Source organism: Coturnix japonica, chromosome 4, assembly GCF_054131305.1.
Source record: "Coturnix japonica strain WE chromosome 4, WE-NBRP24, whole genome shotgun sequence".
NCBI lineage: Eukaryota > Metazoa > Chordata > Aves > Galliformes > Phasianidae > Coturnix > Coturnix japonica.
In genome coordinates, this window is record NC_140666.1 from 29,439,909 (window position 1) to 29,584,087 (window position 144,179).

At 38.6% G+C, this 144,179-nt stretch overlaps 3 protein-coding genes and 2 long non-coding RNA genes across 15 annotated transcripts; 3 read left to right on the top strand and 2 right to left on the bottom strand.

Annotated features, from left to right (window-relative positions):
- Positions 1-6,115: 6,115 nt before the first annotated feature.
- On the top strand, positions 6,116-63,984 carry KLHL2 (kelch like family member 2). Of its 11 annotated transcripts, none has more exons than XM_085544815.1 (15): positions 6,116-6,278; positions 8,995-9,163; positions 14,001-14,107; positions 18,494-18,615; positions 41,911-42,073; positions 51,470-51,579; positions 52,803-52,919; positions 53,842-53,991; positions 54,560-54,677; positions 55,229-55,426; positions 55,850-55,951; positions 57,272-57,400; positions 61,720-61,860; positions 62,040-62,183; positions 62,860-63,984. In XM_085544815.1, the coding sequence occupies exons 3-15, from the start codon at positions 14,041-14,043 to the stop codon at positions 62,886-62,888; spliced, it is 1,590 nt and encodes a 529-aa protein (XP_085400941.1). In that variant the 5' UTR covers positions 6,116-6,278; positions 8,995-9,163; positions 14,001-14,040; the 3' UTR covers positions 62,889-63,984. The 11 variants fall into 11 exon arrangements, with proteins under 11 accessions (XP_085400941.1, XP_015716366.1, XP_015716367.1 ...); XM_015860880.3 differs by having other exon boundaries at positions 8,995-9,120; XM_015860881.3 differs by lacking the exon at positions 52,803-52,919 and having other exon boundaries at positions 8,995-9,120.
- Positions 63,985-64,581: 597 nt separating this feature from the next.
- Positions 64,582-71,044, top strand: MSMO1 (methylsterol monooxygenase 1). Its single transcript, XM_015860890.3, has 6 exons — positions 64,582-64,641; positions 65,065-65,374; positions 66,148-66,296; positions 67,067-67,193; positions 68,376-68,530; positions 70,068-71,044. The coding sequence occupies exons 2-6, from the start codon at positions 65,120-65,122 to the stop codon at positions 70,270-70,272; spliced, it is 891 nt and encodes a 296-aa protein (XP_015716376.2). The 5' UTR covers positions 64,582-64,641; positions 65,065-65,119; the 3' UTR covers positions 70,273-71,044.
- Positions 71,045-71,101: 57 nt separating this feature from the next.
- Positions 71,102-73,310, bottom strand: LOC116653428 (uncharacterized). Its single transcript, XR_004307245.2, has 2 exons — positions 73,189-73,310; positions 71,102-72,294 (listed from the first exon to the last, which is right to left on the bottom strand). It is a non-coding gene; the product is annotated as an uncharacterized LOC116653428 (long non-coding RNA).
- Positions 73,311-73,412: 102 nt separating this feature from the next.
- CPE (carboxypeptidase E) lies at positions 73,413-115,124 on the top strand. The gene is made up of 9 exons (XM_015860888.3): positions 73,413-73,726; positions 101,046-101,242; positions 102,866-103,033; positions 103,568-103,685; positions 104,432-104,614; positions 108,473-108,612; positions 110,485-110,584; positions 113,186-113,304; positions 114,421-115,124. The coding sequence occupies exons 1-9, from the start codon at positions 73,441-73,443 to the stop codon at positions 114,517-114,519; spliced, it is 1,410 nt and encodes a 469-aa protein (XP_015716374.2). The 5' UTR covers positions 73,413-73,440; the 3' UTR covers positions 114,520-115,124.
- Positions 115,125-140,054: 24,930 nt separating this feature from the next.
- On the bottom strand, positions 140,055-144,054 carry LOC146761013 (uncharacterized). Its single transcript, XR_014946129.1, has 2 exons — positions 143,944-144,054; positions 140,055-141,209 (listed from the first exon to the last, which is right to left on the bottom strand). It is a non-coding gene; the product is annotated as an uncharacterized LOC146761013 (long non-coding RNA).
- Between the last annotated feature and the right edge of the window lie 125 nt (positions 144,055-144,179).

Genomic DNA, 144,179 nt, shown 5'->3' on the forward strand with positions numbered 1-144,179 from the left:
TGTGGTGAGGCACTCTGTTACTTTCATACAGTGCTCTGCCATCAAAGGAGTGATTTTGAACAGTTGTTCAAACACTTATGAACCAAGGAGCCTTGAATCAGGCATTTGATTCATCGCTTGGACACGCTAGTTCAAATAACTACACTTTTTTACAGAGTGATAATTTCAGGAGTTGAAGCACTCCTGTTGCCATGCTCAGTAAAAAACTGGGGGCCAGCTTGCTTTTAGTCTTTCTTCTGATGCCTAGTGTACAGTGTAATTGCTGTATACTTACCAAAATCTGTCTGCATACATGTATGTTGTCTGCACTATGTCATTAGAGAATTGTCTGAGATTAAATCAAATACTCACACTTTGAAGTGTAATTTTAGAATCCTAAAGTCATGTGAAGTTTACATTTATCAAGACTTCTTTGAACCTTGTCATGGTTTCACGGTTTTTGTTATCGGTATTCCACATCATGACATCACATAGTGCATTGGGGGTTAAAGAGTTAATGCTCCAGTTCTGTGGATTGTCAATAGTTTGGGGTACCTGGTTCTCATTAGAGAAGAACTACATACTACATACTCTAGAGGACTTTGTGTTGTTCTGTTTCCGTTTTCCATTCAGAGAGAAAGATAAAACTGTTCACATATCACGAGGCATTCCCTCTTTTCCCTTCAGCTTGGCCCAGCTAGACTTCTCACCTCATCATTAGAGTAGGGCCTTCAGTTTTTCAGACACTCTAATTTTATTTTATTTATTATCTTCAATTCTAATTATACTGTATTATAGTGTATTACAATGTGTTCTCTTGCATTCCAATATCTTATTCAGTAATTACTTTGTTTCTCCTCAAATCGTTGCTGCTCTTTTGTTTTTAGGCCCATCTCCCTTTCCCCTCTTTTCCCTGTTTCCCTTTCCTGGGGCATAGGTTCCCCTGGAATGGGCTGAACCAGCCTGTAAACTGTTGATAAATGTGTAGTTTTATATATAATTGTAAATATTCCTGCTATGGAATGTAAATTAAAAATGTTCAAAGGATTATTGTAAGAGTTGGGAGAACATCCCAGGTTTAAACATTTGGAAAATGGGAAATATTTATTGCACTCAACAACAGTTAGCATTTTAGAATTATGTGACTGCCAATTTCAACTAGTTTATCCAAGGTAAATTTATAATCTTTAGAGAAGTATCCTACTACTGTTCTCTGCAGATTACTCAGTGTGTGTTTGGTTTGAGCACATTGTTTTAATTACTGGATTCACAGTAGTTTTTATTGTGAGAGGTTTTAATGCTGTAAGTAAGGTTTTGATGATGTAAGATGATGTAAGCTTTTAGTGAGGTAAGATTCTCTTACGCTCAGTTCCAGTTCCATCTTCTGACAAATGTCAAAGATATTGTTGCTTTAGTGCACCTGACTTGAAAATCTTCTCCTGAGGCAGATCATTGTCAGCGAGCCTAAAATTGATTGAGTTAGGCCCATTCTTGTATTACAACTAAGGTAAAAATATATAGTATGGCCCAACAATTCTGTGCTATGATGTCTTTATTTGCAGACTGCCTTTATGGAAAACTAGCATAGATTAGAAACCCAGGATTAAATCCTACACTTAGGCATAACCTTTTCCATGTCAGTAATAATGACAATATTTGGGCACTAACTTTCACAAAGAGGCCTAACACCTACTTTTGTTCCTCTCAGTTTTATTTTAAATTTGGCATGAATGGAAACAGGATTACACTCACAGCCTTTGCACATCAAGCTATAAGGTGTAATTATTATTGCTGTTCCTTATTCATACTGCAGGTACAATTAGTACTTATACTATATTCAGCTCTGTGTAAAAACAGTCTGCTCTGAGAACATGGGCTTATTCCTGCAAGGAATAAAAATACAAATGAGAAGTGAAAAGGTAAATATAACAGTAAAGACTCATGTGCATCTGCTTGTACCGGACTTACTGGACTAAACCCCTTTATACTTTGACTTAGATCTCCACTTTCATTTAATATAATTAGAAATTCAGTTTTACTAGACGTGTTGCATAACTAAATGTACTGATCCTGAGCTCTTAATCTTTATAATTACTTTTCAAACACTTGTCATCTTTTTACACCAAAACCAAGATGATTCCAAAAGATGACTTACTCAGTTTCTCCTACAACAAGCCAGATATGCTTTTCACTTTCTATTAACAACCTGTCTGTGGAAAACCCATTAATATCATCTTTGAATATTTTAATGTCTTTGATTTCATTGCCTCTTTGTACAAGGAACGATTTTGTACAGTGTGTGAACTATATCCCACTTGCTCTTTCTCAGTCTATATCTGAATGTCCCTCAAGTAGGCTTTTCAAGTGCTGGTCCTCCAGGCTTATTTGCGTGTGTGTGAAACAATCAAAATTCAACTTGATTCTTTCAGCATACTCTGTCACCTTTCACAGTCTAAGCTGCTCCCAATTGCTGCTCTTAGGTAAGCTCCCTATATGCACGTCTATATTCAAATGTGTGAGTTGAACTCTAGATGGCAGTATAATAATTGGTTGAATGTAATTTAATTTCTTTCATTAGCTGTACATGTTTTCTTCTCAAAAAAGCTGTGTAATAGTTGATTGAATTGGTTAGAATTACTTTACAACATTACTGCAAAAGTAATCAGCTTTGATGGACTTACATCAGCTAAATAAAACACCTTACAGCAATTATCTATGTAGAAAACAATTTTGCTTCTTTCTACAGGAAAATAACATTTTGACACGTCAGACAAGTATGAACAAACATAACAACGATATATGTTTGGGGTTTTTTAAGTAAAATGGTCAGGAAAAATAAAATCACTGAGATAATTTCTAGAACAAGAAGACTACCATAAGAGTAATGTTTGTCCACAATGACAAATCATTTGCTAAGAACAAGATGTTGAAAAACCTTTTGTGTGTGTGCGTAGGCTGTACACAAAAAACTGTACGGAACTTAGTTCAGTAAGGCGTAACTCTGTGTTGATGGGTGGAGATTTGCCTGACTTGAGTATGGGCTTCTGCAGAGTGGGATGGTTCAGCTTCCCTTTTGAAGTCCCTGCTGTGGTTTCCCATTGCTACCTCTGCACTGAACCAAACAGCTACAAGTTGGAATTAATATTTTTTTATGGGTTTCCTGCTGTTTTAGTGAACTGAACCCACTGAGCACAAAGCCACGATTGCCTTATCCAGTGCAGAGGATGCAACTCAAACTTGCAGGTATGAGACAGCCTGGCTCTCCTCTTTCACAGACATCTCAGATACATATGTAAATCCAAACCTTTGCAGCACTGGGCCTCAGACTTGCTCATATTGATCTCTACTTTGGCCCTGGGTACTTTGCAGTACTAATATGACTCAAACCCAGGACCTATTCTTGCTTCCTTGTTGCTTTCTTGCACTAGGACTTCCTCGCATCCATGACACTAAAACCAATGTGTAATTTACCAAGAACACTCTACTGTTCAGCACTGATGACCAGTACCTCACTTATCCATTGCTCAGAAGTCAAAAACTTCTTACCATTGGCTCTCTTCCAAAACTAGGATTGGAGTATTTAAAGCCTGTTTACAAGACTACGTGCTATATCAAGTCTTATAGGGAATGATATAATGTCCAAACCCTGAAAACCCAGTTCCTAACAACTCATTTTTATCATGATTATTACAAGCAACATGAACTCTACAGGATAAATATTAGCAATCATTTTCATTAAGGAACTTCTTCAGAATGAAGGTGACAGAGCACTGGAAGGCTGTCCAGGAGGGTTGTGGGTTCTTCTTCTCTGGAGATATTCAAGACCCGCCTGGACGCCTAACTGTGCAGCCTGCTGTAGGGGGCCTACTTTGCAGAGAAGCTGGACTTGATCTCTAGAGGTCTCTTCCAGCCCCTTCAATTCTGTGATTCTTGGTGCCATTACATGAGTGAAGGAATAATGCTAGAAAATATTTAAATACTCTCATTCACGTCTAGTCATATTTAACTAACTTTAGTCACAGTACAATCTATTTTTGATAGCAGCTGTTTTGCCATTCCTTCTTTCACATTTCCAAACTGTTAAGACTTGTTCTTGCATGACCATGGCAGCATGATGAGCGATCCCTTAAAATCGCTCATATGACAGCATGCATGTATGCAGCAACATTCATTTTTACTAGGATTGCTTTTCGTGTGTATGTCTCCAACTTGTGGAACAAGCTTGCTAGAATGCAGAGCTTTGCTGGCATAGCTTTATTTTCAGTGGGTGTACTTTGCTGAGGTGTAGCTTCTGTGTTACCAAAGTATTTTAGTGTCAGTGTATCTGAAGAACAACGCAGTTGTTGATAAGCATTGTCAGCATTCCTTTGGAACTCTAAAACAAGTGGGAAGGGTCCAAACATTACAAGGGCAGTCTTAACCTCAATGCTGAATTTTCTCAGTAAATGCAGTGAGTTGAATTGCTGCTGTATAATCAAACAGATGTTTCATCATCAACACAGCATATTTCTTTTCAAAACTGCATATATACCCCCCATATTTAAATGTTTTGTTTTGTTTTTTTTCCCCTCTGATTTCTTTTCAAAGCAGAAGAGGCATTGGATCAAACAGAATCCCATAAAAATCCAAATGCTATTCAAATGCCTTTTTTCATGGCTAGACTTGTAAGCTGTTTTGCCAAAAACAGGCAATTTGGCTGCGATCATTTTTGTTACAGCTGTATATGATTCCTTTCAGGTTCACTGAACTAGTGAAAGACATAACTGTAGAATAAATAAATAAATAAGTAAGATTTGTGCTCTGTTTGTGTTTGCTTTTGATGTTCTGCATCAAAAGTAACTTGTGCTAACATCAGACATTTGGCATAAAAGCCAAAATAACACTGGAACAAAATGACAGAAGTCAGAGTTCTGAAAGGCTTAATGTTCACTTAGGAATGAACATTATTTAGTAGCTCTAGCATAATAACAGGCAGCAGAACCTGCAGCTATGTGCCTACAGGACCTATATAGAAGTAGTGTGCAAAGCGTTCCCTCATCAGCTTCCAGACAAGTTTACAATGATTTCATGATCAGCATCTTGGATCCCTCACCATAGTGCAGTCTACTACTAGTAAGATTCACTTGGTTTCATGGATAGCTATGAGTTAGGGGGCTTGCCTTATGAAGTAATGCATGCGCAAGTTTACCACGGGATACAGAAACATGAATGTGTGATGTGACGGTGACCAGCACTGCCCAACCTCCCATGGGCAGAACTGATGGGCTCAGACCTCACCAGCACCGTGGAACAGGAACACAGGGATACTTCTAATGCTTCAGCTGAGCATGCACTCCTACAGCTGGTCCCTTTGGAGCTGACTGCCATGTAAGAGGGTTTTGTTTGTTTTAACTCTTTAACAAGCAGCTCATCTTCTCCAACATAATCCAGTGCCAGATCTGCTCATCTATTGAGACAAATTCAAGAGATGCAAAGCCCAGACTTCATAAAAACAGCACCAACAGTAGTGATGATTTCATTTAGAAAACCCCCCTATGGAAATACATTTAATTTTTTCTTGAAGCATTCCCAAATCAAACATCAACGTAGAGAACTTGAGAAGGAAACCAAGATTGCGTTTTCCAAGAAAGGAACATTCCTAGAGATTGGCAAACATTAAATTATAAATTAAAACGCACTTAGTTTAACATTTTATTAGCCTTAATAAGAAACCAACCTAAGTAGCTACTAGAACTAAAACCACAGAACTGTAGGAGTTGGAAGGGGCCTCCAGAGATCACGTAGCTTGTTTAAAAGAAAACAAGCCGGCAGCAGCATCCCCAGACAGACAAGCCGCCCTCCCTCACCCAGCACCGCTCCTGGGATGAGGCGCTTACTGGGCCCGGCTACCGCCCTCGGAGGACCCCAGCTCTCCGCACAGAGCTTCCCGAGGGCCAGGCCCAAGCAAGCTCAGCCCCAGCCTCCCCCGAGGGACAGCATCAGCTCCGACATCCACCCGACACACACTCCCTTCCCACCCCGGTGCTGCTGACAGGTACCGCGGCCGCCGCCAGGTGCACCGCGCGGATCCCGCCGCCTCCACCACGTCTGCGCGCCGCTGCCCGGCCCTCCGGCGGGCGGGGCCCCGGAAGTGGGCAGTGCCGGCGGCTCCCGGCGGGCCGGAGGGCAGCGGGGCTCTGCCGGGCGGGCGCAGCCGGCACCCGGCAGCGGCTGGCATGGTGTTGGCGGCAGCGCGCGGCGCCCGCGTTACCCGGAGGAAAGCCGAACGGAGCCGCCATGGAGATGTTGCTGCCGCCCGTGTGAGTGTGGCGGGCGGGCGGGCTGCGAGGCGCCGTGCCGCGGGTTAAGGGCGCGGGGTCGGGCCCGGGCGTCAGCGGGGGTCGGGGGACCGGCGGCGGAGCTCAGCGGGCCCATTGGGCCACGCAGTGAGGGCTGGGGGCTGCGGGCGGGCCTCGCGCTAGTTAGCTACGGGGGATTTAGGTTGGTTTTTTTTCCCCCTTTTTCTATTTTTTTTTTTTTCCGTCTGATTTTTCTATATGCCCTCCCGTTCGCTCCCTGTTTGAGTCAGCGGCCGCGCAGCTGTGCGGGAGACGAGGAAGGGAGCGCTGTGCTTCGGGCCTCTCCCGGCCTGGCGGGGCTGCGCTGCTTCCCAGCCGCCCTCCGACAGAGCGTGGCGGCACAGCGGCCGTGGGGGAGAGCGGCTCCGGGCTCCTGGGCAGGTCTTGTGTTCAGCGCCGCTCCGTGCACACCTGTGTGTCACACACGTACAGCGTGTGAGTACGGATGGGTCCGTCCGGCACCCGCTGTACTCCTGGGGATGGAAGGAGGTACGGCGTCCTCAGACTTGATAATTCGGCGGTTTAATTAGTGCAGGGCTCTGCCATCCCGTTAGTAGGCAGTGCTTTGAACTGGTGTGATCTGTGTCGTTTTTTGAATGCTCATCGCTGTATATGTCGCAGAATTCAATAGAATAGCAATCTAAAGGAGTATACCAGGTAGCATCTTTTTTCCCCTCTGCACAGAAGCTCATGTATGTGCTCTTTGGTTTGTGACCTGGCTCCTTTTGGCCACGAGCTGCATCATTCTCACGACTGAGCAAGAAACTTAGCATTGCAGTGCCATGGTACAGCGCAGTAAGTGGCGACTAGTTTCAGTTCCATGGAGGGATCTTACTTTGCTGGCCATTCTTAGTGGAGAATTCACATTCCTTTGCTGCCTGGTGTGGTTTTCTGCTGTTTTACTCCAAAATTTTGTAGCCAGTTTTTGAATAATGAGGAGTAAAGCCTGCCTGTTGGCTTTAGAGGTTGTTGTAAGGCACAGGGTATAGAGGTCCAAGTTAAAATCTTAAATTTATTATCTGTGATGTTTACTTCTAAGGTTCCGTAGACATACTTGAATAGAAACTTTTAGGTAGGATGGAAGAGTGTCCAGATGTGGAATCACAGTGCAGGAGAGACACATGTGGACCTGTTGAAGTGCAGCCAGAGGAGGACCGTGAAAGTGATACCAGGGATGGAACACATCCCTTACAAGGACAGGCTGAGAAAGATGGGGCTTTTCAGGCTGGAGAAAGGAAGGCTATGAGGTGAACTGAGAGCAGCCTGCCAGTATCTAAAGGGGAGGGCAATGAGAAAGAAGAGGGCAGACTCTTCAGCAGAATCTGATTTGGTAGGACTAGGGGAAATGGTTTCAAACTAAGAGAGGCTAGATTTTAAGTTGGATGTAAGGTGGTTTTTAATTTATTTATCTATGTATTTATTTTATGGTAAGTGTAGTGAAGTACTGGTACAGGTTGCCTGAAGGTGTGGTGGATGGAGCTCTGAGCAGCCTGATCTAACTGTAGGTATACCTGATCATTGCAGGAGAGTTGGACTAGATGACCTTTAAAGGTATCTTCCAAATCAAATGATTCCATAATAAGGGGGGTTGGAATTCTGGGTGTCAATGCATATGCTAAGTTTGGTTCTTGCTCAACGCAGCTAAGTCAGGTTTTTATCTGAAATGATAATGATGAAAGCAGACCCCTGATGTGCCAGGGTTGGTTGCCCCACCACTACTGACTGCAGTGGCCAAATATATTTTGCTTATTTCCAGTTTGGAATAAAACTATGATAGTGTAAGTGGACTCATTATTGATGCTATGTGTTTTCTAAGTAGGCTAATGAGGTAATTTGCATTTTGATTCTGAACACCAAACTTATTGCCTGGGATTGAAAAATGTACTTGCCATTTGGACAGTTTGACGTAATTGTTTTCCTATAGAACTTAGTATCTAGAACTTAACTGTCTCTTAATATAAGAGTTAGTTGTAGGTAAAGCAAGTGATTTAGCTGCTAGGTTTTTCTTCTTGCAGTCTTGGTACTGTTTTTGGATGTAAGAAGAACTAAGAAGCTGGTCACTTTTGCTTTTTGGTACAACGAATGGGTAAGCAAAATCATTCTGCTAGGGAAAGCCTGAAGAATTAAAGCAGTCATCATGCAGCCTTCCTGTCAGAGGAGATGACTGGAAGCTGTGTGAAACAGTAAGCAAGATTCTGGTGGCCATACAGAGCTTAGCTCTGTTTTCGCAAGTGGTCAAGGCTTTGAGAGACCAAACTGCTGGAATATGTTCTGCCAGTCAGTACTGGTGGTAGACTAGAAGTTACTGGAGTGCTGCTTCTATCCTCATTTCAGTATGTATTAGAAGTATTCTAGGGCATTTGTTTGTGTATTTTCCACATTGGAGCTTATTGTTAGCCCTGAAAGCTTCTGTAAACCTTAATAGTTACAGTAAGCCTTACTAGCTTATTATTAGGTAGAGAATCTTACTTGCTTCTCTTTTCATCATGTGCTGTTGGGAAAAGGGAAACCGAAATTGTCTGGAGTAAAGAATAAACTGAAATGCAAGTCCCATTCACACTCACCAATGATAAAGATGGCAAGAACAGAGTGATAGTCTGAGGGAGTAGGAATATTAACCTTTTAACTTTTTTAAAACTTCTTTTTAAATCTTTTTCTTTTTTTTCTTTTTCCCCAGATGCACCAAACTTTGCCATCAGAAGCCTTTGGATTTGAAAGATGATAACACTGAAATTCACTGTCCTGTTACAGTGAATCCATGGCACATGAAGAAAGCTTTTAAAGTTATGAATGAGTTAAGAAGGTATTAATTCACTGTATACACCTGCCTGGAGTCTGTAAAACAGGTTTAGTTTCAATTACATTTATGAAGTTCTAAAAATGGAACATAGAATTCCTGAAGTGTAGCTGAGAAGAAAGACTATTATTCAGCTGTCACTTCATTGTATATATAATCAAGTGATCATAGTTGTGATGGATGCAGTATGTTTCTACTCTTCGTAAGTTAATTGCAACTAGGTTTCTGAGGCTTGAAAAATGCATAGAGGATATATTTAATGAGACACTGTGGATCCTGTGTTTTATGTTGATCCTGCCTAGATTAAAAGTGACTTTCTAATTGAGGCTGAAGCTCTTTATATATCTGCTGTTCATTTTTGTAGAGTTCTGCAAGCTGGAAAAATGATAGTTTTGTAAGCTGGAGACATGGCTTGCAGTCTAACAAATGTAAAACCAACTGATAGTATTCTTTCTTTTCTTAGGTACCTTTTGCACACCCATTGGGAGCAATTTATGAACTCCCAAATCAAATGTTGAAAGATGTTTAGGTAAAGTTCACTAAGACTCTGAGTGATACTACCACCAGTTTCAGCAAAACTTGAGGACTGGAGCAGACAATACTGCTCTTGGCACCCATATTGATTTATTTTCTGCATATGAGGAGGTGAGATGGTGTTGAAATGTGTGACAGCTGGTAATTAGATCTCACAACTGAGCTCTGGTAATTAGGACTTGCAACTATCACTGACAGTAATTCAGCTTTATAGCTAACAGCAACAATAGAGAAATTAAATGTTTCTGCACCATAGGTGATACTGGAGTGTGTAAGCCCATTGTTATTTCCTGTATGAGATTGAAAGCTTTACCTTATAAAAACAACAGCAACTGATATTGTATAAAAGTATATAAGAGCTTAGATGAAGACTAGTTTCCCCAAATGAATCTTAGAATACAGCAGTTTCAGCAGTGAGGAACCTTTCTTGAGTTTTTTTTACGTTGCAAGTAAAATGTACGTGGTCTTCCAGCAGAACGCACTGTTGAAGACCATGGATTATTTTCAGAATATACTTTCGTTTCCATGGTTACTCAAATTGGGATTGCTGTACAAGCAATTTCAACAATTTTCTTACATATATAAATAGTTGAAGTTTAAACAGGAGCATTGCAGTGCAAACATCAACTTTATTTTTTATTTAATAAGATCGTTGCAGCAAAGTTTACTGTGAAAGCCAAGTACACCTTTTAAAATGCTGATGAGATTATAACCATTAATTTTTGCATTTATTTCCATTTGAAATAATAAACAGATACATTTCAGGTATGTTTCAGATTTCATTACTCTAAAAGAAGATCTGGCATTAATCAAGTAAAAATATTTGATTTTGTTGACTACTTAAAGTGGTTTCTATCTCAGTTTTCTTTTTAATGAGTAGAGCACAAGGTGGTGTTTGCCAGAAGAATACTTTCCAGAAAGTGGATAACAAATGGAGAAATTGTCTGCTGAAGTGTCTAAAATGTGTTATGTTTGGAATGCTCATGCCCATAAAGTAGTATTACATTTTTGGCTATGTATTGGTGGTAACTATACAGGCATTAACAAGAACGGTAATTACAAGGATGGTAGTAGAAGTATAGAAGGTATAAGGAAAAAGGGGAACTCACCAGCGATGATGCTAGGAGCTGAGGCAATCTTCACTAGCAAGTAATCTCCAAGAGATGCTGCCTCAGTGAGGGTCAGCCCTTAAATGAGGTCTCAGAGGAGGTGGAGTCGAACTCCACCCCTCCTGGGAGCACAGCTACATAACTTTCACCTGTGCTCCCGCAGCTGACCCCACACTTGCCTCAGCTGATTAATCAGTGGTTCACGCTGTGATTACCAATCTCCCATACACTCTACTACCAAGTTATCTGATCCTATTAGTTCCTAAGAGGTTTTTTTTACTTTTACATTTTGACAGACCTGGGTAATACTCTCCTTAGTAATTTCTGTCATTTTATTACTCGCCATCACCTCAGCAATGAGTCAGATCATTAGGATAGCTAATTAGCTCTTGACACAAAAATAATTTAACTGTAGTGCCTATCTTTGCTCTTAATTATAATTTGCTTTTATCACAATGGAATTTGACCTTACCTATATTTTTAAAAATTCCCGTTCTTACAGACAAGACTCTTGTAAGATATTTTGAGGATATGGGTAATGACCTTCCTCTATATAAGCCCATGCAAGTTGGTAAACAGTAGTTGTTCATAAATCTATACTTACTTTTTTTCCATCTCTTATTTTCTCCTTTCATCTATGAAGATGGCGTACCACTGTGGCTCTGTTTGTTCAGTCACTCTGTAGTAGAAGATTATTATAATATTACTTCAGAAAGCAAGCTTTTCTAAAGTAAGTTAGTGCCTTCCTTTGTGGAATGTGCTGAGTTGCTGTGGGAGCCACAGGATGCTTGTGAGGGGTATGCTGTTAGTTGGTAAGCTTGTTTCTTTGTCTGATAGTTGATGTAGCTTGTCAGTTTATAGAAGCAAAAGGCATAGTCGCCTAATGCAGTTCCAGGCAAGAGATGTATTGGGACTACCCTAAGTTGCTGTGCCAATATAGTGCTGTGTAGTTAATCAGCTGGAATTTTGTGTTGATGTAATTCTGTTGCTTCTGGCTTGGATAACTGTGATATTTCTGTTCAGCTGAGAGTAAAACCTTTTGTTACTGTTGCCAGAATAAGTGGAAGCGTCTGAGAAAGCTGGGCAATTGGTGGGGGTGACTGGTGAGTTGTTTTTTTCTTAGCGTTGTGTTTGTGTCAGTTTTTTGTATGATAAATCTAACAGTTGTTCTGAAGCTTCTCATAATTCTCTGCTTAATTTGGGTGTGGTCATTATATTATGTGGCTTTTTAAAATAGCCATATTACATACTGTAGTGTAAATGCTAAGTCATGGCCTGGAGTAGTGATTGGCCTGGGTAGCCAACCCAGGTAAGTTCAGATCCATGCAGTGCAGCTGAATGACCAGAAATGGTGGAACCAGGATCCACCCCTTCCCAGACCTCATTTACAGGTTGGCAGTGGAGGCAAACGTATCTTTCTGGGGATCCCTGCTGACCGGAAGCCTTCCAAAGATAAGTAGCTCTTTTCCTTCATTTCTGTGCCCATGGCTACTGCATCTGGGCTTGTCATTTGCTGCAGCCAAAGACTTTGCTATTCCGCTATTATCACTGTACTTTCCATCACCTTATGGTGTTACATGCACTAAAGAGATTTAGATAGTTGCTATAGATCTTGACCTTAAAGGGGGAAAAAATATCTAGTTCTGGGGTTGCAGTGTGACCACAAAGGTTAGTTGTGGCTGCCAAGATTTTTGTTGTGTGGCTTCCACAAGGCTTGCTTTCTTGAGGCTGTGGTCAAAGAAATTGCATGGTTGTACAGGATGGGCAGTTACGGTATTTTCTTTGAGACCAAGGTGAATATCTGAGCAGTTTGGCTGACAGCTTCCACTCTCTGTGAGAGCAGAAATGCAACTTTGTTGCTGCTCTATGTTGTAGTCACAGACTGTCAAAGAAACATGGAATGGTTTTGTCGGATGAGACCCTTAAAGATCATTTAGTTTCAAGCTCTCTTCATGGGCAGGGCTGCCACCTGCCAGATTAGGCTGCCAGGGCCCCATCCAACCTGGGCTTTAATACCTCCATGAATGGGGTATTCACGACTTTTCTGGGCAGCAGTGCCAACACTCACCACCCCGTGAGTAAAGAATTTCCTCCTAATATCTCACCTAAATCTCTCCCTCTTTTAGTTTAAAGCTGTTACACTCCTTGTTCCCCTTGTCCTGCTGCTATGCTCCCTGGTAATGAGTCACTCTCCAGCTTTCCTTTAGTCCTCCTTCTGCAAAGGCCACAATGAGGTTTCCCCAGGGCCTTCTCTGCCCCAGGCTGAACAAACCTTTCTTTGCAGGTGAGGTGTTCTAGCCCTCTGATAATCTTTGTGACCCTATTCTGGGGACTGTCAAAAGGCTTGCCTTCTAATTACCATATATATTCTGGAAAGGTAAAAAACAACCAACCAAACAAACAAAACCGTGTATTTCAAATATACTGAGAATAAGGGCAACTGGATTGACACACAGCTCTAGCTCTTAGCTTAAGGAATATTGTGCTCTTAAGAGATGCTGTCTCCCTCATCCTTTATGTGTTACCTTGGCTCTGCATTATGTCATTTATATGCTACTTCTACAGAGAGAGTCTGCTGAAATAGGAAGGAATGAATAGATATTTGTGACTTTGGCTACTCTACATGCTGGGACAATATAGGCTTTTGGTGTTTTGTTTTTCTTCTTATCGTGGAAAATTAAATTATAAAGAGTCTGCTTTGCAGTGGATTTAACTGGAAACAGTGTACCTTATAGCTGTAAACTGTGTTGGAAACATTTGTTGCCACTCATGGCTCTAAAGAGATACTGTATTATTGCAGTAGAAGAGGGAGGAAATTGCAAAGGTTGAGAATGCACATGAATGTAATGAAGATAAAAAGTTGAGCAGGAATGCAGTAACTTGTAAACTTACAAAACTTAAACTTGAGTGGAAAAAAAAACAACAGTTGCTATTGTTTATATGATAAATGTTTGGAAAGCAGAAAATATAATTAGTGATTTTGAACAAATAAGTAGGTATGAGTTTCCAGTGAAATGTGACATTCAGCTGTTTGACTTTTGGAAAGTTGTGTATACCCGAGCACTCCCTGTATTCCTTCTGAGTAACAGCTGTGCCATTTTGTAGCACATTCTAAAACAATGCTTTATCAACCTTGTATGCCTGCCTGTTTTGAGGGCATGGAAGGAGAAATTGTATGTTATTTTATACTGTTTTACTGTGGTTCACATATGTGAAATGACTTTCTCTGATATTTCTAAATAGTCAAAACTTGCTGTGTGATGTGACGATAGTAGCTGAAGACATGGAAATTGCAGCGCATAGAGTTGTGCTAGCCGCCTGCAGCCCCTACTTCCATGCCATGTTTACAGGTACCAAATGTTTCAGTATTTACTATGTTCTAATGCAATCCATCTGCATAATTCTGTTAGCACTGCAAATACTTTTTTAAAGTATTCATTATTTGAACTAATGTACATGCTAAGTAAGCTGGGAATGGTGGAGTGGTTACACCTCTGGAAGCTGCAATAATCTAACTTGCACGAAGTAAGGTTAAAGTGACTTTTAATGTGAATTCTGAAGTGAATTATGTCCTTTAACAACTACTGCTGCATTCTTCAACCCATGTATGTTCTAGGCTGTTAATAGATACGAAAGCTTTCTGAGGCTTTGGCAGCCTGTAGCTGCAGTGCATGTTTCAGTACTCTTAGGATAATTCTTTGTGACAGATGTGCTCTGCATCATTGCCACAACTTTTCGGAGCATGCTTGATTCTGCCTCTGCTTCCTCCATCCTGGCCAGGTTGTTCCAGGACTGCCAGAAGGCTTGCAAGACTTAGTCAGATTCATAGTACCCTACAGCTGAATTGCTGTTCTGTAGGTTTAATTTCATGATGGTTATAAACGGTACTGAAATGTGGAATTTGGTGTCAAAGTGAGAATGCTATTAAATGCATGCTAAAATTAATGTCTTAAGTTCTATCTATTCCTTTTAAACTCTTGTGCTGCAATGGTTCTTGATAATGACTGCTTGAAATTAAGAGAATTTTCTGTAATGTTTTACTTCAGACTTCAGGCTCAAATGTAGGGGAAAAAAAGACTCTTGGCATGCCAGTATGCAAGAAAAATGAAGTTTTAATAAGTCTCACTGCACACAACTAGAAGAATGATATAATTTGACATACTGTTGTGTACTGGGAAGCAGGTGATTATTAACAAGCAATTCAGTGAAACCAAAGAAATCCATAGTTCAGGGTAGTCTTGACATTATGCACGCATACTGTGATATGATCAGTGCTAGAAGAGGAGTGACTGCTAGCAGAAACAAATGCTTTAAAGAGTTTCCATTTAAATAACAGTTCTTAAAGTAATTCAGATTTGCATCTGTCGTGGTTACAGACATTCCAGGTGACTGATGCACATTCCTTCTTAACTTTTGTACTTTCTCTGAAGTGAAAACTTAAACAACTGTTTCTGTCGTTCACCTAAATAATGAATTAATCAGTTCTGTATTAAAGATTATTTTTTACTGACTCTCACATCAAAAATACTCTTTACTCAGGTTGTAGTTCTACATTATCCTTTTTGTGGCATACAAAAACCTGGTAAAGGCACTTCTGCTTGCCACTGACTGCGCTTTCTATGGAGAAGTTTATCTCCCTTTAGGAGTGCAAATGTAATGGCTTTCTGAACAAAATCACTGAAACCACCATTCTTTCCTTCCTTTGCTCTCTCTTGAGAAGTTTTGCTTGTTTTATGTTTTCAAAGGTAGGTCTGCATTGACCCATTGTGTTGTGGGATTTGGGAACACTCATCTGAAGAAACAGTAAGAACTTTTTAACCCATCCATCAGTGGCAGTGTTTGTGTACTTGGTGAACCAAACTGATGGGAATTTAAACAGAATTCAGGTTTGGCTTCAAAATTTATCAGTGGACTTTATATTACTATTATATGTTGTTTTCAGCAAAGACCAAGCATGTTGTCGGTGTGTTTTTAGCTGTTCTCCACAGAAATAATCCCATAGCTCATAATTATCTCTGTGAATCCTGGAGTTGATACTTCCCAAAGGGAGTTGTACTCTAATCCAGTAATCTGCAAGTTTGAATAAGTCTGATGTTTTAAACATCTACAGGGTTACCTGCTCTTGACTAGAAACTAGAAGCTTCTCTGTAGGCACATGTTTGTAGGTTGCTTCCATCTTTGTCTGAGTCATTAGGTAATCACAGCAATGCAGGATAAGGTACAGCATTAGCTGCAATCAAAAAATCAAAACTTCTGACTTTTTTTTTTTTCCCTTCCAGTTTGTGCTTGTAATGGCAGAAGTAGCCTTATTAAATACCCAAAAAGAAAGAGTTACTGTCTTTTAAAGGTACACAATTTAGTAAGTTAGCAACAATGCTCTTGTAAGTAATACCAGACGGGAATAAAGATTAAATGTCCTGGACTGTGTTACAAGGATTATATATATATTTTTTCTTCTGTGAATTCTTTAGAAATATTGGTTGCAATCCTAAATTAAATATGCTTAAATGATTAGAGGAAAAGATTATAAAACAACAGTGAAGGAGCGCATCAGTGGTCTTATAGCCTGACATGTGACAAGGGCGACCTGCATTTCTTTCTGTTCTGCCACAGCAGTTATCCTTAGGCAATTACTTGCTTTCTTCTATTCTCCATTTGTAAAATTCTATTTAAAAAAAAACAACAGCAAAACAAGAACACACCTTCCTTGTGTTACTGTATCATATTAACTTTTTAGATGTTTTTTTTTTTGGCTCTGTTTTTGCTCTTCTGCTCCTATTGGGCTGGTCTGTCCTTCTAAACATTTTCCTTTCTGTGTCATTGACAACTCTGTGAAGATGTTGTGGTGCAACTGCCCATGACGTGAGTTCTTCAGAAGGTTGCATTCTAAACTAAGAATGCATAGCAAGTGGGTCAATAGTTGTCTTCATATGATCTGTTCAACAAAGTCTGGAACACGAGAGGACTGATCCAGCATCATAGGAACACTGCATGTCCTTCTAACATGAAAGAAGTTTCTTGTTTTTTGTTTTTCCCCCCCTCTGTGGATGCTGAACTCTGTAGTTAAATAGAGAAGATGCCTATCCATGGCTTTAGAAGCCTTGACATAAAATCTGAAAACAAAACTAATATGCTTGCAGAATATCAAACTCTGCTCGCCTACATACAATTTTCCCAAAGGACCACCTCCACAGCAGCTTGCATAATAAATGACTTGCTGCTTGCATGCTCTGAAGATCAATAGGTTTAATCTGTGTCAAAGAAGTAGCTTAAACTTGAAATACAGTACTCTGCAAAGAACATACTGCAGTGATCTTTCACAGGTATAGTGAAATGTTTCAGAAGAGCAGCGGAAAAGGAAGTTCCATGGAAGCTGAATTTTGCTCTTTCATGTGGTTCACCAGTGCTTTCCAGAACTCTAATGTTAAGTGCTGCCATTAAGCAGAAATACGTTGCTGGAAGTGGTCTTATATGCTTCTTATCAACTAAAGAGTTGATTTCAAAATGCGTTCCTTAGCATCCAGCTTGAAAAAAAAGAAAATAAAAAGCATGAAGCACAGTAATAAAATTCTCAGTGATGAGCCAGGTAAGGGGCACTGTTTGTTGTTGTTCCTAGAAGACCACAGGATAACAACAAAAATGTATGCACTTCAATAAGAAGATATCAATAATGTTAAACATCTACTGGTTCACTTCTGTGTCCTGTCTACTTTTATTACTGTGAAGATTAAACTTCCTGCCTCTCAATACCCTTTTCTCTTGATGCTTAGGGGAAGAAATGATATATCCAACATAGAAGAATGACATGTATGTATTCAGAGATCGTGATATGCTTTTCCAAGGTGGAAGTTTTATGTCTATAGTTAGTGTATTTCACTTTTCACATTTCTGTGTGAAAAGATTATAGGTCTTAGATGTCCAGATGCATGGTTGGTCACCATGGAAAAGGCTGTAGTCTTTTCTTAGAAATTTATCTTTAGGCAATTATTTCAGATACAAACGTAATGTTGCATTTTGAGAGCATTATCTAGCTGTAGGTGTTCCTGTTCATTGCAGGGGAGTCAGACTAGATGACCTTTAAGAAACCCTTCAGACTCCGGAGATTCTACGATTGTATCAGATTTTAGAAAGTGGAAGCTATTTTTGCAGGACTTTCTATGAAGACCAGTTGTGGCATATGGCCAATGCGTCAGCCTCCACGAAATGAGGTCCAACAAGTTTTTTCATGCTTACCATTTTATCTTAATTTGAGTTTTAACTGTTAGAGCTGAAGCAGAATTGGAATTGTGAAAAGAATAATAATCAGGCAAATGAAGAAATACGGATGCTAATCCTTCTGCGGGGATACTCTAGACTGCATTTGGCTTGTTCCTTAGATTCAGAAGTTAATAAATCAAGTGATAGGTTGGTTTGCCAGCAAAACGTTTTTGTATGCATTTGAATAGTCTTATTTAGGTATAATAATATTTTACTGATGTTGAAAACTGGTGAAAATAGATCACTTGCAGTAGAAGTATTAACCCATGTAGCATTCATGTGATGGTAACAACAGAATCTTTTTTTCCCTTTGGAGGGAAAGAGGAAGGAAAGAAACTGAATTCTTATTTAAATACTTTTATTATTACAACTGATTATACACAAAAATTTCTGCTGTTGTCAGGAGTAGTTACTGTTAAACTGTTGAATTTTTCCTGTATCTCTATCTAACGTACTTGATGACCAATATGTATTTGTAGGTGAGATGAGTGAAAGCCGAGCAAAGAGAATTCGAATAAAGGAAGTTGATGGCTGGACCCTAAGGATACTTATTGATTATATTTACACTGCTGAAATTCAAGTTACAGAAGAAAATGTGCAGGTAAGACCAAGAATAACTTCTTCAACAAAAGGGACGTAATCCACAGAATCATTTAATTTGTCAGTCTGGTTAAACTCTGGCAAAGGAAATCTCATCTGTAAGCTGGAAGTTTTCCAGACCCTGTGCTTACAGAGCAAGCAATCATAGCATTTAAATTCTGGGTCACATTGGAAGACTGAAGTAAATTAAGTCCGTTGACTTTAATGTGCTTTGGAACCAAACCTTATGTAATGCAGTAAAATAGATGATTTACTCAGCCTAAAAATTAGTGCTGTCAGCCACCTCTGTACCACCCCCTCTCTGGTTCTTCAATGTAATTTACATAAACAAAAGTAGATTTCCTCATAAATGTGTACCGCGTCTTCCAGTTAGTATTCTGTTTGTCAGATTTATTATAAATTTATAAATTATTTTCTCCTGTATCTAGTTGGTGGCCAGTCATGCAAGAATTTTTAGCTTGTTCTGCTTCTTAAATCAACTAATTTCTAGCATGAAAGTTTTTGCCCATCCTACACAAGCAGAGCTGATCATTTTTTTTAATCAGATGTGCCAAAAGCTAAAACTTCAGTTAGATTAGAGCAAACATAAGCTTAGAAAAATAGAACTTATGAGGACAGGGTAGATTTTACTTCCACTGTCTTCTGATTCAGCTTAGATTTTTGGTAAGTTAAGAAGTAGTTGCATAACAGTTGTTATGTTTAATTGGTTTTTGTTTTTTTTAATTAAAAAAAAAAACAAACAAAAAAAACTTCTGTCTTCTATTCCCTTGTTTCTGCTTTTGCTCTGTCCTGGATTGCTAGAAATTGCTTTGTTGCCCTTGCAGGACTCAAGTAATATTGCTGTATTTGGCACTGAGAACTTTTGTTGCAATTGTATGTTCCAAAATTGATAGATTTTACTGGGCATTAAGTTAAAATCAAAAGCTTTCTTACTAGCTGCTGAATCAGATGGAATCATTGGTATTTTTACTTATGCTTGACTGAAGGCCTGGCAATGAGATTTCATACTACCAACTTGAAATATACAACTAAGCTCATGTTTTAAATCGTGCCGTAAGTCTTTTGATTCTTCAATATTGATTTATTGTTATCTTCTAGAAGAGTTGTTTACTTTGTTTGTTGACGGATGTATATAGTGCAACCTGACTGAATTTATGCTGTATTTTGCCAGTCTGGTGGTTGTACAAATCTCTGTTTTGCTGCAGCAGGCCTTGGGCAAAAATCCAATGGTGTCAAGTACGCCCTAGTTGATCTCTTCTGGCTTGGTCATCCTCACTTTTCATCCTTCAAGCATAATATTCTGTCTTGCTTACATACCTTAATGACCATAATCTGATACTGCTGAAGCATGTCAGACTGCATTTGAGAGGCAGCCTACTATATTTTGGCTGCACATGTATTACCTAGAAGGGTGCATTTTAACCTGATGTTGCCAATACTAGTTCTTATCTGTTCATGGGAAGGAAAGGGTGCTGTTCTATTTCTCCTTGTACAAGACTCGTTAAAAGGTTTAAATCTCCCAAATCTGATAGCTATCATTTTCATAGCTCCTGATGACCTGACTGTCTGAAGATGCATGTAATAAAGTTGTGCTTGGTAAAACAAATAATATTGTGTGTTGAGGGATATTACAAGTTTGTGGGTAGTTAAGCATTGGGAAGACAGTCAAACTTTTAAGGATTTATTATAATATAATTATACCCTAACATTGATGGTGAATATATTTATGACTAGTATTGAATGTAAAGGTTATTCTTCATTTGCCATCTTCGTCTTTATTAGTACTAGATTGTACTATTTATTTGCATTACAGTAGAGGCAAACACTACAGATGAAGCCTAACACACTGATACAAGACTCTTTCTTTAAATTTGAAATCTGAAGTGGAAAAAGTGTAGAAATCTGAAAATGTAAAATCCTAGCATAGACTCTTAGGCCTTGCTTAAGGCTATGTTCACTTGATCAACATCTTACATGGTCTAGCTCTCGATTTCCTATCTGTAACAGAAATAAATATCTCACCATACTTTTTAGCCATACTGTAATGGTTCAGAATTCACAGTTTCTGAATACAGATCCATGAAAACCGAAGATGCCATGTCTCTAACTTTTTTATACTCAAGCTAATGCAACTTAACAGTGTCAACGGGAGCTTCAGCTTGGAGGTAGCTGCTTGCAATTCTAATTCTGATATCCTTCATGGAATTTCAAGCATGGTATTCTTTCTTTTCATATCATACATAGTAAGGATTGGTATTGAATTCATTTCTGATATGTGATGCTCATAAAAGGCAAGAATGCTTCACATTTAAATAATGCAGAACTGCTAAGCAGTCTTTGACATTAAAATAGCTGTGTTGTATATTTATGAAAACTAATTATAAATGAATACTCAGTGCTGTAGGCAAGTTCGCTAGTCCTCAACAGGAAAGCAACTGAGCTTCTTTCATTAATATCTTACTTGATATAGGCATGAACAGGAGACTTCTCTATTAAAGTGCCTTCAGAAGTTCTAAGTGAGAAACATCCTTGTTTCCACTGTTGTGTTATCATTTGTATGTTTCTGAGCAAAGGAGACCTAGAAAAGTCCATTGTAATCAATGACTGAGGAAAAAAACACATTCACTCAGTGCACTGAACTATCAAAATTGGAAGAGGCCCTCAGTACTACTTGTTATCACTGTATTAGTTAAGCATAAAAGAGATCATTGTTCTTTTCTGCAGTTTTCAGTTTTGTGTCAATAGGTTTTCCTGCACCCCTCGCAACTGTTAGACAGCTGGTGTATGAAAAAACATGCTTATATGTTTGTAATTTTTTTCTCCCAATATTTGTTCTTCATGTAAAGTAAGTTATTTTATCATTCTTTCCTATTAGCACTCACTTTACAGAATGCAATCATGTAATTCCTGTCATTTTTACACATTGTGATGATTCTCTGTACTCAACTCCATTTTTTCTTTTATACTTTTTTTCCTCCAGAAATTAGCTGTCAGGCAATCCTATATCACGTTTTCACATTTTAAGAGATAATAGAAATCAATATTTTTCAGAAGGGAAATCAATTTTCTTTCATGTGACTTTTTTTCAGCTTCCATGTAGATATTAACTACATGCAGTACACAGTGTTGGAAGAGTCAGTCACTATAAGAAGCTCATGCTTGAATAACTCTTCCACACTGTGTGTATGCTTTTCAGCATGTGTTTAGTCAGCCTTGCATCTCAAATACATTGGAGCAGGAACACGAGAAGAAATTCCTGCATTTGTTCATAATCTGTGGCTTTGGCATTGGCTTCAGAGGTCAGCCTGGTAATGTGGTGTGTAGAATGTGGTTGTGGTAAATGTGGTATAAAGTTCTGGACATTAATTAGGTCCCTTTCTGGTTCTGTGCTATGACTGTCTACTCCTACAGTTGTGATGATAAAACAGTTTTCTGAACTATATTATAAACCAGATCACAGAACTGAGCTAAAAAAAAAATAAAAAAAATAAAATTCAGCACTTCCCTTTATGTGTCTTTCTGAGGTGTTATTTTTAACTTGTTTTCTTGCTGCCTGGGGAAAACCTTACAGTCAGCTTCACTTTGGACCTACCAATAAACATAGTGCCTTACTTTCTAACAAGAAGTGTGCACAAAAGATAGCAGAAGGGATAATTACAAATCCTAGTATTTTTCCAGAGCTCTTTCTTGGCACATTCTTCCCTTTGAAGAATTTTGTTAGGTATAACCAGTAAAAAATCCAAAATCATGAATATGATTTAAAAAAAAAAAACAAACAACTATTTCTTGTACTCATTTTTTGAAATTAAGCAATAGCAATGTTTATACAATAATAAACAAACATACAATTCAGATCTATGCTTCTGTTATAACTATTAACTATTCAGGCATAGATTGCCATCTGAAGTATAGTGTGTGCTTCCATTCGTATTGTGTTCCAGGGCATGGTGACGAGAGTTGCCAGCATGCTTAAGGTGCTGTGAGGACAAGACTACTTCTGTCATGCATGATCTTTTCTGGGTACTAATTTAAAGGCAAAAATAAAATTCTGTGCAGCATGTAATGTCTCTTATTCGTTCTGCTGAACATTCCGGTAAACTCAGGATCAAGAAGCTTGGAATAAGTAGTTATATTTAGAAGTGGTCTGTTTGTGACATATCACCTACAGTTTTGTGTGGGTTGGATGTATGAAATGATCACTGCTTAAGGGCTGAAAGTTCCTTTTGAAAATGGTGAATTACCAGAACAACCAAGCTGGTAGCAAAATAGTGTTTTAACTTATACCTGTTTCTTATGATGGTTTCAGATTCCTTCCTTCAATACCATTTCCACTAAGGGACAGGTATGATGGTTTATTGGATTTTAATTAAGAATGTGGTTCAGGATCATAGAATCACAGAATGGCTTGAGTTGGAAGGGGTGTTAAAGCCCGTAGGTTTCCATACCCGAGCTGCATGACACTGGGTTAGGCTGCCCAGGGCCTCATGCAACCTGGCCTTGAATACCTACAGGGATGGCACATCCACAGCTTCTCTGGGCCGCTTAATTGTAATGGGATTGCCTCCTCAACAAATTACTGCATATCAGTTGAACAGTAACAACTGTTTTTGCTTTTAGCTTGAAGAAAATATAAAATAACTTGGTATAAGCCAGTCTATAAGACTCACATTAATATGTGTGAGCACTTAATGATCAAATTACTTGTATTGCTTGTATTTGAGCTTGGAGCCAGAATACTTTGGGGAATGTTTTGATACTTAATCAAGCTTTATCCTCAAATGGTATATTTTGTTTATACAAATTGATGATTAAACTGCCTGTCTTTATGTGTCTTAGCAGCAGTATGATGTATGAAGAGCATAAAACAAATGCTGCACGTTCCTGGAAAATAAATTTGTTTTAAATACCAAACACTGACTGCTTTTTGAGAATTTGAAAAGCCTATCATTAAATTATACTCTTTGAATGCTCCAGAGCATCTCTGTTTCTCTTACTGGATGAAAAGTTATCCATTACCCTTCAGAGGGTTGTATTTGTTTTTCTTTATGAACACATATGTTTTCCAGTTTAGATGGGGTAGACTTCTTTTTTGAACTGAAGACTGATTGTCCTATACAAACTCATGATTGGGTATTACAAGAGGAGAGAGTTCATTTAAGTACTTGAACAGAGATGTGAATTCTGTGTTCTGGAACTGTGCCTTCTGCTGTGTAAGGGGGTAGGAGAGATAAAAGGAATATTTGTTCAATTGAACTGAATGCTGTGAAGGTTTCACTGAATCTTACCATAAGCTAAGTTCTAATTTAAATCTATCATATATATATAATTGCTTTGAGTCAAAGGAAGGCTGAAAGTTCTTCCACAGGATCTGGGCTTTTCTCCACCAGAGAGCAAATTATAGATATGCCTGGAAAAGAGGTGCTACACTTGATTCAGGAACCTGAGATGTACAGGAAGGGAATGAGTTTGATCTTAGTGTATTTGCAGATATGCTTCTCTAGCCACCTCTTCTTCAAGGGGCTTCTGATCATCAGAGCAAGGGAAACAGATGAAGCAAAAGCACTGTGTTGGAAAGAAGTAGAGCTAGGTAGGCTTAATCTAGGCCAATACATCCCTATTTGTCATAACCAATACACAAAGACTAAGAGATAATTATCGCAGGTCCAGTACCTACCCTGTTACACACTGTTGAAATGCAGTGCCTCTGGAGATAAAATGTAATGTCAGAATAGTTTTCAATTAGGATACCATACACTAGACAGTGCAAGTGTTGAGACAATATGGATAGCAATAGCAATTTTCCTGGCTATAAGCAGATCCACGTAACTTGTTAAGACTGTTACTGCTGTACTGCAGGTTAAATTTGACATCCCTTAAGTTTGCAGGCTGGTTATTGGTATGATAAAGACTTTTTGTTTACTCCATTTTGCTTCATTTATTGACCACAATTGCTTGTTGACAGTATTTTCAATTTATCTTTGGCTATCCTGACCTTTGGCAGGGAGGTTGAAACTAGATGATCTTTAATGTTCCTTCCAACCCAAGCCAGTCTACACTTCAGACTGTGCTTGCTCTTCCCACTGAATTCCTTGCTATGATGTTTATCAATTGAATGCGATATTTGAGTTATTAGATATATCTTCTAAGCTAGGGCTGATCTTCCCCACAGTTCTTCATACAGCTCTCCTTATGTGTCCCTGCAGCACCAGGACAGAGACTCCTTAAAACCTTTTTGTCTTGATTTCGGAGTCTTTCCAGATGTACACAGCCACTTGCTTGAGAACAAGTTAAGAGCAAAGCGTGGCCAACCTTATGGCTTTTTACTCTCACTGTTTAACTGCAGGTGCTGGGAAAGGAAATCCTGGGCTATGTAAGCATCTTCATTCTCGGCCAGAGGGTTTTCTTCTAAGACTTCTTGTTCAACTTGGCATGATTGTCAATAAAAATGAAGATACAGTTTAGGTCAGGAAATGCTATTGCTATTGAGTATGTTATACTTCTTTTCCTTCCAAAGAAAGTTTTATGTGGTGACTGTGTTTGCTGTGAGTTTTTTCTTATGCTGGCCCAAAACAATGAAAAAAAGATGGAGCAATATTGTACTCTTTTCCTTGTCAATAGTTTGCAGTAGGTTTTTTTTGTTTTTAATAATAATAATATCTTTAACTTCAGTGTGAAGTCAATAAGGATTTTGACAGCATCTTTTGAGCTGAAATCTGCGAATCTGTATTTTTTGTGTTAAATCTAATTTGCCAGTACCTCTCAGCTAAGTAGCCTGGTGCAACCCATATTTTTATAGACAAACTGTTAGGCCAAATGTTCATTAAAACTGTACAACTATCTTTCAAGCTGTTCATATAGTTTTATTTTTCTGAACTGATATTGAATGTACATTTTGAACAGATTTTTCTGACAATTGACGCTGTTTCTCCAAATGATTTTTCTTTCCATATAGAGCAAAATAACATGAAATGTTAAACTGTCATACTGTGTGACTTCTCAGCACCACTCAAACAGAAATGGTCTCTGTGCTGCATTGTGGTGCCTCAAATGGGCACAAATGGAATCTTGTTTCAATGTTTTGACCTATTAAGGATGTGATAATCATCCTGCATGCTGCAACTACTTGCAATACCTGTCCCTGCAGCAAGAATATATCAGATTTTTAAAAATTTTTTTAGCTGCCATGTGAAGGGCTAGGTGTTAAACCATATGCCTGCACTCTTTTATTACTTCTCTGCATTCCTGTAGATAGCAGATAATTTGTCACGACCTGGCTTTTAGGAATGAGGTACAGGTACGTCGTATCTCCTCAGGCTGAAGCAGTTTCTGCTCTGACAGACTAAATAGAAGTGTCGATTGCATTATTTTTTTAGATGAAAAGCTGTTGTCAAAAATGTGTAATTAACACTGTGTAATTACTTGAATTCAGGAATGTCAAGAGAAAACATTTTTCTTCTGTAATAATAGCACCAAGGCATTTTAAGACTGTGGCCATGTCCTAGATTGCAGACTCACCCAGCTTTTCTGCTTGCTCCTTTCGTGAAGTTCTCGGGCCTTGCCCTTGGTAGACCCTTTTTGGAACAAAGGAAAGAGAAAGCTGAAGGTCCGGGAGTTGGACTTGGTGTTCCATATGGGTCTCTTCCAACTCATGATATTCTTTGACTTTATGACACGTTAATAAGAAACAGTAAGGATATCTGGACTGATGTATTTACTTTTTAATTGATATTACATCTCTATTATTTCTTTGACAATCTCTCGAATGATAATTTCTGCAAAATTTTGAAACCCTACCCCCCCACAGTGCTTTATAAGGATAGTGAGATGCTATCTCTTGAACCTGGGTATGAGAGGTGGATATTCTGTTTAGTTCTGGAGAAGTTAGAAAGCTTCTCATGATGTTCTGCTCCCTCATGTTTCATAGCCTCCACCAGTGGGTGTTTGCTGGACATGGTTTGATCTAGAAACCATATTTTTATGCTGTTCCTCATTTCTTACACTGGTGTCATGGAGAGCTAAATCTTTGTATCCATAAATGATTTTTTTCCCCCAGATTTCAGGCAATTGCACTAATTCTTTAAAGTGTTTTTCTTTTAAAACCTTTTATATAATAAAGCTATTGAGTTTCAGAAGCTATCAGTGGTAGGTGGTTTTATTTCCTTAACACAAATTAAAGCTTTAGGAGAAGATAAAATTCTTTTATGGGATGATCTTATAGAGCAGTAAAATTAAACAAGCTTTTGGTCTTCCTGCTGATCTCTATCATGGCTGTGATGGCATTTCTGCTAAATTTTGGAAATTTTTGTAACTTATGAAATGGTAAACCAAATCTGTCATATTAAAATGTTTTATTAAATTACTGGTTTCATGATTAAAACTGAATTATAAAATCAGTTAACCTTAAGAAGGTTGAAACCACTGTCTATATGGTAATCCAAACTTTCACTTTTATTCTGGAAAGTTCTGATAGCATTAAAGGATTGCTGACACTGCAGAGAGGTATTTAAATCCAAACACAAGTGAGTTTCATTACAAAACCTTTTAATAGAAATATTAAGTTATAATGACAATTAATTTAATGTTGGACTAAACAGTCTTATGTTTCTTTAAATGTCTTGGTCATGTCTTGAAAGTGTACCAGTAGAGTACAACGGTATTTTGCTGTTATATGTATTTTATATGCTATGCCTCATGCAACCATCTGGGTTGTCTTTTTTGACCTTCCCCTACCCCTTTTTTAATCTGTGACAGTGGTTTTGAGGTCTTAATAATGTGAGGGTGAAACTAGCGTATGCCTTAGCTGGAGTACAGACAGTGGCGTACTACTTTAATTTGTATGCAGTGTAAGATGTGTCAGGCAACAGTAAATGATCTAATTTTTCCAGTGGAAAAAATCCTACAATGCATTCCTCATTTGCTTATACGTGATGGTATGTCAAGAAAGTGCACGTAGGAGTGAAGGGAAAAGAGAAAGGTAATCTTTCTACACGTGTATTTTATTACTAATACAAGCTTCATTAAATTGTGCTTTGAATGAGTAAGCTTTGCATAAAAGGCCTGTGGTCTTTGCTGACTAAAATACCGAGCAAAGAGATTTTTAGGGAGCCTTATTCTATTAGTTTTTAAATGTGTGTTGAATACTGTGTATTTTTGAGTACGTATTTTTCCCCATGGCATATCTTTTATGGCACTAGCTGTTATGTATGTGCAAAATAGAAACTGTCTTATTTCTCATGCACAATGTTCATTAGTTTTGTGTAGTGCCAAACAGATGTGTTTTATATGTAGTCACTCTTTTCTGTGATTCTTTTTCTTAACACTGCAGAACTGGAGTGTTTGGTTTGGCTGAATGTGTATTCCATGCTGATGTGGCTACTAAATATGCCTAAGACATTTCATTTTCTTACTTGGTGAAGTAAGTATTCTTAGTAGAAACACACTATTTACTTAGCATGAGGAAGGTGCTGGGGGCCTGCAAATGTAGTATCCTGAAACTCAAGACAGCTGCAGCTCCGTGTCCCTGAGGCCCAGCCAGTAGTGAGATTGTGTAATTCCAGTAGGTACGTACACCGACACATACTAACATGAATACATGTATCAGTGCAAACAATCAGTGCTCGTGTAAACATAAACAGCACGGTGGAATAGAATTCCTCCATGTGGGAGGAGTGGCACCCACTGACATTCATCAACACTTACTGAACACTGATGGAGACAAAGTAGTGGATGTGAGCACAGTGAGGCAATGGGTGGTATATTTAATCAGTGATGACCATGGCAGTGGATCATCTCTGCTGGTGCGGATTTTGATGAGTGCAGTATGCAGGCTGTTGTTCATCACTGGTGAACATACACAGCTAATGATAGCAACTGTGATGAAAAATAATGTTTTGTAGCTGAGAATTTGCTTATCAAATAGCATTATACTCATTGTATCTCTTGTTGTTTCTATGGAAATAAATAAGAGGTATTACTTTCAGATCTATCTATGCATTTTACTGTCTCCTCCATTTGTTTCATTAGTTGAGAGTGACAGAGTGAAGTTCCAGGATATAAGGAGCAAAAAAAATTTGTGGTTGGGCAACTGCTCTTTCTGGACAGCTTTAGCTTTGGTTAAGACAGAAATAAATGATAGCAGGAATATAAGAAACCAGGAAAAGGAATTGTTACGCAAATATGGCAAATGTTGTTTCCTGAGATACTCTTGTTTTTGCTTTCCTGAATTCTTTTCTACTCTAGGTACCTTCCTGCTGTTTCTGTGTTGTCTGTGTGACACTGTATGGAGTCATAGAATGGTTTGAGTTGGAAGGGCCCTTTAAGATCTTGTAGTTCCAGCCCCCTGCTATAGGCAGGAACACCTACCACTACATCAGGTTGCTCACAGCCCCATCCAACCTGGCCTTGAATGCCTTCAGGAAGGGGCACCCACAGCTTCTCTGGGCAACATGTTCCAGCATCTCTCCAGACTCACAGTAATTATTTTCTTCCTAATATCTAGTTTAAATCTACCCTCTTCTAGTTTAAAGCTATTTTCCCTTTGCCCTGTTGCTACCTGCCCATCTAAAAAGTCCATCCCCAGCTTTCCTGTAGGCCCCCTCCAGGTACTGGAAAGTCTCAATGAGCTCTCTCTGGAGCCTTTTCTTCTTCAGACTGAACAGCCCTAGTGTTCTCAGCCTGTCCTTGTAGGGGAGGTGCTCCAGCCCTCTGATCATCTTCATAGCCCTCTTCTGGACCTACTCCAACAGCTCCCATAGTCCTCTTGTGTTGAGGGCCCCATAACTGGGCACAGTACTGCAGGTGGGTTCTCATGACAGCAGAGTAGAAGGGCAGAATCACTTCCCCCAGCCTGCTGGGCACACTTCTACTATGATTCATATTTGACTGGTGTTACCCAGCTGAAACAGGTAGACAGGAGAGCATGAACCTTGGAAGAGTGAAGAGAAAGCTGAATGGATATTTTGAGCTGTCTTATCACAGTTTGTAGCTGCTGAAGATAAATAAGTCAGGGAAAAGCAGAACTGAAACACAGTATGAGATATGAAGATGAATCTTCAATTTGGATCATACGACACAAGACTTGAATTAAAATTTTCTAGGGTTGCAGAAGAATCTTGGACTATCAAATGCCTGCCCCTGTTAGGGGGGAGGCAGAGAACCTAGAATTTCTTCTGTAGAAAGGCTAAGCTCTTACAGACTGCATCACAGATTCTCCATGTCTCAAATTCCTTGTTACTTCAAAAAGTGTTTTTAGGGCTGGATGCAAAACAAGTGTTGGTTCTACTTATTTGGAACGGAAATTTCTGGGTAGAGAATATGACGAGGCTTGTAGCTTGACTTCACCAGAGAGCTTTAAGTAAGATCCAAGGAATGAATCAGAAACTCGTGGAGGAGGTGGTGGGGTGAGATCGAAGTGGGGTTGAGACAGGAATATATCATGGAAGAGATACTAATCTGTACTCCTGTTTTTGATAAACATGTGATTCTGATTGCTGTAGGAGGTGTATGGGAAGTCACTGTGGGATTTAAATGGGCATGTTTAATTTAAATGATAAAAAGAATAAAACACTTTCGCTCAGCGTTGCAGCTCTAAATATAACAGCTGTTCATTTCCTGCATATTGTTTCTTTAATGAGTGATTTAGAGAACGTGTGGGTTGCCAGAGCCATGAGTGAGCAAGGTGCCAGGAACTAATTAAGGCAGAAAGTCCCATTTATACTCAAGTACTTTACAAGGTGCATGCTCTTACAGATCAAGGACAGAGAGAGAGGTTAAAAGAGGAGTTATTGGAGCAAATACATAAAAACATTAGATCAGTAGGGTATTAGGGATTTTATAGACATACCTAAAAGTAATTCTTGCATACCTGTAAGGAGAAGAATTTTTTTAAATGAGGTGGTCGAGATTGTATAGAAGTGTTATATTCTTAGCTGGCTATATACTGCAGCTTCAGTTCTGATTCTGGTAAATAAGTACAATGCTGCTTGTGATCCAGAGTATTAAAGAAACAAGGTGTTGGTTGTTTTTGTTTTCTGTTAGTGTCAGGTAATGTGAGTGAGTTTCAAACTGTGTCTGTATTACAGTTCTGAGTCATGCACCGCTCCTAAAAACTCCTATAGTTCTTTGAGTGGTCCAGAAATAACTGTATCAAAGGCTTTTGAAAGTCAAGTTAGTTGTAGTCCCTCTTAAACTGCTCATGTGATGAGCAATAAATAGATCAAAAATCCCTAGGGAGCACAGGAAGAAATAGGAATAAATAGAATGATCAAATGGTTTGTGTTGTAAGGGCTGTTTAAGATCACCTAGTTCCAACACCCTGCTATAGGCAGGGACACCTCCCTCTAGACCAGGTTGCCCACAGCCCTATCCAGCCTGGCCTTGAATGCTTCCAGGGAGAGGGGGTATCTAGAATATCACTGGGTAACCTGTTTCAGTGTCTCACCACCCTCAAGGGAAATAACTTTTTCCTAATATCTAGTCTAAGTCAACCCTTTTCCAGTTAAAAACCATCTTTTTTTCATCCTGTCACTACCTTCCCATCTTAAAAAGCTCCTCCTCAGTTTTTCTATGGGCTCCTTCAGGTCCTGGAAGGCTGCTAGAAGGTCCATTTGTCAAATCCATTTTTCTCCAGTTTGGCGACCAAGATGATGTGTGGGACAGCGTTGGTTTTCACTATAACCAAATGGTTGTAATAATGTAAAGAAGGATAGGTTTGTTTTTATTATTTAGAAAAAGATGTAGATAATAAACTGGTTTAAGCATTTTTCAAGAACAGACAAAAATAGGAAATTTCACTGCTTTCTAGATAAACAGTATGTTGGGCTGGCATGATGGCATGCTGGTTTAAGCGTTGGAACATAGAATGCATATGTGCATTATATATCTATATTCACAAAAATAAAAAATTGAAATACTCCTATGTATTGCTGTGTTCTACTTTAACAACTTTTCCTAGAATATAATAATATACTGAAGTCACTTCAGGAAAAACTTTTCCTCTTTGTGAAATCGTGATTTTAAAAAAGGAGTACATAAAGTGATGTAGTAGCTTGTGTATGTCACTGTATATAAGTCATTGTTCCCATCTGTAAGACTGTGCTGAATAGACTAAAATATGACAGGAAGAGCACATTCTGGGAATGACTTAAAGCTGTTAAAAGCATAGAAAATCTATCAGTCAAGAAAGGCGAGTAATTTGGGCCTGTTTTAAGATTGACTCTGAGATAACTAGAGAACAACTTGATGTTTTTTCTCTAATACTGTATTTGTTCTACATACTCCACTTACCCTCTTTAATGGTAAAATAATGAGTTATTTACAAGGACTATACCATATATAATGCCTCCCGTCTTATTATGTTGGCCCACCATGTCAGAAGTATGCAGGCTCTTGTTTGTTATGGTGAAAATGCATAGCTAATGGTGGTGGAAAATAATGTTTTGTAGCTGAGAATGTGTTCCATCAAGTAGTGTTATTTTAGTTTTATAGCTGAGTTTCTGTGGAAATAAGGAGGACGTATTATATTCAGATCAATCTATATGCTTAGGCTGAGGGATTGTGAGTTCCTTAAGAAATATGGAGAGGAGTGCTCAGAAACACCCCTGTGCATGCCTAAATGTTTGACTGTGAATGGATGGAGTCTGTTGCTGCAAAATGCATGTGAGAAATAGTTCAGGATGCAGAATGTGAGCAGTGTGCTTCTCTAGTCTATTGGATAGTTCAGAAAGATGTACCTTAGCTGTGGATCTTGGGTTACCATTGAATGGACAGTGTTCTACAACAGGTCTTCTTACCCACTAAGGTTTACGTCCTGAATTAAATGAGTGCATAGCTGCTCCATTTCTGGGTTAAGTTTGCCTATTTTACTTTCCTTCCTCCTAGGCTTCCTCTTTTTTTTTTTTTTTCCCTTGGAAAGGGAGAAGAGGAACGAGTGGGGAATGTTGGCAGTGCTCTGAAGCTTCAGTCCAATCAGTACCAAGTTTAACCACACGTCAGTGAAGGGAGGAGTACTTTAAAAGATTCTGTCTTGAGATGACTGCTAAACTTGCTTCCTGTATGGCTGAAACTGCGGGTGAATTCCCTGACTGGTTCCAGTAGAGGTAGACGAAAGTAGTTCTAAGGGCAAAATTTTACCGTTGTTCCTTTTATCTTCCATTCCATCTTAACAGAAGCCTGTGTGCTAGACCCAGCAATGAGCTGTCATCACCACCACAGTCTTTTCCTGTATTCTTACAAACTCAGAAAACACCAGACTCTTGTCCTTTATATTCCTGTACTTTTGTTTTTTTAACTGCATAGCATTGACTGCTACCCTTTTTTCTTGAGTTTGACTGTAACTAGAAGTACCAGTTCTAAAATATTCTAAAAAGTGAGATGAATCCTTGTGCTTCAAGAACGAACAGTTCCTTGTGTTTCAAGGAAATACTCCTTGTGGCTGCTTTACTGCAGACTGTAGGATCTCATGCACCTTTTTCTGATGGATGTTCCTAGATGGCCTGAGATGAATAGACTATTGTTTTGGTCTAATATAGAGTCATCCAATATTTTCAGTATTGACACGAAGTAAGGTTTGTCTCAGAACAGATTGAAAGTGCCCAGCTTCTATAACAGAAGGATGTTAGCATTCTAAAAATGTCTTAAAAAGTAGGGTGGGAAGAACATGCAAATAGAAGAGCATGCAGAAAGGAAACATATATATGGATATATATAGATATATATAGATATATTTTTTTTCCACGCAGTTGACTTGGGAGAGATGCATTGCTTTTTCTTCTTGAGACAGAGATTTTATCCATTTTGAACATATGTTGAGCTGCAGAACTGTAAAGTTTTAGGTTAGCCTGGAAAATATTTTTAACTCTGTTTTATGGGCAGATAGGATTGGGATTCTGTTGTGATAGGAGTTATGACAAGCTGCAAGTTTGGTGTGGCCCAAAAGGAGGGGCAGGGAGGGAATGGGAAACATAATAACCAGGTAAGTCTCTGTAGCAGTCAGGACTGAGATCAGAAGTTTTCTGTTTCTTATACCTTGCTGCCTTCATTTTGCCGCTCTAGCACGTGCTTGCCCTTCTACTAGACATTAGTGAATAAGAACTTCTGTATGTAAGCTGCCTTCTCAGCTTGTCCAACTGTTCTGCGTCTATGATCTTTGAAATTATCAGGTTCCTAGACTGTATTAGATTCTCCTCTGTCAAGTTCTTTCATCTCAGCTATGACTTTTGCCATAGGCACCCATGCTTCTATTCCTATGTATGATAATTAAGCTACCTGATACTTTACTTGAAAGATAGCCGTTGCCAACTTGAATTATAGATAGTATTTTGCCCGTTTATAGTGTTCTATGCAAATGAGAGCATGTGTGCCCATTCACCTCTCTGTGAAATTCAAGGTGCTTATTATGAGTAAAGTGATGAGTAAAAGACTTTTCTCAATAAAATATAGAAACATTAGGGCTATATATATACATATATATGTATATATACACGCACATATATGTATATGTATATATACATGTATAACATACTGTTATGCTAAAAGCTCATTGTAATCAAATACTTTGAGTCTACCAAAGAGCCGTTTATTGCACATTAATTGTTCATCTTGTCTCAGTTTTTATTCTGGGGATAAGAACTATGTGTACAAAATATTTCTACTTCACGCTATTTCTGTTGTTCTGAGTTCCCTAGTTTTCTATTAATAGAAAAATTGGTATAGATACATCTTCTGAAGCAGAGAATGGGATGACAGAGATGGCAGAGGCTCATAATCTACTGTCTCTGTTACATTGCTGTTTATTTTCAGCACAGGCTTTATGGTTTGGAAATGGTGTTTCAATTCCTCCCTTTCAAGTCTGGCAGCAAATACTCAGTTATATTAGGAGAAAAATCCTTGTTACAAGTCAGTCAGTCTGTAATGAAAAATGAATGTATGCCTATAATTAGGGAATATTTTAAAAATGTTACCGTGATCTTTATAACCAAGCTCAGTGTATTTGTCAGTGGGATCTGATTCTGAAGGTGAGATGTTATGGTTCAATCCTATAGATTAAGCATATTACCTAAAAGCATCAGCTGATGCAGAGATCCTTTGTGGGTCAGCCTTTGCAGAACGATGACTACACAGAACTGCATACATTACACAGAGTAAGTTATGCTATCTTGCCTACTTATTTTTTTCAGCTTTTTAAGTCATTCTACAGGGAATCTTTGTGTTTTATTTGACTGGCTTAACACTTCAGCTCCCACAGTTAGAGAATAAATTGTGTAGTTCCTGAATGACAAAGTGTCAGCAGCAACTGGCTTTGTTGACTGTAGTCATTCTCAGTTAAGTTTACCTGTCACTAAGAAAATATGTAGTTGTCTTAATGCATCTGTATCATCTTTTAAGTTCTGAATTACAGTATGATGAATTATTGAGCTGCTGTTTTAGATTACTTGCTGTGCATATACTTAAATTCAGTGACCAAACTTAAATCATATTTCTATTGAATCAAAATGTGTGGTATTTTTCTCACTGAAAGAAAAATCTAAAATTCTAACTAAAAATATTTTAGGTTCAAGAATGCTTCACTACAAGTGAAATAATGTTGCTGTTCTATTTTGAGAAACTTTAACAGAAGCTGAAGATATGAAAGCTCATTGTTGTTAACAGAAATAACCATCAGGTTTTCTTTAGCCAAAACTATGCTGTTTCATGGTGGTTAGGGCACAGTTCTGACAGAGAAGATGTATGAAAATCCTCTTGTTCAACAAGGAAGCACGATTCTCCGTTGTAGACCAGACAGGTACTGTTAATTATAGTACTTTATTTGACTCAAGTGAGCCTTCTGTTCCTATGTCTGCTTTGTGAATGATTTCCACACTTTGCAAACCATCCTCTCAAATTCATCCCAAAACTTCCACATCTGTCTACCTTAGAAACAAGACAAAACAAAACAAAACAAAAAACCAAAAAACAAACAAATGAAAAACCCAAACACTAAAAGCACAAGAAAACAATGAAACAGGAACCTTCTCCTGGAATCTTTTAACTAGTAATTATGATTTCATTCAGACTAATCTAATGTGGTATCTCTTTTAAAGCCAGTTTTTGAGCAGATCAGTTCCTTCCAATAAACTGCATGTGATTGTAACTCTCATGAATTCTTAGAGATTGCAACACTAGTTAAAAAGCAAATATGTAAAAAATATGTAAAAAGCAAATATGTAAACCAGTTACTTTTACCTTATATAACTTAATCTCTGACACCACTTTATTAGTTGGGAACTCCTTAGTGTTTTTATAGATCATCTCTTAGTCATTCAAAATGTTATTGTGGTTGTTTGCCTGTTCTCAACTGAAAGTGCTCTGCCAACGTGTAGGTAGTGCTAAGGGAATGAAAAGCAACAGGACTGCATCTCTTTTAGCACTTTGATTCATTTATTTGATGCTATAAAACTGCCATCCACATCTGTATTTGTTATTTTGCTGGGCTTTTATAGCAGCACGCAATAGCCTATAAAATCAAGGACTGAAGACAGCCAAAAGCTACATTTAATAAGATGTGTGGTATCATGTTGTAACTCATGCACATTGTAAAATCCAGTACAGCATCTTATTAGAGTGTATTTCACACTAGAGCAGTATGTTCAACTTGCACATCTTGGCCTTGTAAAGTGACAAAATTTGTCAAAATTCTGTATTTTTTTTTCCTCCATAGATGCAAGTGTTAAAATGTTTGTATCCATTTTAGCGGTTTAATATGCGTACTGTCAAACAGCATGATTTCAGAGCAACGCAGAGTTATTTTGTTAGAATTAAGGCTGAATTTTAGTTACAAAGCAGTTTTGTTTATAGCAAAGATACACTTAGATGTGTATTTAAAAAAATACATTGTATTCAAATGATCTTAGGCCACTCTGTTCACTTCTTTCTTCCATGTGCCATAGCAATATAATAGACAGCAAGTTAAGGATTACTTTGAAATAAATATTTAGATAGAGGTTACATATTGTATTTCCTCAAGATTTTTTTTTTTCTTTTAATTTCTTATATTAACGTAGCTGCTGTTCTCTGAAATTGATTTAATTTTAATGTCAAAACTGAAAGTTTGGAATATCTACAATGAGCAAGGATGTAGCTCAGTGTCTTAGGTGCTTTTATGTCACACTGTGTTTAGTTTCCTCACATATCTGCTGTACTAGGCTAGGCACTTTCCTCATGTTACTGATACATTTTTCCCTTGCATGTGATTTAAAAATAGTGTCGTTTTTCTATTTTAGACAGCACACTATTCATTTCTCTTGGCATAGTCTGCATTGATTTTCATTGGCTTATTCATGCATAAAGCTGTATCTGAGTAATTCTTTGTTCGTGCTATGTGATCTTGTTCTCAAAATCTGCAGAAGGTTCTCAGAACCTCTCCTTGCTTACAAATATGTCATTGGTTACGTATATCAATCTGAAGTTAGGCAAGAATTGATCACATTTTAAAGAAATTCCAAGAAAACTAAGAATAGTGATAAATATATTGACTTAAACATTTTCATACTGCAGGTGATAAATCTAGTAGTGCAAAGATGAAGATGATGAAAGCAAGGGATAATAGCATGAGTTGAAACAAAGCTCCATTACTATATTTATTTACATTTATATTACTATAATTACTATATCAAATGGCTTTAAATCCCTAGGCGGAAAACTTTAATCAATTTAAATTTTACTTTGCACTGGACTTTTTTAATAAGCAGATGCAATTGAAGCAAGTTGCAGAAGGATTTGTCAACTGAATTGTGAGTGTCTCTGAGGATGGAGATTATGCTGCTTGCTGGGGTGACTTGTTCCAGCACGTAACCACCCTCGTGGTTTAAAAAAAATGAAGTCTAAACAGCAAACAAAACCTAACATTATTTTTTTCCAGACAGATTTTCCTCCATTCTCACTTGCATGTTATTTTTTGTCCTGTTGCTGTGTAGCTTCAAGAGCAGTCTGACCCTGTCCTCCCATTAGATAGCGGCAGACAGCAGTGAGCTCTCCCCCTCACCTCGTGGCTGAGCAAATTCAGAGCCTCACCTTGTAATACCATATATTCCCATCCCACAATTGTCTCGATGACCCTTTCTGGACTTGTTCCAGTAACAAGTTTTTTTCTGTTGTCAACTAGCAGGGCAGTTACAAAAAGCTTGTGGCACCAACCTGTGTTTGTGACCTTGGTTGGAGTGAGGGGCTGTGTGGAGTGAAATATAGCACTGAATATTTTGAAGTGGAAATAATGTGAAGGGATGCTGGGAAGGTCATCTAGCAGCTTTTCAGATATGAACTTTCTTGTTTGCTGTGTCTTCACAGTGTTGTAGAATGCTGTCAGTTCGGTACTCTCTGACTGTGTTGCTTTAAGATAGTCCATATGAGGAGGATTTAAAATTTAATATCAAATTTCTTTATATGAGGATACTTGCTGCTGCGTAGTTCTGCATTTGGATTTAGAAGAGAGACAGCAGTATACTGAAATAACAACAGAAGCATGATGTTGCAATTGCAGTGCACGCTTGATTCACTGTACAGATTTGATTCCCATCACTGAGTCTCCGTGTGCTCATCCACAGCAGGATGGATGTCCCATGTCACCAGGAAGGAATATGAGAGTTAAAGCCAGCTCAAGTCTGTTAACTCTCTCCAAAGGTCCTTTTTGTTGGCTTTTTTTTTTTTTTTGGACTGAGCTGCATATATTTCTCCACTGCCCTGCTGCCCTGGCTGGCTGGGAAGGCACCGCTCTGCTAATTATCACAGGGAAGCCTGTTCAAACAACTTGCTGACCTACTGATACACCTGTTTATCTAAAACAAAGGTTACCCTTGCTGGTATTGAGATAGGTTCAGTTAGCTTAACACTTATTATTAACAGGGTGGTCGTGCCTTGCATTCTTCCATGAGGTCATCACACTTGCCCATCTCTTCTGAGCCTTCTTCCAGTGCAGAAGTTTGTTGGTTACTCATTCATGCCATCCTCTATCTCTTTGAGACTTGTAAACATGTTCCTTGTGAACTGAGAGGTCACAAATAACTAGATGGGAACCTGACTGTACTAGCTGCTCCTCACCTCAGAGCTGAGCAGATGTGTATTTTGGTAACATGAACTAAGAATGCCCAGCTGTGTGATGGTGAGCTGGAAAAAGAAGGAGAGAAGCTGCAGGTATCATAATTCTGGTTTGCGTCTGTAGGGGTTGCAAGAGAGGGCATCCACCTCAGTAGCAGGTTGATGATCTAGCTGAGTTATCTGAAGGGCTCAAATCTACTCCAGAGAAAACAGGAAACAAAGTTTAAGGCTGTAAATGGATCCCTTCTGACTGCATGGGTGACCTCACAGTACTTGGTCACTGTCCTTGTTGCCTCATTGGTGTCGGGAAGGTGTGAGGCTTCTGTTCCCATAGCCAAACTATAGGTGGAGAATAAGGAGATAATCAGGAAATAGCCTTTAGAGGCTTGTAATGGCTAAATAACGTGCTCTATCAAATCTAGCAGCAATTCCAAAATTCATCACCATTACTTTGGCACAAAGAAGAAAATACATAATTTCCTAGTTGCCTTCTGAAACAATCTGTTCAGTTTCTCTCACTGTAAAAACAGCTACCACAATGAGGATTTTTTTTCCCTTTGAATTTGTAAATGATTTGTATTTCTTTCACTCCAAAACAGTATGCATACTAAGCTATTTTTGACTGTTAGAGCAAACTTAGGGGTACCCCCTACTGGCTATTTTTGGAAATAAATCTGAAGCATAACCTACCTCTTTACAGGCAGCAGTAGTTGAGTTTATTCCAAATTGCAATTTTAATAGGTTTTTAAAGGGTTGAAGAAGAGTGTCATTGTTTGCTGTTATGATTTCTTCCCCTCCCAGGTAATTTCATTCCTGGTTTCAACAGAATGAACCTGTCTGTGATAAAACTATCTTAAATGTGGGTAGTTGTAGCTTTCAGGCTGAGCTCTGTAGGTGCCAATGGAAATACCTAGATGTTTTCATAGCTCTTGATGCCTAGTAACTAAAGCACAACTTATACCTTCAGTGGGATAAATTTGATGCATTTTGCTTGTCTTTTCCTTTTTACTTAGTGGAATACACCTCTGTGTATTTAGATTTAAATGAGTGATTGCTTAAAAACAAGAATGTATTATAATATTTATTTTTACAAACCCAGTTTACCATGATTTAAGAATTCACTTAAATTTCAGATATTTAAGACAGATCTTCTTGTAACATTTATTTGCTGTTTATGGATAAGAGCAAACTTTTTAGTCTGTGCATGCAGATCTTAATTTTTTCTCTGCAGAACATTCTCAAATGTCATTTTATTATTTCTTTTACTGATCTGATGGTAATTCTACATGTTTTTCTGCTAAACTGTCTTATGTCAGAAATGGTTCTTGGAGTTATCCAGAGTCCCTAGTTTCCCTGGAGATGTTCAAGGCTCCAGGGGCTCTGGGTCTAGTATTAAATGTGGAGGTCGATTGGTTCCCTTATGACTCTAGTCAATGATTCTCTGAGTTATTTGCTCAATTGTATCAATAACCCACTTGAAATTATCTAGGACTGTTTGAATTACTGAATTTGCAAGCACATGTGAAATGTTTGTTTCATTGAAATAACTTATGTAAATAAATACTTGCATTAGATTTCTTGCCCTGACTTTTGGTATGCAATGTTATGATCGTAATTTATTCTAGAATTCATTATCAAATGAATTATCCACTCACTGTTGTAACCAATCATAATGTAGTTCCAGCAAAGCAGTATCTATTACTAGAGTTATTGTATTCACATTTTCATTAATATATATGCTAATAAAATAGTCCAGTACCCTCATTTTTAACTTTGTCATTAATAGACTTTAAGCTTAACTGAATTTATTTTTGAGTTGTATGACTTTAACCGATACTTGTTCCTAACTGTTACACGCAGCTCCATTTATTTTGTTGGATTATGTAATATTTTCAAACAGTACTGAAGGCTTAAATGAACTATAAGTTATTTTGCTTGGTAGTAGTTTATGTATCTTACTGTAGTCATATGTGTTTGTCTCCTTCATTTATTTCATTAACAGTTAATATCTGAAGCATGCTATTTTTAAAAGATGTGATCCTTCATTTTTGTTATTTACCTTGCTCTTCTTTGTTTTAAACATTTGGCTGCAGAGATGAGGATTATCTTGTGGAGCAGAATCATGATTTTCAAACAGGCTTCCTATATGGAAAATGTAAAACATCAGTTAGGAGGCTGTTACACAAAATCCTTTTTGTTTGTTTTTGTTTGGGTTGTAATCTTTAGTTTCAAAAGAACAAAGCAAAAAGTAAACAATAACAGCAGCTCCTGAGAAGCTAAGTAGGTAGGTGTAGGTAGATATTATGGGCAAATATCTGATTCAGTTCTGCAAACAGCTAGAAGATTAAAACTTCTTCTCAAGAACAATGATTTAAGCATATTTAGCAGTTTTCACAAACAGTTACATAGGTCTCTTTACTCTGCTCTTGCAGTTGTCCCGTTCTTCCTATTGTCTTCTCGCCTGACTTTTTTAATTCTACCCAAGCAACTGTTCTAAAAAGTAAAATTTAACAGGGGTGCTGCAGCCAGTATTTTGCTTGTTATTGATGCAGCTCTATAGTATGTTTTCTTCATATGTAAAGTAAAAAGTTTCAAGGCTTTTGTGCTAAATTCTTTCTTGTTTTCCACTAAAGATGGAAGCTAACATTAATTAGCTGAACTGTTTTTGAAATTCTTCCCTTCTTTTTTGCTTTCTTTGTGAAATTTGAGAGACAGATCTCATTTATATCAGTATGGTATGGATTTGTATTGAATTATAAACTCCTGGAACTCTTATTCTTTCAAGGCAAGTCACAGTCTTCTTTGGAAACTGTACTGAATCCATACTGGAAAGTGTTGTGTACATATGCTTATTGTTGATTCTTCCAAAAAATAAATAATGTCCATGGAAGCTTGCAGGCAAATAAGTTTTACATGTTCTCTGATTTAAAGCAGTATCTGGTGTTTGAAGAGCTGGAGATGAGATACAATTGTGGAGTGTTGGAAACTTGTGAATAAATATTGGGAAGACTTGATGTGTTAGAATTATAATCTATGGAATGATTTCTCAGCAGTAGAAATGTTTCTTGTGACTTTAAATCTTAAATGGCATTTGCAGAAAAGTGAGATGAATACTGGGTTTTGAGTTCTTCAGTCCAGTAGTTCTGAAGTTTTCTTTATTGCTGTTGATAAATTCTCTTGTGTAAGGTCAGAACTGAACTGGATATTAACCACCTATTACTTCTTACAGGTGCTGCTTCCAGCAGCCGGTCTCTTGCAACTGCAGGATGTGAAAAGGACTTGCTGTGAATTTTTGGAATCCCAGCTTCATCCTGTCAACTGCTTGGGAATTCGTGCTTTTGCTGACATGCATGCATGCGCAGATCTATTGAACAAGGCCAACACATATGCAGGCAAGTTAACATTAGTATAGAGCGTAGCTTGATATTTGCATGGAGATGCGTACATGCTCATGGATTTCATATTTAACCACTCACACTTGCCCGAGGGAAACTAAATGTTATCCAGGATATTTCAGAGGAAGTTTTCTGAAGAAGACTGCTTTTTGTATGAATGTCTGTCAGAAATAAACTTTTGTCTATAACACAGTTATAATAAGTACCAAGGGGAGCAGTATTTTCATGGCCTACCAGGTCCATGAAACTTCTAATCCAGAAATAATCTAGCTCACTGCTTGAATTTTTTTGCACCATGACTCAAAGGAGGAATGCAGAAAAAAGAAGTAAAACTCTGGTTTAGCAACTGCTAAGAGATGAAGTCTTGTCTACAGTTGTCAAGGCTGTTGGTCATGAAGCTGAAAGAATGTGAGAGCATGTGGGGAATTTATCTGTAGCCCCTTGTATGGAAATTGGTAATCACAGCCTGAACCTCTGATTAATCAGCTGAGGCAAGTGTTGGTCAGCTGTGGGAGCACAGGTGAGAGTAATTTAACTGTGCTCCCAGAAGCAGTGGAGCTTGACTCCATCTTCTCTAGACCTCATTTATGATGGCTGACCACCATTAAGGCAGCATCTCTTAGAGATTGCTCCTTGGTGGAGACTGCCTCAGTGTTTCCCAGCAGACTGAAGGCTTCCATATGGATGAGTTTTTCCTGTAAATAACCTTTTGGATATCTGCTACCATTTTTACGTTATTGTCGCCATACACCCCTATACAGAACTGGTTGTTAAATATAGATGACTAAAGCATAAGCATATCTACTTGTATAAGCTTTGCACAAAGCAACAAGTTTGTAGCATACCACTGACTAGATCTAATGCTTTAATTTGTTCAAATAGCGATTATTTTACTATCTTTCCTGTGTGTTGAATGCTTTGAGGGTCTTGATGTTTGGATAAAGACTGAAGATATTACACTTATTTACTTTTTAATGCAAGTTTTTCATGGTGAAGAAAAAAGCCGGCTTTTCATAGAGCTTAAACTTTAACCAGCGAATTAGTGTATTTTGATTGTAGCTATGGTAGTGAATACTTGAAGAACAGGACAAACTTATTTTAGAATATAGTACAAATTCAGAAATCATGGGTTGTCAGAAGTTGAGAGAGATTCTCAGGTACTCTTCTTTACATGCAACTTTCACTATGTGTCCAGTCACAATCTTTTTCTGTCCTTTCAGTGTCTTGCTGGATGTTTCATTTAGGTTACTTAAGGGTCAGCAAAATTCAGCTGCTCTTCACCTAAATATCTTTCCCTTCTCTCTGTCTCCTTCTGTTAATAGTGATTTCAGTGTTTTCCTAGTTGTTGAACTTTGTAAACTTGAACTCTCCTCTGCCATTTCTTTCAACTGCTGTGTTGTTTATTCCTCTGTTTTGTTTCTTCCCTCCCCACAAAATTTGTTCTTTGTTGAATCTCCATTTTGTTGTAGTATAAATCAACATCTGCTTCAACTTCCTCTGTCTATTCAGCTTGCTTCACTAATTTTGCAGTATTCTCAAGTCTCGTCCCTTCTCCCCCCCACCTTCCTTTTTTTGTTTTTTTTTCCTCAGACAAATTAAATCCTGGTCTTTCATCCTTGGATTATCCAATACAGCACACTCTCCTGTACTTTACTCCTCTGTTGCTGTCTGATTCCTCCAGAAATTTCTCCTCATATATCCTTCCATTTTTGTCATTGTATTCTTGGAGTCCTTCTGGACCATGCCATGAGCTGTCAGCTACATTCCTACTGTAGCTTCACTGGACCTGTCATGATTTTAAAGCAATGCACGCTCTGTTCCTAAGAATAAATATGCTGTGTATGGTTGGGATGTGAACTTCTTCATTGCCTGGCACTGTGTTCCGCTGGGCTCAGTTTGAGAGCAGTACAAAAAAGAGAATAAAAAAATGAAACATCCTGCGAATTCTGCAGGAAAAAAAAACATGTTTTTTATTGTTTTTCATAGCTTTTATAAAGTGCATAATGGCAAGTTAACTCTGTACTAATTGTTAATAATGTTAAAACTGAAGATCTTCCTGAAATAGAGCTTTTTCTGCTTATTTCATGTCCAGGTCCAAGTAGTAGGCTTTTTATTGCCATGAGTAATTTCAGACCTCAGAAAGATTTTCATGTTTTCAGTTGCTTTCCTTCCAAGTGTATCTGTTTTCAGAATAGTCTTTTTTCCCCCTCAGAGTTAGTAGATTGTAGTTTCTCTATCAAGAATAGATATTTGAGGAAGAAACAAATGCAGCTAACTCCTATGTCTAGGTGTCCATTAAAAGAATCCTTGCTTGTTGTCTTGTGGAACAACTATACAAAGCGACTGTGCTCAGTAGTATTTCATTACTGTGCAACATCATGAAATTGTACAGAAACCATTTATATATCAATTAAAAAGCAAACAAACCAAACCAACAGCAATAATAACAGTAACAAGAAAAAACAATTAAAGAGCTGTTCAGATTGGTTTTAAAAGAACTAGCTTTTGTAATGCGTGCTTTAGGGGAAAAGTTCATATGTAAATGAATGCCAATGCTCTCCATGATAACTGTATTTAGAGTATTATGCAAAAGGTTTTTAATTAAATATTTTCTGCCTTTCAGTGATGTCTTGTCAGCTCCTAAAGGCTGTCATGTTTCTGATCTTTTATGCAACAGAGAGCAAAGCTTGCATGTATTAGATGCAGCTTAGGTAGCTAATTCTTTTAGCAAACACATTTCCATATAATGATGGCTTAATTTTTCATCTGAATTTCTTTTTTTCCAACTTCTATTCTGATTGTGCTTTAACATCTAAACAACTTCACTTTTAATCTATCTTTATTCAGCTTAGTAGTTGCAGTTGATATTTATGGAAATCAATTTCTAGAAATAACATCTAAAACATTGGCAAGACTGGATACAGTACCTGTTAAATGCATTTGATAGCATCTGTACTCTGTACAGATTATAGTCTTCCCTCTGAAGGAAGATGTTGTTTAGATGTCCCTTGCTGTGGTAGAGAGGCACTGCAAGCAGAGTACAGACAACAGAAGAGGATAAGTAAGCTATTTGTTCTATTTATTGACCCCATTTGGGACTTGCCACTCCTTAAAGCACTTAGGCAAGAAGGGCTGGCTTCCATTTCTCCTTGGAATGGGCTGATCATCAATGTTGCTGGATTTGTCTTCTGACTCCCCAGTTTTCTTTTGTACAGTTTTCTATTTTTTCAGGTCTGTGTTTTTCCTCTTGAATTTTCAAGCATCTAAATGCTATTTGGAATCACAGCACCTTTCTTGCCTGTTCCTGAATGGCTCTGTGTTCTTCTTCAAGGCTCTTTCTCACAACTTAAATTTTTTTCTTAAAAGTCTGAGCCAAATATGTGAGGCTGTGTCATTTGAATCAGAGACAGCTGAACTCCCAGGGGCAGACATTCCAGGATTACAGAAGAGGACTATTTAATTGAAAGAATTATAAAAATATTGTCCTGCTTAGAGTAACTAAAATGCATTTGGATGTTAAATTTTATTATATTTGCCATTTAATATTGAAGAAAAAGAGCCAGAAAGATAACTTCTGCTAATAGAACAATGGTGATATAAAAAACAAATTGATGTAAGCGTAGATCAAAAGTTATTAGAAAACTGAAACTCTTCCTGGGAGTAAAATTTGTGAGTAAATCCCAATTTTATTAAAATTAGAGCTTTGTAATAACATTATGGGGCTGGTCCACCAGGCTACTAGATTTCTATAATCTAGGACAGCCATTTATATAGGCATCATTATCAGATGCCTATCACGAGACCTGAAAATAGTGGTCACTTGATACAAATTACTTGGAATGAACCTCCCTTACAATTAAATTTTCTAACTGAGGTCCTAGGATAAATTGGAAAGCTAATTGGACAACCTTACAAGGCAGCTGGTATGCTGAAGCAGAAGAAATACTTCTTGTCCTTGATGCTGAAAGTATCTGTTCTTCCTTTTTGTACTGTTTCATTATTACGCTTTTAGCCAAAAGTGGTTTTGATAACCAGCTTTACACATCAAAGCTGTTTGGCCACAGTATCATTCTGAGAAACTTTGGATGGGGAATCTTAGCATGAGTTGTGAAGCATGGATTGCTAGGTTGTACTTAACTGTGGTACACTGCATGCTGTGTTCTGGTAGTATGCCTAAGCCTTTGAGCCCTGACTAGATCTGGAAGCATGCATGTCTGCTGCAAACTATTCTGGTGTACATTTGTACTCGTGAGATTTAGAGGATGTATTTAGCAGAATCTTTCTTACAATTCTATTCTGAGTAGCAACGTCTGTTGCTATGCTTCTGTTACCTTGGCTGCTCTGAGTTTCATGGTGTTCCAAAAATCAGTTATTTAAGCATAAAATTAACAAGATGGGCAGATTTTAAAAAATTGGTTTCTGCCATGTTTAGCTCCTGCTAGTTAAACTGGACAAGCTTGTCTGGATTCCTCTTGGCCAATGCCTTGTGATATGCTATTAGTAAAGACCTTTCCTCAAAAGTCAGAAATGTGACATTGTGAAGTAATAATTAAAGCTAAAAAAGTTAAAAACTAATTCTTAAGCATGCTTGAGACATATGCTTGAGAAATCATCATTGTTCTTGTAAGTGAATACAAGGCTTAGATACTTCCAAGCTCCATGCTCCGCATCTCTATAAAATAAAATAAATGTTATCAGTTCAGGAAGAAGGTGTGTTTCTGGGAGGTTCCGGCTGGTTTTGTAGCATTAGCACATCAGAAAGACACAAGTAGTCCATTTAGTTTAGAAAACAGATTTATTTTTTAATAGAGTATAAACAATTGGCCTATGACACAAAAGAATGATTTCAAAAGAGTTCAGATATTTGATGGTAATCTTTGGTTTCACGAATAGATGCTGGATTGCTGTCATTCAAAGATCTGAAAAATAGAAAATTTTCCTTTTTTTTCTTTTTACCTTCAACCCATGCCACTGATAAGCTCCAGCCATATTTCTCACGTGTTAATGCAGCTGTGGTAAGATCCATTGGGAAAAGATTTCTGGAAGTGTACAATGTATTGAAAAGTTCTATTGGAAATGCATATTAAGTATCATTGACTGCTGGAATATAAATATGTTGCTAAATGATTGAAGCCTGTGGCTAATTGAATAGAAACGTAGGCAGTTTTCAACATGTTGAGACAAGCACTGGGAGCAGACATTGCTATAAAACAAAGTAGATGAGTTACAGACTCTTTTTTGTCTCTATGAAAGGTTTTGCATCTGAGGAAATCTCAGCAGTCCTTTGCTTTTGTATTTATTCCATTTATTGAAAAGAGATCAGCCAGGGGAATGTTTAACTGTGGGTATATAAGTGAGTGAAGTAGTCCTTGTGAATTCATCAACAAATGTCTGTGGTGTGAAGTGTCCTATGCAAACTTCAGATGCAGCATTTCTTCACAAAAGTAGTGACAGTATCTCTCTCATTACCAAGACATGTACTTTTTGCACAGGAAAAGGTTCAAAAGGTGCAGAAAAAGTAATTTATGTCAAATGTCCCCTATTTTCAGATTTCTTGCTAGGCATCAGATTCTATGTCAATGGCCCACCTAGGTTATCTAAATCCAGTAGCCAGGAGGACTGACCCTTCTGGTCAAGCATTTGTGTATGTAGAATATGTATCTTCAAACTCCTGATGAAAAGTACCAAGTGGTGCTTCTACAGCTCCTCTTATCTTCCTTTGCATGATAGCTATGTTTAGTGTACTTCCAAGCATTTTGTTACTAGCTGATTTCACATTAAGAACTTCCTCTTTATCTCTTTAGTATGTTCCAACCTACTGATACAGGGCAGACAAGGACAGATCTTCAGCTACCCAGATAGAAACTGGGTCCCTGCCAGTTGTCAAAATGTGAAAATCTGGTTTTCATATGCAATTGGAACAGATATTTTAGAAGCTTTCTAAAATTGAGGGATTGTTTTTATTTTTAAGGCAGGTTTAAGTTCTGATGATAAAGAATTATAACCCTACTTGTTCAGTAAGTGGGAATTTGGGAGCCAAGACCCTGTAGCTCTTAAGCCAGCTTGTTTGCAGCCTGCTGTGTTCTCAAGCCAGCTGGCTTCAGTATATAGGTAAAGCAGCAAGAAGTCAGGCAAGGTTCCAGTATGAATTTGTGAAAGTTGAATGCTACATGCAAAACTCTGGTTTGGAAAAAAAAGTAAGTATTTTATCCTCAAATGAAAACTTCCTAGCCAGGTCTTTCTATCTGTCTGCTTATCTAGGAGATGTTTATGACTAAAGTAACGTTGTCTATTGCAACAAATGAAAATGCAACTAGTTTGAGATTCTGGAGGGGAGTGATGCACAGAATGTTTGGTCATGTCATAAATTTCATGATGTTTGAAGTTAGTATCTCAGATTGTCAAGCCTTTCAAAATTTGAGTAATAATATGGAATAATACAAATCCTAACCCAGATGGTAAAAACACCCAGTAGTATTTTTCTCTCATAACTGTTATGAAAGTGAATCTAAATGGATTTTTTTGAATTTTAATTTGGGATCATATTATTTCAAAGTAAGATGCCGATATCCTTCTTGTTTAAGGAAGCAGAAAGGTTTGAATTTCGTACACATTTTTATATAATAGGAAAAAAGTCTCCTGTCTTCGGTGCTTGAACGGTTTAAGATAAACAGATTTAATTGGTGTTTTTGAGTTTCCTAATTGTTTTCATTTCTTATTTTGAATAATCCATTTTATTGTAATTTCAATTGGCTTCTGCCAAACAGTTGTCTGTCAGTCACTTAAGATGGTCTCCTTGACAACAAGAAATGCAATTCTGAAGAGGCAAGTGATTTCACTGTACTTTCACACTTATTTTTTTCCTCATGGATAAAGTTTAAATAGCAATGTACCCTCCTACTTCTTGGCCACATGCATTATTTTATGCTTTAAGCACAGTGGTGGCATCCTGTAAAATAGCCTCATTTTTTGCTCAAATATTGTAATTTTTAAAATTTTCTCCTACAGTTATCTTCCTAGCATGAGGACAGATGATGGCTTCACCTTTGCAAATTACTTCAGAAATTCTCAGCTTTTCCTCTTTTGGTTATGGACTGGATTTCTTTCTTTTCCTCACAGCATATCATAAATCTAAATCACCTTTTTTTAAAAAAGAAGGCTTTTGTATATAAAATTGAGTATGTCTAGATGAATAGATATCTTGTTGAATGCGAAGCTGTTGGATTGGCTTTTTCAAAGACAGAGGAACAAGGCTTCTGAGATTTGCATGTTTTGTTTTTCTGCCTGCTTTTTAACTCAGCTTCTGTGTTCTGTCAAATGTACTGTTTTGTGGCATTGTCACTTAAAATTTGGAGTTTAAATTTAAACTAATATATGCAAGTTACAGTTTTCAGTTTCTATGTGTAATGTGCTAATAGTAAAATTAGGCAAGTATTTATTTCAGTAAGTGTACCTCTCAAAATTCTACTTAGGCACAAGAAACTGCGTAATTGTAGTCTGAAAAGGAAACAGAGAGACAAAGATTGGTAAGGATTGGAAGAGTAATGGTAGTGCTATAGAAATCCATTTGCTTCTCTTCATCCAGTCTCTTCCATAGCCCGAAATACTGCAGAAAATGCTGCTTGTCTGTATTACAAGAGAACATTGCAGAATTGGAGGGAGTTGAAGGGATTATCATTACATGAATGAAAAGGCTGTTAGGATAAGGCAAGGAGTATCTACTTAGAATAGAAATGAAGGATAATTTTGAGTAGATAGATTTCAACCTTTTTCTGTCCTTGTAGTGAGCATTAGAGCACATTGACTTAAGTCTGATCAATGGTGAAATGTGTATTAATTTTAGATGCGGGGCTTTTACTTCAATGAAACTAGGATTATTACTGTAGGAAAGTATTAGTAAATAATTTAACAGATGTTAGAGGACTGGATTGTGTTTTACTGAAACTCTTGTTTAAAGAAATGTAATTAAAGAAAAATATCATCATTCTGGCTGCCAGTCTCTAATTTTTAATAATTATGATGGGATCTTGATGACAGGTTTTGTTATCATTTACATACATTGTATTCTTGAACTTTTATCTGAATATTGCCTGTTCGAAAGTAAGCAGGATGCTGAACTAGATAGAGAACTAGAATTATCATGCTACATTAGGTTTATACTTTCTATATTGCACATTATAAATTATGTGATGTTTCTGATCTTTACTACAGTTCAAAAAAGCTGTTGTACCTTGATAAATCAGCATGAAACATTGGTCTTCTCAATCTGGAAGCATTCAGCATTCTCTAAAATTTCTTCACAGAGTCCAAAGGATGGTTGAGGTGGGAAGGGACTTTTGAAGGTCCCCTGTTCCAACATCAGTTCCAGCAGGGCCACCCAGAGCAGGCTGCACAGGCCCATGTTTAGGTGGCTTTGGGAGATTTCTGAGGAGGAGAATCCATTGCCTCTCTGGGCAGCTGTTAAAGAAAGAAAAAGTTAATGTCAGGCATCAAGTACTATGATACCACCAGTGGAGTGGCAGAAAAGGCTTCAGAAAATTCTTTAGTTTGAATGTATATTGAACTGTTCCTTCTAACTTTTGTTTAGCCTAGTTGAAGAGGGCAAAACACCAGTTAACTGAATGGAGCTACTTGCAAAGTAGGTAAATAGCTTACAAAGAAATTTTAAAAGAAGGGAGAAGACAGGTGAATAACAGAACCAACCAATGGATCAGGTTACACGCTCTTTGTTAAAAGAAAGTTTCTGGCTCTACAGCCAGTTCATTAAGTTTTGTCAAGCTTGTTTAAAACTTTGAGGCATTAAAAAAAAAAAAAAAGGAAAAATTAAGCAGCTCCTATGTCTTGTAAAGACTGTGGTGTGTAGTATTTTTATGAACTGAAAGAAGCTCTGAGAGATGCAACAGGATGCCAACCTGTTGCACAGCTCTTTGATTTGATCTATGTTCCTTTGTATAACCACTAGTTAGTTGTAATGACTCAGCTATTGTTCATCTTGAACTGCAGGTTTAAAATGTTTGTCAACAACATATACAGGATGTGTCCTGGAATCTTTTTTGCTGTATTTGTGTGTACTTTCAAATATAGAGTTAGCAAAATGAGAATTAAGTAATTGTCAAGGACAAGTATAGAGTAAAACCACTGAAAACATTAAATATGGTTGCTACTGTTAGTAGAACATATTAAATATTCATTTTTTTAATCTTTAGAGAATCTTTAGAGACAAATACTATATATAAGTACTTTTACCTATATAAAATGTTAAGCTGCAGCTTCCAAGTATGACAGAATAGCATACACATGGAACCATATTCACTCTTCTACTACTCTAATGCTTGGTTTGGTGTGACTTAGTGCTGTATGTTAATGTACTTTTTTTTTTTTTTCTCCAAACAGAACAGCACTTCTCTGATGTTGTGCTTAGTGAAGAATACCTCAATCTTGGTGTAGAACAGGTGTGCAGTCTGATATCCAGTGACAAACTTACAATTGCCTCAGAAGAGAAGGTAAGTCCACCTATACTACACTATTCTTTCGTATAAGAAAGTAAGCTTGTTCTTACTGCTCCTGAAAACCACCTGGATAAGTTCATTGTTTCCTTAATGAAATTAAGCACAAACTGTGCTAGTTTAAAAGATTTTTCCCAAAAGTATTGTCAGTTTGGTAAAAGTCGTAGAATTGTATTAAATCACATAATCCTTTATTTCTTGAAAAAACAGTCAGTTAAATGGAAATTCCTTCTCACTTTCAGCAGAACAAAGAGAGTGTGCGCTGTAAGTCAGCATACAGGTCAAACCAACTAAGAAATAGTAGTCTGAAGAACAAGTGAATGCCGTCTACTATGACATAAGCAATCCCAACAAAGACTAAGTGAACAAGAATGCATTGTAAAGGAAAGTAGCTTGATACAACCAACCTTGAATTTGAAGAAGTTTAGGTTCCGCTTTAGCTAGATCTTACCCTGCCGAAGCTTGTGGAACTGATTGAGTCTAGCAGATATCCTTGAACCTCTAACAATTTTTTGCATGTGCAGAGGCATCTGCTTCGAGTCTTTGAATCTAGTTGTGATCAGTTAAAAATCTGTTTTCCTTTTTCCAATGAGTATGTAGCTGTACTGGCATCTCTGCTAAAATGAACTTAAACTGCATTTTAAAGCGTGTTTCAGTACTGATTTGATGTCTCAGCTGTGTTTCATGTTAAAACATTTTTTTTCATAATGGAAATACTCTCAATCTAAGAATACTCTGCTTAAACTGCAGTTAACAAAGTCAAGTTGCAGTTCCCATAATACTGTGAAGGTCCAGATGTTGTTGGTACATACAATGCTAATAAGGTTTTAATGCTCAAGTATCTAATCATCTGTTGTGAAATAGAGGAGAAACAAGATTTGGTGTTGCTGGTAAGACAATGATGATAAGTCATTTGAGTGATGGTGTGGCATGTCAGTTCTCTAAGACAAGAAGAAAAGTATGAGCACTGTGATATCTCTGCTACATTGTTTGTTTATACGTTAATACTGGTTTTTCAGTACTAATGAAATCACTGTGTGCATTTTGTCAGTGTAGCACAACTGCCCCTATATTGGATAAATATAGAAATAATTGGAGCTGTAACTGCTATGGTCTTTTCTTACATTAGAAAAGTAAAAGCTATTATTGGAGACAGACTGATACTTTTGTACTCACGGATTTGTAAGTCAAGGGACTTGCATTTGTTTGTTTCCTGGAAGGTATTTGAAGCGGTGATAGCATGGGTAAACCATGACAAAGATGTAAGGCAGGAGCTAATGGCACGCCTGATGGAGCATGTCCGGCTGCCTTTGCTTTCCCGGGAGTATTTAGTTCAGGTAAGCAAAAAAGAATATTAATTCTTTAGCACGTGAACAGTTGTTTATTTTTTTAATGTCAGGTGGATGATTTTAAATTTAAACAACAGTGTCACGTAATGCATTACTAATGGTAAAAAAACAAAAGAAACCACTACCACATGTGCACACGTGTATGCATGCGCACAGTCAAATAAGAGATTGCCACATAAAGGATGCCACATATAATTAATTTACTTGTTTGGATGACTGCTTGTCATGGCATACTAATAATCTGAATGAGATAATTTTCTGAGATCAGGGTAGCTTTCATATGTAATACAACTTTGATACAACACTTCCTAAGAGGAGTTTAAGTTTCAGAATTATATCTGTTAAAATGTTTAGGGATCAGTGACAATGTTTCTTTACCTGGTTCATATATAAAATAAATATGTATGTTAATTTTGTGCGATCATGTTGGTCATGTTGACTATGTCAGGTTGGATATTTAAGATTGAAAATACGGTATCACCATTAACATTAATAGGTACAGTAGTAGGATGGTAGTATTTAGTTTTAGAAATTCTGTCTTTATTATATGAATTTCTTCCACTTTGTTGTTGCAGGCTGCTTTAAATTCTTTTCTCTCCTCCAGTCTACCTTTAAGCATTTGTATTTGAAAAGCCACGAAATGTCTGGTTGTGAGCAGTCACTTGCTATTGCCAAATGCTTTTTCTTCCACTTACTAATTAAGAGAATCTACATCTTCCGATTTCTTCTCGATCGCTGCATATTGCCAACAATTACATATGTTAGTGCCTAAATGGTTAAACTATTAGCTAAAAAATTAAGGTAATCTGTATTTTTTTCTGTGATAGAGGCTTTATTACACCTCAGAGTGTGATTTGTGTTTTACTTCCTTAACGTGCTCAGATCTTGTTAAACCTCTATTAATAAACAGAGAGTTGAAGAGGAAATACTGGTTAAGAACAGCAGTGCTTGTAAGGATTACCTCATTGAAGCTATGAAGTATCATTTGCTGCCAACTGAGCAACGAGCACTGATGAAAAGCACTCGAACGAAACTGAGAACACCTGCTAGCCTTCCAAAAGTAAGACCCTAATTTTTCCAATGCACTTATTTCTTCAAATTTCATTTTAACAAATATGATGACAGCATTAGTATCACTTAGTCCAGTAAAATAATTCACATCAGAATAGATTGTCTCAAAAAATATCAGAAGTGGTTAGCTTTACAATCCATATAACCTGTGAAACAAGTTTTGTTGTGCTCTTATGGCAACTGTAAGAGTGGAGTAGAAGATTCCTTTCAGCAGGTTTAGCACTTTTACCTCAAAGGAACCAAATAAGGCTGTTCTGTGATGGATGTTCACAGTACTGTTGAATGTCACAGCTACTAAATTATCCTACCTGCAGTCCAAGTATGATGTGGAGATACAGCAGAATCTGCCTCATTTGTGGGAGCTTTTAATTCTAATTGGTTCCTGCTTTTGTACCTCAGATATTTTTTTCTAGACAGAGCTAATAATTGTGTTTTTTGAAAAATGAGTAATGCCTACTGCAAGGCCCAAATTACTTTTTTAGAGGATCACTCTTTGGTTTTTAAAAACAAGTGCACTCATATTTACAAATAATTAACAAATGTTATCTCCTTTTCAGTTAATGATGGTAGTTGGAGGGCAGGCACCAAAGGCCATTCGCAGTGTTGAGTGCTATGATTTTAAAGAAGAACGCTGGCATCAGGTGGCTGAGTTGCCTTCCAGAAGATGTAGAGCAGGTAAATAATGTCCAATATCTTATGGCATTGGTTAATGCTTCAAACTTCTTGTCTACATAAAGCTTCCTACACTTGTTCGATCAGTCATTAAAATAGTTATTTGAGAAGGGCTAAGTCTAGTCTTCAGCATCATCCTTATAATGTGAATGACGCACTTGCTTATCTAGACACATACAAGTTTGATAATTTGAATGTAATTTGTATTTCGGCTCATAATGAGATTAAACTACTTCAACTGCCAGCAATACAGAGGATAAATATATTAAAATACGAATACATTATAGTAATTAGTAATTCTATTACTAACATACCTTAGTAGTATTATGTTAGATGAAGAATGTAAAGAAATGTCCACCTGATACCAAGAAGATGAAAATGTGATCTTAAAGTATTTGAGATATCTAAGGAAGAAGTAATTCAGCAAGCATCACTTTCAGGAATGTGAAACACGAATAACAAAAAGTATCGCAACTTCTAGTACTTAGATTGAAGGAAGGGTGGCTCTATGACACTGCCTTTGTAATGACAACTTTCCAATTTTCCTGCTCTAGGAATGGTGTACATGGGAGGCATGGTTTATGCTGTTGGTGGTTTCAATGGCTCATTAAGAGTTCGCACAGTAGATTCCTATGATCCAGTGAAGGACCAGTGGACAAGTGTTGCTAATATGCAAGACAGAAGAAGCACACTGGGCGCAGCTGTATTAAATGGACTTCTCTATGCTGTGGGAGGATTTGATGGGAGTACAGGTATATTTGCCTTTACATTCTGTTGATAAGTTTTCTTTACTCTTGATGCAACGGTATCAAATATTTTGTATCTCTTACCTGTGATGAAAGGAATGGTGAGGATAGCCTAGAACCTTGTTGTTTGAGCATGCTTTTTAGTTGTCACATCCTTCTACTCAGTACTGAGCTGTGGGCTGTTCTCTTTAATAGATTCTTTAATAGCTACTACTGATGAGCATGTGTACATGGGAGAAAACATTTTCTCTTTATTTAAAGAGAATGTGGTGACTGTATTTGGCTATTTAAAGGATACCAATTATCCCTTTTGCATAGTAGTTAAGTTTAAAATTTATTTGATTTTACAGGTAGGAAGAATCTTCTGGAAGGTGTAAGGTATGTTGCTTCTAGATTTGTAGAGAACATAATGTTTTATTGTTTTCATAGGCTTATCATCAGTTGAAGTTTACAACTTAAAGACTAATGAGTGGTTTCATGTAGCTCCAATGAACACAAGAAGAAGTAGTGTTGGAGTGGGTGTTGTTGGAGGTAAGTTTACAAGTAACATTAGAAATGAAGAGGAGAAATGCAATCATTTACCTTACTGTCTTTTTTCACCTGCTTCAGATTTTGGTTTTTGCACAACCCTGTCATTTAAATGGTGTGAACAAAACACAGTCTTTCTACTTTGTTTTGGCAAGCTTTTAGTATAGGTGTTGTAATGTTTTTTTCAGTTTCAGCTGTGTATCAGATGTGCCTAAGGCCAACCAGCAGGAAGTGTGCTAGCCAAGTATGCTCTATATTATGCACGTCAGCAAAGATAAAGAGCCTGTTTACTGAACCTATGTCCAGAAATTGGTCTTCAGTGATGTAACTTTGTGCTGTTGGCTCTGTTATCTGTGGCTGATGTGTTCAAGGGCAACTTGGTAGCAAATAGCTTGGTCGTTGCTTGTGCAATGCAGACCACAGCTAGTTTGTGCGTCCTGAAACAGTTTCAGGCACTTCTTTATTTTAGCTGCATAGGAGCCACTGTTTCTTATCTAGAAAATTGAGACTATTCAAGTAATTTTCATCTGAATTTTTTTGATGTTCCTAGAAAGCCTTGAAGTGAGCGAGCAATGTTAGATGCACCTGAATTAGTTTGCCTTTGAACAGTTCTTAAGATGATCAGGGGGCTGGAGCACCTCCCCTATGAGGACAGGCTGAGGGAGTTGGGTTTGTTCAGCCTGGAGAAGAGAAGGTTGCGGGGTGACCTCATTGCAGCCTTTCAGTACCTGAAGGGAACTTACTCCCAGGAGGGGAGTAAACTCCTCGAAAGGGCTGATAATAGCAGGACTAGGGGAAATGGTTTTAAGTTGAAGGAGGGAAGATTTAGGTTGGATGTTAGGGGAAAGTTCTTTACTAGAAGGGTGGTTAGGTCCTGGAACAGGCTGCCCAATGAGGTTGTGGATGCCCCGTCCTTGGAGGTGTTCAAGACCAGGTTGGACAGAGCCCTGGGCAACCTGATCTAGTAAATGTGTATGTTTGGTGGCCCTGCTAGGCAGGGGGGTTGGAACTACATGATCCTTGACGGGTAATTCTGTGAATTTTTTTCTGTGAAAAAGTGTCTTTATATTTCAGCTAGGCAATTCACAATCTTTTGACTTGCGCTGTTCTTGTTAGATACAAAAGCTGCCTTTTACCTCCTAGAAATGACAAGAACCACAGTGTATTATCATGAACTACGGACAAAAATAGAAACTTGCAGTAACCAGTTGATACAAGTACTGGGTAGCAGCTAACTCAGAACAGTGACATTCCCTCCACATGTTTAACAGTATAGTCCATGTGCATTAGAAATGTACATATTTTTCTTGATTACCTTTATAGGTAAACTGTATGCAGTTGGTGGCTATGATGGGGCATCACGTCAGTGCCTTAGTTCAGTTGAATGCTATGATGCCAATACAAATGAGTGGAGCTACGTTGCAGAAATGAGCACTAGAAGGAGTGGAGCAGGTGAGTGAACAAAAATCAATGATCATAGTAAAACCGAAGCAGATTTGTGGTTTTAAATTTTACTGGAAATATAAAAGGTAAGCTGAAGTCTGAGTGTAATGAAAAATATTAGTTTTAGATGGCAGACTTATCTCAGGTTATAAATACAGAAGTGTCTTGCAGAGTAAAATTTGGTCTGCTTAAATATTTTCCTTTGCTTTTTCATACTTTTCATGCTCTACCTATAGTTTCTGAATTTTACAATGGACTACGCATGGTTATTACAGTCGTTGTAGTATTAGCTAAATAGTGAATTATCAAAATTTAGACGCCCAGGATGAGAAATGTCATTTCCTCAAAAACCATCTCTTTGCCAGCATTTGGCTGATTTATCTAATAGCATTTTCAGATGCACTTTTTATGTGAACCATAAACTAGATTTCCACTTCTTTTTGGAGTATTTGTTCTTCATTATGGTTTACTGCAGGAAATTCTGTCCTCGTTTGTTCTTAAGTTTGTATTACTGATTTCATCTTTCTACTTCCATTTATGTACCCTTCGTTTCATCTTCAGTAATTCTTCTCACCACCTGATGTTTAAACCCTTTAGATATGTACAATTACTACATTATCCTTCCTTATAGTTTATCCAAGGTAAATCCATTTATTTCTTTAGAATCCTAAAAGTACTTATTTTTTTTCATGGATTTTTTTTTTTTTTCCCCCTTTGGGATTCTGAATATATCTGTTTCCCTTCAGAGACATCAAAAGTGCCTGTGGTATTCTGTTCTTGCTTAATGAAATGATGTTTCCAGAGCTCCACACTGACTTTAGCATTTTCATTATCTATAGTGGACTCAACTCTCATTTACTGTTTACTGTCCTCTATTTGTCTTTTGGTATTTCAGGTTTTTTCAACTTGCTGAAGTTGTTTTATTTCTCTAGATGCATCCAACATGAACTTTTTCAAGTCAAATCGCACAGTATTATTTTTCTACATTTATATTTTCTCTTAGGTCACTTTTTTGTCAAGTACTCAACGGTGCTTTTTAGCAACACCTTTCAAATATCAAATATCTACCTGTGATTGTGCTAACCTGCTTCATAATTGGAAGAGATGTTGCTACAAATAAAATAGATGGCCTTGCAGTCTGCTCTGTAGATGACTGATAGTTGTCACAACTTTTCATCTTGCCTTCCATTATTCTTTATTAATATTGAGTAGTTTTTAATCTGTGTAATGATGTTTAAAGTCAATCCAAATTATTTCAGTAGGCATTATATAAAAGTATTAAAATCAGTACTGAAATTAAGCTACTTAGTTTGTGATATTTCCTTTAATGGTTTTACAAAACTACCAAGTAGACAGGTCCACTATTGCCAAAAATAACATTTTTGTTGTTTTTAATTGAAAGCTATCATGTTAATGAAATAAATCTGATATGGTACATCTTAATAAAAGCAGTAGTTTTCTTGTGAGACTTCTAGTTACTTTGGTTGTATACCATGAAAATAAATCCCGGATTAAAGCTTGGCCAGAGCTGCAGTAAGGCAGCTGTCTCTCATACTGGCAAGTTTTGAGGAAGATGTTTACATAAAACAGCCAAATTACTTGAATGATCACGAAGACAAATTGTGTCAGTGGGCTGCTAAAAAGGTTCATTTTGCAGTCTTTGAGCAATGCCCTTTTATCTAAGTTTAAAAAATATAATAATTAAATGGAAAAAAAACCCTTACAACCTGTTTTTGCAAACTGTCCTTGTGCCTGCAGCCTATTTATATACTGGATATTTTCAGGTGTTTTTTGTTTGTTTGTTTGTTTTTAATTTATTTTCTTCTACAAGCCTAAAATTTAGTGCCTTAAATGCAACAGCTATAAGGATCTTTCTGCCCTGCCCCTCTCCTCCTGTTCCTTGCCTTAGAGTTCAGGACCTTGTTTACATACCTGTGCCGCTTTTTACCTTAACTTCTGTTTAAAAAAAGAAATAGAGAGGAATAAGGTGAATCTAGTCAGTAATTTTAGGTTCATGTAATTGAGGAAAATAATCCAACATTCTTTGGTGCCACTCATAAATGCATGGAAAATTGTATTTATGCTTGGGGAGGAGTGGGTGGTAATGTGGAAAAATCGTGACTGTTGATTGAGCTCATCTGTCAGCCAGATATCTCAAACCGCTATATCTGCTTCAACTGGTGGTCAGTCCTAGTGTTTTTAGGTACTTGCTAAAAAGAATTTTGTTCTTGTATTAAATCTATGGATCTCTGTTCATCTCGAGGAACTTTAGCCCATCTCTTCTGTTCCTACTGCTTCATCTTCATTCAAAAGCAACTTCAGAGGTTAACCCTCAGTTAATCTTCTCTAGTACCAACTGCATCTCAGTTGATCAAGTGGGGACAAATCTGTTTCCGGCAACATATTGGGATGAGGAACTTCAGATTCAGATATAGGCCATTTGGGAGGGAAGAGAGAGGTAAGACAGGGTCCTGAAAAATGGGCAGGAAAGAAAAATAAGAGGAGAACTCTGAAGACGGCAACAAGAAGATACAGACGGAAGGAGCAAGAAATAAGGTAGGACTTGGAAATGGGGTGCGGGGTTAAGGGAAAATGAAGGGCCAAGGAGAAATGAAAGACATTTTCAAAAAGAAAATGAATTGCCAAATAAAAAATGGCAATATGGCAGAGGAAAACTATATATGCTATATAGGCAGGTCAGAAACTGGAGAGAAAACTCAGGTGGGGAAGAAAAATATCAATGAAGCACATTCTTTTTAGTTATTTGCTTGATCTATGTCATGTTGCACATTTAAACTAAAAATCTTAGCCATCCTAGCTCTATCATGTTTAACATTACCAAAGATGAATGTTGTATTATCCTGTCTAATAAAGTGAGATCAGAGTGGGAGAAAGAAAAGCTGTCACTTTGTACTGTGACGTGATAGCTAGAAATAATAGCAATCAAGGAGGAATTAAATTAACAGGGATGGGTACAGGCAAATGTCAGTAGTGAATGTCACTGACAGAGCACTAGATAGCATGATTTATAAATCAGTGTCATATTAAGACCTACTTTTCAGATTTGCGATACTATTTAACTCTTCCATGTTTCCTTCCCCTTTTCCTTTAGTTATTGAAAGCTGTTGTTGTTTTCTATATGAGAATTGTTTCCGCAGGATTATTTTCTCTTCCCCTCATAGGATAGGAATGGCCCATACTCACAATCTTAGTGATATATTTTTCAAAGATGTTTTGGCTGGTTTTCAAGGTCTCAGAACATTTTTTTTTTCTTAAGCCACATTTTTTTTTTTTTGGTCTGAAAAACTTCATATTTGCCATTTCCTTTCCTTTTTAATACATCTTTTAAGCTGTGCCCTTTTTGTGGAACTCTTTAATAACTATCTTGGCAAATTTGTATCATGTTATTTAAACTTTACAATCTCAAATATAACACGTAATAAGTTTCCCAGTGTACTTTCATAGTAATGATTTTTAATTATCTTTATGGTCCATCATTTGCAAGTTTTAATGCCAAAAAATTGCACTTCTGAAACCCAATATGTTTGGGTTATAACAGTGCATTATAAAGTGAGGCATAAACAAACAGGCCTCCCTTTTTGTTTCCTCTGATACCATCTTTTCTGTACGTGCAGTCTAACTAGCAAGTAGGCCTAGACTAGCTACTTCATCCCAAGCTTATAGATTGGTAAAATGTTGTAAAGGGGATGCTAGGATTAAAGGAGATCCAAAAAATACTTCTGGATAATTCGTTAGCTAAAGCTTGGCTCGAGGAAGTTTTGTGTTCTCCTCCAGATCTGCAGGAGGAAGCTACTCACTGTAATTGTTTACTTTTGTTTCATACATGTTTTTAAGGTGGTATCGTAGCACTTCAGTGGAAGCATTCATGTTGTTTAATGTCTGTCCATTCAGCTTTACTGTACTGCATAGTATTTATGTTCTAAAAATTCAGTTCTGCTTTATCATTTTATCAGATTTCCTTTATGTTGACTGAGCATACTGCATTATTTACTATCATTTCTAATTAGTCCTAAACTCCAGCAGTCCTCCTATTTCTGCTCATCATCTTTTCATCCAAAGTTTTTTAAACGTTATGTTGCAGAACACCTCTGGTTTCTGTATGCTGCAATATGGATGGGCATGCAAGACATTTTATCAGTGTCTTGCATTAGTTTACTGTCTCTTGCTTTATGTATCCTGACCTAAATGTCTTCTGAAATAATTCCTAACATTGGATGAATGATTTGTTTTAGCAGATGTTTTTTTGTTTTCTTGGTATCAGTCAAATTACGCTCTAGTTAATTTTGAGTATTTTCATGTGTTCACAGGTGTTGGTGTGTTAAACAATTTACTGTATGCGGTAGGTGGTCATGATGGGCCTTTGGTAAGAAAAAGCGTGGAAGTGTTCAATCCCGTCACCTGTACATGGAAGCAGGTTGCAGATATGAACATGTGCAGAAGAAACGCAGGTATGTACTACAGTTACTCTAAAATGCTAGCAGTAAAATTAGGTGCAAAAGGGATGCTCCTTTTTCTTTTAAATGGCTTTCTGCTTCTTTAATGATGTCACAGCATAGAAATCATGCTTTCATGGGTATGAATGAGCTGATCATTAACTTTCATGATCAGTTTCCTGTCTTTTTTTCAGGCGTTTGTGCTGTAAATGGTCTCTTGTATGTAGTTGGAGGAGATGATGGTTCCTGTAATTTATCAACAGTGGAATATTATAATCCAACAACTGATAAATGGACAGTTGTGTCATCTTGTATGAGTACAGGAAGGAGCTATGCAGGTAACGTTGTCTAGGGTTTCTTTTTTTACACTATATTGAACTGCAGCCGGGATAAGAAAATTGAAGCATTCAAGCAAAGCACTGTGTAAAATAAAAGCTAAGATACTAGAATGGGCATGAAGAATTTGATGGTTAATTTTGAATATAGACTTCAAACAATTAATTCACTAAAAATGAAAAAGGTATTGAACTGTATTGAAGAGGAATTTAGCGTGTAATGATGAATTAGAAGACTCCAGTGTGACCAGTCCCTTTTTTCCTCAAACACGCTTTGTAATTGTCTCAATTTGTAGTGGTCCAATTCTGAAGTTCTCTGTGGGAAATTGCTATGTAGAAAATGAGCTGTTTTAGGAAACTTTTCTTTTAATAACTGCAGTTTCTTAAGTTATTACAGTGTATGTAAAGGATATATTAATTATAAGGGTAAAGTTGATTTCCCCACCCCCACCCCCCCGCCTACCCCAAGTAACAGAAACATTCAGAAATCTACACTGATTCATATAACTTTGTTATATAATCAATTATTATTTGATATATATGTATCAAATGTACTATTAAAAATTAGACAACATGAACAATAATAATAGCCTGCAACTAGCATAAAATTGAAAAGCTGTGCATCAGCATCAGGGTTTCCCTGTTTTCCCTAGACTTACACCTTTCTTCCTTACTCTAGGTGTTACAGTTATTGACAAACCATTATGATCGATAAGGGGATCTTCAAGTTGATTGTGCACTAGAAGCAGCCTTCAACAAGTGTATTTGAAGTGACTGAGTACCTAAGCACTTCTCTACTTGTAGCTGCACCTTGAGTCACAGTGGAAGATGTGACCGTCTACAATTGCAGATGATGGATGATGAAGATTACTCTAGGTAGAAGCAATGCGTAGGACTACTCTGCGGTTGAACAGGGGCTGACTGGATATTTGAAGTGTAGTAGGCCGTGTCTTTTTTTAATTGCAAGATCTTCAAACACTTAAAGCCACTTTCATAAGGACAGACTTATGTCAGTTGTGGCTGAGAAACAGGTTGTCAGTGGAGAATGGTGTGTATTCTGGTGAAAGTAAATTTGTCTTATTTTTTCCAGAGACTAATAACCATGTTTAAAGAAATGAACTGTCAGTCTTCATAGTAGGTATCGAATTCCACCTCAGTAATTTAAGCTGGCATGGGGGAAATTTGTTTCCTTTTATAAGACTTTTGTTACGTAACTATGATATGTGCATATGTACGTGTGAGCATAAGTTGCTTTCTATTGAAATTCTTCAAAAACCAACTTTATTATTTATAATTTGGCACAGTACTTTGAATATGCCCGTACTATGTTGTAAAAGAGAGTTGTATTTTTTGATATTTAACAATACTTAACACTACTAATTCCCACTGAAGGAGATCAGAGCTGGTATAATGATTCCTGGACAGGTGTAATTTCGAGGTCTTTTTAATAAAAATGTTGTCTGTACTTAATGTTGTTTTTTCTTTCCCTGTTCAATTTTGGTCACATTTAGATGTTACTTCTTTCTTACCTTTTTATGCGAAAAGTGATTTGGCATGAAAATAACCGAAAATTTATAATGAATGTGTGAAATTAAGTTGAACTTGCATGGTACTAAGGTCTCTTAATGCGTGTAACCTTAGCTTCTGTTAGCTAATACCTGGATATACTGTATGTGGCCATGTTCATAGAGCAGCTCGTTTCTATTCCTTCTTGGACGGCCTCCTTTTAACACGACCAAAGTTATTGTCATATTTGAGATATTTTCTTCAAATAAACAATTTGTATATGGTTTCCTAACGCCAACCGACTGCTTAAAGCTTGTGTTTCTCCATACAGAAAACGGTTTCTCAGCTGACATCAGGGCATCGACTGCTTAAAGCTTGTGTTTCTCCATCCTACACCTCAGCTGACAGCAGGGAAGAGATTTTGGGGGAGAAAGGCTGGTTTTGAAAAGACCTGAGTGTTAGTTATTGCTGAGGCTGAAAGTGCTCACGTAACTACCAGGGAGGTTTCTAAAAGCGTTTTACTCAAGCCATTGCACTGCAATTTTCTCACTCCCTTTCCTAGAACGAGGAAACGTTATACGGCCTCGCCCCGACCCGGAGAGGAAAAACCCCATATCGGGTGCAGGGCAGCACCCCCCGCCCGCCCTGCCCACCTGCCGGCCCGCCTCCTCCTCATCACCTCGTGCACGTCACCCGGCCGCCCGCCCGCCTCATTGGCCACGCTCCGAGGTCTCACTATCCTCACTCCACCCCTCCAGCCAATCGCCGAGCGCGCACACAGCTCCGGCCCTCCCTCTCTCACGCCTGACTCTCCGCCGCTACCGCTGGCCAGCCAATGGGAGCCGCGCCGGGGTTACCGGGCGGCCAATAGGAGGGCGCAGGTGAATAGCCGGCCGCGCGCCGCTTGTTATTGCTGCCGTCGGCCGCGGTGCGACAGGGCCGGGACTGCGCTGAGGTGAGCGCGGGGCGCCGGGGGCCGCGGGACGAATGGGGGGACGAGTGGGGGCCGGGAGCCGACGGCAGAGGGACGGTCGTGGGCCGCTCTGGGGTGCTGAGGGCCGCTCTGGGGTGTGCCCGGCCTCGGCTGTGCGTGGGGCCTGAGGACCGGGGCGTCTCCCTGAGTTCCACCCCACGGCGGCTGTGTCGCTGTCTGCCTTTTGTACCCGTCTGGAGGTTTATGCTTTTATGCTGTGCTTCAGAAAAAGGATTTGGTGTAGGGAGCCTGCTTTGGCAGGGGGGTTGGACTCGATGATCTCTAGAGGTCCCTTCCAACCCCTACAATTCTGTGATTCTGTGATCCGTATTAACCTGCTCCTCGGTTTTTAGCCTCTTCATGACGAATAACTGCTGTTTATTCATCTTCTCTTAAAACACCCAGGTTACGCACAGACGGCTGTGGAAGATCTGTGACTGTGATGTTTTGTGCTTGAACGATGGCAACGAACGACAGCGTTAATATCTTGAACTCTGCTTATCTGGCAGTGGAATATATAGACTCTTTCCTGCCTGACAATCCTCTGCAGCAACCATTTAAAAATGCTTGGAATTACATGCTGGACAACTACACCAAGTTCCAAATAGCGACATGGGGGTCGCTTTTAGTTCACGAAGCTTCATACTTCTTGCTCTGTGTACCTGGATTCATCTTTCAGTTTATACCCTACATGCAGAAATATAAAATTCAGCCGGTAAGACATAGTAGTGGACTGCACACTGATCTACCTCGGAACACGTGAAATAGAGCGTGTGGCTGCTGTTGGTTTCCATTTCATGTGGCCATGTTTGCCTCAGTCACTGTGAACAATCCAGAAGGAACAGAGGAAACTTAAAGTGTTTGTGAGGGGATGCAGAGAAGTGGGTTTGGGGAGGCAAAGGAGTTTTTTCAGAGTGAGAGTGTATCCTTTCCATCTTCATGAGGTAGAGAACAGGTGTGTCGGCCTTCATAATAGGAACTGGAAGTAATACAACTTTCTGGAGTTGCCACAGTGATTTAATAAGGTGTCTTCCTGCAGAACCTCTTTTTTTTCAAGACAGTTTAATTCTTCACGACTTTTTATCTTCAGCTTCTGTTTTATTCTTTTAGCTATGGCAACACTTTGGTGCAAAGAAGAAAAAATAAGTTAGATTTGTGTCATTCAACACACTTAATCTGAAATGTTCCCGCTAATTATAATTACTGAAGTATCAAGAATAGTTTTGGGGATGGGGGGGGGGATGGGAGGGAGGGCTGGCAAGGACAACTTCTGATGAGAGACTTCAGAAAAGTAGTTTAGAAAAGTGAGAGCCTTTGAAACCAAATCCAGGGCCATGAAACTGGTGTTCCCTGGGTTAATTTGTGTGATGGGAAGACTGGCTGTCTGTCTTAAAGGCATTTCACCTTACGAAGTCTTCTTTGTGGCACTTTGGTTACGTTGCAATAGAAATGTGTAACTCAACTCATTTTTCTTTTTTTTTTTCTTAGGATAAACCAGAAACGTGGGAAAAGCAGTGGAAATGTTTCAAAACGCTTCTCTTCAATCACTTTTTCATTCAACTTCCTCTAATCTGTGGCACGTACTACTTCACAGAATTTTTCAACATTCCATATGAGTGGGAAAAGATGCCTAGGTGGTACGTAGATACGTCTTGTACATTCATAATGAATGACACTTACATATATAACAAAAACCGTATTGGAGTTTGTGACATTAACGTAACTTTTTAGGCTAATAAACTATGCTTGCTAACCACTCTTGAGACTAAATTGCAGTGGGAGCTAATTAGAGCTTCCTAGAGTCACAGCAGCTTGTGTAAGATATCAGGTGTGTGGTGTGCTATGGGTTTGTTTTTATTTTTAAATCCAGCTGTTTTTTTTTTTATTTTCTATTATTTCCTCCTAAGTGTTTCTTAGCTCCACCTTGTTTTATTCAGCAGCAGCAATGCGTTACTGAAGGGAGGGGAAACTGCCTCGTGTTTCCCTCTTTTGCCCTAAACTGGTGAGAAATGCTGCAATACTTCGAAATGCCTTCTTTTCTTTCCCACCAGTAGTTGTTTTCTATAACAGAGGGCCATCTTTTTTAGTTGTTTTCTGTCTGTTTAGGTATCCAGTGTGGTTTCTGTATCTAGATCTTAGATTGCAGGTATTCCTTATAGGCTGTATGTGTGATGTTGAAATGACAGCTTGCTACACTACACATAAACTCTGATATATCAACAGATGAGCTATAAGGGCTAATGTGTATTTTTACATAACAGTGCATTGACATTATCTTTTCAACCAGTAATACATGCAGTTCCTACCTCTACTAGCTCGTCAACTTCTTTATCTTTCAAGGCTGCATATTTGCAATTATCTGCTATAACTCTTAACTCTTCAATTTCTTTTATTTTCATTTTTGAAGGTATGTTTTGCTTGCCCAGTGTTTCGGATGTGCAGTGATTGAAGATGCCTGGCACTATTTCCTGCATCGACTGCTGCATCACAAAAGAATATACAAGTACATCCATAAGGTTCACCACGAGTTTGTAGTATGTATTACTTGATTTTATTTTATTCTATTACTTTTAGTGTATGCAGCATACACATACACATACAGCTTGTTTAAAGACTTTATTCAGCAGACTTAAGGGTTTTGTATCCTTCTGACTGCAGTCTTTCCTTGTGCTCAGCGTCGAACACAGCCATCCATTTTGTTTCTGATAGCACCACCTGTTATTTGATTTTATTTAAAGAGAATGAAATGGAGCGCTTTTCAAAGCGTAGTATGTGCCTGCTTCCTAGGGGGGAGAGATGGGGTGGGTTTTCTGGTTATGGCTGTCACTTGACATTGCTGCAAACTGATGGATGTATGGAGATGTACTTACATATATATAATTACTTACATTATATATATAATTATATATTATAATATATATATGTATATATATTGTAATTATATATTATATTCTATATATATAATGTAAGTAATTATAGATGTAAGTATATATATATTGTATGTATATCATTTTATATTGTATATAAAATGAATTACTTACATAATACATTATATTATAATACATATACATTATATATATATATATATATATATATATATATATATATATATATATAATGCTCTGGTTCAATCTCATAATAACGTTTTGAATTGTAAGAATTAATTTATAAAGCTGATCAATCAATTTGGGCATTTATTCATTTTGATTGGTTTTGATTACGGCTTTTTTGTTTTTTGTTTTCTTTTTCTTAAGCAAATCTGTAAGTGAATCATGACAGATTCTTTTGGCTTCCTTCTGTTTTGTTCTACTTCCAAGACTGAATATATTACAAAGCTGATAGGAGCTTGCCAAATGCTTTAGCATTCCTATTCTTTGGCCAGGGACAGTGGTGATTGATGGCCATTGACAATGGTGCCTAAGCACTGGCTTAGCCTGAAGCACCTTGGCTTTAATAGGGAAACATTTGGAATTGCTAATGGAATTGTAATCACTATAAACTTAAAGTATAAAGTACAGTTTTCTGTTTTAGCAAGGAGGAGCTGAACACCCGTGTTAAGACCTTTGCTCAACCAGACTGTTTCCTTCACCCACAGCACTGTTCTGTTTCTCTTGTGGGGCAGTGGGGAATGGGGGGTGCCACAAAATAGCGATTCTGATTTGGGAGCATAGGAAATCAAGAAGGGTAACTGTTTTCCTTTCTGTCCTGTTTTGTAGTCTCCATTTGGAATGCAAGCAGAATATGCACATCCTCTGGAAACGCTCATCCTTGGAGCTGGCTTCTTTATTGGAATTGTTGTCTTCTGTAACCACGTGGTTCTTCTGTGGGCATGGGTAATATGTCGCCTGATGGAAACCATTGATGTGCACAGGTAAATCTTTGCTCCTTTTTAATAGTTTCACTTTTCCCTGGGTTTGTCTTAAAATCACCTGTCTCTTTCAATGAGCTGAGCTTTACTGCTTTATTTTTTTTACTGAAGTGTGTGCTTTTATGCATCTTAGATATGGCACAGTCTAAACAGCTATGCTCTGTTCTGTTTTGAGGTAGTGTAGTCAGTAAATCGTGTTGATTAAAAGAGTGCTATAGATGAGCTAAAGCACCCTGAGTGTGATGTCAGCAGCCTGGGTTTCATCAGGATTATTGGTGTACAGATGACCTTATGCAGCTTAGAATGCCAAAAATAATGGAAAACTTCATATTCCATCTCCAAGAGTTTTTTCCATTTGTTAGTTGATGGTTTTCTGGGCATAAGGAATATTAAGCAATGTAACTGGTGACCATCTTCAAAGTAGATAAATGAACTCTTTTATTTCTGGTAGCTCTGAAGGGCAAGACTGCTCATCTCTGTAGCAAAACTGATTCCTTTCAGATTTGATTCCAAAATGGTAATGCAAATCTAAATAGACTTAGATTCATCTGCGAGTAAATGAACTTTTCTTTCCTGTGTTCAAAAGGAAGGGGAAAACTAAGTTTTGACCTGCTAGCATCACATTTGACCTCGTGTCTGGAAATGCATTATGAAGCATGTAGTGTCTTACTGTAGGCTGTGTGAAGGATTTCACGTGAGCTATTAAATGACTCATTGGACAAAACATTGCCATTTTAGGAGTTCTTCTTGGTCCTAGGCTGAGAATGTTCTAGACATGTCCTAGAGCATGTTCTGACATGCTAAAGTAATTCATGCAAAATAAAAATCTCATCTCTCAAAGAGAATGCCTGCAAGAGGTGTTTGTAACAGATCATACTGCGTTCTCCCCACTAGGTGGTGGTAAGATGTTTTGCAGAGCTGCTAAGCAAATGAGTTGAAATGGCTTTAAAGCAAAGCAGTCTGGTTTTAATATTACTTTAATTTTGTATTTTCAGTTTTAAACCTTTGAAGAACTTGCAGTAAGCAGAAAATGATTGAGAGCAGAAAGACTACAGCTGTAGTTGATTTGAGCTGCTGTTTGAGGAGGAGCTGAGCTGGCTGATATTTATAGCTTGCTGTCACTATGTTTTTGTTATTCCTTTTTACTAACAGAATCACAGAATTGTAGGGGATGGAAGGGACCTCTAGAGATCATCGAGTCCAACCCCCCTGCCAAAGCAGGTTCCCTACACCAATGTCGCTTTTGAGACAGCTAGGTCTACTTAACAAGCAGATCATTCTCTGTCATCTCCTGGCTGTTTCTGCTAAATTGTTAGTGTTGCTCATCTGAGCTGAAAAGGTCACTGGGTGCCAAAAAGCCACTGTTAACAGAAGTATTTGCCTAAGTCAGGAGGGGATTTTGTTGTAGTACGGTTACTTCAGGACGTTATAGAATAAAAGGCTTTTAGATTACAAAAAGAACAAATTGGTGCCTATATTTGGGAAGAATAAGGATTTGGGAATCCTTACTACAATTGTATTTTTTCTCCTTCCCCTGTAGTGGCTATGATGTTCCACTGAACCCTCTTCATTTGGTGCCTTTCTACGCTGGAGCCCGTTTTCATGATTTCCATCACATGAACTTTATTGGCAATTACGCATCGACCTTCACGTGGTGGGACAGAATCTTTGGCACAGACTCTCAATTCATTGCCTATAAAGAAAAAGAGAAGAAGCAGCAACTCAGGATGAAGAAGACTGACTAAAAATCCAGTGTAAAAATTGTGATGCTAATACTGGTAGTCAACTTTTGCTTTTCTTTAAAGCAAAGTCGTGATTGGGTATTTAAGCATAAATCATTTTCCTTGGCTACTGAGTGGTAGGGAAAAAAACCAAGAAGTAAACTGCAGTATCTTCCTAATGGGAATGCTTTCTATTTTATATGTAAGCACCACATATATTTTAACTACAAATTTAAAGATGACGCAAAAAAGGCAGAGATTACTTGAATCTGTCCACTTTTTTTTTTTTGCAAAAAATTGTTCAGTTTTATCTTTAACATTGCCTGCTTTTGATCCAGGTGGGATTGTGCACGTTCACCAAGATTGGACCTACTTCTTAAAACCTTACACTCTTCAATTTGTAATATCAAATAGCAGAATGTACTAATTGGTATCAGCACAGTAATTAAAATATCGGGTAAGAATTGCTTAAAACCAAAACAAATCTGTTAATAAAGAGCTTGGACAGGCAGGACTTTTGCACACTGGATAACGCGAGCTGTTAATCTCAGAATACCTGGCTAAACATGAGTTAGCGGAGACATTCCTGGTCTAGATTTATGATGTTATTTTAGGGTACAGATAAAAAGAATAGAAGTTTTCATTTGAACAAACTTTCTTTTTGCTGCTCTTTGAAGTTGCTCCGTCAGTGTACTTAGCATTTACATGACATTCCTTTCAGTGTTGTAATTTGCTGAACTGACTTGTTTGCTGTATTTGCACTTGTGACTGATGAAATAAACGTGGTTTGGTTTAAGATGTGTATTACACCTTTCATATGTTTTTAATACAAAACTGACCAAAACATTTGGGATGCAGTGTCTTGCTTTGTTTATTTCTCTAAGGAAGAAACACAGTTTCTGATAAAGCCTGAATGTTTTACAGGTTACACAGAAACAGCAGTAAGAAATGGAAACAGCACCTTGTAGATCTGTTCTGTAGGGGTTGATGACATGGGTCCATTCCGTGTAGCTACTTTGGACATAAATGCATTTTAAAGTTAAGCCATAGCTTTCAGAAACCAAAATCCTAATTAGCATCTGCCACTTGAATTAATAGTAATTGAAGCAGCATTCTGATATTATTGGACCGACTTGTTAAATCGCTGGCCTGAGCTCTCTGTGGTGGAAGCAACCTCTTTAATCAGGTTTCAAAGACTGCCCTTATCCTCTTTGCTTTGTCAGCTCCCACTCGTCTTGCAGCTGTACTTAGCTTTATTCCTGCTGAACTCCCAGCCTAAAAATACAAGGAGCTTTCAGTGCTATGGAATGTCTCTGTTCCTGTGATTCTGTTCATTGATTCTTAGCTCACCTTTGTGTCTGTGCAAATGTTACAAACTGACCACTGTGAGCCAGCCAAATGCTTAAGCTCTTGTTCAAGTTATTATGAAGTATTGTCTCTCCAGCTATAGGAGCTCAGCCCCAGCAATTTGGTACAAAGTTGTGACATATAATAACGCGTCACTTATGTCACTTTTTTTAGGTACCCCATGTTTGAAGTGTAATTGAGTGTTTGAAGGTAATTTTAAAGGGGGTTTTAAACATTCATTTTTATAGAAACGTGGTCCCAGTGAATCCTCCATTTTGGCTCTGAATGATTGTTACTAACTCGGGTCTGGTTCATAGTTCCAAATCTCCATCCCATCATTGTTGCCTCTGTCACTGTTAGCTTTCTGATGAACCTTAACCGCTGCAGCCTGTAGCTGGCAGGCCCACTTCTTGCTGTAATTTTCTATCTCTGAGGGTAGTAAATGCCATCAAATCTAGTTTTAATGGTATTTTTCATCAACCAGCTAAATTACATTGTGTCCTTTGCCGCAAGACATTTCTCCAATTTCTCACGTCCCTTCTGTGGCCCCTCAGAAGCAGCACTGGAGTTCAGTGTTCCAAACCTGGATTCATCCCACTGTTGCTGTGATACGACACAAGGAGCAATAATGAGTCAGGGCTGTTTGCATCGGTGTAGAGCAAGTGTGAACATCAGATCCGTTTCAGATGAAATTCAAGCCTGTAAGAAGCAAAAAATTATCGCACATGCATGTTTGCATCCACGCCCTGGCAAGCACAGCAAGCTCTGCAGTACCTGGTAGGGCTGAGTCTTTAGCCATGTTTATTTATTGACTTGTAGTGAGTCATGTTCAATTCACCACATTGAATAGGGCTCACACAGCTCCATCAGGCGCTCAGAGCCCCATCCAGCCTGATGTCGGCTGTCTGTAGGAATGGGATCTCATCCACCACCTGTTCCACTGCTTCACCACTCAGTGCAAGAAAAACTTCTTCCTTATATCCCCTCTATACTTCAGTGGGTGGCGATGAAGATATTCTCCTTGGGATGTCGTTTCCATGATCCTGTGCTCTGGAATCAGACAGCCCATCGTGCATGGGGAATGTCCATATGTTCACAAAGGGCTGTTCATAATACCTCCGGAGAGCTCCCAACCTATAGATCGGTGCTGGGAGGGGATGTGCCACGAGCTCGCTCTTTTAGATAGAGAATGGGTGCAAACAAGGTATTAAATAACCAGTGATGGGGTTCGATTTGTGGCAGAAAAGACTGCATATGTGATTTTCAAAGTTTTTTTTTGTATTTTGAACCTCTGACAATTTTCAAGGGAAATTTTGCATTACCAAAAAAATAATAAATCTGATAGGGATGAATCGTTAACGATTTGCCTTTCCCAGCCGTCGGTTTGGGGGCATTTTGACATGGTCCCTATCGGAGCAGGCTGAGCAGCGGCTGCTTGTGGGCATCCCACAGTACCGGAGCAGGGAACTGTGATTTATGGAAGTCAGTGTGCAGCTCCCCTCGGGGCATTCCCGTAGAGAATAACGGGATTTGCCCTCTGAGCAAGCAGCATCTGCTATCCCCGGCGTTATTCTGCAATCCTACTGCGTGTACCTGTCACAGGGTTTGCTTTGTGCATCCATTCATTCAGCTGCTCGCCGCCGCGCACTACAGCGGTCTCACAGCAGACGACCCGAAGGAGCGGAGCTCCCTCAGCCCCGTGCCGGGCACGCCCCGAGCCCCTCCCGCCGCGGGCACCGTCGCCTCTCCCGGCCCGGCGCGGCCCCTCCCCGCCCGCCCGCCCCTCTCCCCCCTCCCGCCGGGCGGGCGGCAGCTGCGCGGCCGCAGGCGGAGGAGCCGGTCGGGATGGCGGCGCGGGAGCTGCGGCTGTTGCTGCTGGCGCTGGGCGCGCTGCTCGTCGCATGCCGGGCGGCCGAGCCCGCGGCGGGAGGCAGCAGCCGGCGGCGACGGCTGAGCGCCGAGGAGGGCATCTCCTTCGAGTACCATCGCTACGCCGAGCTGCGGGAGGCGCTGGTGGCGGTGTGGCTGCAGTGCCCGGCCATCAGCAGGATCTACACGGTGGGGCGCAGCTCCGAGGGTCGCGAGCTGCTGGTCATCGAGGTGTCCGACCGGCCCGGCGAGCACGAGCCCGGTAAGGGACGGGGCGGGCGCTGCGGTGGGCGCTGCGGCAGCGCGGGGCGAGCAGCGGGCGGTGCCCCCGCTCCCGGCGGAGGGGCTGCGGGCGGGGGGCTGCTCGGCGCTGCCCCCGAGTACGGCCATGCCACAGCCCAGGGGCCGCGCGGTGCGGCAGGTGCGCTGAGCTTTGAGCCGGCGGCTGCCGGGGGAGAGAGAACGGCAGGAGGAGCGTTCCCTTTGGGTGGCATCCGCCTATAAGCACGTGAATAACGAGTGTTCTGCGTTCCGTGCGTCGTGCTGGATCCTTCATAAAGGCAGCCGTATAGACTAAAATGCCACATGTTTCGGTGCCCAAGTCACGTGCTGGGGAATGTGATGAGCGCTGACGATCTGTCCTGGTGGATGCTGAAAATAGTTGTTTTTTTTTTTTATTCCCCCATCCCCCGGGATTAAGCAGGATTAGAAGTGGAGCACACTCGCTGTTTGACCGAAGCCGTCCCTCCCTCTGCAGGGCACGGTGCAGAGCAGCTGCAGTTCTCTGCCCGCAGCAGCACAGGGGAGGCTCGGGGTCACCTGGGGAAGGACGACAAGCTGGGCTCACACCTGTCAGCGCTGAGCTCCTCTGCCACGATTGCAAAGGTGCACAGCAGCTGTGATGCTCCATTTTGGAACCTGAGCAACCCCATGTGATGCCAGTGATGACACTGAAGGTGTTTTCTCCTTAATAACACACCCTTTTTTATGCTGTGTAGTGCAAGGCAGTGCTGTGTGTTTCCTCGCATGTGCCATTTCTGTGCATGAGAAGAAGCAGAGCTTTGGGGCCACCCTGCAGCCATACTGCAGCCATACCAGAGCAGGGATCCTGCTTGTCGTCAAAGAATGCATGGTGGCTCTGATGCCAAGCAGGAGAGTGTCATGCAGTGAACGCTTCTGGGGCTACAACCTGCCTCATCTGTCTTCACCTGTTAGTAAAAAATGGAGGAGAGACTCACAGACACAGTGATATGTACAGATGCTTTTTCAGAGCAGGCTAAGCAACTGTTGGTATACCTGAACGTAACCCATTCCCTAACCCGTTGGGCTGCATCAGAAGAGGGATGGTCAGCAGGGTGAGGGAGCTGTTTGTCACTCTTTGCTCTGCCCTCATGAGGCTCCATCTGGAGTAGTGGGTGGCCACTACATACAGCAGTGGGTTCCCCATCCCTGGAGGTACTCAAGGCCAGGCTGGATGAGGCCCGGGGCAGCTGAGCTGGTGTGGGCAGCCCTGTCCATGGCACTGGGTTGGAACTGGATGGGTTTTGAGGTCCCCTCCAACCTAAGCCATTCTGTTTCTGCAAGATAGGGTATATATCACAGGGCTTATTTTTAAATACTTGTATGAGTAAGTAAGGTACGCTGTAGCTTATTGGTTTGTGATGCGTAGAGCTTGTGCCTGGCAGATTTGTGGAGATGACACTGGAATTAACCGGTGAGCTGCCATGAAAACATGTAGAAATGTTCCCGCTCACTTAGTGACCAAACAAATCCATGGGGCATCTGCAGAACAGCAGTGAAGGCATCTTGTGTCAAGTAAAGAGGCTTTGCACTGAGCACATAAAATCCAGTGCATACGCACATCCATTACGTAAGCATATGGATGGTGTGCCCATGCTGCAGTGGCTGGGTCATGCACAGACACCTGGATCGCCTCTTGGTTTTGAAATATCAGTTGTTTTCCAAATACATTTATAATATTTATGCAACATTTGAAAACAATTTCATGACAGAAGTTAAAAGGAAAATTTTAGAAGCATGCTTTAGATTCCCAGATCCTCTAGATCAAATCTTTAATGAACAAAGCAACTGGCTCAAATCATTGAGGCCTTATCTTTTGCTGGGATGAATGTATGTTGGGTTGGAAGGGACCTGAAAGTCCACCTGGTTGCCCCCCACCAGCTCAGCTGCCCAGGGCCCTGTCCAGCCTTGCCTTGAGCACCTGCAGAGACGGGACACCCACAGCTCTCTGGGCAGCTGCCTCACCACCCAAATCTGATCAAGTTGGCAGGAGACAGCAAGGTGAGATAAAGTGAGGAGAAAAAGATGGTGGGAAACTGAAGGTGTATTGAAGGACAACAAAGAACAGTTGACAGTGAAGCACACATTATTTCTAGGAAGGAAATAGTACTTTGCCTTAACTGCTGTTCAGTGTTTGAGAGGCTCTTGCTTTGGGTGGCTGACATTCTTTTGAACAAAACACCCAGTAGATGCTGATCTCCTGAAGTTTTTTTTTTTTTCTTAATTACTGTTAATAAGCTAATTTGGGGCATGAGTCTGTATTCTTTAATAGCAGTGATACACTTAGAATTGATTCACGCTGAAAGCAATTCACGGCATCTTCATCACATCCTTAAAATATCAGAATGTTGGCACTTTGGGTATAATTTTTCATAGTTTTTCAGAGCAACATTTAGCTTAGAGGCATACTCCAGTTTTAATGACTCTGCTGTTCATCCCTTGCCCCACAGATATCAGTGGCAGTGCGATGAGGTACAAGCACTGAAGCCATTTCCTCCTGCACAAGCATATTGAAAGGGTGACTGAAACTGAAGTGATAACTGGCTCTGCTGTGAGAAATGAATGGGGAAATGCAAAATCCTTCTGCTCATATGGAAACCGTATCTAGGTCTTATTTCTGTCATTGAAGCGCACCTTCAGAATTTGCATGTAAACATCTTGAGTTATTTGGTGGGGCCCTTTAATGTTTCTCAGTTTGTCAAGATGTTAATGCAGTTTGAATACAGCAAGAGCTTGTTACTAAAGCTATATATGAGGGAGCAAGCCTAATTTTTGCATGCTTGAATTTTAATTAAGTGTCAGTTTTTATCAGTGCTTTCTTAGCAGTCTCTTTCAGAAGAGATGTCAAAAGATACAGTCTCTGGTAAATGAGAGTACAGGGAGTTTGTGTTCATCCAGCTGTGTCGCATCAAGATGGGGTTTGCAAATGCTATGAATGTGTGGATGTGAGCAGAATGCTCTGTGTCATCTATGAAGCTCCATTCCTGGAGGAGCCCAAGTCCAGGCTGGATGGGCCCTGAGCAGCCTGAGCTGGTTGGGGGCAGCCTTACCTGTGGCAGGGGGCTGGGACTGGGTGGGCTTTGAGGTCCCTTCTGACTCAAACCATTCTGTGGTTAAGCCATCCTTTTGCTGTCACTGGTTCAGCTTTAGTTTACACTGTGCAGCTAGTTGATGATTCTATTCATGTTGCCATTGAAGTGGATGGAAATTTACAGTAAGTGTGGTCAGGCAGCTGTCCTCAGCAATCTCTGCAGTGTTTCCTGGAGCTGTAATGCTCCTTCTCCAAATTGTTTCACTACCTGAGGTATTTAATGTCTTCAGTTTTTCATTAGACTAGTTAAAAAAGATGGAGAGGGGCTGTGTGTTACCAGCAAAAGCATGCTGGATCCCAGCTATTGCATGTAAGAAGTTTCTCTTTTATTTTATGGAATAGTAAGAAGGTCAGATGATCCTCAGTAAGGACCATAGCCGTAAGGAGTACAGTGTGAGACCACAGAGGGCAATTAGTTGTTCAGTTTTTCAGGCTTAAAATCAGTCTGGATGTGCAGAGCATTCTGAGTTAGTTGATTTGACTCAGACTGGTGGTAACAGCCCTAGTGCTCCTGACGGTGCTGACTGCATTGACTTAATTTCTTTCAAAGAGAACAGTTATCATCTCCTCCTGCATCTGCAGAGTGCCAGAACAGTTCCCAGTGGAAACAGAGATGTGACATAATAGGTACTCTACGGCATGGAGGTGTTGCCTTGCTTGCCCCCATGCTTGGCATGGAGATCTGTGCTGTTGGCAGTGATGTTACCAAGCCCAAAGCATGCGCTCAGTTTGTACCACTTTTCCTTTGGAGGAGAGGTGTCCAGGTGTGGAGCCCTCAGTACAAAAAAGATATGGAGATTTTGGAAAGGGTCCAGAGGAGGGCCACAAAGATGATCAGGGGGCTGGAGCACCTCCCCTATGAGGACAGGCTGAGGGAGTTGGGTTTGTTCAGCCTGGAGAAGAGAAGGTTGCGGGGTGACCTCATTGCAGCCTTTCAATACCTGAAGGGAACTTACTCCCAGGAGGGGAGTAAACTCTTCGAAAGGGCTGATAATAGCAGGACTAGGGGAAATGGTTTTAAGTTGAAGGAGGGAAGATTTAGGTTGGATGTTAGGGGAAAGTTCTTTACTAGAAGGGTGGTTAGGTCCTGGAACAGGCTGCCCAATGAGGTTGTGGATGCTCCGTCCTTGGAGGTGTTCAAGACCAGGTTGGACAGGGCCCTGGGCAACCTGATCTAGTAAATGTGTATGTTTGGTGGCCCTGCTAGGCAGGGGGGTTGGAACTACATGATCCTTGAGGTCCCTTCCAACCCGGGTAATTCTGTGATTCTGTGATTCTGTGAGAGGTTTGTGGCCGTGTGTCATCCAGCCAGTTGGGAGCCACAGCTCTTCTGACAGCAGCAAACAGCAGGGTGTTGTTAGAGCACCATGGGGCTCAAGGAACACTTGGACAGTGCTCTCTGATTTTTGAGTGGTCTATGTGGAGCTCACAGTTGTAGAATCACACAACATCCTAAGCTGGAGTAACCCAGAGGGATCACAGAGTCCAACCTGGAATGTTCTGTGATACTACAACTGTGAGCTTCAGTTCAAGGTGGGGGTGTATGTTAGAAATGTCTGTATGTAGCTACAATGGCCAGGTAAGAGAGTCTGAAGTCATAAGCCTGTGGTTCTGAGGTTCCCTCCAAAGCAAGATGTTAATGATATAAGCTAGTAGCCGCTTCCTGCTAGCCCTTCATGTTGAACCATGAGCAAAACCTGACTTCTCTGTTTACCTGCAAAGTGAGTCCCAGGGAGCAGGATGAGATGACTCTTCTATCCATGGAATCGTTCACGTCGTTCATTACTATGAAGGTAAGTGGCCTGATTTACAGCTGACAAGATGCTGCCCAACAGCCTGGACTGCCATCGTGTGCCATTTTAAATGCCTACCTTAGCTGTGGGTCTGCCTTAAAGCACAGTGCTTTGTTTGTTCAAATGGCACATCTGACTATTTGGCCAAGGTATAAAGAACTGTTTTCTTGGCAAAGACATCCTTGTCAGCACACCGATGTAATGATCCAGCAGTTTTACAGTATCTAGGAAGTGTGGCCCTGACCCTTGTCAGCTCTCCCAGCCAAAGCAGAATTGTACACTATGGGAAAAGCAGTTTAGAAACAAAGACAGTGGAAAGGGCAGTGACATTTCAAAGGTAAAACTTCTTGTGTAGTTGTTTCCTATACAATCACACTACTAGATAACTCAGTAACAAATGTGTATGGCTGTATGTTTTCCCCTGAGATTTCTACCTGCAAAACATACCCTCCCACTTCTGTGTCCCTCCAAAGCAAAAGTAGCTCACAGTGCAGTTCTTTCATTGGCACACTGCTGTCCTTCACTGTTGCAAGCTGTATATGCCTTGTACATTTATCACTCAAAATTAACTTACCTACTATGGTAAATGAAGGATCTGTGGCTTTGGCTAGCTCTGCGTTTTGCTCAAAGGAACAGTTTTAGCAAACTTGGGGTGGGGTGGCTCCAAGATTTAAATACACACTTCTAGTACATGTCAAAAAATTATTACTTCAAAGGCTATGGTTAATCTGACTGTGTCATATCCTCACCTAGAACAAGCTAGGGGATGGCTTAATTTCTCCTCTGACTCAGCAGGTGAGCATCCACAGATCTAGCTGGAGTCAATGGGAGCTGTACATCTAAATCTTCATTGTAAGCAGGACTATCATAAATCCTAACATGGAAGCCTGCCCTTAAAAAGAGAAGGCTAAATGTGACATCTGATCTGAAGAAGCCTGCAGTTAAGGAAGGAGCGATCCGAGCTGATGCCTTTCAGAGTGGAATTGCTTCTTTCTTTTTGGTGATGTCAGTATGTATCAGGGTGGAAGGAAGAACGATCCTGTGGGGTTGGGAGCGGGACTGTCCCATGTTGCTTAACAGAGAAGAAAAGTCACCCAGTGATAGAGTGTCCGCATTCCTGTCTTGTTCTTCCATGCGTTCCTCATCTTTTGGATAAGAATGTTGTCTCTGTGTTCCCCCTCAGGTTTCCACGTACATGACAAGGCGTGTTCCACATCCTCACTGTAGGTTAGCTTGTGGTGATGCCATGTGCTCAGTGTGTGTTCCTGATAGATAGCATATGGCTCAGCTTTTGGTCTCCTCCAGGACATGGTTCATCCCTGCCTCTTCTTGTTTTTATCTCCATAGCACCAGTACTTGTGCTAGCACAGCTATGTGAGCATGCATATGGTGAAGAGGATGAGTTGGGAGCTTTTCTCCCTGTTTACCTGCTGTGGATATGTGGGGGTTTCTTTTGTTTGTTTGTTAATCTGCCTTGATTGGAAGGTATGAGTCTTCCCTTTTCTTCCTGTGCTGATAGGCTAAGTCATAACAGAACATAACACTTGTTTGTGGGGTTGCTATTTGTTAGGGGAGCAAATCTGTAGTGGAAATAGTGGAAATCTTTAGTGGAGATCATAGAATCATAGAATGGCTTGGGTTGGAGTGCACCTCAAAGCTCACCCAGCCCTGACCACCGCCGTAGGCAGGGCTACCCTCACCAGCTCAGGCTGTCCAGGACCCCATCCAGCCTGGCCTTGAGTGCCTCCAGGAATGGGGCACCCACAGCTCTCTGGGCAGCAGTGCCAGGGCCTCACCACCCTCTGAGTAAAGAATTCCCTTCAAACATCTAACCTAAATCCTCATTTTTGGTTTAAAGCTATTTCCCCTTGTCCTATCACTGCTAGACTGTGTAAAAAGATGATCTACCTCCTGCTTGTAAGCTCTCTTCAAACACTGGAAGGGTGTTTGAATAGTAGTGGGAAAACCTACCAACAGACAGAAACAGAGGTTACTTATATTGCTAGCCAATAAAAAAAGAAAACTCCCCCATAACATAAGACTCTCAAACAGCAGAGCTTACAAGCCAGCAAGCTCATCTGACTTGAAAACTGAAGAATCGTCTGAAATAGATGTAGCCATGGTGACAGAGAGGATTAGCAGCCCGAGACTGATCTCATTGGTCTGCCGCTAGCATGAGTCGCTTGTTTGAGCAGCATTAATATGTTGTCTCACGCTGCTTTATATGCTGAGACCATCTGGCATCAGCGGTATTTAAAGGTGCAGTTGTGTTGTGGAAAGGGTTGGCTGCCATCGTTTGATTTCTGCTTGTAAGACAAGTTATGAGAGTTAGGAGGTCTTTCAAAATCAGCCTCATGCCCTAAAAATATCCTGAAAAGTCACAGCACGTACAGAGCTGAAGTGGGGCCTTGGGAAGCCATGCAGAGAATTTCTGGAGTTCGTTTCATTGCCAGCCAACACATGTTTAAAGCATTCTCTGCACAAACATACACTTGTGCATGTTTCTTCAGGTGTGTGCATGTGAGGCTGCCTGGGACATGCCTGGAACAGGCATGGGGTCATGTTGCTCATCATTTGTGTATTGAGGAAAGGCACAGCGCAGAGTTAAATAAACCAAATAAAGCTCGACCAACAGATCCCCTCTAAGATGTGTTGGAGCCTGGGCTTTCAAGAAGAAAACTATTTCAGTTTTCTTTTAGTTTTGCCACGTCCTGTTGAAAATATGTTTTGCAGTGTTTGATAAGAAGGAGAGTTTTATTGGAGACTCGGTTAAAGTGAACCATATCTTCGATCTATTTATAGCTGAGAGTCTTCATCTGCTTTCCTTAATACTACTGAAGAGTGGGTGTTAGCTTCCAAAGGAGCTTATGCTACAGCGCTGACATTGCCCAGATGCTTGTGAATTTAGGTTTTATTTTCCTTCTTTCTTTTTATTTTATATATATATATATAATAATTATATATATATATATGTGTGTGTGTGTGTGTATATTTTTTTTTGGGGGGGGGGGGGGGAAACACAACTAAATTTTATCATGATTCTTGAATATTCCCAGGAGTTTCTCCCCAGGCAGCGATGGGTGACTAAAGGGTGACCATGTACTAAGTAGAATATGTTCCCATTGCAGCTGCCGAGTGCCAGCACAGAGCACTGTGCGGGGGCTGAGCGTCATAAGAGAAGTGTCTGCAGGGAAAATTAGCCAGAGGCTTTGTTCTCTTGTGGAGATTTAAAGCGAAGCTGAATTTGGAGTTAAATCTTGATAGCAAATACTACATTTTTGCATTTTCCAATTACTGGCATTCTGTAGTTACTAAGGAAGGAGCATAACAGCTGTCTGTAGAGACTGATGTGAGATTTGTTGGATACTGGTGATGTCCTGTGTGGCACAACAACAACAACAAAAAATGAAACAAAGGGCTTGGGAACTATTTCAGAAACCCTTCGGTTTTAAGCTTTCATTTTGGAGCTCTGACTTCGACGCCAAAATAAATTCTTCTTATGATTTCACTTCAAATGCAAGATCCAATAAACACACAGCCATGGATGTTCTAGCTCCTTTAAATAGCTTTGCCATGATTACATTATATGCTTAGTGTTTTTACAGCTTAGTCCTGTTTCCAGTCTGTCAGAATGAGTATAGACCACATGAAGAATGCCAAATAGCTTATCTCCCCACATTGCTCTCAGGCCCCAGTTCCTTGTTTGTAAGTCAGCTTAATCCCCCCTCCACTGCCATCATCTCACTTGACTAAACTCACAGTTGCATCGTATGGGCACCCAGTGAGCAGTTTAGTGTGATCCAACCATGGAGATGATTGAAGGCCCTGATAGCAAGGGTGTAAGGCGCACGCACCCTCTTAGCAGTGTGGGCATGGCCGTGGTTGCTCGTCTCCAGTTTTAAAATCAGAAGCTAGAGCTTCTTGAAAATCATTTGTACTTTAAAACTTAATTTCTACGACCATTTTTGTCCCGTGGTGACAGCTTTGGTGGTGACATCAAGGGGTCCAGGCGGATCAAGGGATCGTTGCCATGTCAGTGTGGTGTCACAGAGACTTCTGAGCTACCATGGGCAGGGCAGCCAAGAAGCAGTCAGTGCTTTTGAGGTTGTTAAATCTGCCTATAAGAGAATGAACCCCAGGATACCTGGTATATATATATACTTTTTCAGTATAAAATATACAGATACAAATTAATAGACAGTAATGTTTTACCCTGTGTTTGTAGGTCATTCTGTGTTGTTAACAGTGTGTACAGTGTAAGGTTTAACAGCAGGTAATATAAATGAAGTTCATGTGCTTCCCTTGTTTTTCCATCAGTAACACAGCTAATTTGTGATGTTCTGCCTTTCTTGATGTTATTGGCAAAGCTTTAGTGGCTTTCAGTCTCTGCAAAATTGATATTCCGATCAATTTTGTTTCCTGTTTATTTGGCTATCCTTAGCAGCAATTAAAGTTCAGACTGCTTCAAAAAACAGTCCCTACTCAGCTCTTGAGAGAGTAACAACAAAAAAAGAAACTCTCCCCATGCTGCTTTTTATTTTTAAATCTTTAAAATGTGCTCTTTATTCATTCGGATTTTCCTCTATGAAAAACTGCTGGAAGAGGAAATGAGGAATAATCCTGTCAGCATAAACATTAATGACCTTGATGTGTGTGTATTTTAATGATTTGAAATGTCAAAAATAACATGCCTTGTAGGTTTTACTTATATTCCTTTGTTTCTGGATTGATCAGGACCGTATTGGGAGTGATTGTAATTCTCCATTGGAAAAATTTCACCTTGAAGAGATCTTCTTAAAATAGTTCGGCTAAGTAAATTTTAATGAAAATGAAAAAATGTGTAAACTTTCCTTGTTAGGAATTAGAATTTTAAGCATGAAGGTGTGTTTAAAATGCAAATTTGCCATTCTTGGTGCATTTGCCTTAAAAATTTTTCAGTAGTCTTTTAGCAGGTGATTTTCTGGCATATGTTCACACGTCAGTCATGGAGTTACCTAGATCAATCTATGTCTGTGACATGGGGGGCAGTTGGCCTGTGGGCCCCCTTACCCCTAAAAGTGCGAAGGGTAAAGGGGAAGGGATAGGGAGATGGGGAGCTGTGCTCAAGGAAACAAACAGTCTTTCAAAACTTATAACAGTACTGTGTGTTATAGAAAAGGATCTTGTGAACTTAGTGACGATTCTCCAGAAGTTTCTTCCTGGGAAGAGCAGCAAGGCATTGGAATGGGCCGCCTGGGGAGGTTTTAGAGTTGCCATCCCTGGGGGTATTCAAGAAAAGGGTCAATGTGGCACTGAGGGACTTGGATTAGTGGTATGATGGGGATGGGTTGATGGTTGGCATGGATGATCTTACTGGTCTTTCCAACCTTAATGATTCTATGAACATCAGCCTTACCTCTAATCCTGGAATAGCTGGGGGTTCATATTAAAGATTTTAAAGATTTGAGGAACAAATTTGACAGTGCTAAATAGAGTAGAACAGTTTAGAATTTCCCATTTCCCATGGTGGTGATGATAACTATTTTTTACTTCATGGCTCTTGCTGTTGGTTGTGGTGTTTCTGCCTGTGACTCTTTAGCTCACATTTTTTCTCCACAGCCACAGTGACTTCAGTCTCAGCAGGATTCCTCCAAGCAGAACAGAGCTGTAGATGGGTCTCACTCTGGGCTCACGACTCATCTTACAGTGAAGTTGCAAGTTGAATTTTGCTTGGGGACTGTTTGATTTGATCTCTTTCTGCTTGTAGCAAAATATGAACAATAAAACGACTAGAGGTGGCGTGGATGTGATTAACATCCTGACAGACAATCATGTTTCTTTAGCATTAAAATCAACATTCACATTCTAATTATTTCTTCTGGAAGAAATTTTAAAACTTTTAGATCTTCAGGATAAAAACACAATTAGACATAAAGTACCGGTATAAATGTTATTTGGGAATTGCAAATTAGAATAAGGATGCAATTGGTGGAATATAATGAGAGAGTCCTGTAGGGCCTGGAGGCACATTGAGGAGTCTGAGCAGATTGCCCAGATCTCATGTGAACTACTTAAGAAACAGCAGATCAAGGCAAACTGGAGTACCATGGGTAGGTGGCAGATTAAAAGATGCCCCCAGGAAACACAATTTCAAATGTTTGCATTGGGCTCAAAAGCCTTTAAAGATATACTAAGCCTAAGCTGTGCTCAAGTCAAGAGCTTGCTTCCTTTGCAATTCAGTAATTTCAAAGGGGAAAAAAAGCATAAATAACTTTAAAAGGAAGTAGTTTTAGAGAATGGGAACAAAAATATCAAAGGTAACTTTCTAGAACTTTTTCATGTATTGAAGGGGTAAAAGCAGATAGTTTAGAGTCAGATGGTGCATCTTGAATAACTGTTTTATTTCCTTCTCTACAACTAGAGAAAAGACATAAAAGAATCTACCTAATGCTGGAGTCTGAGAAAGCTCTTTAGATAAAAAGAAACAAAAAAATTCTCCCAAGAAGTTAGTGTGTTGCTATGTGAACAATTATAATGCAGAAGCAGAAATTGTTTACTGAGTGCCCACTATTCGAAGAAAGTTTTCCTGTGGGCGATATCAAAAGGGAAAGAAGTGTTTTGATGCCAGTTAAAAAGATCTGGCTGTGTTGTGAAATTTCTTCAGTAATGTCTACTCTGAAGAATCGTGGCAAGCCTACTTACCATGACCAAGCCAGACTCTGAGCTTGCTGAAAGTTAAGAAGATACTGAAGTATAATTTAATTATTACTGGGTATTGATCTGTGTGTAATATGTGTGTAAGAAACACAAATTTGTTCAGAAACGTGGAGAAGAAACCCATTTCTTTGTATGTGTGTGCCTAATATCTAAAAGTGCAAGTGAACTAAGAACATACTTATGCCTTGTGTAGTCAAAAGTCAGCATCCAGTAGTGTCAATGGGAATACATTAATAGAGGTTTTTCTATCATTTAAAGAGTTTCTCCTGAGGTTCTTATAGGATCACTGTTGTTACAATTGTTATGATTTAGTTCATGTTTTATTTCTTCAAGGAAAATTGTTAAAACAATTCCTAGCTATCATTTTACAGGTTTTTCTCTATTCCTTCCTTCCCTACATTGTTATTCTGGTGTTTAATTTTTTTGGTCAGAACTCTGAAAGGAAATTCCTCAGCTTTTGATTTTCCCATGTCAGTGCTGAACTGCATTTGACACATTGACTCATAATGTTGTCAAAATGTCATGACTTCAGTTTCAAGCCTATGCCTCTGCGGGATTTCCTCAGGAACCAGAGATCATAGGCAGTATTTTGAGATACATTCTATGGAATTGCATTTTGCTGATAAGTGGAATGTAAACAATGAATTAAGAAGTGTTTATAATTAATTATTGAACGTTTTCATTTTGGACGTGACCAGAAGAAGGGAAAGAACTGGGCAAAACTTTTTGTTAGAGTGAAATCACAATATATGTGATGTTTTGATTGATCTTGCTTTTGAAAATGACCTGTAATTAGAACATTATGTTAGTCCACATTGTGGATCAAAGCATTCACCATTAAGGATATCTTCTCCTTAATCAAGTTTGCTCTAGTTAAAACAAGGATTGATGTGTTGTTCCTGAGTGATCAAGTCAACACAGCAGTGAATGAGCTGGGTTTTGTGCAAAAACTCACACTCTGTACAGCTACTTTAATTGAAAATCAGTTGCAAGATGTTTTTTCAGGGAAAAGAATATTAAAAATGTAAGAGATTAAGGTTAAATGTAGTTCAGGAGGAGCACTGCTTATTTTAAAGCATGAAGCCTGTAGAGCTAATGTAATTTCTTCTTCTGACATACAAAACTGGGACAAAGCAATACACAAATGCTTGTGTTGGTCTGTTGGTTCCTAGCACTTGGAAAGGAGTCATTTGTGATCCTTTGGGAAGCTAAGAACTACTTACATTTTACCACTTGCCAAGGCCATTAAGAGAACAGATGAAAATAGATTAATTTGGCAGTAACTTAGGAGACCTGGATGCTGCTTTCTAATGTTTGGCAGGTCTGCAGTGAATAGGTGCTAATTACTGTGCCAGTTTATGTATTTTGGGGGTTAATTTTGTTTTTCCAGATTACTAGTGTAGCAACTCTTTGCAGATATTTTGCAGTTTTTGATGTGTAAAGAGTGGACTGCTTTGGATGCTGGAGTGTCACAAGTGGGCAATGGTGATGGTGGCTGGTGAAAGTTATTGGTCTATAATGAGGTTATGGGAACACTGACCTTGTAGTCCAGTGCTGCTTATTGCTGAATTAAAGCATGGCACTCGGGACAGGTTAGTGTCCCACCCCCAGCACATACAACTCAGCGTGGCCATTGGGCCCTGTGCCCAGGCTGCTGGCATCTGGCACCTCTATCTCTTTCTCTGGGCCTGGGCTCATAGTGGGGGGGATGGAGCAGAAGGGAGGCATTTGCACCTCTATAGGTTGTCTTCACACTTCTGTGTCCCAAGCATTGTGACTTCCTTCTCTCTCCTCATTTACTTCCAAGTCTCAGATTTCTTCAAAGTAGTCCTTTGCTGTTCTGGAAAAGGTCATCTTGAGCCATGGAATAACCTTCTGGGTAGATGACTGCATTACATGGTGCTCCTTCCCAGCTGCTGTGGTTCTCCCTTAGCTCCCTGACAAGCCTTGCAGCAAAACTGAACTCGTGCCTTCCAGAGGCTGATGTGGTATAATATTTCTTATTTTATCCTATTGTTTGCCTGTGGGGGCTTATCCTGTTCATATTTTCTTCCCTGTAATTGTGTTTATTAATCGACCTTTTATGGCAGCTTACCTTATCTCCCCTGAAACCTGCAATAACTTCTGAAATATTCTGACTTGATGAAAAACACATCCAGTGTGATTATCTTCTGTGCTGTGTTTTAACCTCAGGAAATTCTGGCCTCCCATTCCCTAAACTGAGAGACACATAAGCATTACAGGAGCTCACGAGCACTTGTATTTCCAGAGGAAAAATCTTAGTGCGTAGAATACATCATCCTTCTAAGAGTTGGTTTTAAAGCGTATTCTTTGCTGCTAGCAGTTTAAACAAGCCCCTCTTCCATTTCTGACTTTCTGTAAAAGACAGGATAAATTCAAAACCCAGAGGTGTTTCTGAAAGAAGCTGAGGGCTTGGAAGCTCTCTGTCATAGTGAACGTACATTTATGAAATGGTTAATGATTATAATAATCCTATATAGCTTTATAAATTTTTAAAGGAGAAAAAGCATATATTTCACTTTAATCCCATTATGATCTAAAGTTTATATGCAGTGCAGCGTAAAGTAGGATTTATCGCTTCCACGTGAACCAAAGTAGGATTCTTTAGGCATCCAGAACTGTCCAGTACCTGCTTCATTGTTTTATGGGTGGTTTTTGTCATAGAGAGATTTGTGGTCAAATTAGGCAAAATACAGTCAAGTGTGGTGATGACAAGTCCTTGATTCTCTTGCTGTTGTCTGAATCCTTGCTTTAGTGGTAGATAACCATATGGAAGAAAGTCTCTTATTTCAGTTTCATTACTGTAAAAATGGAAGGCATAGTGTAGTTCTTCTTGATGGAAATAGAAGTGCCACATGTGATGGAGAGCAAAATACACCCCCAGATCTGAACCTGGACTCCTCTGCACATCAGGGGAAGAAACTTCACAGGATCTTTAATTGTATACTTCTAGTATGACAGAGTAGCAACTGTATTGGAGGATGTGGAGTTTAGCTTGATTCACTACCAGAATAGTTTTGTAGATGACTATCTTTGTGAAACTGCCTACATAAGGATTTGTTTGAGAAAATCCAGTTTTATGAATTTGTGCCAGCAGTGTGGCAGGTTCCATGTTCACTATCCCAAGGCATAGAATATTGATGCCAAAATAAAATCTAATTTCCTATATGTGATATGTCTAACATACAGAATATACTTTGTGGAGAATCTTTCTTGCCTCCTCAGTGCTCTGAAATTTACATTGTCGCTGGTGATACCTTGATTTTAGAGTGAATTATTTATGGATGACAAATCTGTGTTACATGGTTGCTCATCAGACCAGCGATGTGCTCATTCTGTGGTTTGCTGCCGCCCAAACTCAGCTGTGACCATCGTCTTTCTTATTTATTTATAGCTGGTACTTTGATGCAGTCAGATCTCCATGTACTTACAGAAATTCCAGACTGCAAAGCTGAGTGAAAACACATGAGAAGGAACCCAGCAAGGCTTATCAAATGCAAAGAGCAAAATCCTCTTCCTCTGTGAAATTGTACAGCTCACCAAATAAGTAATTGGGAGGAAAAAAAAAGAAAAGAAAAAAAGACAAACAAATTTTACTATCCCAGATCGTGTCCACAAACTTCTTAGATAAGTGTTTGTGCATCTGATGCATGGAGAGTTTTTGCATGTTTACTTACCATATCAACCTTGATCTGGAGGTCAGCTGTGAAAGGCAGTGCAGACGTTCCCCTCCTGTCTGTTACATCTCCCTTTTTTTCCCCCAGGATGGGGTTCTTGTGTTGAACCTCAAGGTGTTATATGGAGTATACTCTCTGTACAACAGAGAAATGAAAAAAGTGAAAATAAGTGGCAGTGAGAAAGCTGTATCAACTGCCATGAGTACTGAATAGCTCAGTGCAAGGAGTATGCTTATAGAGGTCAAAAAGATAAGGAGAAATGACCTGGAAGGCCCATCAGACCTGAGCATAGTCTACCAAGGGTGTCAGGTGGGCTCTAAGTTTATTAATTAAAAATGAATGAGTAAGTCTTGGAGAATACTTCAGAGCACAACTGTCTGACAGAAGAAACACATGTATGGTATCTATGTAGACTTTGCCAGCTCGTCTGCCTTCTTCACTTATGCAGTTCACAATACCTACTTGTCTTTCACTCTTGTATGCTGAGATGCTTTATGACATTTAAATAAAAATACATGTGAACGGCGTAAGGAAAACACAGCATCTCCTCTAGTTTTGTCTGATTTACCTGGAAAAAATATTATATTCACTAGGTGTGATGTTACTTTCACAAAACCTGCCTTTTCTTTTGTTGATGGATTTGTGTGGGTGTAATCACAGTACGGCAGTCCTAAAATAAAACCACAAGATAGCACAATTCCTTCCTTCCTTTAAAGAGCATATAGCTGTAAAGCACAGTGGTAGCACACAGCAGCTGAATGTCACATGTCCTGCTTTCTCCCAAGCTCATTGATGCAAAATCAAAATGGCATCTGCTAGGGAATTTCTGTTGTGAAAATCTGAGGGGAAAGAGCTCTGTAGAACTTCCTCTATCAGTATTCACCTACTTTTATACTAATTACACAGTCAACTGACATTCATATTGGATGATCTTTCTTTTCTTACACAAACCTCTGTTTCTTTATGTGATACTTAAGGACAAAATTTAGTGGGCAATGTTGGTGATAGGCAAACGGTTGGAAAAGATGATCTTAGAGGTCTTTTCCAATGTAAATGATTCTGTGATTCTTCCTTTTCTTCATTAGATGGTGAAATGAACTGTTCCTTAAGAAAAACAGTGTGCATATTCATTTGTCTATTTCAACAAATATTTCAAATATGTAGTTCTGCCTATTTTTGGAGGTTTCCTTGAGTTCAGTGACTTGGAACCTTCCTTCAAATCTCTCCACAATATTAGTTTTCTCATAGAAGTTACCAAAGGCAAGGGAGGAAGGAGGGTTAATGAGATCTATCATGAGATCATAGCATGTCTAGTGCTTGCCATATGCTTCTATTGTCTTTCCTTCCTTTGTGCAGATAGCAAATAATCCAAGAGTGGGTACAGTCCTTGTTCTGTTTGTTCAGTGAGGGCACAGTGATGTCTGTCCTGTTACGGGGGCTATTAAGGATGAGTGATAATGGTGTTACTGCTTGTATGGAAAGTATTGCACAGCTGGAGTGGCAGCTTTGAGTAGTGTGTAATTAGATCGCGGTGTGGCTTTCTCCTCTGTGACCATGCCTTGTAACCATGTTTGTGTACATGTACGGAAAGAGGACTGCTAGTTCAGACAGCTATTTGAAAAAAAACAAGCAAGCCTGTGATTTAGTGAGCATTAAAATAAACTTCATAAATATATATATATATAATTGTATTTGTATAAACCAGTGTTGGCCAAGCGATCTAAAATAGCAGTCTTTTTCTTTTGAGGAAGAATGTTGTGGCTAAACTACTTTCCTGGTTGGAAATAACTGTAAAGCAAAGCAAGAGTTGCTCATAACATTCATGTGTAGCGCATAGCTCAGTAAGCCTAGTAAGTTCTAGTTTCCTGTATTATACTGTGTTGTATTGTACCTTGGTAATAAGTTATGTAGCCTTGACAGAGTAACATCCTGATTGGAGGTCTGGGGGCAGTTCCTAGTCAGGAAATTCTGTTCATGAAGTTATCTCTCGATACTCTTTTTTTAAGTGATGACAGCATTATTCCCGATGCAAAATATTTTCTTATCAAGGCTGGGTGTTGAGGCAGTTCCTTCCTTGGGCTTTTGCTAGTAGATTAATGTGTCCAGAGGGGCAAATGATGATGACTACCACAAATTTGTTCTTGGTACAGCCGTATCACTAAGGGCTGCATTGTCTTCTGAGACAGAAGAAAAGAGTCCTCTTGACACTGGAGAGTTGACTTTATGTAGTAATAATATAAATGTAAGCCTCACCAGTGCCTCATCACCCACATAGTGTAGAATTTCTAATTCAGACTACATATCTATGTCTCTCTTTTACTTTAGAGCTGTTATCCATTGTCCTATCACTCATCTCCCTGTTGAAGAGCTCTGGAGCCTTCTCTTCTGAACAGCTCCAACATTTTGCCTCTAGGGGAGGGATGCCTTCTCAGTGTTGCTCTTGCATGTGACTCTATAAGGCCTCACCTGGCAAACTCCTGGACACATGCTTCACTTGAAGGTCCAGACTGACCCCTCTTAAGATGCTGTGCTTATGTTTAATGTACTTTACTGCTCCAAGTTTGAATTTAAAAGACGATAAAACTGAGCTTTCAGTGTTGTTTCAAGGATAGATTTTGCTACTAGCAGAGTTAAAGAGGAGAATGTCTTTATTTTATAGATACAGAAGCCTTTATCATTAGAAAAAGAGCCATACCAAGTCAAATATTTCTGCAATATTTTGGGGAGAAGAGGAAAATAAAAAAGTATTCTTCCTACCTGTTGGGTTAACCTGGGCAAAGTTTATGCGCTGGCTGCACTTTCCCGAATTTGTTGCTTTTCATTAAGGGCAATCTTTAATGGACAATGTGATAATCTTCAGTCTCATCGCCTTCGTATTTCTGTGTTCCTATAATCCAAACACATTTTTTAAAGAATATTTTATGTTTTGTAACAATTTTTTTTCTTTCTTTATTGCTTAGCAGACAGCTGGAAAAATTATACTGAAACATGCTTTTGGCAGTTCTCATGCTGTGATCATAAAATTTAAAGCCAGGATGAAAGAGAAAGTTAAGTAAAAGTTCATATAAAAAAGAAATAAAAAGGCAAAGACCGGATAGCTCATGTTTTAGAAAACAATTCTCGCAACTTTGAGCTTGCATATTAAAGCAAGAACTATGGTTCCGTTTCTTTCTGTCTTGAAATCATGTGGTTTTGATTTTTGTTTGAGGACAGTGCCAGATCTGTCTTTTCATATGATTTTGAATATCTGCAAATGCAATTTCTTTAGTTAAAATCAGAAGTGTACTTTAGATCTAGCATGTAAGTGTACAAAAATATGAAAAATATTTTCATGACCTGGGGATGCCCTCTTTGGTGTTCCAGTTTCTCAGTGAAGGACATTTGTGTGTGTATCTGGGCATATGTATGCCTCTTACAAATGCAGATTAATAGTCAAGCGTTCATATACTGAGTGGGGAAAGAATTTTCCATGCATGCTATCCAGCACTATTTCTCCTTTGTTTTCTTGGCCCTTTGTTGGCCTCTGTCCAGTATGCTCATGCTGCTCTTGCATGAGGACTCAGCACTCCAGATGTATCTCACCTGTGGAGGTGAGGTCTACCCATGCAGTTCACATGTGTTTGTATTTCCTGTATCTCTGTGGACTTGTTACCAAGCTTACACAGACTTTAAATTCTCATTTCCAGGTAGGAATTTTGCAGTATTCTCCTATCTTAATTGTGCAGAGGTGCTTTGGGTAGCAAATTGTTATGCTCTTGTTAGGTGCACAGGGATTATTTTATCAGAGCATTTGAGAGGGTGTGCATTTCTTTTGTCATCTAGCATTTTCTGTCTGCTTTTTTCCATTCAGAAGTTTTATTTTTATTCTCTTTGCTCATTGTTTCTGCACAGTTCTTTCCAGAGGGGTGGAAAAAAGACTGATATTTAAAAGAGATGGCTCAAGTTCTTAGGATTCATACTGCCTCTCTTCCACATATTCAAACATCAAACAAAGTGTTGTTTTCACATTTTCTGTCTGCCTTTGAGAGCTATTTGTAAGCCATAACAATAGGGCATAAAACAGTTTTGCTTTAAAATAGCTTTTTAATAAAAGCTTCGCTTCCTATCAAAATTACAGTGTCTTCTTTCCATGGGATTTTTTTTTTCCTTTTCTGAGAAAAAAAACAAACGCCTGGAGATTCAAAATGAAAATATTGCTATATTGCTTCTTAGGAGATGCCTTTTGGCTATGTTATGCTCTCCTCTGTAAGATGGCTAGTTAGCTTCTTTCTGGGCTCTCAAGCCATTAGGAATTATGGTATGCATAAGAGAAGTCATTTTCACCATCTCAGAATATTGAATATTTGTTGATGAAAGTACAGAATGCACAAAGCCAGCACATGAAAAACTCAGCTGGAGTTTGTTTTCTTTTTCATTGTACGCTTCTCTAACATTTTACACCTATGTAAAATGGAAGTAGAATGCTGCAGATCTGAAAGATAGTGTGCAATTTTCCTTTTACTTCCAGCTCTTCAATATTAGTCTGAAGTATGGCAAAGTATTTCATCTTTGGTGTTTTATTATGCCTTTAAAAATATAAACAGCTGCACAGGGATCATGGTGAATACACTAGAAATGAAGCCAGCCAACAGAAACAACAGTCCTTTGCCCAGTTTAGCCTCCACTCCCTCCATTGTCATAAGGAATCATCAGCCTTCTCATTTTTTTAGTGTTTAAGATGACAAGGTGGTATTTTCTAAAGGGTATCTATATTTCAAACATGTGTGAGTGTGAAGACCCTCCAAGTCTGTGTTTCTACCTAATGTGGACATGAGCAAATCTTTACATTTCACATTCCATTGAAAAATTCTGACTCCAAGAGTGCAGTGCTTGTAGATGTATTGCTGGAATATCAGTCTTGATCCCCCTCTGCATCAGTAGAACGGGTGCACTAAGACACTTCTTAATCAAGGATTCATACACATCGTAAACCTATATTGCAAAACAGGAACAACCTATCTTCTAAAATACTTGAATTCTGTTTTTCTTAAACCCTTTATCGCAAAAGCATCATGCTGATGTAATATTAGGGCTAAAAGAAGCTGCCTATTTTTTTTTCCTTGGTTTCTAAGGATGCTGGCATATTCCAGGTCACTTGTGCTCTGACGTAAATAGTGTCCTCTCTTAGTCATCACAAGTCAATTTTTCATTTTTTTTTCCACAAAGAGACAAGGTAATAACATGATTAGCTTTTGCTGTTTGTCCCTTTCTTTCTTTCTTTAAAAGGGCACTTCATAACTCTTTCTTTAAACTCCCTGACTAGTAATGACTCCCTCGCTGTCTGCCCAGGGAAGCATGGGTGCTCCATTCTTGGAGGTATTCAAGCCCAGATTGGATGGGGCCCTGGGCAGCCTGATCTGGTGGGTGGTAGCCCTGGCCATGGCAGCAGGTTGGAGCTGGGTTGGCTTTAAGGTCCCAGCCAACCTAAGTCATTCTGTGATTCCATAGTCATGAAATAAACACTGGTGAATATCAGAGCTTGTCTAGACATGGGGAACTAAATAAGTCAGTGCAGAAGCTACTCTTACTTTGTGACATGCTGTCTACACGAGGGACTTGTCACAGATGCATATATATGGGGGTGTTTTATCCCTTTCCATCTGTTACAGTGACCAACTTCAGCATCATCTATCTGAATCACAAATCTGCAACCTACAGTTTTTTCACGCTTTGTCACTTTGTGATAGTATGGTGGTGGAATAGTTATGTTTGAATCACCTGTAAGAAAGAACTGTCCAGTGTGTGCAACCTCAGTGGAGTAACAAGTGCCACTATGCCTCAGAAAGCTTCCTTGAGATTAAAGGAGAAAGTCTAAGGCAGGTGGAAGGGGCTTTGCTACTAGTTGCATGTAGATCTGTTTGTCTTTCCAGTGAGTTTGTCTTTGTTTCCAGTAAAGAAGGAGTTGTTCTTGGTTTTTGTTTTTTTTTTTTTTTCTTTTTTTTCCCCCAGCATTTCTGCCTTCCTCTTTGACTTCAGTGTTTGAGATCCAGATATAAATAGATTATTTCCATCTTTTATCTCTTCAGAAAATCAGGACGAGGAAAAGTAGATCATGAAGTTCCAAATGTGTCTCTTGCTGGCAGCAGCCATTTGAACTAGTTTAGCTTTGAAATTTCCCATGTACTTATTGCCTACAAAAACAAAGGAATGGATAGATGAGCTCTGTCCTTTTGAAGTGCCATGATGATTGGCAACAGCTTTTATGGCTGAAGTGAAAAAGCTGATGCTGTAGTTTGCTGAAGAAAGCTTGTCGTATGAGCTTAGTGGGGAGCTGTCATAAGTACATACCTGAATTATGTATCAACCTTCTCTTTATTAAAAGAATTATTTTGGTGATATGTTGATGGATTAAAAAGCTATCTTTGCAGTACATGCCAACCAAAACTGAAGGGTTACAGAGAAAGTCTTTGAAATGAAAATTTGCTTGGTCAGTCACATGTAGGTTTAAATGGAGTTCACTCTTTACTGAGCACAGTAGAAAGCTGAACTGAAACCATTGTTTCCCGCAACCAGCATCATTAGGTGGAGGATCATCTTTGTCATTCCTGTTCTGCCAGCAGCCTTCAGGAAGAGGCCCAGGGCCTGTTTTGTTTTGTGCTTCTTTTTTAATTTTTTTAATTCTTATTTTTATTTTTTTCCCCTAGCAGCGCAACCAATAAAGGTATCCCATACTCAGCCAGTAACTTGTAGGGATGGCTTAGGACTGTCCATTTCATATTTAGTATTCTTATGAAGCTCATCTTCCTCACTGAGCTAAGCAAACCTGCTATCGCAATTAAGCAGTGAATCCTGTAAAAACAAAGACCTGTTTGTTTATCCTAGAGCATGTAAAATGCAATGTAATACAAAACCAGTCTAGTGAATCCGGCTGTGTGTATAGATGTGTATTTTTTACTTCTAAGCTTCCAATATTTTTCTAATCTGCTTTGAATTTGAGAGTGTCATTTAACACATTTATACAAAATCAGGGCTTTGTGCATGTTATATATCAGTATTTTTTGTTAAGTTAAGGATTTTGATTCAATAAGTAAGTTTAATTAGTTACAGTGTAAAGAATAATCATAAATTCTATTACACAGTACCATGCAAACAAGTATTAGGCAGAAAGCCTTATTCTACTCTGTGTTGAATCACATGGGCTTTACCACAGACATACCTCAGTTAATGCAGTGCTGTGCAACTGCAGCATAAACATGGCAGAGGGAGCTGTGATGGGGTCTGCAGATACAGAGCAAATGCTGAGCCCGCTGCTTGTGGGTGGCTCTGCCACATCCTGTAGTGACAGCAGGGAGAGTGGGCTGTTGGAAGCACGAGGAAAGCATCTAGTCACACAGAATCCTTATGGTAGAAATAACCAGCTTCAGCATGAGGTAATGTCTGGAGAATTTCCCTTCCATACCTAATATACAGAATACACAGTGCTCAGAGAATTTCAGAGATTTCCAGAAGCAGCTTGAGGCTAGACTTGAGTTATGGCTGTGAAAAAATACATGCGTTGTTTTAAAGGAAGAGCTTGCAAAAAGTTCCTTGGATATCTTTTCTTATTTTTTTTGATCCCAGTATATTTTGCAGTAGCTAATGGCAGGAATATCAAATACTGGAGTTTTTAAAAGCCATCGGTGTTGACCCGTTTATGCTTTCCTGTAAGCCAGCTGTGAAACCCCCAGAAGTTTATCTTTCAGTAATGTTAAACCAACACTACTACTTAGAAAATGTCATCCTAATATCCTAAGGCTTATACAAGGATGTAGAAAGTAATACTGCCTGCTATCTTCCAGTACTGTTCGTTTTCACACGCCATAGAGTTCAGTGTTGCTACTGAAATGCTGTTCAAGTGGGCTGGAAGTGCCTCATTACCGGAATGGTAGAAATGTAAATTTTCTGATTCTTTCACTCTTTCTTATATCTTATTCTCGTTTATTTTCTTCTTCTCCTCTTGCTGTTTTTATGTTCAAAAAAGAAACTCATGTTACAATTCATGATTTTCCTCTTAGTTACCCTCCAGAGATTTTATTTCTCTTTGAACTTCTAACAAAAATATGGAGCGTAAGAAGTTCCTTGATCACCTTTAGATAAATGAATTTCTTGCCAGCAGGAGTTCTGAGATTTTCCATACTGTTTATCTACATGAAGAATTTACTGGTCGCCGTATTAAAAATGATAAGCAACTGTAATCAAGAACACTGTCTTCTATTTCAGGAACATTACCTGTTTTTCCTTTAGAAATAGAAGTCTTTAAGGATGTTTAACCCTCAATTGCAAAACAGTTCATTAAGGACCTAACATTTCAATAGTCTGTTTTTATTCTATGTGGCTTGTGCGTCCATGAGTAGAGTTCTTTATGTTTTGAGGTTAACTACTTGACACTGGAGTTTGACTAGTGGAATAACTTTACCTTGCCTCACAATAAATATACAAGGGATACTCCAAAAATAATGCCTCCTATTTTATTATGCTGGCCCACAACATCAGAGGAGATGTAGCATAAGAAGTTGAACCTTCCTGCCAATATACTGTTGCTTTTTTTTTTTTAAAAATGTGTGACAGATAGCAGCAGAGGGGCAGCTGGCAAAATGACTTTTGACGTAGAAGTGCATATGCAACAAAGGTGTGTTGTTGAATTCCTCCATATGGAAAAAAAAAAAGGCACATATTGACACTATCTTATGCTTACTGAACGTTGATGGAGACCAGAGAATAGATGTGAGCACAGTGAGGCAGTGGGTGGTGTGTTTAAGCAGTCGAGATAGCTACAGTGGGTCAGGTCACCTCTGCCTGTACAGATTTTCATGAGCTCAGCATGCAGGCTCCTGATGAAAATGCAGAGCTAAAGGAGGTGACTGTGTTTTCAAAGAGCATTTTGCAGTGAAGAATGTGCTCTATCAAATAGGGTTATTGTGCTGTTTGTATCTGTTGTGGTTTCCATGGAAATTATAGGAGGAATTACTTTCTTACATAGCGACCTACATAGTAAGTGCTAAACTTTTTGCTCCTGCGTTTTAGAAGATTACTATCTTTATAAATACAGGTTGACCTAAAAATGGCAGTGGATAGTCACCTTTAGGCAATCTTTTCAATGTTAACAACATTCCTTCTGTTCCTAGGAAGCTGTAGAAGGCCTTAGCTTAGTAACTGCAGAAGCGAATAGTGACATTTCACAATGTCTGTCAGGTACCAGAAAGGTTTGACGTTTCATAATACTCTTTCCTCAAATGTTTATCAGGTTAAAGTGTACCACACAATCAATCTAGGAGGGTTGTAAAAGCTTTTTTAAAGCCTTAGTGATATGCTGGTATAGGTGTCGTGAGAGACACAGATATTTACAAACTTGATTGCTGCATTTAATTTCTTATATCTTGCCCCAAAAGATGTTTGTAGTTATCCACTCATTTATTTGTTATCACAAACCTCTGTATCTGGGCTGAATTTGTATGTAAGTGTTTATAAATGTCATCTTCCCATTGTTACACAAAACCTGCCATAGTTACTGTGAATGAGAGATTGTCTTTTATAAAGATACTGTCAGAAAACTAATAATGCTAAATAAGGATTTTAAATATTCATGCAACAGATGTATTCCTTTGTGTTTATCATATCTTGCAACATGGAAACTCTTTAAAATAATTTTACTTCTTTTGCATGTGTGGGAGTCAAATAAATGAGATTTTTTATTATTATTTTTTTATACCTCTTTTCCCTAAAAGCTGCCTCCAATGATCTGCCATGGAAGGGGAGCAGTTCTGTTCATTTGGAGAGACTTTTAAGAAGTTCATAATCCAACTGAGATTTTCAAAGCCCTTTTATTAAAAAAATAAGAATTCTGTGAGGCAATTACATTTGTGGAATCCTATAAATGGTGATTAAGGTCTCTATTAAATGGCTTACAAGGGATTAATGGGAAGAGCAGCTATTTTTCCAGCCAACTGTCTTCCATCGCTTTTCATAGAAAAGACTTTCCATCATTCCATTCATTCTCTGCCTCTTTGGCAACTCCTTTCAGCTTTGTGTGCCCACGTGAGATTATTCATTGCTGCTGAAGATACTGGTTGATAAGGATTTATTCTGGGTTCACTTCAGACAGTACTTGTTTTCAAAAACCATGATGAACACTGTTAACAATTCTTTGATTGGGATGGGAAAGTGATGCTGTATGGAAAAATTTTGTTTCTATTCTGTCGTTTGAACTAATTCTGTAAAATCCAGATGGAAAAGAAATGAATGGTGATAGCATGGGAGTCAGGAGAAGTGAGTTCTTCAGGCTTCCACACCGGTGTCTAGGGAAAACCACAAATGCCAAGTGTGGCTGTGTTCGTGTTTACCATGGTAACAAGCTTGTGTCTTAGCTTGCAAAACACCTTTTTTTTTTTTTTTCCCCTATAAGTTATATGGCATTATACATATGCATGAGTGTTCTAATTACAAGAATTTGTGGTGTGCAGTGCTGCACATTTCATTAGATAGTATCCATCTGATATAATAGGGTTGGGCTGAGTGCATGGCCTGATTATTCTTGATAATTAGACCTCTTACATTCCCCGGTATTAACAGATAAGGAGAAACAGTAAATAAGAACTCAGTGCCAAAGGAGGAAATGGAGGGTTTTAGTCACAGTAATGGAGTTGTGCATATCAGATAAAATGATGCTGTTTCATCAGAACTGGAGTATTTTTTAACCTAACTGACAGAAGACCTTAGCTGGAAGAAAAGAGGTCCTGGAATTAATAGCCCTCTGCTAGGGCCTTATGAGTGGATTAAGGTTAACATGCAGACTGAAGAGTCATAAGTAGATACAGTTGTGTGCTTGATTAGCAGTTACTTAGGCCTTGTTTGTATAGTGCTTCTCACCTTGAATTTGCCACTGTTACAGTGCTAGAGGCTGTCACAGGGCTTTTTGAGACTATTCGAAGCATGTTATCAGCAAAAGGTTTGATTCAAGCTGTGCTAACAAGTGAACTCTGAAATGGAAAATAATGAGAAAAGCCAGCATATGCTTCTGGCAAATTATGAGACAATCTTAGAATGGCTTAGATTGGAGGGAACCTTAAAGATGGTCTAGTTATAACCCCTTGCTATGTCCAGGGTTGCCACACACCAACTCTCTAATGTGTTCTTTATCTAGGATCATGAGGGTGCAGCTTGGGAATGTTAGAATGTTTATGTAGGTACTGAACTTAGAAATATATATATGTATATATAAACTTGTATATGAACATGCACAGATAAATGAATAAATAAAAATATACAATATATATTAAAGACGATATTAAATATATAATTAAACTCCCTTGTATATGTTCAGTATATAAAAGAGTAATTCATATTATTCATGAGAATTTATGGTTCACACGATAGATACATATGTGGAATGTTTTTTGGAATGTTCAGCAAGAATGGTCTGTGAGTTAGGTTATTACATTGTCTTTTTAAAGTCCAAGCTGAATATCTGAAGCAACTGCTTTGAATTTTTCAGATCACTAGGATCAGCAGCTGTTTGTTGTCAGTATTTTGGTAGAAGAATTGCAGTGTGATGCGTATGCAGTGGGATAAGCTTTACCTGATCTTGGTGAGAACATTAAAGATAGGAAGCTCTGTTAGTGTCAGTTTGTAAACTTAAAAATTAGGACACCTTTTAGTGTTACAGAGGCATCAATTGCATTATATCTCAACAATAATGGTGTTAATGGCTACGATTAGCATTTATTTTGAAACAGTGTATTATCCTCTGGCATTCTTTCTCTGCCTTTGGTGAACAACCAAATGTAAATTACTATTTGTTTAGCCAGAGTTTAGGAAAAAAACAAACAACATATCTAAATCCACTTTTCTAAAAGAGGCTTGTAGCTTCTTGGGGATGCTGTGAGAAAATGTGGTCACAGCAGCAGAGTTGTCTCTGGGCTACTGAGATGTAGTCCATGCCTGGGTTTTTTGAGCTACTCTAAGACGTGCTTCTTCTTTCTCTTGCAGGAGAGCCAGAATTTAAGTATGTTGGGAATATGCATGGGAATGAAGCTGTTGGAAGGGAGCTGCTCATCTTCTTGGCTCAGTACTTGTGCAACGAATACCAGAAAGGCAATGAAACTATTATCAACCTGATCCATAGCACACGTATCCACATCATGCCATCTTTGAATCCAGATGGCTTTGAGAAGGCAGCATCCCAGGTTTGTAAAGCTACAATATCCATCTATGTATTTTAGACTGGTTATAAGGAAAAAATTTCTTTCCCTAATGGTGGTGAGGCAGTGGCACAGGTTGCCCATGGATATCCTGTTCCTAGAGACTTTCAAAGTCATGATGGGCATGACTCTGAGCACCTGATGTAGCTGTAGGTATCCGTGTTCATTACAGGTGAGCTGGACTAGATGACCTTTAAAGGTCTGTTCCTACTCAAGTGATTCTGTGATTCTATATCAACCTGAAGGTCAAAATGGCACCTTAATTTATTTTATAAGTATATAAACTCTGTGGGGATCACTGAATGGTACAGCATAATTTATTTTCTAATAGTACAGTAGACTTCTTCCCTTTAACAAAGAAGATATAATGCTTGGGCTTTCTACAGATAGCTACCTCTGTTTTAAATGAATATTCTTCATTATAAAATGTAATGATGTTTATGCTTTGTGCCTATTCTTTCATCTGAGTTTGCTGACCAAACTGCATCCTGAACAAGTAACTTGCAGGAAAACATCATGTTTCCAAAGCGTTAGAAAGGAAAAAAGTTAATGTTTCTTCAAAAAATATTCTCATTTAAATGTGTTTCTGTGAATTATTTGCATACATCTGTTTTTGATCTCTAAACAAGGAGACTTCGTGAGCTGTGTTTTTAATAAAAACAACTGAATCTATATTTTAGGCATAAGGTACTTAGGTTAAGCTAAGTGCTATTAGTCAGGAAAACTTAGTATTTAGTTTAATGTGAAGACTCTGTAGGATATAATGTTATGTCACGTTTCCAGCGTGTATTATTATTTTAAAGGAAAACTACAGTTTTCTTGTTCTATGAGTCCTATCAATTTCTCCATATACTTAAATGTATAAATATAGAATCTTTCACTGTGACTGTTTATTTATGGTTATGTAAGTTAAACTCTATTAAGCTCTTCATTCAACAGCCTATTAGGAGGGCTTTTAAAAACCTGACATCTTTTAACCCATGTCCAAGAGGATGTCTCCCTCTAGTGGTAATAAAGCAGGAGTTGTCACATCTCACGTGAAGGAGCAGCTGAAAGATTCTGCTGAACTTTTCTCTGCATCTTTGTTTGGTGCCACCATTGCAGCAGATGAAGCTGATGGTTACCACAAAACTAAAATTCTCAAGAGAAATAAAGATTAATGTCTTTCTTTGTCCTGGAGCCATTTAGAACTATGGAAAAAAAGTGCAGATGTGCCTTGCATCTGGTGGTTACAAATGTAGCTGCTCAGAGGCTCTTAGAAAGAAATGAGGTCTATAAGTCAAAAGCATACACATGAGGCAATGGGGAAAAGCCAGGTCCTGAGGGAAGGCTCAGCAGGCACAAATTAAACAGGCACTGGAAAATCTGATGGCAATTTTGCCCATCTTTAGTCCAGACTTGATATGATGGGAGTGATTCCCTCCTCTGAGACAGTTTGGGTTTGTTTAGCTTTTACTCCCACGTGGTCCATTCTTACTTTTAACAACATGAGAGGTAAGAACATGATGTAAATTTATTTACATTGGTTAATATACCTACATAAGAGCTGATACCTAAGCTTCTGAGTCTGCCAAGCTCCTTCTCATTCTGTTTCTTTCTCTCATTTAGCCTGGTGAACTTAAAGACTGGTTTGTTGGCCGAAGTAATGCCCAGGGGATAGATCTAAACCGAAATTTCCCTGATCTGGATAGGATAGTCTATGTTAATGAGAAGGAAGGTGGGCCAAATAATCACCTCCTGAAAAACATGAAGAAAGCTGTGGACCAGAATCCCAAGGTAAGCAGAAGCTTTAGAGCAAGTTTCTCGCATGCCTCTCTCTTCCATTTTGCATAAGCAGATACACAGCCAACCCTTAGAGCTGTGTGTGCAGTATTTGTGATTCTTTTTTTGGGTGGTTCATCACTTTAAATTTATTCATCTGATGGCCTTAGTAGCCATTTTCTATCTTCAGAGTCAAATTATTAAATGAATTAATTTTACTTTCAATAAAGAGAACTGGTCTATGTCCAACCGACTTATACTTTGAATTATTATCCTTGGTCTTATATTTTAGTTTTAGCTTAGATATAATCATAATATGAAGAAAAAAATACTGAGATAACCTTATCTGTTTCCTCATTCAAATCTAATTTACACCACATTTAAGCCTGAAATGAATCTACCCAAGTTCTGATGTAAAATACTAATCCAGCTCTCTTTGCTTAAATGATTTACAACCTACATGATAATAACTAAGCCATGTATATGTAAGTAACTGTCCCTGCACTGAATAATCAGTTCTTAACTGCTGGTAATGCTTTTTTATTGAAGCTTGCTCCTGAAACAAAAGGTGTCATTCACTGGATTATGGATATTCCCTTTGTGCTCTCTGCCAATCTTCATGGAGGAGACCTTGTTGCAAACTACCCTTATGATGAGACTCGGAGTGGTATGTAGATATGAGATAGGAATACTTATTCTTTACTTTCCCCCATATTTATTATTATAAATATTATTCAGTGCTCTGTATTACGTTATTATATCCTTATATCAATGCTACCTGAGATCCACTTTGTAAACATTGTGGCATGACAGTAATGACTTATTCATTAATTATTACATTAAATGATTGTTTCCACTTCATCAGTATTGGTCATACAAAAACAAGGATCGCTTTGAGATAGAGATGTTACCATTTAGCTTGCAGTTGTTTTGCCCATAATAGGTTGTACACATCACTGAAATGACTGTGATGTGATGATACTGTTGATGACTGATTTTCTTCAGTCTACCCTCCAATGTTCAATTGCAAATTCTTGGAATACCAGGCAGTAAAACTTTTTAAGTAGAGACATTTTTCCGTGTTCTTTTTTCTTAAATAATATTAAAAAAAAAAATAATAGCCTAGGATGCTTTAGATTTTTTAGGCGCACATTGACATGAATATTTTACTAAATATTAAGGCTGATATGAATACTCATTAACAAGGCAGCCTGGTACAGACAATTGATTAAAGACTGGAAAAATGTTAGTGTGGTTCAAATAATGCAGTGTTAGTTTATACTGCTATAGAACACTTAATGGCTTACCAAGAATTTCCATCCAATGTGCAACGTAGGTAACCTTGCTCTTGACCCCAGCCTGTATGACTGTGGTTTTGATCATTTTTGTTCCTGGACCTTCTTTTCTCCCCAGGCAGCGCTCATGAATACAGCTCCTGCCCTGATGATGCTATTTTTCAAAGCCTGGCTCGCAGTTACTCTTCTTTAAACCCCGCTATGTCTGATCCAAACAGACCTCCATGTCGTAAAAATGATGATGACAGCAGCTTTGTGGATGGAACGACAAATGGTGGTGCATGGTACAGTGTCCCAGGAGGTGAGACCCTTGGCTGATTCAGGTGCTTATTTCAATCTTGAGTTTTCACTCTGGAAACTCATCCCCTCAGACTGGAATATCGCTGGAATATCACAGTGTCCCACAGCAACACCAGAGACTGGGGTAAAATTTTGGCCTTTCTGAATATCATTGAAAAGCAAAAGTTTACCTTTGTGTGAAGAAACAGACTTTGATTTGATAAAACAGAATTTGTGTGATTTGGAAAAAATTAAAATGAATAAAATATCAGAAGATTCAACTGTTTTATTTTATATAATTGTTTCAGTTCAATCCAAAAATAACTTAGTGAAATACTGAATATTAGCTGTGAAAATGTGGACATATTTAACTTCTAGCCTTTTTTTTCCCCCCTTGGGAAAATGCTATCTTTCCATTGTTTTGATGCAGTCCTTTCATTCTGACTAAATTGCACGTGGCAAAAGAAACACTTTTCCATTGGAACTTGTTGGAAAGCTTGAATTAATTCCTTCTTTTGGATCTTATTTTAGAATAGACTGAAAATTGCCCAAGAGAGCCCTTTTTTTTTCAGTGTATTTGTTCAAAAGCAAGATAAAGGAATTCTAGATCTAACTAGAATTGATGATCTTAATATGATGCAACTAATGAAAAGCGGAGAGATGACAGTGGGGGATAACTGTGGACCATACAGCCTGAATTTGTTTCTTCTTATTATTGTTTTTTTTCCAAGTGTAAAAGTCAGCTGCCAAGCTGTGACTGTTGACCAAAATGTTCATGCTAATAAGAGCGACAGAGTGACTTAGAACAAAAATGACAAAGAAACCACAAAAGGAGTTCAATGAAAACAGTTCTAGGGCTAAGGAGAATAACTAAACGTTACTAAGTTCAAGTTAAAATTTTATTGGAATTTTATTCCTTTAGTCTGGAAGCTCTGTCAGGAGACAGAAAGGCAGTCATCTGTTGTGTTGGTGACATTTTGCTACCCATATGGTAGTATGCTCAAAGTTAGCAATGGTATGGGCTATTGGAAAGCAATTTGTACTCCTGTAGGGAAAGGCCACATCAGGCCACAAGCAAAAAAAAAAGACAAAACTTTTACATAAAATGTTTTTTTTTTTAGTACTGGTCTTCTTTCTGTCAGATTGTAGTTAATGAATCCTTCACTTCTGAGTGCGCAGCTTTTCAACATCAGTAATGTTTTTTTAATGTACCTTTTGTGTGGAATATCTATTTGGAAATATAAATGAGAAGAGCAGATAGTAATGAATTACTAACTAGCTACATACATGTTCTGCTTGCTCTGTCATTACAGTGTCACCAGAATCTAATCAGATCGTAATGTCATTATGAAAATAGCATTTCAATGCAGCTACCACTGCTGTGCTTGTATGCTATTGTTTAAGTATCTTTCTATTTTCAGATAATCTTAAATCACTCTTGGCACTCTGTTCATTCACATCTAACTTCAATTACCTTTCATGCTATCAGCTTTGAAAGCAATACTAAGGAACATTTCTTGAGGATTTTATACAACACGTGTAGGAGGCACATGTTAGCTTTCTGGTACAGCTTTTGATTCAAAGTATAGGTAATTCTGAAGCCTGGATGCCAATGGCACACCACACTCCACATTTTTTTTTTGTTAAAATGAGAGACTTTAAAAATGTGATAATGTGGATACCTCTTGTATATCCTGAATGCATAAAAGTGAGGAATAGGGTGGTGAGAAGCTTGGGCAGTGGTATCAAAGTTACTGCAGGATTGAATAAATCTTCTGAAATGTATTGATTTATTGGATTTTGCACTTAATTACCGAACTGATCAGGTAGATGAAGAGTGCAAATTGTAGCCACGTCAGTGCTACCAGACTGCAGATGTAGTAAGCCATAGTTTAAATCCAGATTATCTTTAACCCATTTTCTATGCCAGAGATTCAGATTGTCATCTGTTTATCAGTTATGTAGGCAGAACTTTTTTTCAGGAGAGCAGGCCAGGAGTCAGGAAACAAACTATGAGGTATGACTGTTTTGCACAAAGCCAGAACTATGTTCCTTCTTAATTCTGTCCTTAGGATCACAGAATCACAGAATTGTAGGTATTGGAAGGGACCTCTAGAGATCATTGAGTCCAACCCCCAAATGCTAGGGCATCCCTGGTGTCACCTTGCTTTGGGAGGAGGAGTGGGAGAAAATTCACGAGTATTGGAGCAGCAGTGTTCAAAGGTTGTTGGCATCACAGTAGAATTATGCTGTGGTCTTTGGCACCATGTTATTCTCTTCATGAGTGCTTTATTTCTTGTAGAAGAAATGCAGGAATCAAGAAAAACAGCATTATCTGCTGTCTGGAACAGTTGCCTGGCAGTCAGCACTGCTGTCAGGGTGACTCATGACTCTGCTTGTTCTCTCTCTGTGTACAGGTAGATGATCCATCGCATTCTGCGTGGTGGGACATCAGAGCTGTCCCTCTCAGGAGCACCTTTTGCCTCCTGTGTCCTCATTTTTCTAAACAGGCTTAAAGATAAAAAATTGGTTTGTTTTTTTTTTGGTTTTTTTTGGTTTTTTTTTGCTTGATTGGCAGAAGATAGACTCTTCATCCATATGTGTTGGCAGAATCCCGCCTGACTCAATCTGTTCACTGCCTTCGGTGTTCTCTTTTGGATATGACATCAGTTCTGTGGACATTGCTGTGCATAGTGCCAGTGCTTTAGTAAAGAGATCATATTAGGTCTCCTACATAGCTCACATGGAGCAACATGAATGGGGCTGAATGAAGTAGCTACTTGTAAATCCTTTGAGCAGCCCTGTGGAGATGCTCAAAATGCTTTGTAACCTTTCTCTTTTCAGCCTTCTGTTTGAGAGCCCACTGACTCTTCTAGCTATCTAGGCTGGAAAAACAAGAGCTTAGTTGTTATCAGCATCTGCAAAGAATGTGCTTGTAACCATCCTAAGGACAGACATGTTCACTCTCTAGCTCTTAATCCGCTTACAAAACTGGAACTGTCCGGGTTGTCTGATGACTGATTTGCCATAGCCAATATTCTCATTGCAGAGAGAGGAGTGGCTCAGAAATGCAAAAGAGTATGTCATTCTGACCAGGTCAGAATGATGCCATTGTTTATATTTTTAAATTCATTTGGTTAAAGCTACATTAATAATGAGGTTTCTCTTAATTAATTGAAATCTGTCCAGTGTTTCTCTTTCAAAGGGATTGCATTCTCTCTGTGGAAAAAAAACCCACTATGTATTGAAAAAAATAATAGGATGTCTGCTTTTTATTTTTTTTCTTGTGGAAAATCACCTATTTCTGGAATCTATGCACAAAAGCTTGACCAAACTCAGAATATTTTTTAGAAAACAGCTGCCATTTCAAATAAAATGTTACTGAATTGAAATACTGCATTTTCAAGAAATTTATCATGTTTTTAACCAGTATTTATCTGTCTTTCTTTCAAAGTAAGTTTATCATGTTTCATTTGCTCTGTAGTTAATTGTCATTCTTTTTGGATTACAAAGTGATCACCTTTTACTTTCATCACAAAAAATTGGAAATAACTTTAAATTCCCAGTGAGGAAAAAAAAAAAGTTATTTTTATGCCAGCAACTTAAAAACGTGTCAGATGGGAGCATGCAGGTCAGGTGCAATGTCATGGTCAAGTTCATTCTAAACTTTCCCTGGAGGGAGTGTTTTGGAGGATTAAGTGTCTTATTAGTTTCTCTGTTGCAACATTCAATTCAGAACTAAGCTGATTAAATAGAACTGTACCAACTGTATTTATAGCTATTATTTTCTTAATATGTCCAGCATCTCACATGTCCCTCTTTACTCCAGTTACTTTGGAACAACGCAAAATTCATCCATAACTCTTTTCTGGCATTGCAGGAATGCAGGATTTCAATTACCTCAGCAGCAACTGCTTTGAAATCACAGTGGAGCTTAGCTGTGAAAAATTCCCACCTGAAGAAACACTGAAGGGCTACTGGGAGGACAACAAGAACTCCCTCATCAATTACATTGAGCAGGTAAGAAAAAAAACGAATAGCAAAAATCTATTTATTGTATGTGAAACTTCTGAACTTTGTGCTAAGTGAACATCTACTTTGTTATATTAATCTGATCAGTACATAATTCTTATATGTCTCTAAGATGATATTCCTGTGTGATATTTCTGAATGCAAAGAGGAGTGTAAAAATAAGAATGGGAAAAAAAAAAATACAGAATCCATCACAGTTTTTACAGATATTTAACTTAAGCTGGGCTCCTGAATGATTACTGATACACATTTCCAGAGTATAAATCCATGCCACCAGCACTGATGTGTGCACAAAGAGATGATTTGCCCTCTACAGACAAAAGTGTGTGTGAACAGGAGTTGGGATGAATGACTGAATGCACAGGGTGCCTAGATGACCAGGTTGGGCTGTAGGTGGCAGCTCAGTATAACATCAGGGAGCGTATCTGCCAAACTATAGCAGTTCCAAACTTCTGAAATCTGGATATTGTGCTTAAAGATCACAAATGTACCTGTTGTTGTTAATGGCTTCACACCGGGGATTATGAAATCACAAACATACTTTGTTGGCAGAGCTGATCAAGTAATATGTTCACTTCTTCAAGAATTTATTTTTGCAGAACCACTTTAGTTAGCTAGAAATGTGAAATACTTCATCATTTGAAATGCTTGAGTTAAACAGTTTTGTAAGTACTATGTGGTCTAGAATTTATTATGGGATCCGCTATGGGATCTTAGCTATCTAGACATTGCTCAGCTCCTTGGGTGCATGGATTAATTTTCTTTGTGATATTTAAAACTATGATGTTACTTCATTTTCCTAATTACTAATGTGCAAGAGATTGATTTGTCAGCTTCCCTAGCTCCTGTGGAGCTGCTGGCTTTATCTCTGAAGTTCAGATGATCTGCCTGGCATCTCACAGGGTAACAAGACCAGCCCAATGTTCCAGATCTCTCATGACTGCCAAAGCAGTACAAATGTGTACTTTCTGCTTTTCTCAGCCATTCTGGTCTCCTCACATGCAGTAATGACATCAGTGTTTTAATTTCACGGGGAACAGACAGTTCAGATGATCCTGGTGTTTTCTGGGGAGAAAGTGAGAAGTGATGGTGAATCTTGGTCCCTGTTCTCATGTGTTAACCTTAAACATCAGTGCCACTTCTCTTCCTCCTTTGATTTAAAAAAAGAATAGGGAATCTGGTTCAGTCACTGAAACTGAACAGAGAAGGTTTTCAGCTGGGGATCCCAAAAGCTCAGTGGATGCTGTGCTGCAGCCTGGAGCATGTTCCTATTAGACAAGAAGGAACAAGGACCTGATCCATTGTAGCTCTTGAAAGCTCAGTGGGGAGTGTTGTGACTCCAACTGATCCCAGCTCAAAGCCCCGGATATTTTAGGAAAGAGCCCAAATGTCCGCATTTAACCTTGTTGGCGTTTGACTTCTAAACACTTAGATCCATTGTTTGCCCTAAATTCTTACAGCTGGTGAAACTTTTATTTTTAAAATTTTATTTTCAGCCTGTCCTTGAAAATTTTTCAGCACGTTTATGAATTCCCAGTCACTGATACTTCCAAGGCAGTGTTTATGTTTTGTGATTTTATGTGTGTTTCTGAAAAATGTTTGCATAATGTGAAAGAACTAGAATAACTATCAGCTGAATTCTTTTACCTTTACTAATTACTACATAGAGAAAAATTAAAGAACTGTTAATGTCATGTATGTGTGTGTATGTATTATCATTAAAAATTAAGAATTATCCTTGATGGTTGTCAGCATGTGGATCCGCAGTCTATATGATATATATCAATATACTGTTGAAAATTACTTCTCTTAGGAACTGTTAAATGATTCTGTATTTGCTTTTGCCTTCGATCATTTTAGATTCACCGAGGAGTGAAGGGTTTTGTTAAAGATCTTCAGGGCAATCCAATAGCAAATGCTACAATTTCTGTGGAGGGGATAAGCCATGACATTACGTCAGGTAAGTGTTGTGCCTCGAGAAGACAAGTGTTGGAATATACTGCCACATCTTTTCCTTTGCAGTCTAGAGCCATTTCAGATCTTATTAGCTAATGCCTAAAGGTACGACAGTTTTGAAACTAGGAGAACATGTTGTGCCTCAAGAAACTGCTTGCCTGCAAGATGTCCTGAATATTCTACTAGTATTTTGCTGTCAGAGGAGACAAAGAACAGTTGCTGAGGCTTAATGGATCTCTTGTGTAAAGTGCTACTGATGGCTGTTGGTTATTCATGCTTATTTTGTCTTCTGATTTGTGGTGGCGCTTCACAAATCTGCCAGAATTTAAAGTTCTGTTGGCAGTGCTGTTGGCTGCGCTGCTTTGAGCTGAAAGGCTAAATTGCAGTCCAAAATGTATATCATGATGTGATTGTACCTCATCATGTGTAAATTCTTGGCAGATCTTCAGTTTTCATAGATTTGAATTGTGAAGATACATTCTCTCTATTCTCTCTGCTTTTTACAGATTTATTTTTTATTTTTTATTTTTTTTTAAGAAGGGCAGCTGAAAGAGAGGGAAACACATAGTGTATTTATTCACGGAAAATTTGGTCAGCTTTTGGCTGGTGTTGTACTTTATTTAAGGAGTGAGTTCAAAGGTAGCTTTCACAGTGCTGACTTGCAGTCTTCCCTGTTGACTATGCTTGCTTATTCTAAGTAACAAGCTTTTAAAACTTTTGTTCTTACAAGATTCTTCTTATGAAGAAAAAAAAATCATACATAATAAAGCATTATGGACATTTTCCCATTGCTGTGTCTTACTGTACTCCTAAAGAGGAACAGAATACCATGATAACTCTCTGCTGTGTTCTCACATCACCTTAAAGAGGACAGCATTTCTACTAAACAGGAGAGCAGCCCACAGTAACATCAGCTACGTCCTATCACAGTGTGTAGGAAAGCAAAAAAAAAAAAAGTAGAGGCTGAGAATGATTTTTAGGGATAAAATGAGGGAGTAAGCTGTGCAAAGAGATATTCTGGAGTTTGAGAGCCTACACTCACACTTCTGTGGTACAAAAAGGATTGTCATGAATCACATTGTTATATCTGTACTTGCTGAGAAGTTGTATATTGTCAAAATAGTGGGGAGGATAAGTATTTAATTTGAGCACATTCAAAAACAAGGATAGATCTTCTTGTTGTTGTTGGTTTGGTTTTGTTTTTAAATTCTTCTGCTCCTTTGTTCACAACTTCAAATTCATCTTTATTTCATTGCCAGAAAGTAGAATGGATCATTACTGTTGCTCTGTATTTTTCTTTTTGTTTTGTAAAGAAAAAAGTCTGAGAATAGTGTGAATGACTACTAACATTTTTTACTGTGCAAATTAGAATCATTGGATGATTAAGGTTGGAAAAGACCTCCAGCATCAGCCAGTCCAACTGTCCACCTACCAGCAATACTTCCCACTTAACCATGTCCCTTAGTACTGATGTACTCATCTAAACATTTCTTGAACACTGCCAGGGTCAGTGACTCAACCAGCTTCCTGGGCAGCCCATTCCAGTGCCTCACCACTCTTTTGGAGAAGACATCTTTCCTCATGTCCAATCTGAATTTCCCGTGGTGCAGCTTGAGACCATTCCCTCTCATCCTATCATTATTATTTGGGAGAAGAGACCAACCTCCACCATGCCACAACCTCCTTTCAGGAAGTTGTAGGGAGAGATTAAACTGAAGGCATTTAAATAATATTTCCCTAAGTGTGGACATGTGCTTTGGATGGTACTGCTTAAATTGGACTCTAAAATAGCCTTTTAATGCTTCTTGTGACAAATCAGATGATCGGCCACTTCTTGCTCAGAGTGGATCAGATTATTTGTGGAAATGCCAGAGGGTCATTTCCAGAGAAGAGAATCACGTATTTTATTTCTCTGGGGGGAAAAAAAAATGAAAAAAATTGTCTGCAATAATAGTGCAGTAGGAGCCTTTCTTTGACCTACCTCAGTGGACTGAGCTTTCAGTTCTTTGTTCAGTTCAACTGAAGGAAAAAAGCCCTAGACATAGCTTGGATACTGAAATGATTAGATACTTTCAGAGTCACTATAAATGGAATACTCCAGGGCGTGATCATTTATAGCTTTCTTTACACTATAGTTTGAGAAAAGTGGTCCTGTTTATTTGAATCTGGGGAGAATAAAATATATTTCAATTTGAATTTCCAAAATATTGAGGGAAGGACATTAATAATCTACATTGCACTCCAGGCAAACTCGGATGCTTGAAACAGGCTGTGCATTGGCTGGAGGAGCACTTCTAAACTGGAATGATGTCCCAAATTGCCCTTTTCTTCAGGGTGTTGAGAGCTTTCAGTTTCAGAAGGCAAAGTTTTTCATGGAGGATACAGCACAACCTCAGAGTTAAAATGCTTGTTGTGTTAACCTGAAAATAAGAAAATCTGTGGTAATATATTCATACAGTCTTCACAGAAGATTTCTTTCAGACAGCTAAAAGAAGACTGGCAGGAACACAGCAGTTACTGACAAGCTAGACAGTCCCTGTTTCTTGGCTGCATGATTAATTTTATGCATATTTATTTGATTTTATTTCTTTCATCTTCTGTGCAGCCAAGGATGGTGATTACTGGAGACTGCTTGTGCCTGGAAACTACAAACTCACAGCCTCAGCACCAGGTTATCTAGCAATAACTAAAAAAGTAGCAGTTCCCTTTAGTCCTGCTGTTGTGGTAAGTGATCATACACATGTCTGTTTAGCATCTGTTATATTGAAGCAAACAAAACAAATAACCAAAATTTTTTCTCCCTTCTGATATATATGTAGCCTAGAGGTTATTTTTCAGAAGTTTCCAATTTTATTCTATTTTAGAAGACAGTCTGGAAATCTGCTTTTCTAGTACTTGCTGTGTAAGGCACTGAAAACAGTCTCATTTAAACTCATTTGTTTTCTTTATGGTCTCATTTGAAATGAGATGGCAGAGAGAAGGGTGATATTGAGATATTTGTTCTTTTTTATTAGTAGCTATATGGCTAGGAAATCAGATGATCCCAGCATATCTCTGAGTAGTGTGGCACAAAGAGTGAGCAATCTTGAGATTTTCATTTGTCTTTTTAATCTAGATTGTCAAGTGACTACCCGCACAGGTTAAAAACTGCCTTCGGCTCTGTGCAGAAAAATAGTGATGGAGCTGTACTTCATACAGATACCCAGTGTGTATGGTAAATAAGACTGAGGCTCTGTTTTAAGAGTTCAGAAGCATTTTTTATTCATCCTCCACATGGGTATGGAGTCTGCTCATAAAAATTAAAACAGATGCTTGTTTCTTCAGTATGTAACATACACAGGGAATGTACTGTACTCATATGTCATATCCACAGTAGTGAACCATATACCAGAAAAGCTTCCTGGATTTTCCTAATGGCATAAAATAGAGTATGTACTTTGATATGTTGGGAATCTGTCCAGCTAGGTGTTGGCAGTATGTTAAAGAGGCACATGTTGTATGCTAGAAGATACATCTACCTATAAACCATTTTTAATTTCCTTGCCCTGTGGTTTTTGAAGTCTTTGGACAAGCCTAAGTCTGGTCAGATGCCTGGATTATATTTGAAACTTTATTACACACCTTTGTGCACTTTATGGATGTTTATTGTATTGGTATGGAAGTGTTGCACACACTTAAATAAGACATGAGAGGCTGTGGAGTAAGCCCTAACCTAAAACAGAAAGTCCTTCCCTGGGGCCTACAGCAGTGTTAAACAGCTTTCAATAAATGACTCTTAAAAGCACACACTTCTCTCTCTTTACATCTCTTACTGATATTTTGATTGCTTCTCTTATTCAGGTTGATTTCGAACTGGAGTCATTGTCTGAAAGAAAAGAAGAGGAGAAAGAAGAGCTGATGGAATGGTGGAAAATGATGTCAGAAACACTAAATTTTTAAATGAAGATTTTGGCTTTTAAGCTTTGAATCTGTTATATGTTGATTTAGTATAATGTACTGTGGAAAGTCCCTATATTTTAGATTTTGTGCACTTCACAATATTTAACTTTGATTTTTTCAGTCATCTTTTGATTAATATGATTAAAATAAATACTAATCGCCTAGCTAGATATATAAGTTATTAATTTTCTTTCATATTGTTATAGAAAATTTACTCTTATATACAAATCTGAAAAAAAAAGAGTGAATGTCTCTGCAGCCTATATGGATGTACAATCTTGTGTATTATGTACAAGTTCAGAATGAGTAAGTTAAATTTTAATTTAAGAAAAAATCAGTAAAACACTGTAGTCAGTTCCCAATGCCACCAGAAATATTTGACAGTGCATGGTAGTAGACAGTGCTCTTTGCTGAGTTCTATACTGAGTGCTATTGAAAAGGCTTAAAATTATGTGGTGCTGTAATGATTAAAATACATTATAACACTTTGTGTGTCTCTGGTGTTGCGACTCTTCAAATATGTAAGAACCATAAACTTCTCACTTCATTTCAGTAAGCAGAAAGAATCTGCATTAACTCTTTTATTAAAGATGGCATGAAATGAATTCAAGAATTCAGAGTTTTTTTTCTTAAAGTGTCTCAAGATTAGATTAAGTTATTTCTCATTATTTGCTAATTGGATTAAAAATTCTGAATGGACAAGGGAGAAAAGCTTGTGCATCTTGTTAATATGCTGCTTACATTTGTTTTCCAGCCAGAAAAAAGGAATTTCAGATCATCAAAATTACTCACCTGCTTTTTCATCTAACTTTAAATGTATCAGTGCTGTCTAGATTATCTGCTGAAAGTTCGTATGGTCACTGACAGCTGACAGAATTTTCATGTTCAAGTTCAGACAATGAACTGAAAATCACGGGTGGTATGCGTTTACCTTCACAAAACAAGAATGGTTTGCTTTTGTTCCAACTTTATTTCTTTTATTGGTTAGTCTTATTGGGATCTAGATGCAAGACAGATAATTGAACATTTTATCAGGGTGAAATTTGACCAAAAGGGTAACTTTGATTTTAAAAAGTCCTTCTTCCTCCTTTTTCTTTTTTAATGTATACTAGACTTGACTTAACTTGCTTTGGTATTTTGTCTAAGTTGAGTGAAACTTGTGAGGACAGAGAATTACATGTGAGCTACAGGTTTGGTACAACTCTTCCGCAACTGTTGTTTTATATCAACTAAACATCTCATCTGTTTGAAAGTTTTGACACTATTGCTGCTCTATCTTAATCCAAGATCAGGTATTTTATATGGATTTCCTTCCTCTGTCTGTGCTTTGATGAGCATATTATTTTAGCTGATGTAGAAGTTCAGTACCATTTAAAATCAACCAACAATGCATTATCATATTCCTACCTTAAGTGAAAAATCGCGTATCCAGGAATAGGATCCAAATTTACCTCCTCTGAGTATTTAAAAATCTGAAAAATACTCTTTTTTGACAATTTGGTATTCTTTAATAAATACAATACTCGGTCCTTTGCTGTAAAAAATTAACCACACATTGATAGATTGAACAGCAATAAGAAGGGATGTACTCTCTGGCCAAGAATTTACTCTGAAACCTGTAAATCGTTCAGTTGTTAGGCGTGGAATTCCAGCCTTTATGGGAACTTAACATGCTGTGAGTTGTTATCCAGTGGTGATCTTTCAATCTTCAGTGTGAGGAGGAGCCTCTGTGTCAAACCAAGGACCCTACCTGTGCACATATTGGGAGCAGCCTGGCAAAGCTGGACACATGAACATGTCCAGATGAAGGATGCTGCAGTGGAGATTGGAAATATTAAGGCACATAGCCTGAAACACATCCCATGTCTGGAAGTAGTGATTCTCCTTTCAGCAGAACCAGGTACAACTGAAACAAGCAGTATAAAAATTAAAGAGACCACTGGCATGTGGGCAGTTGGCTACAAGAGAGTTTCTGGCCTGTAAACGAATATAGTAAGGTGAATGTATATGTGCATACAGCACCCTGCTCTTCCCCTTGCAAACCTTACTGTATCAACCCACGCAGAATTACTATGTGGTGCAATGCCTGTCATGCATCCAGGCTTCCTGTGTGGTGGATTGTACAACATAGCTGGTGCATCAGACTGATCTCATAATACATTTCTCACCTTTACTTGTACTAACATGTGAGATTCTCTTGTCTACTGTTGTGTGCATTGGCAATGAAATGTAGTGTCCCATTAATGTTTTGCTTTAGGTGACTGCTTGCTGTTCCTGTGCTGAGAGCAGATTACAGTCATTAACTGTTACAACACCAGAAGCACTACCATTGTTCTTGCTGTAGGTAAACATCCTTCAGAGCAGCCTAGCCAGGACTCTCAGTGAATTATGTAGCTTGTCTAGCTGAGCTGAGCTGTGTTGTAGGGCTGTGTATGTTGAAATGGAAGATTAAAGTGTTGTGTGCTGCTGAGCTTTTGGTTTAAAAGGCACATGCTGTACTATTGTACAATAAATCTACAGGTTTATTTAAAACTTAAAATGCGTGAGTAATTTACAGGTTCAAACTGTGACCATCTTTCTGGGCATGTCTGTAAAGTATGTCAGCAATATCCTCAGTGAGGTGTGTATGCCAACTAATTTGTTTCTTGAAAAGAGGAACAAGTGGGCTTACTGCCACTGTTCCACCGAGAGCCATCCGTACCCTCTCACACTGCCAGAGTAGCCTACTTTTGGATTATATCTCTTTCCTACGTGGGTTTCCCCAAGCAGGTTTTCAAGTCAAGTCATGGGGGAGAACGAGGTGCTCTACATCTATATGGGGTCAGTTGGATCAAGTTACCCACTTTTGTAAGTCTTACTCCCTTTCCCAGTACTTACAGTTCTTTTATTTATTTATTTATTCGTTTATTTATTTATTATTAATTGTTAGGATTAGCAAGCACAGTGCTCGCAAAACTGTGGTACTACGGTGGTCAGGATTATAATGAAGCAAGGATGACAGATAAATTTAGAGGAGACAATTAAAAGTAGGTTCAGATCCCACCCAGCTGGTTCTTCCACTGTCTGAGCTCAGTTTGACTCAGGCTAGCAAAAGCTGTAGAACAGCAGCAGTTTGGTGTCAGTCTCTGAGTCTGAGCTGCCCCCAGGGCTTCTCAGTAGACCTCCTTCATGGAAAGAGTGCCTCACTGCTTGTAATCAGTGGCATTGGGAGTGTGAGACCTAGAAACATCACTCCTGCCCCCATCTTTAGGCTTCCTGAATCTGACGGTGATCCCATTCTGATCATCTCCTCATAGGTATTTTCTTTTATTGCCTCCTACATTTCTGTTTATGTAGAGATACATCTGTTGTGAATAATTCACTGCTTTTTAATTTGACTCAGAAATTTGGTCATTGACGCAGCCTCTGTTCCAGTATTTCTGACTTCTATAATTAAACCCAGAAAACAAAAATACCCAAGAGATTTCCTGAAAGTCACGGTATTAAGAAAAACACAGTGGGTTTGTTTTTCTCCTGGCTTGTGAGGGCTTTCAGTGAGTTTGCTTCAAGTTTCCAATTTTATAGCCTGCTTTAGTGAGAGAAGAAAATGACAACTGAGAAGCTGATGTAATCCTATGCCTCCAGAAGCTGAGGTTCTGGGTAGTACAGCAAGTATTGGAGTAGGCAGCATAAAAAAAAAAATATCAAAAAACCCAGAGATTTAGAAACAACTGATCTTTACTTTTACTAACCGGGATAATGGGAGCTATGTTAATTGATTTAAATGGCCTTGCTCTGCTGATCCTAGGTATTACATTTCAGCAATGACTTAAACACATCCATATTTAGGCACCATTTATCACAGTGCTAGATTTGCTCTGAATTAATGGTTAATACTTGCATGTCATTTTATCTTTGTCCTACTTTCATATTAAGTTAAGCCACCACAGATTTTTGTAATCATGCATCCCTCTGTGCACAGTGAAAATTGTCAAAGATATAAGCTGAAGACTTTGGCTCCTGCATTGGGAATGTTGAGGGAATTTGACATCTGGGAATGCACTGGAAGCAGTTTAGTATTGTGAAATAAGTAGATTTTATAGATCTTTTTGCTAATCTTTCTTCAGGAAAAGTCTGAATAGGATTATGGGCCCATGGGATTCTAGGAGTGGAACACGTCTGTGTCTTTAGACTAAAGCTAAAGCTGCTCTGGAAAGATTCCCATTACCTTCGCTGGGTTTTTTTTCAGACCCTCAAGCCTGGAATCTGAGTAAACAGGAGTATATGTTGCCAAGGCTGCTCATTTTGCATTAACAGTAATTGTTCTTCATCTTTTCCAGAATAAAGATGCAAGATAATAAGAAATGAAATCCATTTTCTCAAAATGCAGAAATGGCTGTGGAATTTGTTAAGGGTCACTGCAAGACCTGAAGTAGAAATCAGGCATATCAGTTGGACTAGTGGCAACCTGCAGCTCACTAAGTCTCTGAATCCACTGCTCAGTAGAGGATAGGAGGGCAAATCAGGGTGATGTTTTTGTTGCTTTCACCCACTACGGATGTGGTCAGGGCCATAATTAAAGACAAAATATCAAGCTGGATGAACTTCTCACCTGACTGCAGCATGGCCTCAATAGAGGAGATAATAGTCTTGCAACTCCATCCAGTAATGTGAGATTCCTGTTGTGCACACTGGTGTCCAAATGCGCAGAACCAGCATCCCTCTTCCACATTCCAGCACCTCTAGCACAAAAGGTAAATTAAACACATTTTCAGAGACTGTGGACAAGATTCAAGAGTAGACTTAGCTGCCAAGAGCAGTACAGAATTACAGTCTGACTTGCCTCCCTTCCGTTCACTAAATATCCGCTCATGTGGCTTTCCTTGGCTGCTTCCAGTTCTCTCAGGGTGTGTCAAAAACTAGCCCAGCTTGAGCAGCTCAAGGATTACTTGTGCCAAGACCCATCAGGACTGGATTACAGGGCTTTCTTGCCTTTAAAATTCTGAAGGTTGCACTTGGAGGCAAATCTCTTACGGCATGGCCTGGCCCACCTGTGGCTTATTACTGGCCTGCATCCATCAGTTTCTTTCCAGGTAAGGAGACCTATGCTGCAGTTCCCTGCTGGTATAGGAAGAAGGATGTGGCCTATATCTTTCGCTCCATGTCTCAGCAGGGCAAGCATATGCCAAGACTTGGAGGATGGGAAGCGTTCCTGCATCCCACAGGCTGGACATGGTCTGAGATGTGTTTTTTGAGACAGCCTCAGAAACTCAATTATTTCCTGTTCAGATTCAAGTAATTTATTTGAAGGTTTATCAAAGTAGTGATATTTGTCCCTATAAATGCCTATCACTACATATTGTGGAAGTGATATTTGTCACTGTAAAGCAGCAGATCTGCTTTGTGTTCCCTATTCAAGTGGCTGAAATGGCATTTAGTTTAAAGATACTTTGGTTAAAATACAGAGCTAGGGGAGCAGATGTGTGCTGAAATGCAGCTAGCTGGTTTGTGCTGCACTGCATTTGTTTCTGTGTGACAAAGGAGGTGTTGGTGTAATGGGGTAGCTGTGATGAATGAAGATTGCTGGGAGGTAGTTTGAAGGACAGCACATCTTTAGAGTACAGAAACTTATGGCTCAGAAAAGCCTAAGGGGCAAAGATGAGGCTGATGTGATGCTGCAGAGTTTTCCTTCTGGATGTACTGTGTGTGTACAGAGATGTAGAGGAGGAATGAAAGGCACTACAATGTAAAACATCTCCAGGCTATGGTGGGCATTCACATGCACAGGAATCCTTGAAGGTGCCGCATTTTTTTTTATTTTTTTTTTTCTTCCCCTCCATAAAAAGATCTCAGCCTCTTCATTTCATGTATCTCATCTAAATAAAATACACTACTCATGTGAATCCCAGACAGACCCTTGTGTTTTGGAGAAGGTGGAGAGGCTGGGGAAGCCTGGGACCCCATTGCTGCTCAAAGTAGTAGTTTAAAGGAGGTAACAAATGGCTCCAAAAGGACTGGTAACTACACTCAATCGACAATAGTGACTGCTGGCTCTGTGTTGGCTGCTTTCATCATGCCTGATGCAGCAGACAGCCCTCATGCTCTCTGCTGATGTCTGCCAAGAAACTTATACTGCATTCTGACCTAAAAAGTCTGCTTGTTAAGGATTTTAATTGGGACTTTGTGAAATAAAACTTCTGAAGCTTTCTTTTGCTTTCTTCAGGAAACTTGAAAGACTAAATGAAAATTGTTTTGAACTTCATTGTACCATGAAGCATGAAACATTCTCATCCCACAAAAACAGATTCTGGCTTTAGTTCTGTATTTCAGTGTATTTCTGTCAGGCTTCAGCGTCAGATACCTGTTAAGATATCATAGAATCATAGAATCATTAAGGTTGGGAAAGACCTCTGAGATCATCTAGTCCAGCCATTGACCAATCCCCACCGAGCCCACTAAACCACATCTCTCGGTGCCACATCTCCGCATTCCTTGAACGCCTCCAGGAACAGAGACTCCACCACCTCTATGGAATATGTGGTAATAGGCAAGATATTTAACTTTTGCAAAATCTTCTCATCGTTTTAGTTATGTCTCAAAGGTTAGACAGAGATTGCAGGGGATTTCCACTGAGAAGAAATAAAATTTGGACAGTATTGTAAGCTAAGGAGGTCTGAGGGGTTTGGAGCAGAAGTCTTACTGAGGAGCTGCTCAGGGAGCTGGGAATGTTTAGCCTGGAGGAGACTCAGGGGAGACCTCATCGCACTCTACGACTTCCTGAAAGGAGGTTGTGATGAGAAGGGGCTTGGCCTTTTCAGGCAACAAACAGGACCCAGGGAAATGGCCACAAGTTGTACCAGAAGAAGTTTAGACATAAGAAGGAACTTTTTTTCTCAGAGAATGGTTAGGTGCTGGAATGGCTGCCCAGGGAGGTGGTGTAGTCTCTGTCCCTGGCAATGTTCAAGAGGCATCGGGATGAGGAGCTACGAGATACAGTTTAGTGGTTTGCTGTAGCTACAGTAATGGGAGGATGGTTGAACTAGATGATCTTGTAGGTCCTTTCCAACCTTGTGATTCTATGATTCTATGATTCTAATCTGTGAATATTTGTCTGGCAGCATACTGCATGGTATTACAAGATGCCAAGAGAAATTCAAAGTAACATGAAAAATATTCAGTATTATTAATTGTGAGTTTACATAAGATGTTGGCATTTTATGTTAAGAATTCTTAGCTAAATAGTTGCTGGGAAAGCGAAGTCCAAAAAATTATAAAATTTACATATAATATACTTTAACAAATGGCACAGAAGAATGAATTTTTTACTCAATGGAATTTTACCTTATCAAAGCATTTAATTATGGAGATGTGTTCACATACAGCTTGAAAATAAATTTATCCCCAAAATATCATTCTAAATTTGAGAAAACTAATAAAACCAGAAAACACCGTGGATCTCCAAATAAGAACATAATAATTGGAAGCTGAAAAAATTGCAATAAATGTTTGTGTGCCAAAACAATTCACTTACAAATGAAATCCTATATGCCTTCTGTTCCTTTGAAAACTGTAGGCAGAAAAATAATATTAAAAAGACTATTGAAAGGTAAATAGTAAAACTTTGAAAAACATAATATTCTGCTTCTAACTGAATGCTTTATTTATTTAAAAAAAGCCAACAACTTTTTTTTCTTTTTTTTTTTTTTTCTTTTCAGATTTTAGAGGCTAATGCTTATACTTGAAAGCATTTCTATTGGTTTCATACTTTTCATTAATGCATCCGCGTAAGCGAACACACAGTCTAGCAAAGAAAGACCAAACAACATCAAATAGTTGGCAGCTGAAACTAGACAAACTCAGAAGCAGAACTAATGTTATATATTTTCTTAGTGGGACTCATTCACCTTTTGAATAGTTCATGGGGCCATACAGAAGATTTTTTCATCATAGGAATTTTAGAAGACAGATTTGTGCCATCTTTATTCTTCCTGTGAATTCCCTTTCTACTGACATTGCCTTCTGGTTTATTTTTTCCTGAGGTATTAGAGAGTCATCCATCCCATTTCTGCTTCAGTCTAAGTTTCTGCTTCAATCTTAGGACATTTTTGGATGCATTAATTACTGAATTCTCAGAATTCAGTTTTGCATTCTGAGGTCAGGATCTGTATGCCATTAAAAATACTGGATATTGATTTTTCATTTTTGCTTCTGGGTTTTCTTACTATCTGTTCTACAAACTAAGCCAAGGGAGATTTTAGCTTCGATAATTAACAATACTTGAAGATATAACAGTGCTAATCCACTGTCCTCTGCATGTGCAGGTTTTGTTGCCATAAGACTTGCTCTTCAAGGGCCATGACAGTATTCCAGGCCACCACCATCCTCCATTCCAGAGATGCTTTGGCCACTTGGCTTGCTTGACTGCAGCACATATTTCATATTCAGTAATGTGTTTGATTTTGAGATCAATCAAAATGCTCAGAAGTGCTTTCTAGACTTCTACAGTCTTAGAAGCTTTCAATTTTTCTCAAATTACATTGTTCCTAGAGTTTATTAAGTAAAGCCTGGCTTGTTTGCATAATATTTATTATGCTAGCAGATTCAGCTCCTATAATATCCAAGAAAAGTGTTTGGATTGCTAGCTTTTTTTCTCTCAAATCCAGCTGCTTCCATGGGGAGGGATGGGACATCAAAGGCGAATGTTTCACCCTCATCTTCAGGATTATGTAGTTATTCTTTCTTCATAATATCAGTTTTCATTCCAGTGTCTCTAAGACATGTGTTAAGATGGCAGGGGGGCTGGAACTAGATGATGCTTAAGATCCCCGCCAACATAAGCCATTCTGTGATTCTATGATTCTGTGGTCTCTGTACAGCAAAGTGCTCTGAATTCCAAGTTGGTGGGTGTGAGATTGTTGTATGATGGAATTTCTTAATCAAAAGGTAAAGTTAAGCTGCTGGTGGTAGTAGAAGGCCATGTAGTCATAGAACATGCACAGCTGCATCATTTCTAATAAGCAACCTCATTATTCTGGGCCTCTGAAAAGATTTGAAGTCAATGGATTGTTTTCACAGTCAGGGTCACATCAGATCTTTATTCAGCAATTCTTAAAGATGCAGCTAGAGAGCTGCGAGCATATCCTGCAGATCATATTCTTTTCTGCTTCCTTTTAGTCTCAGATACTCACACAATTAAGTATCTTATATGAAAGCAAACTACTTCACAGCAACTTGCGCTTTCTTCTAGAAAATGGATGCCTGTGTGGATATTATGAAAATCACAAAGAAGCAGTCAGAAAAATGTTTGAAAGCTGCATGTTAATGGGGATATTGCACATGCAATCAAGGAAAATGGCAAAGTCACACCACAATTTTAAGTTTAATCTAGTTCTTCCCCGGAGCATCAGACAAGTGTATCATGCCTTTTCTTACCTGAGTATGTGTGATATTAGAAACAACAACAGGAAATCTACGTGTGGTTATTTATCTGAAGAGTCAATGAATACTTAAACATAAGCTCTTTCTATTTCTCTTTCTCATTTTACTTGTTTGTTTGTTTATTTGATCTGAAATACACTCAGAAGACTGAAATAAAGAGGAAAAAAAATCCACATTATACTTTTCCAATGAATGTTTTCCCTTTATAAAGTTGCAGAGATCAAATTGTCCAGAAGACAAATATCTAGTTATAAAAACCCTTCCAATCATAGTTTTTTTTTTTCCCAATTGAAGCCTTTAACATTCAGAAAAATTGCTTCGTAAAGCTAAAATGAATGCTGAAAAAAATGTAGATTCCAAATATTTGGAAAACCTAAGCATAAAATTAAGTACTAAGTAAATGCACTAAAACCCCTTCAAATAATGCTCAGTTACTAAAAATAGGATCTAGACATCTATGCTTCTGCTTACTGCAAAGATCACATTACTCATATGTTTTTGGCTTGAAATTCTCTGTGTTGACAGTCACATTGGCTCTGCTTCTAGGTAACTTCTTCTGTTAGAGACATGGAACAAACAGATTTTGTCTGATGATTTGACCGCCTTCTGTATCAGCCCTTAATCCAACAGTATGAGTCAGCAGATCCATCTATTTGCATATCTCTTAGGTCCTGATCCCTGTTGTCCCTAGAAAGAAGAATCTTGGTGAAGATATGTTGAACTCATTCTCCACTTTTCACTGTGATTAGAAAGGAGTAACAGTTGAAGTCTATTTTCCACTCTATATTTAAATCCACTGACTTCAGTGGAATTACTCTGGATTTAAATGTCATCCCTGGGAGTAGAAAATGACCTTGTGTCCCATTTTTTTCTTCCACAAAGATCCTCTTTCCCAGCTTTTACATTGGGCAATGACAGTTTGGCACATGCTCCTGCTGCTCATTTCCCTCCCAGTTACTGTTTTCCTTTCCTGTGCACATTTTTTGCATGATGTATCATGTTCTCCAACCTCACATACCTGAAATATTTGGAAGCATCAAGTTCTGGATGCATCTGGGTATTAGATTTGCTCTGAACTGATAGGTGCTCCTTTCATGAATAAAAGCCTCACACTGCCATAGGAAATTCCAAGAAGGCTTTCCTCTTTATACTATCATTTTAATTCCAGTATTTTACCATTTCCTTTGTTAAAAAAGAAATGTTATAATAACCATGCAAAGCACTACAGAAACTTAAAGGAAAGAAATGGCTTTTAGGACAAGAATGTGAAATCCTCTTCTTCCAGGTAAATATAAATCTCTCTTGCTACTAAATTCAGTAGAATTTTGCCATCCAGAGTTACAAATGCTCAATAACAGACAGTGGCCTTTGGGAAACAGTTCTGTAGACGAATGGCTAGAGTTCACAGCTTTCCATCTAGTTTTACTAAGAAAAATAATTTATGATCTTTGACCTGCAAACACTTTCTGTAGTCTGAATGGCCTGAGAGTCCTGTTGCCTAATTTCAGCTGGTTGCTGATAACAAACAGCAGATGTTCAAGACTGGTATGCAGAGTGCTCTTAGCAGAAGCTTTTTCTTGTGCTCTAGCTTAGGAATCAGGAGGACAGTATTTTTAGATGATTCTTGACCTTTCCTTAGATTAAATTATTTCTTCTCATAGTAAAGTTCAAATGAAAGGCTAACTTGTTAGATCTGATAAACCACAGTCAATTTTAGGATGTTTTTGGAAACTTATATGATTATATAATTCTTCAAATTTTCTTTAAATTTTAAATTAAAGTTCTTTAAATTTTAATGGTTCTTTAAATTTTAATGGTAGAATCACTTTTGGTTAAAAGAAAAATTACTAAAAATCAATAGAAAAGGATCCAGTTACATGTAACATCTTCTGTTTGGAGCAGCTTTTTCTTTAGTTGAGAAGAATTCATTTTTCTTTTAGGGAAAACAAGGCTGATACCACTACTTGTCCCAAAAAGATGTATCTTCCTTTCGTGTCTTGGTCTCTGAATACAATGACCACTTGTTGTATTAGCTACTCAGCTAATAAGCTGATGATCAATTAGTTACTTGTAACTGCTCTTATTTCTGCAGATGGGGGATGCACCTGGCTCTAGCTAAATCAGTAACAGGTTTTTCTGACTGCAGGCCAATGGCTGACAGAGCCATTGCAGTAGTTTATTTAAAATGATACTGGCCAGCTTAAACGGTTGTTTTTTGCTAATTTGTCTTTTTTGGTCTCAAATGAATTAGGGGGCTCGCTAGCCTCCTTCTCCAGCTCAGCTGTTTGCGGACTGCATGTATATTGGCATCTTGAATAATACAGTAAGTAATATATGGGGGTCAGTAACAGACCAACACTGTATTTGATAAAAGATGTATCTAGAAAGTAATAACAAATACAAACATGTAATGTGATGGTTGAAAGAAAGGATACAGGCTATTAAATAGGTTTATTGTTGCTTTATTTTATGCAGTATATCATATGATAAGAGCAGTAAAACTTTAACAAGAAGAACTAGTAATTCAAGCTCCAGCAGCTAACAACAATAAAAGAAATAGGTAAAATCTACTCAGTAGATTATTAATGTTAGGATATTGATATCTTGTTAAAATGGCGAGACACTAAAAAGAACAGCTGTAGCCAGTTCTCATAAAATTTGATATTTGCAAATGATGATAACTGAGAAGCTTGATTCTGAAAGCAGGAACATGTTTTATAGGTATCACTTCCATCTTCTGATCATAGTAAGGATTGCTTCCTGTTCTCTCCTTCCAGTGGAGTTCCTGTTTTGCTCTTGGCTGAACTGGTGGCTGCGGTGAGTACAGAACCATTTTCTTGTTCAGTCAGCAGTCAGAGCTGAAGGCAGGGCTGGGCAGGCTGCTGTGGCTCAGTGGTGGAGCAATGTCTCTGAGTCTAGGTGGTGGATAGGGTATTTTCAGATTCCTCTGCAGTATGTTATGAGTTAACCTCTGCATTCTAAAGCTAGGCCTGTCTGTATTTTGAAAAGGACTCTTCCAAAAAAGATATATCATACTGTAGTGGTTGGAGAATAAATTGTTCCAGAGGTTTTAGTTGAAAAACCCAAAATCTTAACCTAGAGTGAGGCTTGCATGTTCAAATGCACAGCGAGGCACTGATCCACCCTCTGTGGTGCAAGCCTTCCAAACAGCCAAGCCTCACTCTTAGCAGGGCCCAGATGCCTCCTATATCTCACTCGGCATGTGGTGCATCCCTCAGAACTTACAGCCAGTGAACCCAGGCATGGTTGGGAGTCTGGGGCACACTGCATGCATGGAGCAGGACAGCACCATGAGGCCTGGGCCTCCTGCCCATCTAGGGGCTTCATTAGTGCCACTCCTTTCTCTCTCAGTTGTGGTTTAGTTTGGTATGGAAAACAGAATGAGGAAGATCAGTGTTGTGCCATGCTCCATGTTGCTCCAAAGCCAGTGGTTGTATTGCTGGTAGGGGGTGAGAACTCACCTTCCCTTTGGGGGAGGAATGCCAAAGCTGAAACACCCTTTGATGAAAGGACAGTAGAAATTTCTAAATCTATCAGTGGATGTACCCTCTAAATATAACTGTTTCAGATTCAGTACAGAGGCTGCCACTGGAGTGGTGCTGATTTATTTATTCTTTATGGTGCTGATTTATTTAGTGTTTTTTTTTTTTAATAAATTGAGTCATATGTTTCTTGACATTGAATAGCTTGGAGGAAATCTGTCTTTCTCTAAGACTGAATGTTTTGAGAAAAGCCAGCTGTGGGGATGTTTACTTTGCCTTCGGATCTGTTTCTTGGATTTTACAATATACGAAATGTACACTAGATGGCAATGTAATACCTGCACAAAGAGCTTAGTGGCAAATTGAACAAAAGCACGCTCTTGAGTCGGGACAATAAGCTCTTTCAAAGTAGCAGCTTCACCTGAACTGTTTTTCCCTTAATGTGAGCTGTGAGCACACAATATAACAGAAGGATGAGTTTAGATTATGAGAGATCCACTGAGTTCTTGCTTGTTTCCATTTGTTTAGTTAATTTTTCGTAACTGCTTATGTATTTATCATATGGCTCAGTTAGTCGTATTTCAAAAGGTGAAGTCTGTTAGTATGCGATTTAATCAGGTTTTGCATCTCCTGTCCCTGTTTGACACTAGCTCAGATAGCTTCGAAACATCCTTCCCGTGTATTCCCCTATTCCCCTTGGGGTACTTTAGACATTGCAGATGTTCCTTTTTCATTTCTCATTTCCTCTTCCACCCCTCTCTCACTCTCCCCCCTCCTCGTTCCCCCCAGTGAGCAAAAGTCTGTTCAATAGCTCAATAATACTTCTGGGACACAGGGAAGCTTTGTTGCATGTGTATTCTGCATCCACCTCTCTCTCAGGCTTTCTGGATTTAGCCTGAACGTTGAAAAGCCTGTGGTAATATTTGAGCGATTATAGGCTGTACTTTATTTATGTGATTCCCTTAGTCAAATATGGACAGAATAATCAGGTTTAGTATATCTGAAGGCATGGTAGATCTGCATCATGCACTGAGAAGCTTTCCTCTTTTTTTTTCTTTTTTTTCTTTTTTATCTGTGCCATGTATGTTTAACTAAAATTTAGGGGAGATTTGCTGTGCCGAGTTTTATTATTCCAGTTATTTATTTCATAGTGCTGCTGTCATTGAGAATCAAACAGGACAAATCTTGTTCTCCAGTGTTGTCTAGATACGAAAAGCTGCTCTAACCTGAGGCAACAACCAGGAATCCCTCAAGTCCCTCAAGAATTCTCCCTGCTGGGTATCCTTGCACATCCTGTATAGATGCTAAAGTTCCCCACACCCCAACTCTGATCTTCATTTTATCTTTTGCAATTAATTATTCTAGCATTTTCCCCAGTCTCTCTTGAACCATTTGTTTCTGTCCTGCCCATCTACCTGCCTATGTTGGCTACCTTTTCCATACTCTCATATAGAACATAGTCAAAAGGATCAGGAGCTTGTACTTTGGCTTGCAGGGAGTTAACAATAGTATTTAAAATCAATTTACCATTTCTTTATACTCATGCTTTAATCCTATCATAAGACCAACTGGTTATTTGTTTTCACTGCAGAGTATCTGAATGTAAGCAGCAACAACAAAACTATAGAAAAACTTAACACTGTGTCTTCATTAGCTAATTGCTATTGTGTATTTATTCTGGCTGTGCCTCTTCTTTCTTGTCTCATAAAGCTAAGCTTCCTTCTTTTGCCTATTCCTAGCTGGTTGTGCTATGGCACTTGAAGCCAGCAGTAGGGCTCTTCTTGAGTATGGCCAGCTTGGGATTGCATTGTAGTCCCAGCCTTAGGGTTTTCCTTTCAAGTGAAACACAAAGCAAAAGTGAAAATCAAATTGAATCATTAATTTATGGAAAATGCTCTCCCAAATCAGGTAGCATGGCCTTAGATTAAAGTGAGTTGAAAATGCACTGATATCCTTTTGGTGCTTTTGATAGCTGAAGATGTCCTAGGATAAATTTATCCATTCCTGGCACCATGATTGCCTTGGGGCATCATGCATTGGAGACATTTTGTTATGTGATACTGTCAGTAAGTTAAAAATATGCAGTTTTAAAAGCTCATTAAATATATATATGAATATATATTATTTAATCACAGCTTGTTAGAAAATGTTTTCGAACATCTATTGTTAGGTTTTCACTTTGATCTGACACCTTGACATGAAGAAGTTTGACCTCAGATTCTGAGAGATTCCTTTGAGATATGACACTAGCCATCTAGTGTCAAAGATGTCTCAGACTAATGTATTTGCTCTTGCATATAGAGCAAGGGATTATTAAAGAGATTGATTTTATGCAATTAAGTTCCATTTGTGAGTGAGGAATGATTTTCCTTTGAGTGAAGAATTGCAAGATAACCTACTGTTTCACTCTGTAGTTTTTGGGCTATAGATTTATATAGTCAGAATACGATACCAGATATTTTCTGTGCTTTATAATATACCATGCAGTTCCAGGTGTTGGAAAAAATCAGGAGCTATTCCATATGTTATTTTAATATATAAGGAATGTATATTAAGTACAGAGTGAAAGGTCAGTGTACTTAGTTTAGCCTCGAGGTACAAGTATTCCATGTAGGTAATTTTCACAATTCTTACTAGTAAATGCTGCAGAATGGCTTTCTCAAGCAAGTAAAAAATAATAATTTATTTGTTTATTTTAGTGATGAGTGGTTTTAATTCTAGAATTCCTGACTTTCTAAGATTTTAAAAGTAAATAAATAAAACCTGCATCTGTACCTCTTTGATCACAAACTCCCCAACACAAAATTTAGAAAGCATGTAAGAAATCAGGGATGACTGAAATACCAAGGTATGTTTTGTGGTGGATTGCCGGCTCAAGCTCAGTGGCAGCTACAGCATTTCAGCCAATCACTCCTCTGCAATTTCCAGCTAAAATTTTGTTCTCATTTGGTTGCTATTTATAGTTTTCTATGTGAAACGTAACACAGTTGATGTGAATTTTCTTTTTCTTTGCTTACTTGTAAATTAGACACGCATGCAGGTTGTGATGGTGATTGCAGTAGCAGGTATTTGTTTTCAGTTTACGTTATATATACACTGGCCCATTAAGTCTTTTTGTTGGTTGGCAGTGTACTTTCCTTTCTCTTCATTTGAAGTCTTCCCCATAAGGATTTTTCTTAATTTATGGGGTTCTGACTCAGAAAAGGAAACCAGTTGTAAAAATAATTCCCACTGCAAATCTTTTCCTATCTGGCTAGTTACAATGTTAAGACTGGATGTCCTTCCTATCTGTTTTTCTGTTTTCCGAGGTAAAATGGATTAAATGTGGAGTTAAAGCAAATCCTGACCGATTTAGTAAGAAGTGCCCATAGCACTTATGGTGATTTGCAAAGGTCTTAACTTTAGAAGGCTCAGCAACTGGCTGAAATTCCCAGAGAGAAAAGTGACACATTTATTATCTTGAAATTGAGACAATTCCAAAAGAGGGAATTAATCATTTTTTCCTCCTGATTTCCAGTAATTTGACCTTCATGTTTAGGAGAAAATCCTGCAACCCTTTATTGAGCAATTGTTTCTTCAAGCATTTATGTTGCCTTGACATCTCAGCTTACTCACTGGGCCTGTCTTGTGAATGAGTTCACAGTGGAATCTGGACATGAGAGTGCTGCTAAGTGTGCCTGAGGATACTGTGTGGGAAATGAAGTGTGTTTTTGTGAAACTTGTTTTAATTAATGGTATGACAAGAAAGATTATACTCTTGAACTGAGCTAGGCATTCAGGTTTATCTTTAGAAAAACAAGAACAAAAAACCCCACCTCCTAAACAAACAAATCTTAAAATTAAACAAACATCATAAACAACAGAAATCCACAAAAAATCTGACCTTTCATTGAGAATCTTTAATATCCATTCCCTGTGGAGAGGAACAGGGAATTAAAACTAGAAACCATCAGTGTGTTATATGTATTTTTTTTCAATGTACATATATGTGGCTCTTTCTTCAGAGAATATACCTGCTCGGTGGTAAGACAGTGATATTGCAAACTCAAGGAGATTCAGAGAAGAAAGCATGGTCATAAAATGACTCCTGCCATCATCCCAGTACCCTGTTGCCACATGATACCCTACGCTCTTTCCATGTGCTGAGCTCTTTATGGCAAAACTCCAGCACAGCATTGAAGAGGATGGGTTGGCAGAGTCCATTTATGTCACCATGATATCCCAAAGGTGTGCTCACAATTTTATTTAACAGTCCTTCATGTGAAAGGCAAGATGGTATGTAGCAGGCAGGCTGCTGGCAGAGCCCTCATGTAGCAGCACGCAGAACTGCATAGCTTGAGCAGATGTATCTTGAGGCCAGTCTTGTTTGTACTTCACCTGGTATCTGGTGCTGCTAGAGGCTGTATCCTGCTGACCTTGAATGGTCTAAGGCAAAAAAAGTGCAGGAAATCTCTAGTCCGGAGTGCTGAGAGAGCACTTACGGGAAGTGGTTAATGGCAGCGCAAGGTCTGGTGATTAAAACACTCACTGCAGTCTCATGCTTTTTGATCTTCCTGTGGCTCTAGTCCCATCGATCATTCCAATTTATTGCCCTATCTATGCACATTAGCTCTTTGTGGAACTATTTACACAATCCATCCTCATTAGATTATCTGGTGATTTACTCCTTGTCCGCACAAAACAAATTCACGATGGGTAATCCCACTGATGTGCAAGTGGGGTCTGCAAAGCTCAGTTGAAGCTGAATTGTGCTGCCATAAACTCTCAGGCTTACAGTATGTGAGTGTGTACATGAACGTGGATTAGCAAGTTGGCCAAATATCACACTGTTGCTTATCACTGTAAGCCTTTGAAATAGAAAGAAACTTGTACAGAATGAATTTAAGAAGTACAGTTTTACACCATGGTGACACAAAATAAAACTTGCTCTGAAATTGATCTTTCTCTCCAGTCTTTACAAAATGCAAAAAACCTCAATGTTTGGAGTACTGGCTTATAAGTGGGAGTGCAAAAAAATCCTAATATTATGTTTAACTGTAAAGGATTTATTTGGATAAAATATCACTGTAAAGAAAAAAATCTTTCCAGCTCTCTGTGCCTGTAAAATAACTTGAGTACTACACAGTGTAGTTTTAAATTTTCCCAAGTGTTTAAACCAGCACTTACTTTTAAGCATACCTGATTACTGAAAATAGTCAAGTGCCTAGCACAGGGCTTGAAAGCAGGATCATTAATAGGAGCTAAGATAAGGAAATAAAAACAAAAGTAAGAAGTGCATATATGGGCAAATCAGGATGTCTACAGTGAATGCTTCTGGGATCCAAACAATAACAAAAGTGTAGCAGTTCTGAAAGCCATGAATGATAATGGAATTGTTGTGGAAGTCCCAGCATTGCTTTTGCACCCAAAGTTTGCTTGTGCTGCTCAGTAGAAAATTCTCTTCTTTCTTCATTTGACAATAGTGCTTCAATGCTTTGGTCTTCTCTGTACCTTGTGGAAATTAAAAAATCTACTTAAGTGATTTTATTTGGATTTTACTTCTTAAATTTTACTGACAGCTAAAACACTTCAGAACTACTTCTCTTCTTGTGTCTAATTTTCATTGAATTAATGACTAGTAAAGCTGTCATTTATTGACTGATTAAAAAATGTATTGTGAACAGTACTACAATGTAGTTTCTTTTGACACATTAGGTTACTTCACCAAGAGACTCCAGCAATCTGGTCAAATGTTGGTTTGGACTAAAGCTGCTTCTTGTATTTAGGAGTTAGTAATGGAGACATAAAACTCAGCTTCAATTGTACTATTATGAAATACTTGATGTCAGTTCCTCTCTTAGGCAGTGTCCTAGCTTTTTGTGGAAGGAGTGAGTGAGCAATGAGCATCTGGCTGTTACAATTGGAACTGTGTATTTGGCTAGGTTTTTTAATGGATGTGTACCATTTCGTTATTTACTTAGTACTATGGCTGCTCAGGCTTTAATTTTCCAAGGAAAAAAGTGAGGGTAAAAAAATTACATCTTATAAAACAGCAGGAGAAGTCTGGGTTTCACAGAATGGTCTTCAGTAGTGGAAGATAAGTTTTCTGATTATGGCAGTATACTTTGTGTGTATAACCAGCAAATTCAAATAACGCTTCAGAGCAAATATCGAGCCATACAGTATGTCTCTTGGGATAGATGTTAATTTGAATCCTGGATGATGTATGACTCTAATAAAGTCAGAGTCAGAAGGAGCTGAATACAGGATGCTCTTCACCTGCTGCTGGGCCTGTCATGCATTTTGGAGAAGAAGTAGTGGATTACATTCACACAGCTAATGAAAAGTCTTAACAAATAAGAGCATGTACTAACGAGACAGAGCAGTATGTCTTGGTTCAATAAGGTGCTGACTGTTCCCAAAGTACCCTATTTTATTTTTAATCTTCCCCCTCATGATTAATTTGTATTTGAGACTGTTGACCCAGGTGATTGTTCCCAAATGATTGTCTTTGCTTTCAGTCTGTCTAGTCTCTACCAGTATAAAACTGGAGCTCTAAATTTTACTAAGATAGTTTCACTTGTCTTGCTTGTCTCAGTAGGTGTTTTAATTAAAGATATGTCTTCTAAAAACTTGGGAAGATTGAAGCTGAAAATCCCAGGGTGGGTTTTAGCAAACACAAGGAATGAAGAAGTGCTGGCATCTGAATATTGAAACATTTTGACAGAAATAATAAAGTATGCTCATTACATTTACTAGGAAGGAAAAGGCCGGAATTCAACAAATTCAATAGAACAATGGTGGAGATCTAATACTTGGGTATAAGAACATTTTAGAAATGGATGTATTAGGTGGTGATTTTCCAAGTGGGACTGGAAGCAAAATTAAAATCATGTCAAGATGCATGAATAGATATTGCATACCATTTTGGACTTGTGTTCTGTGATGCACTGACATTATTTTGGCAGTAAGAAAGGTAGCACTTTTATAAGTGAGTTCACACTCTCCTATTAATTCCAGCCATAGAGCTGTGGCAACATAACTGGTGAAGAAAGATGAATATGATGGATTGGATAGAGTGCATGGATTAATAGGTGTCAGAGCAGAGAAAAAATGTGCAATGAGGAGAAATGGGCCATGGGAGAAGAAGGAAAACAGGTGTTTTGGCTTACTAGAAGGTTTACAGAATTTGGCACGGAGTGTTATCCCATGTTCATTGAATTTGATGGCAAAGCTCCCATTAACTTTAATCATGCAGAATCCAGACATTTCCCAGGGTATCCAGAAGAAAGTAAGAATGATTACAGGGGAGCAAAATAATAATGGAAAGATGGAAACTTGCAGAACAGCAACACTGAATAATACAAGCTTGTAAGGAGTCAACCAACAGAACATGGTGATTTATTGATAATAATTTTATGCTGTATTATTGACCAAGTAAACACAACTTCAAACAAAGGCAGAACTGATTTAAAGACTTCCTCTTGTCATCTGCATCTATATAAACAAATGTCCGAACGTCAACTCCCATAAATTAGCATGGCTCAGAGCAGTATTTCTCTTAATGTTGATTGACAGTGATGATGCAGAAAGACTCTGTTATTCTGTGTGGATGATTCTAGCAGTGACGAATATGAGGCAGTAGTCACTCATTCTTCCTCAAGGAAGATGTACCAGACAGAAAAGAAGGCTTTATGGATAGTGGAGAAAGTGGCATTGTCTTTATTGTTATTATTAGCCTTAAGGATATGTAGTTTTGGCTGCACCGGCTTTTGAATTTTATTAGATTATTTGGTGTTAACTGCAATTTATCCTTTAGCTATCTTAGAACTTGCAGTGCTATGCAATAGCTTGAGCCTGTTTGAGGAGCAAGGACACTGCACAATTAACCATAGCAAAAAAACCAACATATTTCACATAAATATGCTACCTAGATCAGTGATTATATTCGTTTGTCTAATTAGCATAATTATAATGCAGTTCTTTCTCACTACCTGAAAAACTGGTACGTTTCAGCTGATGCATTATTTAAAAACTGAAGTGCTCTGCCACCACCTTAGGAATGTATTAATTACGTATGATTCTGTCTCAGTCTGATACAGATTGTTAAACACTATGTTCTTGGGGGGGGGGGGGGGGGGGGGTGATGGTATTTTTCTGACCTAAAAGCAATAAAAAGCAAAGGAGGTTGTACAAACAGCCTGAACATGGAACCTGCCAAAGCTCTATTTGCTAAGGAGATGGAGAGCCCTGGGGGCAGGAGGACCGGCTGGTAGCCATGAACAGCACTGAGTTTGTGGGAGAGCAATGGACCAGAGTAATATATTACAGGGCAGGCCTTTTAAGCCAGGTAATTATTTCTACACTAACAAAAATTTTAACTTTATTTGATGTTTGTTCCTTGCTCAGAATTTTCCACTGTTTACATTCAAATGTGAACGAGGTAAGATGATAGTTTACATCCGTAATTAAATCTCTTTTATGTTACTTTTCTGAGAGTTAAATTTGTTAAGCACTTGACCTTGTTGATATCGACATAGAGACCTCAGATAGCTGAGTGCATACTGGTGCTGATAAGACACTGATTCTTAGGAATGAGCTTTGCAAGGATTAGACTGAATGAGTCCTAAATCACAAACTGTCAAAGTCACGTACATATTGTCACTGTCTGGAATTGTGTGCCTGTATATTTGATTATAAAGCTGACCGTCCCCAGAGCTTTCAGTTGTCTAGCACTGGAAATATCACCATGATGAATAAGACAAATGTAACATTTTGTAATCAAATGCGGATTATGTGGTTAATTCCATGTTTCATTATGACTGTCTTCAGTATAATTCTGTAAGGCTGTAAAACTTAATTTATGAAAGATGAAATATCAATAATCTGCATCACCTGGAAAAGCTATTTGAGTATAGAGTTTAATTTAGTGACTGGATGAGAAGTATTTTTTATTTCTGGAGAACAGTGAGTTTCATGTGATTTTTGACTGGCACTTGAAAAAGTTTTTGTAGCTTTCTGTATAACTTGATAAAAATGACAAAAAAGCAAAAAATAAAAACCCAAACAAACAAATGTTTTGATGTTATGATGTGGAATACTGATAGCAAAATTACAAAATTACAAAACCATGACACCATCAAACAAAAACCCAACAAAAAACTGCAGAAAGTTTACCTAGTTCAAAACTTCCAAAATTTATTAGACAGGTTCCTAAGCAAATGGAAACAAAGTATTCTCTTCTGTCTGTAACAAATAAGGCTGAACACTGATATGCCACTCATTTAAAAGTTATTTGATTTCATTACTCTTCAAACATAATATGTGCATAACTTGTAACTACACAGTATCTCCCTCTGTTAAAGGACACTTTTGGAAATATGCTGATGGCAGGTGTAACAGACCACTACTTAGAAAGTGCTGTTCAAACACTTTGCGTAGTCTCTGCTTCTCCGTTTTGAAGTAAAGGCGCTGTTTCTCCTCTGCCTGCCTCAGACCTTATTTCGCTGACCATGGTTGAAAAATGGAGTCCAATAACATAGAATGACATTAAAGGGCAGTACTTGTTGCTCTAGAGTGGCTGTAATTATACCTTGTGTTTGAGATTTATGGCTGGGCAAGCTTGCTCATCCGCTTTGTTTTTAGGGCACCATTTAAATCTTTGGCATGTATGTCTATAATTCAGGAACATTTTTGCTTTATTTCTTGCAGTGTCTAGTGCCAGCTGAGCAGTTCCACCCTGCTGTGAGGTTAAATATGTTACATCTGCACACAGTCCAGTATTTAAAGATACCACAGATAGTTCTGTATGGAAATGTGTTCATATCTGTATTAAAGCGAATCCCTGTGTGTTATTTCTTTGCTCATCTCTTTCTCTCTGAGTTACTTTCCATCTGCTGCCCTCTTCGTCTACCACCAAATGATGGGTTTATACACACACTGCCTGACTGAATTCTATTTCCTGAAGTCCCTGGCTCAGAAGTGGGAGTTATTATGTCAGGAGTTGGAGAGACATGTATTGCTGCCTTCAGAGGAGTGAAATACACAATTCTGCAAAAGCAGAAGGGAGGAAATGTTATTATTCTAATCTCAGTATTAAGAAGATAAAAAACAATCTGGAAAAACTGAATGACTTACCCCAGTGTCATCTAAATTTTTGGTGGTAAAACCAATGACACAATTTTGATTTCCCTAGTGCTTAACCCCACCCTTACTTTACAATATACTTTATTTTAAAACATTCCCTAAATCCTGCTCATATTGAGGGAGAGCAGTAAAAGTTTTGACACACACATACTGTTAATTTGGAATGAACGCCCAGAATGTCTATAGTATGAGTCCAGCAGCAAAACATAATTTACTGTTGTCTTCTTAGTCACCAAGGTCTCCCGATACAGAGATTTTGAAGTTTCTTTTTTTTCTTTCTTTTTTTTCTTCTTTTCTTTTTTTTTTTTCTTTTTCTTCAACTACATGTAGAATGATATCTATATAGCAAAATATTCAATCTGCTTGCTCATTATTGGCAAGAGAAGGAAATTCTGAACCTTCTTCTGGCACCTCTCCATTCTTAAATCTGCTGCACATAGCTGTTCTAATGTTTCCTTTTTTCTCCAGAGTAGGCACAATTGCTCTTTGTCCTCTACGGGGCAGATCGGTGCACGGGAAATCTCATCTCAGCCCGAGAACAACTCCCAGGGAGTTTCAGTGCTGAGCCCTGGCCATCTGTGTCTCACTGCTTCAGCAAGTTTTCTCGTAGCATTGCCATTAAGCATTTTCTGCACACAGTCTTTGCACTTGGAAATGAGCAATGTTGTGCTAATCTAATTCTAGTGCATCAGCTACACCGTGTAAATTTGCTGGGGCACGTTACTTGGACCAGAATACTTGCTTCCTTTCCTTTAAATACAGATCCCCCCCATAGACCTTCAACTACATTATAATCAGATGTCTATTGTATTGCAGAGTGCCTCATAGAAGAAAACTTTTCTTTCTCAAAATATAGTACTTCTCTGTTCTTTTGGGAAATTATTTGTTGAACCACGTTCCTTATAAGGCACATTACAAAGACATTTATGCAAGAGGGAGGAGTCACAGGTCATTTTAATTTTTCTGTGTTCATATTATATCCTTGTCACCTGCTGGGTGTATGTAATGTCCGGTGATGTGGGGACACGAATGTGCTTCTAAAGGAGGTATATGTTCTTATTTCACAGCAAGTTTCTCGTTACCCTTCTGCAAAAGTTTATTACTTCTTTCAAGAAAGTTTTTTTCTTTTTTTTTCTTTTTTTTTTTTTTCCTCTCCCTTACTATTCCCTATTTAAAATAAAAAGGAAGATTTTTTTAATTGATTTTTTTTTTTTTTTTAATTAATAGTCAGAGCTGGGATACCTATTTCACTCTTCATGACGAACAGATGGTTCCTGCAACAAAACACTAGATATCTAAATACATGATGAATAAATGAGCGGATACAGCAATCAGGAAATGCAAAGATACTCTATACTAGAGGCAGTGAGCACACAACCTGGGTGGCTTGTACGTACAGACCAATTCATGCCCTGATTACCCCTTCAGCTGCTGCAGAAGTGGGAGAAATTGGCAGACCAGGAGGGCCAGCTGATAGCTTCTGTAAAGACAGCAGCATTGCCTGTATCAGTTTTTCATGTACAATTGATAGCAGAGGGCTTTCCCATTGCTATAGAGTCCTGGAAACTGCAGCACGTGCAAAATGCTTCATGCTTCTGGTTAACCAGTATTCTATCTTCTCTGTATTATGGAAAAGGTTTGCCCCTGTCTTTTTGTCAAGAGAAGCTTATTTTGTGAGATAAGAACCAAGTTTTTATCAGATTGATTGCTTTTGCTTGTCTTTGCACTACTCAAGTTGCATGGCTGTATTAGTAGGATGCACACTTCTCAGTTACTTGAGGACATCAGTTATATGCTCAAGAGGATTTTATTATTGAACATGATGCATAAATACTGTTTGTTTTGAGTTTCTGTTTTCATTATTGGTAGTGATAGAAAACCCTGTTCGTAGGGAGCAAGCAAATTTTGGCCTTATTTAATAGCTTTCTCATGTCCCTGAGTCTGTAGTAAGTTTTATAACCTTACTGAGCAGAACTAACTTGCTTAACTAAAACAAAGGGATAAAAATAGCATGAAGAGCAGGCGATTCATAATGATTTGAATGAGATTTGCACAAAAGTGATTTAGTCTGATCTAGACTGTACCTATTAAATATATATATATATACAGCAGAAATAAATAAATAAATAAACCCTTTGGGATGGGAGAAAATTCCCACTTCAGGGTGGTGGACGAGAGCACTTGTAGCCAGATCTCAAATATACAATTAGAACGCCTCAACTTGAGTCTCCTACAAATCTCCCTAAAAAGGAATTGAATCTCTCTCTTTTTTATTTTTTATTTTATTATGCTTCATGCCGTGTGGGTTTGTGTATTTTTCTTTGGGGATGAATGTAAATGTTAGGAATGGGACATAATGGGTGCTCCACAGCAGCTGAAAGTCCTTGGGTGAAGGACTTCCAACTGCTGGCTTGTGCTGTGGCCTGGCACCTGGGAGCCAAGTATGGTGAGAGCCCATGATAATGAGAGGGGTTGATGAATGGAGCACAGTTTGAGAGATTTATTTATTTATTTACTTGTTTTTAGCAGCACAGCAATTCTTGAAGTATGCAAATACATTTTTAAATGCTCAGGTTGTCAGGTTTATTATTCTTTTTAGGCTATTGTAGATGGTATATTCTTCTTAATCTTTCTCTATAATGTTCTGCTCGTTTGTAGATTCCTTAACTTTAGGAACATCTGCATTGTGTTTCACCTAATGTGTCACGTGTCTCAGACTTGCTTTCAGAATATCATTACGTGCAGCAGTGCCACCCGATTAAGGAAATGATTATGAACTAGCCATACGTTTGCTTGTCAGCTTTATACCAGTCTGTAAGCTGACTGAGTGGATCAGATTCACAGCATGGCTTTTCTCGTGAAATGTGTAGCTGATTAAGACCTATAATTACTTAATGATCTATTCAGCAACTCTGCAAGTTCTTTTGCTCCAATTGCCTGCTTCCCTCAGAATTCTTTTGGTATCTTAACAGAAATTTCCACTTTTGGCTCCTCCAAACCTGGGCTATGAATCAACCTTTCTTGCAAAAAGGAACTTAACACTCTTCTCCATAGTAGTGGAGGTGGCTGTGTAAACCTTGCTGTTTAATTTAATGTGGAGCACTGAGGGGAAATGAAAAGAACCTAGCAGTCACTAGGAAAAGAAGAGCTGCTCAGGTCTCCCTCAGTCACAGCCAATGGGGTGTCAGCAAGCTAGTCAGCCTGTGCAAAAGGCCACAGTGAAGTTATAAACATCACTTCCGAGGGCAGAGCGACCTGGCAGCCAGAAACTTGAGATCTCCTTTAAGTGACAACTTGAAACAACAATAGGCTGTAGGGAAACAATGGTCCTTCAAGAGCACGTGGTGCTGGAAAATGGAGAGCACTGGCTGTCCTTGACTCTGACAGCCCAGGAGTCGCTGAGGAAGCACAGATGGAGCCAGTCTGCAGAGGTCTCTTCACACTCGCTCTTTTAATTTTTTTCAAACAGCAGGAAAATAATGAACAGTGCCAATGTCCCAGTGAGTCAGTTCATATACAAGAGGAAAAATCATGCAGTACTGAAGACCACCTTAGACATAATTTCAAACGAGAAATGTGTACACATCTTGCATGTATTGCTGGTATTCTTCTGTTAAATCCCCACTATGAATTTTCCAGGAAAGTCTGTGACAAACAACAAAGAGAGAGTTCTCTGATTTATATTGTATGCTAGAATGGTAGAAGAAAATGTTGGAAAATAATCAGGGCAATGTTTAAAAAAATAAAAATAATAATCTCTGAAAGCTGATTTACAGCCCTATCCATCTCCTATGTAAATCAGTGAAAAACCTTCAAATGGCTTCAGGGAGAGGGTCATGCAAGGGGAGAACCAAGCATGAAGGTATTTTTTTAGCTTAGTTACCCCTCTCCATCTTTTAAATGACTGTAAATTTGAATCACATTGGATGCAACTAATTCTCACAAGCAACATGAAAAGTAGTGTTGCACGTGAATATTTGTGTTAACAGCACCAGAAACTATGATAGCCTCCAAAATAAAAGTGCAGTTTCTAGGAAGAACGAATTTCAGTCACTGGGAGTCAACAAGCTCACGTTCTCAATCAGAGGACAGGCTTGGAAGAAAGTGTGGTAATAGCAGAACAATATAAGAAGTGACTAAGAAAACTGAGCTAAAACTAAAGACCATCTGCAAGAATGGCAAACATCTGAAGATGGGATTTCTTAGGGCCAATGATAACTGACATCAAAGGAGATGTTCTGGCTGATTTCTGTAGCTTTGAATTAGAGATTTTAATTGGATTGAAATAATTAAGTTAAAAAATATAGCAGCAAAGTACTGAAACCAGTTTTTTCAGGCCGGTGGCCTGTTATGTGTGAGGAAATCATGGCTGAAGCAACGAATCATATGACAATTGCATTTATTCTTCACATTGAATCATATTTTATATTTTGATCTCCAGACTGTTTTGTTATATCTCTGTACTCCCTCAGCACTGACTGAAAAGATATTTGTGGTTCATAACAGTTGGGGAAAAAATTGAATTCCATCTGTTTCTTCCATAATAAGCAACTGGGATTGAGGACTTAACAGAGAACTCTGTCCTATTAAACACCACACAAATGCTATTTGAGGTTTTACATCTGAAACACCTGCGCAATGTATTTGTGTAAAGAGAAACTGCTTTCCTATGCAGAAGTCCATATGATCAGACAGCAGTGCCAGCTGATCATCCAATCTGGCAAAATATCCACAGCCACTTCAGATGTGTAACAGCACAAGGGATTTGACTGGTACATTGAAATAATTTTAACAGGTAGAAGTTTTCATGGAAAAATCAAGTGAGAGAGATTTCCAGGTCTCTCTAAGAAGCACTTTAATTGTGACAAATTAATCCAGAAATATATATAGGTTTATTAACATATTTCTTCTTCTTTCATGGGCTAGACTCTTTAAGGTTTTCTGTCCATTTTTTCCACCTTGTTTTATTTTATTTTGAGTTGTGCTTACTGCTGGAATGAAATATTTTCTGCAAGAACCTAAATGTATTTAGATATTGAAATTCACCTATCATGAGAAATTTGATCTAGTAAAATAGTCAATTCTGCTATCTGGAGAGGAGATAGACATAAGTGTAATACAGAAAATAAATCCAGGGAAAATATAGTAATCAGCACTGAATAGCTTCAGTTGAAGTGACCCGTTAGGCCAGGGTGGAAGAAAATTTGCAGAGCTTCAGGCAAAAACAAGAGCAATTGGCAGTAAATATTATATTAAGATAGTTTTGTATGTTTGATGTGGATCAAATCTTTAACATTACTGTATTTCAGCAGCCTCACCATGGCCTACTCTCTTTAGCAGAATAAGTTATAAGAAAATTAGCAGACATTTCTGGTGGTTTATTCTGAATGAGCCTAGAAATAGATAAACAATCTATATGCACCTGAAAGTAAGCACTGGCAACCTATGTTGACACTAAACCCAGCAGTGCTATTGTTATGTCCCAGTCCTTCCCTAGTCCTTTCCAAAGAGACTTAGATATCTCTAGAGCAAATATTAAATCTGCTGCTAGAGGAGATGTTTGTCATTACAATAGATAAAACAGAAATTTGAGCTGAACATAGTTGTTACTGGCTAAAGAAACTAAAAGGTGGAGTCCAAGAGCTGCAATATGCTGTTTTATTTTTTTCCTGATGAAATAATGGATTGGAAACTATCACGTATTAATCGTTTTTATAAGATTTCCTTTCTGTGTCCCTCTTATGTCCCTCTGTCTAGTTTATGACTTCACATACTATTATAATCTAAAGGTGCAGGTCACCGTGTTCATAACGTTACACCCGTTTCTGGCAACATTCTCATAAATAGCTTGGAGCATATGCTTCCTGTATCATCCCCCTCTCTTTAGGAGAAAGGCTGTTATTGCTGATAACAAATCAACTCCTCTGTGATTCATGGGAATAAAGAGCCAATGTAATCTTAAGTGTTTCTGTCTCTCTGACAGCCATAACACTTAATACTGTGTCCTTACTCAGAACTTCCTAGAATTGCATGGTCATCACCTCCTGATACTTTTTGGCACTAGTGAAGTCTACAGTGCCCTTGGGTAAAATGGCTTTACTTTTTTGGAACAGAATTTTGTTTCCTACGTCAGTAGTTTTTGCTCATTCCATGGAAACTACTTTCAGGACTTCATCTGTTTTGTAGGTGAACCTAATGGACAACTTGCCTTTCGGCATTTGAATTATTTTTCCGATGAACTGTTGTTTCTCCATGAGTGTGTATTTTAAAAAAGCAACACATACAAAAAGTAAGCCATGAAATCAAACAGACCACCAACATTAACAGCAACAAAACAAACAAACAAACCAAAATCACACCATTTTAACAAACTACCTACCTTCTAATCCTCAGAAAAGTGAGACAAAACAGGCAGTTTTCAAGAGCTGGTTTCTCTGCTGCAGGTTACTCCTCAGTCAAAGTATTCTGGAGATTAAAAATACTGAAAGTCCTGTAATGAAATCGTTTAGACTTTTTGGAACATGATGGGCTTATTGGCTGGAGTATAGAATGTTTCTTCAGAGTCATTTCATCTATGCCAGATCTGTACAGTGTGTTTTGAGGATAAAGAGTTGT

What these genes read in the sequence shown, in the direction of transcription:
- KLHL2 (XM_015860880.3), top strand. Translation starts at nt 6,256, where the DNA reads ATGGAGATGTTGCTGCCGCCCGT. An exon ending in GTTATGAATGAGTTAAGAAG is followed by an intron (nt 9,121 to 14,000) that starts GTATTAATTCAC and finishes ATTTCTAAATAG; the next exon opens with TCAAAACTTGCTGTGTGATG. An exon ending in CAATTGCCTCAGAAGAGAAG is followed by an intron (nt 51,580 to 52,802) that starts GTAAGTCCACCT and finishes GTTTCCTGGAAG; the next exon opens with GTATTTGAAGCGGTGATAGC.
- MSMO1 (XM_015860890.3), top strand. Translation starts at nt 65,120, where the DNA reads ATGGCAACGAACGACAGCGTTAATATCTTGAACTCTGCTTATCTGGCA. An exon ending in AGAAATATAAAATTCAGCCG is followed by an intron (nt 65,375 to 66,147) that starts GTAAGACATAGT and finishes TTTTTTTCTTAG; the next exon opens with GATAAACCAGAAACGTGGGA. An exon ending in AGGTTCACCACGAGTTTGTA is followed by an intron (nt 67,194 to 68,375) that starts GTATGTATTACT and finishes CCTGTTTTGTAG; the next exon opens with TCTCCATTTGGAATGCAAGC.
- CPE (XM_015860888.3), top strand. Translation starts at nt 73,441, where the DNA reads ATGGCGGCGCGGGAGCTGCGGCTGTTGCTGCTGGCGCTGGGCGCGCTG. An exon ending in TTGAGAAGGCAGCATCCCAG is followed by an intron (nt 101,243 to 102,865) that starts GTTTGTAAAGCT and finishes TCTCTCATTTAG; the next exon opens with CCTGGTGAACTTAAAGACTG. An exon ending in ATGGTACAGTGTCCCAGGAG is followed by an intron (nt 104,615 to 108,472) that starts GTGAGACCCTTG and finishes CTGGCATTGCAG; the next exon opens with GAATGCAGGATTTCAATTAC.